Source organism: Phallusia mammillata, chromosome 1 (genome assembly GCF_965637545.1).
Source record: "Phallusia mammillata chromosome 1, kaPhaMamm4.hap1.1, whole genome shotgun sequence".
NCBI classification, from domain to species: Eukaryota; Metazoa; Chordata; class Ascidiacea; order Phlebobranchia; family Ascidiidae; genus Phallusia; species Phallusia mammillata.
In genome coordinates this window covers 6667579-6798318 of record NC_137252.1, presented here as the reverse complement: position 1 = coordinate 6798318, position 130740 = coordinate 6667579, and the positions used below count along the sequence as shown (strand labels likewise).

The 130740-nt window shown below is 36.6% G+C and overlaps 8 protein-coding genes, 1 long non-coding RNA gene, 1 other non-coding gene and 1 pseudogene across 13 annotated transcripts; 8 read left to right on the top strand and 3 right to left on the bottom strand.

The window, feature by feature from the left end:
• The first annotated feature begins 10619 nt into the window (after positions 1–10619).
• LOC145222472 (putative adhesion G protein-coupled receptor E4P) lies at positions 10620–13150 on the top strand (annotated as a pseudogene). The gene is made up of 5 exons (XR_013859353.1): positions 10620–10633; positions 10744–11508; positions 11570–11795; positions 11919–12389; positions 12486–13150. The product of XR_013859353.1 is annotated as a putative adhesion G protein-coupled receptor E4P (transcript).
• Positions 13151–28497: 15347 nt separating this feature from the next.
• On the top strand, positions 28498–31562 carry LOC145209394 (putative adhesion G protein-coupled receptor E4P). Its single transcript, XM_080079675.1, has 4 exons — positions 28498–29459; positions 29521–29746; positions 29869–30339; positions 30436–31562. Exons 1-4 carry the CDS (start codon positions 28785–28787, stop codon positions 30651–30653), a joined length of 1590 nt encoding a protein of 529 aa, XP_079935801.1. The 5' UTR covers positions 28498–28784; the 3' UTR covers positions 30654–31562.
• A 13488-nt stretch (positions 31563–45050) lies between these two features.
• LOC145222394 (adhesion G protein-coupled receptor E3-like) lies at positions 45051–49022 on the top strand. The gene is made up of 8 exons (XM_080088537.1): positions 45051–45186; positions 45616–45654; positions 46243–46317; positions 46433–46933; positions 47329–47567; positions 47782–48013; positions 48137–48613; positions 48796–49022. The coding sequence occupies exons 1-8, from the start codon at positions 45051–45053 to the stop codon at positions 49020–49022; spliced, it is 1926 nt and encodes a 641-aa protein (XP_079944663.1).
• Positions 49023–50018: 996 nt separating this feature from the next.
• LOC145236639 (uncharacterized) lies at positions 50019–51741 on the bottom strand. The gene is made up of 2 exons (XM_080099671.1): positions 51315–51741; positions 50019–51259 (listed from the first exon to the last, which is right to left on the bottom strand). The coding sequence occupies exons 1-2, from the start codon at positions 51412–51414 to the stop codon at positions 50532–50534; spliced, it is 828 nt and encodes a 275-aa protein (XP_079955797.1). The 5' UTR covers positions 51415–51741; the 3' UTR covers positions 50019–50531.
• A 772-nt stretch (positions 51742–52513) lies between these two features.
• LOC145213883 (stalled ribosome sensor GCN1-like) lies at positions 52514–86255 on the bottom strand. Its single transcript, XM_080082295.1, has 52 exons — positions 86007–86255; positions 85351–85450; positions 84963–85161; positions 84548–84746; positions 82255–82443; positions 81796–81904; positions 81107–81310; positions 80717–80865; positions 80177–80371; positions 79637–79772; positions 79387–79555; positions 79141–79241; positions 77925–78161; positions 77229–77353; positions 76693–76871; positions 75503–75755; positions 74972–75173; positions 74475–74603; positions 72898–73192; positions 72545–72632; positions 71972–72136; positions 71564–71698; positions 70934–71116; positions 70420–70521; positions 69746–69892; positions 69353–69476; positions 68406–68517; positions 67778–67910; positions 66928–67168; positions 66376–66511; positions 65696–65834; positions 64992–65182; positions 64320–64533; positions 63845–63987; positions 63447–63561; positions 62800–63015; positions 62276–62440; positions 61214–61376; positions 61012–61103; positions 60415–60507; positions 59359–59559; positions 58570–58815; positions 57812–57956; positions 57094–57179; positions 56595–56788; positions 56237–56312; positions 54871–55006; positions 54524–54672; positions 54227–54331; positions 53336–53450; positions 52844–52989; positions 52514–52775 (listed from the first exon to the last, which is right to left on the bottom strand). Exons 1-52 carry the CDS (start codon positions 86007–86009, stop codon positions 52647–52649), a joined length of 7998 nt encoding a protein of 2665 aa, XP_079938421.1. The 5' UTR covers positions 86010–86255; the 3' UTR covers positions 52514–52646.
• On the top strand, positions 55739–55879 carry LOC145210939 (U8 small nucleolar RNA). The gene has a single exon (XR_013856264.1). It is a non-coding gene; the product is annotated as a U8 small nucleolar RNA (small nucleolar RNA).
• Positions 86256–86313: 58 nt separating the features above from the next.
• Positions 86314–87604, top strand: LOC145213918 (uncharacterized). Of its 2 annotated transcripts, none has more exons than XM_080082330.1 (4): positions 86314–86659; positions 86721–86767; positions 87020–87146; positions 87443–87604. In XM_080082330.1, exons 1-4 carry the CDS (start codon positions 86548–86550, stop codon positions 87502–87504), a joined length of 348 nt encoding a protein of 115 aa, XP_079938456.1. In that variant the 5' UTR covers positions 86314–86547; the 3' UTR covers positions 87505–87604. The 2 variants fall into 2 exon arrangements, 1 of the variants encoding a protein (XP_079938456.1); XR_013856922.1 differs by having other exon boundaries at positions 86316–86652.
• A 986-nt stretch (positions 87605–88590) lies between these two features.
• LOC145213900 (mucosa-associated lymphoid tissue lymphoma translocation protein 1 homolog) lies at positions 88591–104040 on the top strand. Of its 2 annotated transcripts, XM_080082313.1 has the most exons (14): positions 88591–88744; positions 89162–89316; positions 89849–89973; positions 90391–90513; positions 90874–91147; positions 96382–96521; positions 97035–97137; positions 97633–97813; positions 98319–98390; positions 99461–99605; positions 100310–100415; positions 101368–101531; positions 102523–102624; positions 102812–104040. In XM_080082313.1, exons 1-14 carry the CDS (start codon positions 88599–88601, stop codon positions 102956–102958), a joined length of 1983 nt encoding a protein of 660 aa, XP_079938439.1. In that variant the 5' UTR covers positions 88591–88598; the 3' UTR covers positions 102959–104040. The 2 variants fall into 2 exon arrangements, with proteins under 2 accessions (XP_079938439.1, XP_079938445.1); XM_080082319.1 differs by lacking the exon at positions 102523–102624 and having other exon boundaries at positions 88595–88744.
• On the bottom strand, positions 93453–95642 carry LOC145213891 (uncharacterized). The gene has a single exon (XM_080082304.1). It carries the CDS (start codon positions 95625–95627, stop codon positions 93453–93455), a length of 2175 nt encoding a protein of 724 aa, XP_079938430.1. The 5' UTR covers positions 95628–95642.
• Positions 104041–123633: 19593 nt separating the features above from the next.
• Positions 123634–124381, top strand: LOC145222298 (uncharacterized). The gene is made up of 3 exons (XR_013859311.1): positions 123634–123732; positions 123792–123899; positions 124281–124381. It is a non-coding gene; the product is annotated as an uncharacterized LOC145222298 (long non-coding RNA).
• Positions 124382–126329: 1948 nt separating this feature from the next.
• Positions 126330–129878, top strand: LOC145222212 (adhesion G-protein coupled receptor G6-like). The gene is made up of 5 exons (XM_080088318.1): positions 126330–126342; positions 126414–127120; positions 127177–127402; positions 127477–127944; positions 128043–129878. The coding sequence occupies exons 1-5, from the start codon at positions 126330–126332 to the stop codon at positions 128375–128377; spliced, it is 1749 nt and encodes a 582-aa protein (XP_079944444.1). The 3' UTR covers positions 128378–129878.
• Positions 129879–130740: the final 862 nt, after the last annotated feature.

Sequence of the window (130740 nt, the reverse complement as noted above, 5' to 3'; positions counted from 1 at the left end):
ACTACAAAAAAACTTTAAAACAGCCATATTTTAGCTCCAAGACTTTGCTGACAATCAAAACAGCAGTTTGGATCAGCACAAGGTGATGCTAAATAAAGTATCACATCGTCTAGTGTGAAGAAAATAGCCATTCTCGTTGAATTTGTGTCTTAAATATTAATAAATACATGTAAACTACTTATATTGCACAATAAAACATGTATTACCACTTAATAACGATTTATTTCACATTAACTGAATAATGTATTCCCAGTACACATACACTAATACACATCACAGTCAATCTACGCATATTTATAGGTTATTACACACTGGAATACATGCGTCCTACAAATCATATCTGCAAAAATCGCTACACAACAGCCTAAAACAAAAATTATCGTCATTTTTCAACTCTCTCCCCATTGCCCGCAATGCATTTTTGGGGCTTCCTTTTGCAGCCGCCATTACGCTTCAATTTGCTTCAAAAATCATCCAACCGTTCAACGGAGTAGCGCAATCCAGTGTTTATAGAGATCAGTGAGCAGACCCCAGTTTTGACGTTTGAATCGAAGTGATCGAGGAATCAAGTTGGCAAAGATCGTAGCTCCGTCGGCGAGAACCAGAAAACCTGAATAGCATATTGAGAACACTATATGTACGGAAAACGAGAATAAGTATCTACAAAGACATACCAAACTGGTACTTAAAACCAAGAGATCACGCACGAAAGATATTACAAAACTTACCAGTTGTCATCATGAAATAATGACAGAAAAGTGTGACCACTTCGCACATGGAATTCTCCTTGATTGCTAGTCCCTCGAACAAGGGAACGAAGTGAAGAAGAGATAAGAAACAGGCCAAGCTTCTTTGAACAGCGATTCGGTCGCACTCAACTTGTGCGTTAAACTTGAAGAGCGCAATCGTTGTGAGAAACAGAAGCAAAAGTCCCACCACCAATCCGCCGTAGAAAATTGCCTGCAAATTTTTTCTGGTTAGTTAGGAGGGGCTTAGTATTCGATTCGGTCATCATAAACCAGTATTGTGAGCCATTTTATAGCTCTATCATGTCATACCAATAGTAGAAACATATCATTTGCTTTCTTTTTGTGAATTAAATATAACTTTGGCAGTGCTCTTTTGTCACAAACAAGTTTTTCTAAATTTATGATATGTTTTGTACTAGAATATTGAATCACATTAATTCCATTGGGTCTGACTTGTGCAATGATTTGTGGAGCAACAGTGAAGAAACCAGGTTGATCACACGAACACGTCACCACACCGTTAACTGACTTTGTCATGCAACCATCACGTGTGAAATGACTGGCATTATAATCCAGACGTAGGCAGATGAACTGAAGCGACAGGATCTTGTACCAGTATCTGTAAACTTCGAACAATTGCCCCAGCGCATCTTTCTGCAATGACATGTCACCTGCCAAAGGCAAATTGTGGAGATGTCAGCAGATATAAAACTCTAATGACTAACAATGCCAGCCAGCATGTACTGTATAGTGTATACTACAAACCGATGTAGTTTGGTAAGCTGTAGCATTCGTGCGTGACCAAAAATCGCGTCTTTGTAACATTTTAAAAAGAAACTTTACAACAAATTATGGACTTGAATAGTATTTAGTTTAAACAGTTAATCTATCAAATTATTACCTCTTGCCCTTGTGAAGTAACCGGCAGCCAACACTGACTGACAATGACAAATATTTCCGCTCTATTCGTGTTATGTAACATGACCCTGCGTGCGTTTAACAACCACAGCAGTTTCCCATGCAAACAGGCTAATCTCTACCTATGCATACTTACTTGTCATGTTTACATTGAATTTCACATTCACATTGATTGATGGTCCATCAGGGTTCGTGTACGCCTGAATTCCAAGGTTTGGTGCCACGGTGCTTGGATGAATCGATGTGTGGTTTGCAATCTGCCACAAGGAGCTGGTTGTGTCGCGAAAAAACGTAGAACGGTCGCAGCTCGAATATGAACTGTGTAAAAACAAACACAATGAGAGTGTGAGATATCTTACTTCGACCCGCAATGCTACTGAATCCCAATAGCTAAGTTGATCCATCAGGTTCAGTGGTGAAGATGTGATTAACGTCGGGGATTTTTCCGAATTCCATTTCAGCGATGCCGGGGACCGACAACTTGATTGTTGTGTTGCCAGCCTTGTTGAAGGTCAAGTTTACTACAAACTCGTCAAAATCTTGTAAGCTTTCGAGCAACTCTGTGTTGGTTTGAGTCACATTGGCTTGAACAAATCCATTCAAAACCTCATTGATCTTGTTTTTCAGTTCTTAAACACACGGGTTTGTGTACTATACTAATTCACTATTTTTCGGGGGATCCTGCAACATTAGAAAACAGTGACTTACGTTTCTTCTGAATAGTCTCGAAATTTTCTGTTTGAGTAGCTGGGTTGGTAGTCGTAGAGTCAGTGTCACATGTAGCTTGATACAAATAAGAATGCTTTATGTTATCTGGCAAGTTTATGTGGTTAGATTAATAAACTACTGAATTATATGTTTTAGTTTTGCGAAACTTTTTTTCTTCTTTTTCTTAAATAGTGGTTGGTTTTTGCTTTTTGAAATGTTTTTTTACAATAACAAACTTTGGGCCTAAAAAACATATACACAATAATATAAACATACGTTTATGAGTGTAATGGAATTAAAACGTCCAATTTCGCATTCCTCAATTATCCGTAAACGTGAATGATTGCCTGTGATAATTAATTGAATCCTTCCCTTGGCAATACCGCAACCGCAAATGTAGTTTTGTTTACCATGCCCCGTATTATCCGCACAGTATATCATGTACTGATGTTGCAATCTCCGGGACGACGGTTTGCTTGCCAATTAATAAAAAAATACATTTTTGGATTAAATTTTTTTTTGAATTTTTGAATTCAGCGGTTCTTAAACTAGGGCCGTGAAGCATTTTCGCTGGGATCTCCATCATAATTAGATTTTGAGTTAACAGTCAAATAAAATGCTACGAAAGATGCTGAAGAGCTTTAACCATTACACATATGGGGAAGTATTAGGAATTGGTTAACGTCTTGCGTTGTAAATAGACAATAAGGTACCACACCCAGCTTATAAGCAAAAGTCTGCTTTGGTAGTTTTTTTACTTTTTTCAAAAAACTTTTTTTAATTTATGTAAATAAAATACACATAGAAGCGAAATGATTTTTTTGGTCAATACTATACATTTCATATTAAAACTAATTAAAAAGTGTTTGGACACTTACCCAAGAAATAGGTAGATTCTGTATAAAATTTTTCTTCTATGTAGGTGTAACAGCATCCTAAAATGCAATCCAAAAACTTGTTGGTAATATGAAACAATATAATATGAAGCAAAGAAAAAAATTATCATCCATGATTACCTTACTATGTTTTTAATTTACGAAATAAATGTAACCAAATTTTGGAAATTTCGAATTCCTTCCTTTTTTTCGAGCTGTTATATGAAACAAAAATTGCATATGGTAAAGACCCACCTGAAAAACAAGAAAATAACAGAAATACCTTGAAACTTTGCTATGTTCATTCGTTAAAAAGAATCCCATAACGCCAACACTTATCAAAGCATGTTTCGTTTAAAATAAAGTTTAGACATTAATTCTTATTGTACAGTCAAATTCGACACTACGCCACCTTGATATTATGCCACCCTCGCTACTATACCACTTTTGATCGTCTCCAACTAAACTCAATAGAAAATATATTTACTATGCCACCCCTTACCCTTGATACTATGACACATGAGAGTACAGTATTACTGTATTAAAGGTCTGGTTCCGGATTAAAAATTAACAATTTTCGGTTTGAGCTCATGATAAAACAGAGAAACATGAAAAACAAATCGTTGAGTAAACAAACGTGGTCATGTTAAGGTTTCACGGCTTTGCAGCGAGTAGTGTAAACGCCGTTCCGTGCTTGTATTACGACAAAACTAACAGATCCTGTTCGTTCTATGCACGATCTATCCGTTGTTTTGTAATAAACTATACTGCATACCGTATCTTATACAGTAATAAATTACAATCGTACAACACAACGTGGCATTACAGTACATTGTCATGTCACAAGGCTATTTTTACAACCAACCCTCGCTATTATGCCACCCTCGCTACTATGTCACTTTCTCTTGGTCCCAAAGGGTGGCATAGTATCGAAGTTTGACTGTATGCAAATTGTATGCATGTAACGTGACATAAAAATTAAAGCAGTATAATAAGAATTGGCATCGATTCAATCTACAATATCAATACATATTACCAGCTTTGTTCAACATACCATTTGATACCAGGTCTAAAGTTTTGTGAGAAGATGTCTGGGGCTCTTGTATTGATGTTTTGTTCTACAGCAGCGGTTCTTAACCTTTTTTTGTCCACGCCCCCCTAAGGTGTTTTTTCAGGCACTTTGATGTATTTTTGGCATAAACGAAACAAGAAACAAAACGCAACATTACAACTGGAACTTAAAGCTATAGTTTCCGAAAACGCAAAACGTTTCAATGAAAACATACAAATCTATTTCGTATTATCCCTTTCAGCATTTGCACTGCGTTATTCATCTTGGCGTATTAAGAACTCTTAGCCTGTCTCAAAAGCACCTTTATCACAAAGACCTGCGTCCAAACCAACACACCAACTGCTTGTTTTATGTACCTGGCACTATAAATGCCAGCAGAGACACTTCTGTTGCCAGGAAACACTTATCATTTCACAGGGCGAAATTTATTCTTGCCTGCGCAAGGCGTAATTTTTTCGTGCATAATGGCAGGATGCAGTGCAGTGTGAAAGCTGATACATACTTTCTGGCCTGTTCGTTTCCATCGAATAGCGTGTGACTGCTATGCACGTCACAAAAGTTATTTGCGTAACATTATCTATCACGTCATCCCGGTGGTTTACCACTTTAAATTTTAAACTAAATTTTCACTAGTCATGAAGAACGGACCTTATTTTGCTGGAACCAGCTGTCAATATCCCAGCGGTGGCAATTTATTCTTTGCCTGTCATGACAGAATCTAAATGCCTAATACTGACGCGCCAAGAGATCACGTCCGGTTTAAAGGTTCGGTAGGAGGCTAAACCGGCTAGAACCAGTTTAAAACTGAAATATTCCTGGGAAAACCCACCAAAAACCGGGTTTGTCTTCGACTTTTGACCCCCAAAAAATTGCAATTATAGGAAATGCTAAAGTCGTAAAAGCCGGAATAGAAAACCTAAATTTTGACTCGATTTTCGAAAACCAAAAAGAGGCTATAAACTTTCCTTTTCATCGATTCTTGGAGGAAAAAAATCGTAAAAAACGGTTTTCGCTGGGTTATCGCCAGGATATTCCAGTTTCAAACCGGTTCTAGCCGGTTGAGGCCACAACTGAACCTTCAAACCAGTTTCAACCAGAATCGAAAACCAGCCGTTTCTTTACATGGAGTTTGGTGTTGAAAAAAGCGTAAAAAACGCTTTTGGTTGGTTTTTGCTGAAACATGCCAAATGTGCTACAGTAATGAAAACTGTGCGGGAAATGTAAACTCAAAGTATGAATGCTTTAAGTCAACAAGCTATAAGTCGTAAGTTATTACCCCAAAGAGATTACCAAAAAAGACTCGAAATGAAAATAACTCAAAATATATAAAACCAAGAGAAATTTAAAACTAAAAAACAGGACAAAAACAACACTTGCAATTCATATGTTGTTCAAACAAACAACAACCTACGCGTTTCAAGCCAAATTTCCTATCTCCACCGTACCCATAGGCAGGCATTGCTTAATAAGATCTCTAAATATCATTTGCGTCTGTTGTACCGCTTGTACCTTGTCACAGCAAGAATTCTATACAGACATTTGTAACGCATAAGGTGTTGTTTAGAACTTTGTCGTGATCTCTTAGCGAGTCAATATTAGCCATTTAGATTATGTCATGAAAGGCAAAGTGTAGAATGCCACTGATGGAATTGAAGACTAGCCAAATAAAGACCGTTCTTCAGGACTGGTAAAATTGCAGTTAAAAATTAAAGTGGTAAAGTATTAACATGACATGACAACTGTTGTTACGTAATAAACCTCTGTGACCTTCATAGCAGTCACATGCTTTTCGATGGAAACTAACAGACAAGAAAACATGTATCAGCTCTCACACTGCACTGCATCCTGCCATTATGCACGAAATATTAAGACTGATCCGATTAAATTACTCCGTGCTGATGTGGAATGATATTTAGCAGCATATCTTACCTGGCAACAAAAGAGTCTATGCTGAGTTTATAGTGTGAGCTGCATCAAACAAGCAACTACTCGGTCGGTTTGGGCACAAGTCTATGCTTTTGAGACAGGCTAACAGTGGTAAATATCGCAAGATGAATAACGCAGTGCAGATGCCCAAAGAGATAATATGAGATAGATTGGTATATTTTCATTGAAACTGTTTGTGTCTCCGGGAACTATAGCTTTAAGTTCCAGTAGTAAGTTTGCGTTTTGTTGCTTGTTGTTTCGGATTAGAAGAATGGATCGACATCGCTGGGCTTCCCAACTCATATTGTGTGTCTCCATTATTAACCTCGCCAAAACTCAAGGTTTGTCGCAATGCAAACTTAAAACTATTGTTTGATAATTTTGTGAAACATTAGTTGCTTTAATATGTAGTAGGGGCGGTGGATGTTTGCTTGCACGTGAACAAAACATCAATACAAGATCCCCAAACGTCTTCTCACAACGCTTTGGAACTGGTATCAAATGGTAAGTTATGTTGAACAAAGCTGGTAGTATGTGTTAATAGTTAGCAATGAAGAGATGCTAACTTGTGTAATACTGCTTGTTTTAACTTGTGTGATACCGCATTTTTTATGTCACGAATTTGTTTGGTAATATAAAGCTAGATCCTAACTCATTTGAAACATAAATAGAGGAGTAGCGAAGGTTCGAATCCTCGCAGCCCAAATTACTGAATGAATCTACTACTATTAGTATTTAAACATAAACGTCGTTGCGTTCTGATATTTTCAATCAGTTGCTCATAACTCATTGCGAGTTTTCAAGACAGTTATTAAAATTTTTATTTTTAGATGATTCTTTAAGATATGCAATTTTCGTTAAGTGGAGCATCACGAAGAGTACGTACGTCTAATTTAACACATTTTCGTGAAATTCATGTGATATTTATTTCGTAAAATTTTAAATGTAAGTTAATTATCGATGTAAATTTGTTGTTGTAAATTAGGCTTTTAGGAAAAGGCTTTTAGGCTACCAACAAGAATGATTTTGGATTGCTTTATAGATCGCTGTTGCTACACCTTCACAGAAGGAAAATGTTATAACGCATCTACTCATCGCCTAGGTAAACACGCTGCCAGATTTTACCGGTTATTTTAATATGGTGTGCTAATTAGGCTATTAAAGGCAAAAACAAATCTTTTTTATTTATGTGCGTAAAGCATTTCACAATACAAAACCTGAATGTGTAAATTAACAAAACCAAAGCTTGACATAAGACAAACAGTATTTGACGTTCCAATATCTCACAGTAAGATACAGAAATTCAGTTTTTAATTGCGCTTATCAGCCATCAAAAGGCAATTTGTGACATCACAGACAAGCCACGTACATAAAACATCAGGATTGTACGCAAACAGGTTTTTTAGCTTTTGTGTTTGTGGTTACTCGTAGTGACATAAACAGTATTGTTCAGTAATATTGTCTAAAACGTCTTCCTCGATTTAACGTTATTCAGCATCATTCTCTCGCATCAAAGAAGATTGTAGTTGGATTCCAAGCAGTTGATGATCCCAGCAAAAAAATGATTCACGACCATAGTTTAAGAACCTCTGGATTACACTGTAATCTCAAATGATTTATTGTTTCGATATTCAAGCAATCCGGCGCACCGGACGTTGCAACATCAAAAACATCGACAAGTGGAATGCAGTGGACCGTAACATCTACCAAACCTTCAAAGTTAATGCAACTCTTCTAAACGGAAACAGTAAGTAACTTAATTTGTTGCTGGTTTTCTACGTAAACATGTACCATTCTTGTTTAGTGTTTAAGCAAACGCGATGTAGATATGGCAAAAATTGTTGTAAAAGTTAGAGATGACATCATATGCACAAATTTACCGCTCTTGTCAGTCGCACTGGGTTACCATGCAGGGACATCCAATGTTCTGCTTGGTTTGATAATTTTGCTTGTAATGTCATAAAACAGGTATAGTAGAAAGTTGTTTAGTTTTAAAAATATTGATTAAGTTCAGGCAATATTTAATAAAAAAAACCTCAGTAGCATACAAACATGAAGTGTAATAAAATTATTATTCGTTTATCCAGGATTCTTAATTGTCGTACACTCGTATTACAGTCACTGCCATTACCGAAAAACAAACAATATAGGTATTTTTCTGGTTTAAAAGTTTTATAGAAGACAAAACTTTGTATTTTTCAGCCACAATTAAATTTTCTGTGCTGCCCTGCACTGATACAGGTGAGAAAAAAACGCTGTTTGCCCATCTCGACCACGTTAGCCCTATTTCGCCAATATTGTTGTAGAGTTTATGTAAAATAATTTGATACAAAGCCTCCATAACGATCACTCTCACAACAGAACAAGTATTATACGTTACACAGTTTAGGATTTTAAATACATTGCATGAATACATTTACCTTGTTTCATTAAAACTGATATTCCCGAACAAACTTTTGGAAATGATAATGTTTGCCCTAATTGTATCCATGTTACGCGCGGAAAGGCACAAAGGGATATTGCAAAAAAATCGCTTTAGCGAAGACTTGCTGACACACTTATGTATGCAGAAATATGTTCATCTGAAAATGAAACAATCAACTCAACAACACAAAGCTATGATCAAGACACAACAACTTTTGCAATCTTTCCGACCACAACTGAAAAAAACAACGGTAAAGAGTAAAGCCAATTTAAATTTCTGAATAATGAACCGTTTTTCATGTCTATTATTGTTTATACATCTATTTTTGCTACATAACAAAAACGTTAGTTTTTTTATTAGTTTTTTTAAAGGAGAAATAAAATACTATTGCCGACCCACAAAACTCCTTCATGCCAGAAACCATGTTAAGCCATGCAATTTAATAAATAAAACAGCCTCAAGTCAAATACTACATTGGGTGCCTGCGGATAGCAAGAATTTATTGCATGCTTTGTGACAAAATGTTGGTAAAGGTAGTGTGAAAGAAAATAGTTTTTTGACTTTAATAGGCAATAAAAATAAACAAGTTGTAAGCAACTAAAATGCGGACAATGTACGTGAACTTTTTTCACACCACATCAGTATATTTTCATAAGACTTTCCTATTTTTTACTCTGATTTATATTAAAACATTTCAATAAGTTTTCAGGTTCCTACGTACGCCAATGCACCAGCGGTTCCCGAACTAGAATCCGGGGCCCAGTTGGAGAACATGGGTCCACAAAAGTGTAACTTTATGCAAAAGCGACATGTGGATCATGTAAAAAATACTCACAAGTAACAAATGAAAATAACGTTTAAGCAACCCTGGATGAAAGTGACATAACAACTAACCTTTAAAAAAATGTAGGTATGCTAGTGTCACGTTCCATTTTCACGGATAGACACAGGATTGCGACTGAATATCGGAAGTTCCTTAACAGCAAACGCCCCTGTACTCTGATCGGCGACAAACCTTTCCTTATACATTTACTTACGTCCACTAACGTTATCCAAAACAACAAAAACAACAAATGCGCTGGTCCGGCGCTACTTTTATCTCTACTTTTAATTCGAATCATGAGAACAACACTGGTTGATGTAAAGGACACTAACTTGCCGTGAACACTTTCTACAGATAAAACAATGGTGACTTGCCCCTGTAACAGCACGACGTGATAAATTGGCGCAATAAAAATTAGATCAACAAAAATCTTGGTGTGAAGCGACCATTTGTAATGAATGGCTCATTAACGTGCAGTGGTTGCAGGATAACGTCGCTTAAGAAATGCATTGCAGACTTTCCGGTCTAGCATATTTGTAATAGCAAGGCCAATGTTAAATATGCAAAATATTTTTGCTAAACAGAACGATTTTTATCTCTTTTTGCCGTTTTACGGATTAATTTCGCAGTTTAACCAACTGTGACTGCAAATAGAGAAAAAATGCTGATTTTTATCATAAAATCAGAGTGTGTATCCTTGTTTTGTAAACACAATGCGACAGAATGTTAACCGTCGGAGACTTATAGTTCAATTTGGTACAAGAGCAAAAAGCGTTAACAAAAGGTTTGTCTTATTTACAAAAGTTGTTTGAAAATGAAATAATCCACCCACAATGCCAAGCAATAAAAGTTTTTTAGACTTTATTAAGAGTGGGGTTGTTAGACCATCATTATTAGACCATTGCAGAATGACGTTTGCCGTAAATTAAGCTTCGGTTGTTAATTTTCTCTTGTTTTTGCTGAGATTAAACTTTAATACCATATAACCAGCTAAAAAGCCAAAAAAGGTAAATGGGCCGTTATGAACTATTTTTTTAAAATGAGAACTAATTTAACCGTCTACCACAAAAACGAAAATATCCCAAACACATCTAACCTACATAATATTTTTGTTTATAACACTATGCGTTGTACAAGGTAACACTACACAACAACCTTTCCAAATACAAAATCTCGTTTAACAAAGGCAATTTTCCGTCTAAGTCAATGTAATTAATAGCCACAATGCCCCCAAAGAAGAGATAAAGAGAAAAACATTTATACTTCACTTCTATATCAAATTTTTAGGTACTGCACCTTTATTAGTTGAACAAGCGGCTAAACTGAACCCAGCAAATATGGGTGATTTGGAAAAGATCGAAAGTATACTGCTTGACGTGTCAAGGAAAATAAACGAATCAAAAAATATCTTTGAAGATAATGGCAACACTCAATTGTACATCGAACATGTAGAACAGAACCAAAGTGAATACAAATCCAGTTTTACGCTTGGATCATCTCACGTTAACTTTAACTTACAAACAACTGGGGTTAGACGACTTGTGGTTGCTGTGTTTGTCTTTAAGATCAACACAACCGAAACTGCACAGACTCAACCTGTTGAATCCGGTTCTCTCGCCACAACCCGGTTCATAGCTACGTTGAACACAACCTACATAACCATTGTTGGTTGGGACGCGGATAGCTTTCTGTCCTCACGCCGAAAACGATCAACCGCTGAACAAGGAAACAATCAACTGCCAGGAAATGTCAACTTCATTGTACCTCCCACGCCCTTAAAGTATTTCTGCAAGAAAATTGTAGCGAAAAATAAACTCAAGTCAAACCTGATGATCAACAAACTGGAACCGATCTGTCTCTTCTTTGACAAAGTTGAAATGAAGTACTCAGATCGTGGTTGCGTCACAATCATTGATGACGTAACAGGAAACGTCACTTGCAAGTGTAATCATCTCACACTTTTTACCGTTCTGCTTGCTGTCCAATCCAGCACAATACCAAAGGGCGTGAAGGTAAACATTCAGCTGTAACATTTCAAATGACCTTTGTTAGTTGCAAGGCTTTTGTTTTTAGGTCACTTCTTACGCCACTGAGTCAGTATCTGTTATGTTTCTGGTCGCCACCATAGCAATCCTCTACAGGTCAAAGCACAATATAGATCGGGTTCCCGTTCAAATCAGCTTGTCTCTGGCTCTACTGCTCTTCCACGCTGTCAACATATCTCATGACCTTGCAGTCTTGAATGAGTTTACATGCGTGTCGGTGACAGCAGTCAATCAATATCTGTTGCTGTGTTCAGGTGAGCAGAAAACTAGGTCATTTCAATCATAAAACAGTCTTTAAAAAGCTGTCGTTGGTCGTAGCATAAGTGACCAGTATTATTACCTACGTCCTACATCATCCACATAATGTTTTTTTTTAGGAATGTGGTTCCTGGTGGAAGGAACTCGCCTCTTCATTGCTACTTCGTTTCCAGTCCAATTCCGAACACAGGATTCATCTAATCGTCTCAAGATCTTCTTGCGGATTGGTTGGATTCTTCCTGCTGTTATAGTGGGATTATCCATGGCTGTGGGATTTTACCTCGGTGTCTATATGCAGCCTCAACCAATGTACTAACAATGTAACAACTTTATTTCGATTCTTAAGTATGACAGATGTTGGTTGACTCCTGGTACTCCTATCTTCTACACAACGGTGGTCGCCCCTCTTGCTCTCGTCCTCCTCATAAATTTTGGAATCATTCTGAAGACAACACATGTGATGCTCAACTCTAGAAAGATGCGTGACAGAGGAGAAGATCCTGGAACTGGAGATGCACTGAGAGCAGCAAAATCTTTCATCTTACTCTTCCTCATGCTTGGCGGAACTTGGGTTTTGTCTTTCTTTACAGGTGAAATATATGCTGTATTTAAACTTCTCTCTTTTATCAGCAGTAAAGAAAGCTCGCTTGAGATTTCAATTTGACAACAAATCTTTTAACTTGCAGGAATCGGGAACGAGATTTCGAACGAGGTGTTCATGTACATCCACAGCTTTGTGAACGGATCGCAGGGAATCGTCGTCTTTCTGCTGTACTGCGTCATGGATGACGACGTTAGGCAAGAAATTCTGTCGTGCAAGCGCAAAGCTGTACTCGAATCTCGCCAACAGGATAACGAGGCAAGCGCAGAAGGAGGTGAAAACTCAAACCTACAAGAAGGTTAAAGTTGAAATGTTGAAAAAGTGAACGTTATAATGTATAAGGGAAACACTTTGAATGCCGTATTAGGTGAAAAGCCGTGAGCTTAATTCAAACAATTTGTTTTTGAATCGTTAAATTTTGGAAAACGTTTTGTTTTCCCCGCGCCTTTTTCTCCGTTTTTTGTTTTCGCCTCGCCTTTTTCTGGGTTGACTGTTATTCGCAAATCCATCAGTTTCATTTAGGATTTGAAAAATGTTCAGTGTGAAAGTTGTAGCAAAATGTTGAAATATCGAGTTTGGTATAATTTACATTGTACAATCTACGATGAGTGTAATTTTTGAAGATGTGAAACGGCACAGTTTCATTTTTTGTTTTATTTAAATTTGTGTAATAAATGACGCAGTTTATTGAATAAGAAATATTCTAAGACAAAATATTAGCACTTTTAATTAAAATGTTGTAATGTTGTAACAAATTTGGTGGTGGGTAGAGAAGAGTTGCATTAAGTCATTGATTGTTTCTTGTTTTTTTGTTTGCTTGTGGTATGTGTGTTGCAAGTTTTCTTAATCTTTCGTATTTTAATGATGTTTTGCTCCGTATTAATGCATGGATTGGCTCATAACTGTGTCACCTTTGAAATCACAACGTTCATGCTTAATGTTTTTTGCGGCTTAGCGAAATCTGTTTTGGCCAATGTGAAACTTTTATTTCAAAGATAAGCTAAAGGATCAGCAGGTATTTTTGCTTTTTTGTGTATTACACTAACAATTTATACACGACAAAAACGAAACTAAACTGTAGAATTGTTTGGTATTTATAAACGCCTGATCATTACATTTCTGTTCTCAGCTTTAATCATTAGATCTACGCGATTTTATTCCGTACATGTAGTGATAATAAACGATTGTGGTGTTTTTGCGACACGGAACTGACAGCTGCCAAAAAACGACTGCATCAATCCAAAACCATTAATAAAATAAACTTAACGCCATTTGACATCATTGAAAACGCAGATGTGATCGCACCACTGGGTAATCAAGATAATAGGACGCAAAGAACCTTTTATAATCGAGTAGTCTAAGAACTAGGCTTCATGAAATCGGACAAACATTGAAAGCAAATAATCCCTATGTCAAAACTATATTTCACAGTATCAAGTATCTATACTTAACAAACGTGCCAGGGATCAATCAAATACAAGGATAACTTACTTTGTACGCACAGTTCAAAGTTGAGAGAAAGACATTCCTGAAAGACATTTAAAGTAACATAACCTGTGAAATAATACTTAGGTGCGTGTCTTACATGGCAACAAACAAGTATATGTTGTTTCCTCAGCAATTTATTGTGTGAGCTACATGATACAAGCAGTTAATGAGTTGGGTTTAGCTTTTTGCCTTAAAGCAAGGGTCACCAAACATTTTTCACTGTGGGCCGGATGAATTTAATAATGACTCGCGCGGGCCGCATAGTTTACATGCACTAGCGCCGTCCTTCCAAATCCCTGTCGAATTCGGTTTTCTCACTACAACCCGATACATCAACCGCTGACAAGGAAACAATCAACTGGCAGGAAATGCCAACTTCGTTATACCTCCCACGAGTATTTCTGCAAGAAAATTGTAGCGAAAAAGAAACACGAGCCGAATCTGATGATCAACAAACTGGAGCCGATCTGTCTTTTCTTTGATAAAGTAGAAACGAAGTATTCGAATCATGGTTGCGTCACAATCTCTGATGACATAACAAGCAACGTTACTTGCAAGTGTAATAATCTCACACTTTTCACCGTTCTACTTGCTGTCCAATCCACTACGATACCAAAGGGCGTCAAGGTAATATTTCAGTCGACTAATTTAACAGACAAACAGGAGAGAAATATTTGTTTTTAGATTACATCTTACACCACTGAATCAGCATTCATTATGTTTCTGGTCGCCAACATAGTAATCCTCTACAAGTCAAAACACAGCGGAGGTCGGGTTCCGGTTCAAAGTAGCTTGTCACTGGCTCTTCTACTGTTCCAGGATGCGGAACAGAAGTGAAGACCCAGAGACAGGAGATACGTTAAAAGCAGCAAAGTCTTTTGTCTTACTCTTTCTTATGCTCGGTGGAACTTGGGTATTGGCCTTTTTCACAGGTGGAAACTTTACTAATTCGCCTTCATGATGGAAGCTTGATCAAACCTTTTTTTAACAACGAATCTTTTTTTGCAGGAATCGGGGACGAGATTTCGAATGAGGTGTTCTTGCACATCAACAGCTTTATTAATGGATCGCAGGGGATCGTTGTGTTTCTGCTATATTGTGTCATTGATGGCGACATCAGGCAAGAAATGCTGAAGTACAAGTGTGAAGATGAGCTCACGTCTGAGTAGCAGGGGAACGAGTCAAACGCGGAAGGAGGTGAAAGTTCACACCCCCATGGAAGTGAAAGTACAAACACAGAAGGAGGTAAAATTTGAAAGGTGGATGATAGTTCAAAAGTCAAAGTTTAAACAATTGCTTACACAAATAATAAATTTAGCAAAACATTTTATTTTGTGTCGCATTTTCTTTAATTTTGTTCCTTAGCCTTAGGCAAAATATTTGGCGCTTAGTAGTTTCCGGTGCGAAAGTGTGGACATTTGGACGTACTGTATTTTTTACAAACCAAACTCCAATGTTAGTCAACAAAATATAAGTTACTTTGTTTTGTTTTGCAACGTTTCAGCCTCATCCTTTGTAACACAGCAAACATTATGTAAAAAGGTGGCGCAATTGGTTCATTTCTGTGTTACTCTGTGTTTTAATATTAGCACTTTTTGATCCAAATTATGATTGTTTTTTTTTAATTAGAGTGGCGGCAAAGAAAGTCGCAGTAAGTCATGTTCCCTTGAAATCGACGTTTTTGTTTCCTCACATGTGTCGATGCTGTTCTATCTCAACATAATATTTTACGCGTAACAATTTGATCATCACAACTTTTGTTTCTCATGTGATGTGCAACTTTCTAATTCCAGTTGTTGGCCAATTTAAAGATATTTTTAAATGCACTAAGATGATGCCAAGTTAGATAATCTCTCCCGGCTTATTAAACAAACAAAAGTATGATTGGCGTTTGTTGTTTATTTCGGTTTGTCACTCAGTTCACATGCTTTCATCTATTGTTATGTTTTTGTTTTTGTATAGTCCACTTTGTACGTCACAAGACAACATGTATCCTTTCTATCACCCGACTGTTTGTAGCGCCAGTAAACATTAAAATTTAGGATTTTGATGGCAAACATACGTGGATATCAATCAACAATCCTTATATGTATTAGGCTCCATGGCTCAAACCATAATACCTATTAGATTACATTGCATCAACCATTATACGTAAGCGTTATAGTGTATTTAACGTGACAATAAACGCTTTTTGAGTGTCGTCGCAAGACTACTTTGTCTTTGAGTCTAGATCTTACTTTGAAACCAAAACTATTTCAGAAGCCATTTTACACTTACCACCGTTGCGACATAAAACAAAGAGAACAAAATATGAAAGCAATTTTTCTGGGAAATGTTCAAAAGAGACTTTGTTTCATGAACTCGTAACACTTGGTGGATGTACAACATGTAATAAAGTATGTACTGACGGCCTTGTATAGAACTGTTTTATTTGATATCTAGTTTCTGACCGTGTTTTATAACAATCAAAGGAAAACTAAACATGCGTTGTATTCATTATGTACAAATTATGCAAAATAAACAATTCAAATCCTAACAATATAGAGGGTGACGACGTGACCAGCCAAGCGTGCACGTCAAGTCGTTTACTGAAAATCAAATCTAGGATCAATCCACGATAAAATTAAGTCTAAAATTTAGTTTCTAAGTAGCAGTTAATAGCATATTGTTAAAGTCCCGTTTAATCGGACTAGCGATTCATAAACAAAGACATGGATAAACTGGCCGGCCAAAAACCTCCAAATGCCGATAAAGGAGAAGGCATAGCCTTAGTTTTTTAAAAAAATCGAAATTGCTGTTTTTCGATTCCGGTTTAAACCGGTTTGAAGGTTCGGTAGGATACTAAAACCGGCTTAAACCTGTTTGAACCTGGAATATTCCTCCGAAAACTCACCCAAAACCGCATTTTTCTTCGAATATTATTTTTGTACGCTACACATATCGTGCATCGGTTGTATAAAAGAGTTAACAATTATTGGACCCAAGTAAATTGTACCAGCTACAATAACACAACACTGTAAATATTAGTTAAATTGTAAATCTGCAACGTATCAGGAATTTTTCAATTACAATCGCTTTATTTAACTGTAAAAATATTTTATATTTCTTGGTAGCATCATTTGAAAAACGAAATCAGAGGTTTTTCAAGTGGTGACTCGCTTTGAACAAAACATAATTCTGTTTTAGTAAAAGTGTTGACAGTTATACATGCGAAATGCAATGCCCTAACAGATTACAAACCTTTAAAAATTTCGTTGTAGCCGTTGTTGGTTGTTGTATAAATACAATCGAATAGAGTTTATTAACAAAACGCAGTTCGCGTGTTTACGTGAGGTAAACTATAAAGGTGATGCACTTCTGCTATGTCTCGAAAAGTTGTATGTCAGAATATTATTACGAAAACTAAAACGGTATTGTTTAAGGCATTTGCTGTGTTTTCGATTCTCAGTTTTCGGTCTTTAAATTAATTTCTAAAACCTTTTTTGGACGTTAGAATGGTTTGTTTTTCCCTTTATACAAAGCAAACCCACGCCAAAACACATCTATAAACAAACTTCATAAGGGAATTTTCCGAAAGCACACTACATATGGAAACTAACTTCTCTTGAAGAAGCGCAAATAAAAAGTAAAATACTACGAAAATGTTAAAATGTTGAAAATTCATGAACTTATACTTCCATTCTCAACAGACGAAAACAACTACACACAAATAAGAAAAATGTTTTGAACATGAAACTTGAAACAAAAAAATTTTAAAGCTAAAGTAATAAATCTTTCTTTTTTACTCATTTTTTATGCATAAGGTAAATACAAGTTACTTTCATACAAACAACAAAATATTTACATTTCCTGACAGAAATGTGTACGTCGATAAAACAATAACAAAAATTACAGAAAGCAAGCAGTCAGCTCATTGAATAAATTAGCAAGAAAATTTAAAGTAAAAGTGTTTAATTTTGGGTGGCGAATGCGTAAAATTCAGTACGGGAGCCAATGTGTTTTCAACTAAACATGTATAAAATTTACAATTTTGCCACGTTATAAAAAAAACACCCACGAATGAATACAAATTTCCGTGACGTAACATACGCGTCATCAGCAACCGATGGCTTAAATCCCATCCACGAAAGTGTCGAGATGAACATGATATTGTTCCATGCCCGATCCGTACCAGTAAAGTTTGTACCGCTCAGGATAATTTGGTCCACTCCCGAAGTTTGCGCGTCTGACATCCTGACTCACGATGACGTAGATAATGAAGACAAAGACTCCTTGTGAGCCATTCAACGTCATAGTGACGTACATATCAGCCAATGTGACGTCGAGGTTGTGAAATCCTAAAACAAAACACATTGATAATAGAATTCAAAAAAGTAATTATTGATTTTGGAAAGTGTCATGGGAAGGTCGTTAAAGGTCTTAGATGCTACAACAACCGTTGCCTTAAACATGCAAAAGTAAAATACATCCAAGGGCAGTTTGTTCAAACACACCTGGTATAAAATACCTAATCCACGGCACCAGCAAAGCAAAGCACGTCGTCACGTATTCCACCAACATCCGGAACACGTGATCTATATCTACGTCATCAGTGGTCATTACGTCGTAGGTGGTTGCGCGAACAGTCCCGTCCAGGGCGTGTTGCTTGGCACTGCAGGCGAAAGCGAAGATAGGAATCATCAGAAAGAAACAAGCGATGAAGATTGTTGCTATGGGAACGGTCACCCCGGCAACAAGGGCAGTGGAATTGGGTTTGATCCAGCAACGCTCGTATCCGTACTCGCTCATCGAGATGTAATCGAACTGTGGAAGCGCGGCGGCAATTGTGGCGCCAGCTATGATGAGGGGAATTCCCAAACATGTCCCGAGCTGAATTTGAAGCACAAAACCCCGGTTTTCACGTTTGAATCGAAGAGATCGAGGAATCACGTTGGCAAAGATCGTCGCTCCATCGGCGCGAACCAGAAAGCCTGAAAAACATATTGGGTGTACTGTTGTATGTTTACAAAAAACTAGAATAAGCTTCCACAAAGACATAGCGACCTGGAACCTAAAACCAGGAAATCACGCACGAATAATTATTTCTTAACTCACCAGTTGTCATCATTAAATAGTGACAGAAAAATGTGACCACTTCGCACTTGGAATTCTCCTTGATTGCCAGTCCCTCGAACAAGAGAACGAAGTGAAGAGGAGATGGGGAATAGACCAAGCTTATTTGCACTGCAATTCGGTCGCACTCAACCCGTGCATTGAACTTGAACAGGGCAATCGTGGTGAAAAACAGAAGCAAAAGTCCCACCACCAATCCGCCGTAGAAAGTTGCCTGGATTTTTTTCTGGTTAGTTAGGACGGGCTTAGTATTCGATTCAGATATCATAAAAAACAGTATTGTGATTCATTAAAGAGCTCTATCACGTCATACCAATAGTAGAAACACATCATTTGCTTTTTTGAATTGAATTAAATTTACCTTTCGCAGTGCTGTTTTGTCACAAACAAGTTTCTCTAAATTTATGATCTGTTTTGTACTAGAACAGTGTGGTCCAACTTTATTTTGTTGCGGGCCATTCAAAATCGTTAACTTACTACGCGGGCCAAGGTTTAAATTTTTGCTGGAAAGACTTATTTTCTGGGTCAAACTCTAGGGTAACTATACATCTTTTTTATCAAAGGATAAGTTTATTTTTATATTTTATAGTTTTACTGAGTAGAAGCTGTCAAAAACATTTTAAACACAGTTTCCACTCTAGCGCAAAAATGCCTCTGAACGGTTTATAGAAGCAGAACCCTTTATTACATAACAATGCCTTGTCATGCGTCACAATAGGAGATTTAGCAGTATTTAGTATGTGGTAATCCTCACATTTTGAAAAGATAGAATTATTGAAAACAAAACTTATAGTTGTCATTAAAATGTTGGGACTTTCGCGGGTCAACAAAATTATCTCGGGCCTGCAGTTGGACCACGCTGTACTAGAATATTGACTCACATTGATTCCATCGGGTCTGACTTGTGCAATAATTTGTGGAGCTACAGTAAAGAAACCAGGTTGATCACACGAACACGTCACCATGTGAAACGACTGGCATTATAATCCAGACGTAGACAGGCGAACCGAAGCGACAAGATCTTGTACCACGATCTTTAAACGTCGAACAACTGCCCCAGCGCATCTTTCTGCAATGTCATGTCACCTGACGAAAGACGAATGGTTGAGGTGTCAGCAACTACAAAACTCTAACGACTAACAATGTCAGCTTTCATATACTTTACAAACTGATATAGTTTTTGCTAAGTCGTAGCATTTGTACTAATTTATATCGGGTCTTTGCAACATTTAAAAACGAAACCTTACAACAAATTATGGACTTGAATAGTACTTAGTTTGAACAGTTAATTTATCAAGTTATTACCTTTTGCCCTTGTGAAGTCACCGGCAGCCAACACTGACTGGCAGTGACAAATATTTCCGCTCTTAGCGTGTTATGTAACTTGACCTCGCATGCGTTTAACAACCACAGCAGTTTCCCGTGTAGAAAGGCTAATCTCTACCTGTGCATACTACTATTTTGCTGAGGACTTACTTTCATGTTTAAATTGAATTTCACATTCACATCGATTGATGATGGGTTCGTGTTCGCCTGAATTCCAAGGTATGGTGCCGCGGTACCTGGATGAATCGATGTGTGGTTTGCAACGTGCCAAAAGGAACTGATTGTGTTGCAAAAACGGTAAAGTCTAAAAAGAAACTGCGTTAGAACAAAAATAATGTATGTAGGAGATCTCTTCGTTCGACCCTCAATGCTGCTAAATTCCAATAGCTGAGTTGATCCATCAGGTTGTGAAGTGAAGATGTGATTGACGTCGGGGATTTGTCCGAATTCCATTTCAGCAATGCCAGGGACCGTCAACTTGGTTGTTGCGTGGCCAGCGTTGTAGATGGTCAAGTTCACTACGAACTCGTCAAAATCTTGTGAGCTTTCGAGCAACTCTGTGTTAGTTTGGGTCACATTGGTCTCGACGAATCCCTTCAAAACCTCATTGATCTTGTTTTTCAGTTCTAAAAAATATGTGGAGTGTTTGTGTTCTCTACTAATTCACTTTTTTCGGGCACCTTGAACTAAAAATTTGACTTCACATTTGTTCACTATTATTGTGCAACATTAGGACACAGTTACTTACTTTTCTGCTGAGTAATCTTCAGGTTTACTGTTTGAGCAGTTGGGTTTGTAGTCGTAGTGTCAGTTTCATAAGTAGCTTGATACAAATAAGAATGCTTTACGTTATCTTGACAAGTTTATGTGGTTGGATTAATAAACTGTTAAATTATATGTTTTAGTTTTGCAAAACATGTTTTTTTTTTCTTTTTGTTAAAATATTGGTTGGTTTTTCTTTGCGAAATGTTGTACGTTCTTTGCAATTAAGATGAACATAAATTCATCACTGGGATCAGCCCTGAAGCGTCTATGCAGACCAGCGATCACGGCACACTCATAAATCACAGTAAAGACCTTTAATATGACAGTTAAGAATCCTGGATAAACGATAAATAATTTTGCTACACTACGTTTTTAGATGTTACAGAGTTTCTTGTTAAATTGCCTGGACTGAACAATGAAACCTAAACTAAACATTTTCTACTACAAATAATACTACGCCAGGCCTGTTAAGGGCCTTTTTACTATACCATTTTTATAACGGATGTTTTTTAGATTGTAGCCAAATTACTTAACCATGCAAAAGATTGGATGGCCCTGTATGTTAACCCAGTGCGACCGATAAGAACGGTAAAATTTGTGTACATGATATCATCCTTAACTTTTACAACTATTTTTTTCATATCTACATCGTTTTTGCTAAAACCCTAATTGAGAATTATACATATTTAAAACACTAAATAAGAATGATCCATGCAACTACAAAAATAAATACTTTTAGTGTTCGCTTGGTTGTACAAACAGCAACAAATTAAGTTACTCACTGTTTCCGTTTTGAAGGGTTGCCTTGACTTTAAAGGTTTGGTAGATGTTACGGTCCACTTCATTCCACTTGTTGATGTGTTTGATGTTGCAATCTCCGGGACGACTATTTGCTAAATATCAAAAAAAATAGATTTTGGGATAACAGATAAATAAATCACTAGGCCTATAAAATATTCTGAAAAGCTTTAACCACATACTACATATACAGTACTATGGGGAAATGTTAAGCATGGGAAGAAAGAAGTGTAAATTGAAAGATACTAAAACTAGCTGAAGCAAAAGATGATGTTTGTTTTCCCAAACAAAACCTTTTTATTTTCATGTAAATAAGCACAAAAAGGCGAAATCCTTTTTTGGTTCAACAAAAACTCGTTAAAATATGTTTGGACACTTACCCCAGAAATGGGTAGATTCTGTATAACATTTCCCTTCTGTGTAGGTGTAACACCATCCTAAAATGCAATCCAAAAACTTGTTGGTAATATGAACAATATAATATGAAGCAAAATAAAATAATTATCATCCATGATTACCTCACTATGTTTTTAATTTTACGAAATAAATTTAACCAAATTTTGGAAATTTAGATTTCCTTACTTTTTTTCGTGCTGTTATATGAAACAAAAATTGCATATGGTAAAGACCCACCTGAAAAACAAGAAAATAACAGAAATACCTTGAAACTTCGCTATGTTCATTCGTTAAAAAGAATGCCATAACGCAAACACGTATTAAGCATGTTTCGTTTAAAATAAAGTTTAGACATTGATTCTTATTGTATGTAAATTGTATGTATGTAACGTGACATAAAAATTAAAGCAGTATAATTAGAATTGGCATCGATTCAATCTACAATATCAATACATATTACCAGCTTTGTTCAACATACCATTTGATACCAGGTCTAAAGTTTTGTAAAAAGACGTTTGGGGATCTTGTATTTATGTTTTGCTCCATCGCAAGCAAACCTTCACCTCCCCTACTACATATTTAAGCAACTAATGCTTTATAACTTTGAAACAATAATTTTAAGTTTGCGTTGCCACATACCTTGAGTTTTGGCGAGGTTAATAATGGAGACACATAGGATAATTTGGAAAATCCAGCGAAATCGATCCATTTTTGTCCTAACCGAAACAAGAAACAAAACGCAACATTACTACTGGAACTTAAAGCTATAGTTTCCGAGCACAAAAAACAAAACGTTTCAATGAAAACATACAAATCTATTTCGTATTATCTCTTTCAGCATTTGCACTGAGTTATTCATCTTGCCTTATTCAGAACTGTTGGCCTGTCTCAAAAGCACCTTAATCACAAAGATGGCATTTTATTCTTTGCCTGTCATGACAGAATCTAAATGCCTAATATTGACGCGCCGAGAGATCATGTCCGGTTTAAAGGTTCGGTAGGAGGCTAAACCGGCTAGAACCAGTTTGAAACTGAAATATTCCTGGGAAAACCCACCAAAAACCGGGTTTTCTTCGATTTTTGACCCCCAAAAATTGCAATTATAGGAAATGCTAAAGTCGTAAAAGCCGGAATAGAAAACCTAAATTTTGACTCGATTCTCGAAAAACCAAAAAAAGGCTGTAAAGTTTCCTTTTCATCGATGCTTGGAGGAAAAAATCGAAAAAAAAAAGGTTTTCGGTGGGTTATCGCCAGGATATTCCAGTTTCAAACCGGTTCTAACCGGATGAGGCCACAACCGAACCTGCAAACCAGTTTCAACCAGAATCGAAAACCAGCCGTTCCTTTACATCGAGTTTGGGGGTGAAAAATGCGTAAAAAAGCGCTTTTGGTTGGTTTTTGCTGAAACATGCCAAATGTGCTACAGTAATGAAAACTCTGCGGGAAATGTAAAATCAAAGTATGAATGCTTTAAGTCAACAAGCTATAAGTCGTAAGTTATTACCCCAAAGGGTTTACAAAAAAAGGAATCGAAATGAAAATAACTCAAAATATATAAAACCGAGAGAAATTTGAAACAAATTAAGAAACAGGACAAAAACAACACTAGCAATTCATATGTTGTTCAAACAAACAACAAACATAGGCAGGCATTGCTCAATAAGATCTCAAAATGTCATTTGCGTCTGTTGTACCGCTTGTACCTTGTCACAGCAAGAATTCATACAGACATTTGTAACGCATAAGGTGTTGTTTTGAACTTTGTCGTGATCTCTCAGCGAGTCAATATTAGCCATTTAGATTATGTCATGAAAGGCAAAGTGTAGAATGCCACGGATGGAATTGAAGACTAGCCAAATAAAGTCCGTTCTTCAGGACTGGTAAAATTGCAGTTAAAAATTAAAGTGGTATACTATTAAGATGACATGACAACTGTTGTTACGCAATAAACCTCTGTGACCTTCATAGCAGTCACATGCTTTTCGATGGAAACGAACAGACAAGAAAACATGTATCAGCTCTCACACTGCATTGCATCCTGCCATTATGCACGAAATATTAAGACTGTTCCGATTAAATTACTCCGTGCTGATGTGGAATGATATTTAGCAGCATATCTTACCTGGCAACAAAAGAGTCTATGCTGACCAAACTGTTTGTGTCTCCGGGAACTATAGCTTTAAGTTCCAGTAGTAAGTTTGCGTTTTGTTGCTTGTTGTTTCGGATTAGAAGAATGGATCGACAACGCTGGGTTTCCCAACTTATCCTATGTGTCTCCATTATTAACTTCGCCAAAACTCAAGGTTTGTCGCAATGCAAACTTAAAACTATTATTTGATAATTTTATGAAACATTAGTTGCTTTAATGTGTAGTAGGGGAGGTGAAGGTTTGCTTGCTCGCGAACACAACATCAATACAAGATCCCAAAACTTGTCCTCACAACGCTTTGGACCTGGTATCAAATGGTATGTTGAACAAAGCTGGTAATATGTGTTAATAGTTAGCAATGAAGAGATGCTAATTTGTGTGATACTGCTTCATTTTTTATGTCGAGAACTTGTTTGGTAATATAAAGCTAGCTGCTAGCTCGTTTGAAACATAAATAGAGGAGTAACGGAGGTTCGAAACTTCACAGCCAATAATTACTAAATGAATCTACTATTATTAGTATTTAAAGATAAACGTCGTTGCGTTCTGATATTTTCAATCAGTTGCTCATTACTCATTGCGAGTTTTCAAGGTAGTTATTAAAATTTTATTTTTAGATGATTCTTTAAGATATGCAATTTTCGTTTGGTGGAACGACACGGAGGGTACGAAAATCTAAATTAACACATTTTGGCTAAATTCATGTGATATTTATTTCTCAAAATTAAAAAAAATATGGATGTAAATTTTTTGTTATAAATAAAAAAAAAGCTTTTAGGCTACTAACAAGAGTGTTTTTGGATTGCTTTTTAGTTCGCTGTTGCTACACCTTCACATATGGAAAATGTTATAACGCATCTACTCATCGCTTAGGTAAACATAGTGCCAGAGTTTATCGGTTATTTTAATATGTCGTGCTAAGTATTAAAGGCAAAAACAAATGTTTCTATTTTTATGCGTAAAGCATTTAACTTTACAAAACCTGAATGTGTACATTAGCAAAACGAAAGCCTGACATATGACAAACAGTATTTGACGTTCCAATATCCCACAGCAAGATACAGAAATTCTGTGTTTTTTTTAATTACGCTTAGTAGCCATCAAAAGGCAATTTGTGACATCACAGACAAGCCACGTACATAAAACATCAGGATTGTGCGCAAACAGATTTTTTAGCTTTTGCGTTTGTGGTTACTTGTAGTGACATAAACAGTATTGTTCAGTAATATGGTCTAAAAAAGTCTTCCTCGATTTAACGTTATTCAGCAGCATTCTCCCGCATCAAAGAAGATTGTAGTTGGATTCCAAGCTGTTGATGATTCCAGCAAAAAAATAATAATTCACGGCCCGCTGAGTTACATTGTAATCTCAAAATGATTTATTGTTTCGATATTCAAGCAATCCGGCGCAACGGAGGTTGCAACATCAAACACATCGACAAGTGGAATGCAGTGGACCGTAACATCTACCAAACCTTCAAAGTCAATGCAACTCTTCAAAATGGAAACAGTAAGTAACTTAATTTGTTGATGTTTGTACAAATCAATCGAACACTAACAGTATTCATTTCTGTGTTTTCCACGTAAACATATGCCATTCTTTTAGTGTTTAAGCAAAAGCGATGTAGATATGGCAAAAAAAGTTAGAGATGATATCATATACATAAAATTTACGGCTCTTATCGGTCGCACTGGGTAATTCTGCTTGTAAAGTCATAAAACAGGTATAGTAGAAAGTTGTTTAGTTTCAAAAATATTGATTAAGTTCTGGCAATGTTTAACAAAAAAATCTAAGTAGCATACAAACGTGAAGTGTAATAAAATTATTATTCGTTTATCCAGGATTCTTAATTGTCGTACATTCGTATTATAGTCACTGCCATTACCGAAAAACAAACAATATAGGTATTTTTCTGGTTTAAAAGTTTTATAGAAGACAAAACTTTTTGTATTTTTCAGCCACAATTAGATTCTCTGTGCTACCATGCAATAATACAGGTGAGAAACAACACTGTTTGCGCATCTCGACCACGTTAGCACTATTTCGCCAATACTGTTTTAGAGTTTGTGTAAAATAATTTGATACAAAGCCTCCCTAACGATCACTCTCACAACAGAACAAGTATTATACGTTACACAGTTTAGGATGTTAAATACATTGCATGAATATATTTACCTTGTTTCATCAAAAACTGATATTCCCGAACAAACTTTTGGAAATGATAATGTTTGCCCTAATTGTAAGCATGTTACCCGCCGAAAGGCACAAAAGGGATATAGCAAAAAAATTTCGCTTCAGCGAAGACTTGCTGACACATTTATGTATACAGAAATATGTTCATCTGAAAAAGAAACAATCAACTCAACAACACAAAGCTATGATCAAGGCACAACAACTTTTGCAAACTTTCCGACCACAACTGAAAAAAACAACGGTAAAGAGTAAAGCGAATTTAAATTTTTGAATAATGAACCGTTTTTCATGTCTATTATTGTTTATAAATCTATTTTTACTACATAACAAAAACGTTAGTTTTTTTATTAGTTTTTTTAAAGGAGAAATAAAATACTATTGCCGACCAACAAAACTCCTTCATGCCAGAAACCATGTTAAGCCATGCAATTTAATAAATAAAAACAGCCTCAAGTCAAATACTACATTGGGCGCCTGCGGATTGCAAGAATTTATTGCATGCTTTGTGACAAAATGTTGGTAAAGGTAGTGTGAAAGAAACAAGTTTTTTGACTTTAATGGGCAATAAAACAACAAGTTTGTAAGCAACTAAAATGCGGACAATGTACGTGAACTTTTTTTCACACCACATCAGTATATTTTCATAAGGCTATTCTATTTTGGACTCTGATTTATATTAAAACTTTTCAATAAGTTTCCAGGTTTCTATGTACGCCAATGCACCAGCGGTTCCCGAACTAGAATCCGGGGCCCAGTAGGAGAACATGGGTCCACAAAAGTGTAACTTTATGCAAAATCGACATGTGGATCATGTAAAAAATACTCACAAGTAACAAATGAAAATAACGTTTAAGCAACCTAGGATGAAAGTGACATAACAACTAACCTTAAAAAAATGTATGTATGCTAGTGTCACGTTCCATTTTCACGGATAGACACAGGATTGGGACTGAATATCGGAAGTTCCTTAACAGCAAAAGCCCCTGTACTCTGATCGGCGACAAACCTTTCCTTATACATTTACTTACGTCCACTAACGTTATCCAAAATAACAAAAACAACAAATGCGCTGGTCCGGCGCTACTTTTATCTCTACTTTTAATTCGAATCATGAGAACAACACTGGTTGATGTAAAGGACACTAACTTGCCGTGAACACTTTCTACAGATAAAACAATGGTGACTTGCCCCTGTAACAGCACGACGTGATAAATTGGCGCAATAAAAATTAGATCAACAAAAATCTTGGTGTGAAGCGACCATTTGTAATGAATGGCTCATTAACGTCCAGTGGTTGCAGGATAACGTCGCTTAAGAAATGCATTGCAGACTTTCCGGTCTAGCATATTTGTAATAGCAAGGCCTGTTAAATATGCAAAATATTTTTGCTAAACAGAACGATTTTTATCTCTTTTTGCCGTTTTACGGATTAATTTCGCAGTTTAACCAACTGTGACTGCAAATAGAGAAAAAAATGCTGATTTTTATCATAAAATCAGAGTGTGTATCCTTGTTTTGTAAACACAATGCGACAGAATGTTAACCGTCGGAGACTTATAGTTCAATTTGGTACAAGAGCAAAAAGCGTTAACAAAAGGTTTGTCTTATTTACAAAAGTTGTTTGAAAATGAAATAATCCATCCACAATGCCAAGCAATAAAAGTTTTTTAGACTTTATTAAGAGTGGGGTTGTTAGACCATCATTATTAGACCATTGTAGAATGACGTTTGCCGTAAATTAAGCTTCGGTTGTTAATTTTCTCTTGTTTTTGCTAAAATTAAACTTTAATACCATATTACCAGCTAAACTGCCAAAAAAGGTAAATGGACCGTTATGAACTATTACTTTTTAAAAAAAATGAGAACTAATTTAACCGTCTACCACAAAAAAGAAAATATCCTAAACACATCTAACCTACATAATATTTTTGTTTATAACACTATGCGTTGTACAAGGTAACACTACACAACAAGCTTTCCAAATACAAAATCTCGTTTAACAAAGGCAATTTTCAATCTAAGTCAATGTAATTAATAGCCACAATGCCCCCAAAGAAGAGATAAAAGAGAAAAACATTTATACTTCACTTCTATATCAATTTTTTAGGTACTGCACCTTTATTAGTTGAACAAGCGGCTAAACTGAACCCAGCAAATATGGGTGATTTGGAAAAGATCGAAAGTATACTGCTTGACGTGTCAAGGAAAATAAACGAATCAAAAAATATCTTTGAAGATAATGGCAACACTCAATTGTACATCGAACATGTAGAACAGAACCAAAGTGAATACAAATCCAGTTTTACGCTTGGGTCATCTCACGTTAACTTTAACTTACAAACAACTGGGGTTAGACGACTCGTGGTTGCTGTGTTTGTCTTTAAGATCAACACAACCGAAACTGCACAGACTCAACCTGTTGAATCCGGTTCTCTCGCCACAAACCGGTTCATAGCTACGTTGAACACAACCTACATAACCATTGTTGGTTGGGACGCGGATAGCTTTCTGTCCTCACGCCGAAAACGATCAACCGCTGAACAAGGAAACAATCAACTGCCAGGAAATATCAACTTCATTGTACCTCCCACGCCCTTAAAGTATTTCTGCAAGAAAATTGTAGCGAAAAATAAACTCAAGTCAAACCTGATGATCAACAAACTGGAACCGATCTGTCTCTTCTTTGACAAAGTTGAAATGAAGTACTCAGATCGTGGTTGCGTCACAATCATTGATGACGTAACAGGAAACGTCACTTGCAAGTGTAATCATCTCACACTTTTTACCGTTCTGCTTGCTGTCCAATCCAGCACAATACCAAAGGGCGTGAAGGTAAACATTCAGCTGTAACATTTCAAATGACCTTTGTTAGTTGCAAGGCTTTTGTTTTTAGGTCACTTCTTACGCCACTGAGTCAGTATCTGTTATGTTTCTGGTCGCCACCATAGCAATCCTCTACAGGTCAAAGCACAATATAGATCGGGTTCCCGTTCAAATCAGCTTGTCTCTGGCTCTACTGCTCTTCCACGCTGTCAACATATCTCATGACCTTGCAGTCTTGAATGAGTTTACATGCGTGTCGGTGACAGCAGTCAATCAATATCTGTTGCTGTGTTCAGGTGAGCAGAAAACTAGGTCATTTCAATCATAAAACAGTCTTTAAAAAGCTGTCGTTGGTCGTAGCATAAGTGACCAGTATTATTACCTACGTCCTACATCATCCACATAATGTTTTTTTTAGGAATGTGGTTCCTGGTGGAAGGAACTCGCCTCTTCATTGCTACTTCGTTTCCAGTCCAATTCCGAACACAGGATTCATCTAATCGTCTCAAGATCTTCTTGCGGATTGGTTGGATTCTTCCTGCTTTTATAGTGGGATTATCCATGGCTGTGGGATTTTACCTCGGTGTCTATATGCAGCCTCAACCAATGTACGAACAATGTAACAACTTTATTTCGATTCTTAAGTATGACAGATGTTGGTTGACTCCTGGTACTCCTATCTTCTACACAACGGTGGTCGCCCCTCTTGCTCTCGTCCTCCTCATAAATTTTGGAATCATTCTGAAGACAACACATGTGATGCTCAACTCTAGAAAGATGCGTGACAGAGGAGAAGATCCTGGAACTGGAGATGCACTGAGAGCAGCAAAATCTTTCATCTTACTCTTCCTCATGCTTGGCGGAACTTGGGTTTTGTCTTTCTTTACAGGTGAAATATATGCTGTATTTAAACTTCTCTCTTTTATCAGCAGTAAAGAAAGCTCGCTTGAGATTTCAATTTGACAACAAATCTTTTAACTTGCAGGAATCGGGAACGAGATTTCGAACGAGGTGTTCATGTACATCCACAGCTTTGTGAACGGATCGCAGGGAATCGTCGTCTTTCTGCTGTACTGCGTCATGGATGACGACGTTAGGCAAGAAATTCTGTCGTGCAAGCGCAAAGCTGTACTCGAATCTCGCCAACAGGATAACGAGGCAAGCGCAGAAGGAGGTGAAAACTCAAACCTACAAGAAGGTTAAAGTTGAAATGTTGAAAAAGTGAACGTTATAATGTATAAGGGGAACACTTTGAATGCCGTATTAGGTGAAAAGCCGTGAGCTTAATTCAAACAATTTGTTTTTGAATCGTTAAATTTTGGAAAACGTTTTGTTTTCCCCGCGCCTTTTTCTCCGTTTTTTGTTTTCGCCTCGCCTTTTTCTGGGTTGACTGTTATTCGCAAATCCATCAGTTTCATTTAGGATTTGAAAAATGTTCAGTGTGAAAGTTGTAGCAAAATGTTGAAATATCGAGTTTGGTATAATTTACATTGTACAATCTACGATGAGTGTAATTTTTGAAGATGTGAAACGGCACAGTTTCATTTTTTGTTTTATTTAAATTTGTGTAATAAATGACGCAGTTTATTGAATAAGAAATATTCTAAGACAAAATATTAGCACTTTTAATTAAAATGTTGTAATGTTGTAACAAATTTGGTGGCGGGTAGAGAAGAGTTGCATTAAGTCATTGATTGTTTCTTGTTTTTTTGTTTGCTTGTGGTATGTGTGTTGCAAGTTTTCTTAATCTCCCGTATTTTAATGATGTTTTGCTCCGTATTAATGCATGGATTGGCTCATAACTGTGTCACCTTTGAAATCACAACGTTCATGCTTAATGTTTTTTGCGGCTTAGCGAAATCTGTTTTGGCCAATGTGAAACTTTTATTTCAAAGATAAGCTAAAGGATCAGCAGGTATTTTTGCTTTTTTGTGTATTACACTAACAATTTATACACGACAAAAACGAAACTAAACTGTAGAATTGTTTGGTATTTATAAACGCCTGATCATTACATTTCTGTTCTCAGCTTTAATCATTAGATCTACGCGATTTTATTCCGTACATGTAGTGATAATAAACGATTGTGGTGTTTTTGCGACACGGAACTGACAGCTGCCAAAAAACGACTGCATCAATCCAAAACCATTAATAAAATAAACTTAACGCCATTTGACATCATTGAAAACGCAGATGTGATCGCACCACTGGGTAATCAAGATGATAGGACGCAAAGAACCTTTTATAATAGAGTAGTCTAAGAACTAGGCTTCATGAAATCGGACAAACATTGAAAGCAAATAATCCCTATGTCAAAACTATATTTCACAGTATCACGTAACTATACTTAACAAAGGTGCCAGGGATCAATCAAATACATGGATAACTTACTCGTACGCACAGTTCAAAGTTGAGAGAAAGACATTTAAAGCAGGGAGTCGAACCGGAACTGAACCCGAACCCGCGAACCGGTTTGAGCGGTTAATTTCATTAAACCCGAACCGAACCCGAACCGCTAATTACGATTTTCCAAAAACCCGAACCGGAGTTGAACCTCATATTTTGTTTGGCGTTGGACCCGAATCGGAACTGAACCAGTAAAAAATGCAGTCTGTTTCATATTTTTTTTTTTTTTCAAAACAGCACACGCGAGATAACACTTATAGGGGGTGTCAAAAATAACAGTGCACTATCAAAATTCTTCTGAAATTTATAAGGCCAGGTAGATGATCGGTAGATTAAATTGAAACAAATAAAAATTTGAACCGGTTTAAAAACCGCAAACCGGTTCGGACCGGATAATTTGCCCAAACCGGAACAAAACCCGAACCCGAAATTAAACATTTTTAAAAACCTGAACCGAACCCGAACCCTTAAAAACAAAACGAAGTGAACCTGAACCCATATGACAAGCGGTTCGACTCCCTGATTTAAAGTAACATAACCTGTGAAATAATACTTTGTTACCTGTCTTACATGGCAACAAACAAGTGTATGTTGTTTCCTCAGCAATTTACAACCCGATACATCAACCGCTGAATCAGGAAACAATCAACTGGCAGGAGATGTCAACTTTGTTGTACCTCCCACGTTCCTAGAGTATTTCTGCAAGAAAATTGTAGCGAAAAAGAAACACGAGCCGAATCTGATGATCAACAAACTGGAGCCGATCTGTCTTTTCTTTGATAGAGTAGAAACGAAGTATTCGAATCATGGTTGCGTCACAATCTCTGATGACATAACAGGCAACGCTACTTGCAAGTGTAATCATCTCACACTTTTCACCGTTCTACTAGTATTCGAATCATGGTTGCGTCACAATCTTTGATGACGCATAACAGGCAACGTCACTTGCAAGGGTAATAATCTCACACTTTTCACCGTTCTACTTTCTGTCCAATCCACTACGATACCAAAGGGCGTCAAGGTAATATTTCAGTCGACTAATTTAACATACAAACAGGAGAGAAATATTTGTTTTTAGATTGCATCTTACACCACTGAATCCGCATTCATTATGTTTCCGTAATAATCCTCTACAAGTCGAAGCACAGCGGAGATCGGGTTCCGGTTCAAATCAGCTTGTCACTGGCTCTCCAACTTTTCCAGGATGCGGAACAGAAGTGAAGACCCAGAGACAGGAGATACGTTAAGAGCAGCAAAGTCTTTTGTCTAACTCTTTCTTATGCTCGATAGAACTTGGGTATTGGCCTTTTTCACAGGTGGAAACTTTACTAATTCGCTTTCATGATGGAAGCTTGATCAAACCTTTTTTAACAACGAATCTTTTTTTGCAGGAATCGGGGACGAGATTTCGAATGAGGTGTTCTTGTACATCAACAGCTTTATTAATGGATCGCAGGGGATCGTTGTGTTTCTGCTGTATTGTGTCATTGATGGCGACATCAGGCAAGAAATGCTGAAGTACAAGTGTGAAGATGAGCTCACGTCTGAGTAGCAGGGGAACGAGTCAAACGCGGAAGGAGGTGAAAGTTCACACCCCCATGGAAGTGAAAGTACAAACACAGAAGGAGGTAAAATTTGAAAGGTGGATGATAGTTCAAAAGTCAAAGTTTAAACAATTGCTTACACAAATAATAAATTTAGCAAAACATTTTATTTTGTGTCGCATTTTCTTTAATTTTGTTCCTTAGGCTATTTGCAAATTATTTGGCGCTTAGTAGTTTCCGGTGCGAAAGTGTGGCAAACATTTGGACGTACTGTATTTTTTACAAACCAGACTCCAATGTTAGTCAACAAAATATAAGTTACTTTGTTTTGTTTTGCCACGTTTCAGCCTCATCCTTTGTAACACAGCAAACATTATGTAAAAAGGTGGCGCAATTGGTTCATTTCTGTGTTACTCTGTGTTTTAATATTGGCACTTTTTGATCCAAATTATGATTGTTTTTTTTTTAATTAGAGTGGCGGCAAAGAAAGTCGCAGTAAGTCATGTTCCCTTGAAATCGACGTTTTTGTTTCCTCACATGTGTCGATGCTGTTCTATCTCAACATAATATTTTACGCGTAACAACTTGATCATCACAACTTTTGTTTCTCATGTGATGTGCAACTTTCTAATTCCAGTTGTTGGCCAATTTAAAGATATTTTTAAATGCACTAAGATGATGCCAAGTCATGGATGACGACGTTAGGAAAGAAATTCTGTCGTGAAAGCGCAAAGCTGTACTCGAATCTAGCCGACAGGATAACGAGGCAAGCGCAGAAGGAGGTGAAAGTTCAAACCTACAAGAAGGTTAAAGTTGAAATGTTGAAAAAGTGGACGTTATAATGTGAGCTTAATTCAAACAATTTGTTTTTGAATCGTTAAATTTTGGAAAACGTTTTGTTTTTCCCCGCGCCTTTTTCTCCGTTTTTTTGTTTTCGCCTCGCCTTTTTCTGGGTTGACTGTTATTCGCAAATCCATCAGTTTTATTTAGGCTTTGAAAAATGTTCGGTGTGAAAGTTGTACGAAATGTTGAAATATCGAGTTAGGTATAATGTACATTGTACAATCTACGATGAGTGTAATTTTAAAGATGTGAAACGGCACAGTTTTATTTTTTGTTTTATTTAAATTTGTGTAATAAATGGCGCAGTTTATTGAACAAGAAATATTCTAAGACAAAATATTAGCACTTTTAATTAAAATATTGTAATGTTGTAACAAATTTGGTGGCGGGTAGAAAAGAGTTGCATTAAGTCAGTGATTGTTTCTTGTTTTTTTTTTGCTTGTGGTTTGTGTGTTGCGGGTTTTCTTAATCTCACGTTTTTTAATTAATTTAGTAAAACATTATTTTGTGTCGCATTTTCTTTAATTTTGTTCCTTAGGTTATTTGCAAATTATTTGGCGCTTAGTAGTTTCCGGTGCGAAAGTGTGGCAAACATTTGCACGTATTGTATTTTTTACAAACCAAACTCCAGTCTTAGTCAACAAAATATAAGTTACTTTGTTTTGTTTTGCAACATTTCAGCCTCATCCTTTGTAACACAGCAAACATTATGTGACATGGTGGCGCAATTGGTTGATTTCTGTGTTGATCTGTGTATAAATATTAGCACATTTTGATCCAAATTATGATTGTTTCTTTAGAAATTAAAGTCCCAGTAAAGAAAGTCGTAGCATGTTCCCTTGAAATTGACGTTTTTTTGTTTCCTCACATGTGTCGATGCTGTTCTATCTCCACATAATATTTGACGCGTAAGAATTTAATCATCACAACTTTTATTTCTCATGTGATGTGCAACTTTCTAATTCCAGTTATTGGCCAATTTAAAGATATTTTTAAATGCACTGAGATAATGCCAAGTTAGATAATCTCTCCCGGCTTATTAAACAAACAAAAGTATGATTGGCGTTTGTTGTTTATTTCGGTTTGTCACTCAGTTCACATGCTTTCATCTATTGTTATGTTTTTGTTTTTGTGTAGCCCACGCTTGACTTTCTACGTCACAAGACAACATGTATCCTTTCTATCACTCGACTGTTTGTAGCGCCAGTAAACATTAAAATTTAGGATTTTGATGGCAAACATACATGGATTTTATCAATCAACAATCATTATATGTATTAGGCTCCATGGCTCAAACCATAATACCTGTTAGATTACATTGCATCAACCATTATACGTAAGCGTTATAGTGTATTTAACGTGACAATAAACGCTTTTTGAGTGTCGTCGCAAGACTACTTTGTCTTTGAGTCTAGATCTTACTTTGAAACCAAAGCTATTTCAGAAGCCAATTTACACTTACCACCGTTGCGACATAAAACAAAGAGAACAAAAAATGAAAGCAATTTTTCTGGGAAATGTTCAAAAGAGACTTTGTTTCATGAACTCGTAACACTTGGTGGATGTACAACATGTGATAAAGTATGTACTGACGGCCTTGCATAGAACTGCTTTATTTGATATCTAGTTTCTGACCGTGTTTTATAACAATCAAAGGAAAACTAAACATGCGTTGTATTCATAATGTACAAATTATGCAAAATAAACAATTCAAATCCTAACAATATAGAGGGTGACGACGTGACCAGCCAAGCGCGCACGTCAAGTCGTTAACTGAAAATTAAATCTAGGATCAATCCACGATAAAATTAAGTCTAAAATTTAGTTTCTAAGTAGCAGTTAATAGCATATTGTTAAAAGTCCCGTTTCATAGGATAAGCGATTTATAAACAAAGACATGGATACACTGGCCGGCCAAAAACCTCCAAATCCTCCAAAAACTCACTCAAAACCGCATTTTTCTTAGAATATCATTTTTGTACGCTACACATATCGTGCATCGGTTGTATAAAATGTCAACAATTGTTGGACCCAAGTAAATTGCACCGGCTACAAAAACACAACAATGTAAATATTAGTTAAATTGTAAATCTGCAACGTATCAGGAATTTTTCAATTACAATCGCTTTATTTAACTGTAAAAATATGTTATATTTCTTGGTAGCATCATTTAAAAAACGAAATCAGAGGTTTTTCAATGCAAAATGCAATGCCCTAACAGATTACAAACCTTTGACAATTTCGCTGTAGCCGTTGTTGGTTGTTGTATAAATACAATCGAATAGAGTTCATTAATAAATTACAGTTAGCGTGGTTAGTTCAGTTGAAACCATAAATGTGATGCACTTCTGCTACATCTCGAAAAGTTGTATGTCAGAATATAATTAGGCAAACTAAACCGTATTTGTTTGAGACTTTTGCCATGTTCTCGCTTCTCCGTTTTCTACCTTTAATTTAATTTCTTAATCCTTTTTTTGTCAAATTGACGTTAAAATGTTTCGGTTTTTATTTAATATTCAAAGCAAACCCATGCCAACACACATTTTTAAACAACGTTCATACAGGAATTTATGAAATTTGTGTGTCGATAAAACGAAAAGACGGAATTACAGAATACAAGCAGTATGCTCATAGATCAAATTAGTAGTAAAATGTAAGATAAAAGTAACAAATTACATGTCATCAGGAAAAAAATGTTTAATTTTGGGTGGCGAATGCGTAAAATTCAATACTGGAGCCGATGTGTTTTCAAATGAACATGTACAACATTTTAAATTGTCACGTTATAAACAAAACACATAGAAAGATTTTAAAATTCCAAAACAACAAATGACCTTACACGGTTAAAATGGCGTAACAAACACGTCATCGGCAACCAATTGTTTAAATTCCTTCCACGAAAGTGTCGAGATGAAAACGATATTGTTCCATGCCTGAGCTGTACCAGTAGAGTTTGTACCGCTCAGGATAATTTGAGCCACTCCCAAAGTTTGCACGTCTTACATCCTGACTCACGATGACGTAGATGGTAAACACAAAGACTCCTTGTCAACCAATCAACGTCATTGTGACGTAAATATCAGTCAATGTGACGTCGAGGTTATGAGTCCCTAAAACAAAGAAAATAAATTAATGATAGAATTCAAAAAAGTAATTTTTGATTCTAAATTAGAATGGAAAGCTAGAAAGTTATATGGGAAGGTCGTTAAAGGTCATCGATGTTACAACATCCATTGCCTTAAACACATACAAGCAAAAGCAAAGCAAAGCACGTCATCACAAATTCCACCAACATCCGGAACACGTGATCTATATCTACGTCATCAGTCGTCATGACGTCACAGGCGGTCGCGCTAACAGTCGCGTCCTGGGCGTGTTGCTTGGAACTGAAAGCGAAGGCGAAGATAAAAATCACCAGCGAGAAGCAAGCGATAAAGATGGTTGCTATGGGAACGGTCACCCCGGCAACAAGGGCAATGGAATCGGGTTTGATCCAGCAACGTTCGTATCCGCACTCGCTTATCGAGATGTAATCTAACTGTGGAAGCGCGACGGCAATTGTGACGCCAGCTATGGCAAGGTGAATTCCAAAACATATCCCGAGCTGAACTTGAACCAGCAAACCCCGGTTTTGTCGTTTGAATCGAAGAGATCGAGGAATCAAGTTGGCAAAGATCGTCGCTCCATCGGCGAGAACCAGAAAACCTGAATAACATATTGGGAATAGTTTTCAGGGGATTACGCACGAAAGATTATGTAGAACTTACCGGTTGTCATCATGAAATAATGACTGAAAAATGCGACCACTTCGCACTTGGAATTCTCCTTGATTGCTAGTCCTTCGAACAGGAGAACGAAGTGAAGAAGGAACAGGGAATAGACCAAGCTTATTTGCACTGCGATTCGGTCGCACTCAACTCGTGCATTGAACTTGAAGAGCGCAATCGTTGTGAAAAACAGAAGCAAAAGTCCCACCACCAATCCGCCGTAGAAAATTGCCTAAAATTTTTTCTGGTTGTTAGTACAGGCTTCGATTCGACTCAGTTGTATTAAAACAGTAATGTGAGCAATTAATGAGCTTTATCATGTCATACCAATAGTAGAAACACATCTCACTATTTTATATTTACTTTTTGGCAGTACAGTTGTGTCACAAACATTTTTTTTCTAAATGTATGATGTGTCTTATACTAGAGTTTTGACTTACATTAATTCCATCAGGTCTGACTTGTGCAATAATTTGTGGAGCCACACTGAAGAAGCCAGGTTGATCACACGAACACGTCACCACTCCGTAAACTGACTTTCCCAAGCAACCATCGCGTGTGAAACGACTGGCATCATAATCCAGACGTAGACAAATGAACTGAAGCGACAAGATCTTGTACCACGATCTGTAAACGTCGAACCACTGCCCCAGCGCATCTTTCTGCAATGTCATGTCATCTGACAAAAGACGAATTGTTGAGGTGTCAGCAAATAAGAAACTCTGATGATTCACAATGCCAGCCAGCATGTACTGTATACCACAAACCGATGTAGTTTGGTAAGTTGTAGCATGTGTACTTGACAATTTATATCTGGTTTTTGTAACATTTAGAAGAAATCCTACAACAAAATATAGATGTGGATAGTATTTAGTTTGAACAGTTAATTGATCAAACTATTACCTCTTGCCCTTGTCAAGTAACCGACAGCCAACACTGACTGGTAGTGACAAATATTTCCGCCCTTGGCGTGTTATGTAACATGACCCCGCATGCGTTTAACAACCACAGCAGTTTCCCATCCAGAAAGGCTTATCGCTACCTATGCATACTATTATTTTGCTGGGGACTTACTTTCATGTTTAAATTGAATTTCGCATCCACATCGATTGATGATGGGTTCGTGTTCGCCTGAATTCCAGGGTATGGTGCCGCGGTACCTGGATGAATCGATGTGTGGTTTGCAACGTGCCAAAAGGAACTGGTTGTGTTGCAAAAACGGTAAAAATTTTGCATCTTGCTAAGCTTAAAAAGAAACTGCGTTAGAACAAAAATAATATATGTAGGAGATCTCTTCGTTCGACCCTCAATGCTACTGAATTCCAGTAGCTGAGTTGATCCATCAGGTTCTGAAGTGAAGATGTGATTGACGTCGGGGATTAGTCCGAATTCCATTTCAGTGATGCCAGGGACCGACAACTTGCTTGTTGTGTTTCCAGCGTTGTTAATGGTCAAGTTCACTACAAACTCGTCAAAATCTATTAAGCTTTCGAGCAACTCTGTGTTGGTTTGGGTCACATTGGTCTCGGCGAATCCATTCAAAACCTGATTGATCTTGTTTTTCAGTTCTAAAACATACGTGTTCGTGTTTGTCTACTCTACTGTATATTTAGTTTTCGGGCACCTTGAACTAAAATTTAGCTTCACATTTGTCTACAATCATGGTGCAACATTAGGGGACAGTTTTAGGGCACTTACCTTTTTGCCGGGTAGCCTCCAGGTGTTTTGTTTGAGCAGTCGGGTTCGTAGTTGTAGTGTCAGTTTCATATGTTGCTTAAAACAAATAAGAATGCTTTATTTTATCTTCACAAGTTTATGTGGTTAGATTTAAAAATTGTTGAATTATGTGTTTTAGTTTTGCAAAACATTTTTTTATCTTTTTGTTGAAATATTGGTTGGTTTTTCTTTGCGAAATGTTGTACGCTCTTTAAAAAACACACTTTGTGCCTATAGAAAAACAACACAGGCCTACACAATGATAAAAACATAAGTTTATGAGTGTGAAGAAATTAAAAGGTCCAATTTCGGATTCCTTATGTGATCGCACACATGAATGTTCGCCGTTATAGTGAATCAGTTTTCCTTGCTAATACCGCAACGGCAAATGCAAATGTCTTTCGCGCTCCATTCGGCGCCTAGATTTATCTATTTACGGTTCCTCGTATTATCCGCACAGTATATCATATACTGCCGTGAGGCCAAAAGTGCTTATTTATATGTAAACGTTTTTTGCAAATCTTTGTTATACACTGAAAAAAAAGTCAAACGTGGTAAGCACAAAAGACTACTAACGTTTTCTAAATGTCTAAAGTAAATGGTATTTCATCTCTCACCTGTATCATTGCATGGTAGCACAAAGAATTCAATTTTGGCTAAAAAATACAATAAAGACCTTTAATATGACCAGTGGTTTTTTAAGGTGTTTCTCCAGCGGTTTCCCAAAATTCCCGTTTAAACAAATATGGCTATTTTTGGTATTTAAATGAAACACTTGCGGTCTCTTAAAACTACTTAGCGGTCACCCAAACCAAACCTTAAAACAACCGTGAATATGACAGTTAAGAATCCTGGCTAAACGATAAATAATTTTGCTACACTACGTCTTTGGATGTTACAGAGTTTCTTGTTAAATTGCCTGGACTAAGCAATGAAAACTAAACTAAACAACGTTCTACTACAAATAATACTACGCCAGGCCTGTTAAGGGCCTTTCTACTATACCATTTTGATAACGGATGTTTTTTTTACATTACAAGCCAAATTACTTAACCATGCAAAAGATTGGACGGCCCTGTATGTTAACCCAGTGCGACCGATAAGAACGGTAAAATTTGTGTACATGATATCATCCTTAACTTTTACAACTATTTTTTTCATATCTACATAGTTTTTGATAAAACCCTAATTGAGAATTATACATATTTAATATATTTAAGCATTTGGAAGAAAGAAGTGTAAATTGAAAGATACTAAAACTAGCTGAAGAAAAAGATGATGTTTGTTTTCCCAAACAAAACCTTTTTATTTTCATGTAAATAAGCACAAAATCCTTTTTGGTTCAACAAAAACTCGTTAAAATTTGTTTGGACACTTAACCAAGAAATGGGTAGATTCTGTATAACATTTCCCTTCTGTGTAGGTGTAACACCATCCTAAAATGCAATCCAAAAACTTGTTGGTAATATGAACAATATAATATGAAGCAAAATAAAATAATGATCATCCATGATTACCTCACTATGTTTTTAATTTTACGAAATAAATTTAACCAAATTTTGGAAATTTAGATTTCCTTACTTTTTTTCGTGCTGTTATATGAAACAAAAATTGCATATGGTGAAGAGTAAAGGCCCACCTGAAAAACAAGAAAATAACAGAAATACCTTGAAACTTCGCTTTGTTCATTCCCTAAAAAGAATGCCATAACGCAAACACGTATTAAGGATGTTTCGTTTAAAATAAAGTTTAGACATTGATTCTTATTGTATGTAAATTGTATGTATGTAACATGACATAAAAATTAAAGCAGTATAATTAGAATTGGCATCGATTCAATCTACAATATCAATACATATTACCAGCTTTGTTCAACATACCATTTGATACCAGGTCTAAAGTTTTGTAAAAAGACGTTTGGGGATCTTGTATTGATGTTTTGCTCCATCGCAAGCAAACCTTCACCTCCCCTACTACATATTTAATCAACTAATGCTTTATAACTTTGAAACAATAATTTTAAGTTTGCGTTGCCACATACCTTGAGTTTTGGCGAGGTTAATAATGGAGACACATAGGATAATTTGGAAAATCCAGCGAAGCCGATCCATTTTTGTCCTAACCGAAACAAGAAACAAAACGCAACCTTACTACTGGAACTTAAAGCTATAGTTTCCAAAAACACAAAACGTTTCAATGAAAACATACAAATCTATTTCGTATTATCTCTTTCGGCATTTGCACTGCGTTATTCATTTTGCTATTTTAGAACTGTTAGCCTGTCTCAAAAGCACCTTAATCACAAAGACCTGGGTCCAAACCAACACACTAACTGCTTGTTTTATGCACCTCGCACTATAAATCCCAGCAGAGACTCTTTTGTTGCCAGGTAAGATATGCAGCTAAATATCATTTCACAGGGCGAAATTTATTCTTGCCTCCGCAAGGAGTATTTTTTTTTGTGCATAATGGCAGGATGTAGTGCAGTGTGAAAGCTGATACATTATTTCTGGCCTGTTCGTTTCCATCGAATAGCATGTGACTGCTATGCACGTCACAAAAGTTATTTGCGTAACAACTTCTATCACGTCATCCTAATAATTAGCACTTTCATTTGTAACTGGAATTTTACCAGTCCTGAAGAACGGACTTTATTTTGCTAGAACTAGCTGTCAATATCCTAGCGGTGGCATTTTATACTTTGCCTGTCATGACAGAATCTAAATGCCTAATATAGACGAGCCGAGAGATCACGTCCGGTTTAGAGGTTCGGTATGAGGCTAAACTTGGCTAAAACCAGTTTGAAATTAAAATATCGAAAAAACCCACCGCAAACCGGGTTTGATTTTTTGACCCACACAAATCGGAATTAAGGGAAGGGCTAAGCAGGAATCGTACACCAGAAACTTTGACCCGATTTTCGAAAATAAGCCAAGGTTATAAAGCTATTCTCTTTTTTCTGGTTTACGATTAAGGTTTTCGGTAATGTTTTGCCGAAATAATTCAGATTCAAACTGGCTCTAGCCGGTTTAAGCCTCTTACCGAACATCCAAATCGGTTTATACCGGAATCGAAAATCCAAAATTTTGACCCGATTTTCGAAAAAACCCAAAGGCTATGTAGCTTTTCCCTTTTTCCTGTGGAATGGTATTTAGCTGGATGTCCTACCTGGCAACAAAAGAGTCTATGCTGGGTTTTATAATGTGAGCTGCATAAAACAAGCAACTACTAGGTTGGTTTGGGCACAAGTCTATGCTTAGGATGACATGATAAATGTTATTACGCAAAAAACCTTTGTGACGTTCAAGGCAGTCACATGCTTTTCGTTAGAAACAAACAGACAAGAAAACATGTATCAGATCTCACACTGCACTGCATCCTGCCATTATGTGCGAAATATAAAGTCTATTCCGCTTAAATGACTCTTTGCTGCGACAAGAATACATTTTGCCCTGTGGAATGGTATTTAGCTGGATGTCCTACCTGGCAACAAAAGAGTCTACGCCGGGTTTTATAATGTGAGCTGCATAAAACAAGCAACTACTCGGTTGGTTTGGGCACAAGTCTATGCTTTTGAGACAGGCTAACAGTGGTAAATATCGCAAGATGAATAACGCAGTGCAGATGCCGAAAGAGATAATATGAGATAGATTGGTATATTTTCATTGAAACTGTTTGTGTCTCCGGGAACTATAGCTTTAAGTTCCAGTAGTAAGTTTGCGTTTTGTTGCTTGTTGTTTCGGATTAGAAGAATGGATCGACATCGCTGGGTTTTCCAACTCATCGTGTGTGTCTCCATTATTAACTTCGCCAAAACTCAAGGTTTGTCGCAATGCAAACTTAAAACTATTATTTGATAATTTTATGAAACATTAGTTGCTTTAATGTGTAGTAGGGGAGGTGAAGGTTTGCTTGCTCGCGAACAAAACATCAATACAAGATCCCAAAACGTCTTCTCACAACGCTTTGGACCTGGTATCAAAAAGTATGTTGAACAAAGCTGGTAATATGTATTAATAGTTAGCAATGAAGAGATGTTAATTTGTGTGATACTTCTTCATTTTTTATGTCGAGAACTTGTTTGGTAATATAAAGCTAGCTGCTAGCTCGTTTGAAACATAAATAGAGGAGTAACGGAGGTTCGAAACTTCACAGCCAATAATTACTAAATGAATCTACTATTATTAGTATTTAAACATAAACGTCGTTGCGTTCTGATATTTTCAATCAGTTGCTCATTACTCATTGCGAGTTTTCAGGTAGTTATTAAAAATTTATTTTTAGATGATTCTTTAAGATATGCAATTTTCGTTTGGTGGAACGACACGGAGGGTACGAAAATCTAAATTAACACATTTTGGCTAAATTCATGTGATATTTATTTCGTAAAATTTAAAAAAATATCGATGTAAATTTTTGTTATAAATAAAAAAAAAGCTTTTAGGCTACTAACAAGAGTGTTTTTGGATTGCTTTTTAGTTCGCTGTTGCTACACCTTCACAGATGGAAAATGTTATAACGCATCTACTCATCGCTTGGGTAAACATGCTGTCAGATTTTACCGGTTATTTTAATATGTTGTGCTAAGTATTACGACAAAAACAAATGCTTCTATTTTTTGTGCGTGAGATATTTAACAATTCAAAAATTGAGAAATTGTGTCTGGCAAAACAAGAAGCCTGTCATTAAGTGAACTGACATTATCCAAATGTCGTTACAACAAACAAGGATAGCAGCAGTTGTGTTAAATAAATTATATGATTAGTAAACATTAAGACACAACGTAAATATTTCAAGTCTAGCCTTTTACCGCAGCATGGGGGATGGTAAAAGCTTCTCAGTATGTTCAAAAGCATTTTAGTACACTAGAGTTTTTCAAACTTTTTTCGGTCACTTTGTTTGCGGTCACTTTGCCATTTTCTCGAGTATTTGCGGTCCATAATTTGAATGTGCATATTAACAAAACGAAAACTTGAATTAGTTGGTTTTTCCATTTACCACAGCAAGATGCAATATTTTAGCTACTTTTGCAAAATTACCCTTACCAGTCATCAATAGGCAGTTTGTAACATCACAGACAAACCACGTACATAAAACATCAGGATTGTGCGCAAACAGATTTTTTGCTTTTGCGTTTGTGGTTACTCGTAGTGACATAAACAGTATTGTTCAGTAATATGGTCTAAAAAAGTCTTCCTCGATTTAACGTTATTTAGCAGAATTCTCTCGCATCAAAGAAGATTGTAGTTGGATTCCAGCTGTTGATGATTCCAGCAAAAAAATAATAATTCACGGCCCGCTGGATATTACACTTTAATCTCAAAATGATTTATTGTTTCGATATTCAAGCGATCCGGCGCAACGGAGGTTGCAACATCAAACACATCGGCAAGTGGAATGCAGCGGACCGTAACATCTACCAAACCTTCAAAGTCAATGCAACTCTTCAAAACGGAAACAGTAAGTAACTTAATTTGTTGCTGTTTGTACAAACCAACCAAACACTAACAGTATTCATTTCTGTGTTTTCCACGTAAACATGTATCATTTGAAACGCGATGTAGATATGGCAAAAATATGTTAAGGATGATATCATATTCACAAAATTTACCACTCTTATCGGTCGCACTGGGTTACCATACAGAGCCATCCAATATTCTGCATGGTTAGGTAATTTTGCTTGCAATGGCATAAAAAGCATCATGTTATCCAACAGCTGAAGTAGAAAGATTGCAGCATCAACGAACATAATGTAGCAAAATTATTTATCGTTTATCCAGGATTCTTAACTGTCATATTAATAGTTAATGCATTTGCTGGAAAACAAATCATATGGGTATTTTTTTGGTTTAATAGTTAATAAAAGTCAAGCGTTTTTGTACTTTTCAGCCACAATGGAATTCTCTGTGCTACCATGCAATGATACAGGTGAGAAATAAAATAGCACTTACTTTGGGCATTTAGAAAATTTTAGGACTATCCTGTACTTACTGCGTTCAAGTTTTTTCGAGTGTCTAACGTTGCTTTAATTTTTTCACAGGACGTTTACCTTTAACGCACGTTTAGCATTAAAGCACTTTTACACTTCTGTTTGATATACTGTGCTGATAATACGAGAAACCACAAAATAGGTAAATCTAGATGCCGTAAAGAACACGAAGGGTACATGGCAAACAGAACTACGTTTAAAAATCAACACTGGCAATAAAGTTTTTGCTGCTGCGGCGTTATTGGCAAGGGAAACTGTTTATCGCATGCGAACACACATACACGATAATAACAGAGAAACTGGACGTTCTAATTCTTTTACGCTAATAAACTTAATATCTTTGTGTATTAGCTGTTTTCAATCCTTGTTTTTGTAAACAGCTGTACAACATTTTGCTACGCAAAAACTAACAACTATTTTCAGCAAGACAAAAGGATGAAAATGTTTTGCATAACTAATTCAACAGTTTAATAATCCTAGCCACATAAATTTGTCCAGATAAAAGATTCTTTTTTATTTGTATCAAGCTATATGTGAAACTGACACTACGACTACAAACCCAACTACTCAAACAGAAAACCCCGAGACTACTCAGCAGAAAGGTAAGTAACTTGTTGCACAATAATAGTGAACAAATGTGAAGGTAAAGTTTTAGTTCAAGGTGCCCGAAAACTAGTGATATAGTAGAGTAGACAAACACGAACACGTATGTTTTAGAACTGAAAAACAAGATCAATCAGGTTTTGAAGGGATTTGTCCAGACCAATGTGACCCAAACCAACACAGAGTTGCTCGAAAGCTTAATAGATTTTGACGAGTTCGTAGTGAACTTGACCATCAACAACGCTGGAAACACAACAACCAAGTTGTCGGTCCCTGGCATCGCTGAAATAGAATTCGGACCAATCCCCGACGTCAATCACATCTTCACATCTAAACCTGAAGGGTCAACTCAGCTACTGGAATTTAGCAGCATTGAGGGTCGTGGGAAGAGATCTCCTACTCTCATTGTGTTTGTTTTCACGCAGTTCATATTCGAACTTAGCAAGATGCGACCCTTCTACCTTTTTCGCAACACAACCAGCTCTTTCTGGCAGATTGCAAACCACACATCGATTCATCCAAGCACTGTGGCCCCTTACCTTGGAATTCAGGCGTACACAATTCCTAATGGATCATCAATCAATGTGAACGTGAAGTTCAATGTAAACATGACAAGTAAGTCCCCAGCAAAATATTAGTATACATAGGTAGAGATTAGCCTCTCTCAATGGGAAACTGCTCTGGTTGTTAAACACATGCGGGGTCATGTTACATACCACGCTAAGAGCGGAAATATTTGTCACTACCAGTCAGTGTTGGCTGCCTGTTACTTCACAAGGGCAAGAGGTAATAATTTGATAGATTAACTGTTTAAACTAAATACTATCCAAGTCCATAATTTGTTTTAGGTTTCTTTTAAATGTTACAAATACCCAAAATAATTTAGTCACGTTCCCATGCTACAACTTACCAAACTGCATCGGTTTGTAGTATACAGTACATGCAAGCTGGCATTGTTAATCATCAGAGTTTCATATTTGCTGACACCTTAACAATTCGTCTTTTGTCAGATGACATGACATTGCAGAAAGATGCGCTGGGGCAATTGTTCGACGTTTACAGATCGTGGTACAAGATCCTGTCACTTAAGTTCATCTGCCTACGTCTGGATTACAATGCCAGTCGTTTCACACGCGATGGTTGCATGGGAAAGTCAGTTAACGGAGTTGTGACGTGTTCGTGTGATCAACCTGGTCTCTTCAGTGTGGCTCCACAAATTATTGCACAAGTCAGACCCGATGGAATTAATGTGAGTCTACATTCTAGTATAAAATAGATCATAAATTTGGAGAAAACTGTTTGTGGCATAACAAGTCTGTCAAAATTCCATGCAAGTCAAAAAAGTAAAACGTGTTTCTACTATTGGTATGACATGATAAAGCCTTTTAAATGACTCACGATACTGTTTTATGATAACTGTATCGAATACTAAGCCCGTCCTAACTAACCAGAAAAAATTCCAGGCAATTTTCTACGGTGGATTGGTGGTGGGACTTTTGCTTCTGTTTTTCACAACGATTGCACTGTTCAAGTTCAATGCACGGGTTGAGTGCGACCGAATCGCAGTGCAAATAAGTTTGGTCTATTCCCTGTTCCTTCTTCACTTTGTTCTCTTGTTCGAGGGACTCGCAATCCAGGAGAATTCTAAGTGCGAAGTGGTCACATTTTTCTGTCATTATTTCATGATGACAACCGGTGAGTTAAGAAATAGTCTTTCATGCGAGCTATACTGACTTTACGTATCGGGTCGCTGTGCCTTTGCATAAACTGGCTTTTTCTAGTTTTCCGTAAATATAGTGTTCTCAATAAGTTATTTAGGTTTTCTGGTTCTCGCCGATGGAGCGACGATCCTCGCCAACTTGAACCCCAGATCTCTTCGATTCAAACGTCTAAATCCGAGTCGACTTCTTCAAATTCAGCTCGGGATATGTTTTGGAATTCCCCTCATTATAACTGGCGTCACAATTGCCGTCGCGCTTCCACAGTTCGATTACATTTCGATGAGCGAGTACGGATACGAGCGTTGTTGGATCAAACACGATTCCATTGCCCTTGTTGCTGGAGTAACCGTGCCCATAGCAACCATTTTCATCGCTTGTTTCTTGCTGGTAATTTCCATCTTCGCCTTCGCCTCCAGTGCCAAGCAACACGCGCTGGACGCGACTGTTCGCGCAACGGCTCATGACGTCATGACCACTGATGACGTAGATATAGATCACGTGTTCCGGATGTTGGTGGAATATGTGATGACGTGCTTTGCTTTGCTGGTGCCGTGGATCAAGTATTTTATACCAGGTGTGTTTGAACAAATTGCCCTTGGATGAATGTCGGTTTTGCATCGGTGTGACGCAACGGTTGTTGTACAATCAGTGACCTTTTATGACTTTTTTATGACACTTAGGTGTTTATTCTAATTTAGGATCAACAGAATTGTGTTTTGTATTAATTTTAATAATAATTGATTTTCTTTATTTTAGGAATTCACAACCTCAACGTCACATTGGCTGATATGTACGTCACTATGACGTTGATTGGCTTACAAGGAGTCTTTGTCTTCATCATCTACGTCATCGTGAGTCAGGATATAAGACGTGCAAACTTCGGGAGTGGTCCAAATTATCCTGAGCGGTACAAGCTCTACTGGTATGGATCAGACAGAGATCAAGATCCTGTTCATCTCGACACTTTCGTGGAAGGAATTTAGACAATCGGTTGCTGATGGCGTGTTTGCTACGCTATTTGAACATTATAATGCGTATCAGTTTTTTCAGAGTTTCATAATCTCTCTGATGCGTTTTGTTTATGACGTGACAAAACTTAAAAATGTTGCATATGTTCAGTTGAAAACACGGCTTCCGTACTGAAAATTGGCTCCCGTACTGAATTTTACGCATTCGCGATGCAAAATTAAACATTATTTTCTCGGCGACATGTAATTTGTTACCTTTAACTTAAATTTTATTACTAAATGAATCAATGAGCTTCCGCTTGCTTTCTGTAATTCTTCCTTTTCGTTTTATCGACATACAAATTTCTGCCAGGAAATGTAAAATATTGCTTTTGTTGTTGGCATCAAAGTAAATTGTATATGCATAAAGAAATGAGTGGAAAAGATAGATTTCCTTAGCATAAAAATCTTTGTGTTGCACGTTATATTTTTTTGCGTATATAACATCTGTATTATTTGTGTGTAGTCGTCATCGCCTGATAAGAATGACAGAAAGATTAACAGCTTATAAATTTCTAAACACTTTAAACATTTGCTTCATTTTTATTTTTGCAATCCTATTTGCTATTATTCTATACTTCATTTGCACTTGAAGTTAGTTTCCACTTGTGCTTTGTGCTTTCGAAAAATTCCTGTATGAAGCTTCTTTGAAAATATGTTTTGGCGTGGGTCTGCTGTGATTAAAAGATAAAAAACGAAGCATTTTAACGTCCATTCGACAAAAACGTTATCAGAGATTAAATCAAAGGCAGAAAACAGAGAATCGAGAACATAGCAGCAGTCTCAAACACTTACGTTTTAGTTTTCCTAATTCTATTCTGACATGCAACTTTTCGAGATATAGCAAGAGTACATCACGTTTATCGTTTTAACGCAAGTAAACAAGTGAGCTATATTTATATTATTAACACCAACCCGCGATAACGACGGCTAATACATAAATTGTAAAAGGTTTGTAACGTGTCAGGGTATTGCTTTTTGTATTCGAAACAGTCAACACTTGTACTAAAACAAAAATAAAATTTTAATCAAACAGAGTTCCAACTTGGTAACCACTTATTAAATAGTTTTTAAAAAAATGATGCGACAAAGAAATATTACACCTTAAAAAGTATAAAAAAGCACAAAAAAATAAATGACTTTTCTACAGGTTCGACTCTTTTTGCCATGACAAGTTTTTTTTTATGATTTAACATGTTTTAATTTGTCTCGCTATTTGTACCACATCAACTTTCTGTTTTGAATGATATCTTCTGCGTCACACCTTGTCCTTGTTTTTTGTTTCAAATTTTGCAGTGATGCTAAAGACAACACATACAATAGTAAATTCCAAAGTCGCAATACATAAGGATGACATCCTGAGACATTACACATCTCAAATGAAACGTTGGAATTTGCGATGTAAATTATCACGAATTATTCTTATTCTTATTTTATTATTATGCAATTATTCTGTCATTTTGACATTCGTCAAAAATGAAAATTTTAGTGCATTAATCTAGCCAGGAGGTAAAGATAACACACAACAATAAAGAAAAACGGCAATGATTTGACGCTTGATGACTTTGAGGTCTGGAAGATGTTCTGATTTTCGATAGGTACGGAATGCAGGATTTTTGTAGTTGTTGTTTTACGTGTGCTTCTCGCTATTCTTTCTGTTGTCGGTGCTTTTGTGACATCTGTTGAGCTGGTATTCCTGGCTGTCGTTTTTGTTTCCTGGCCAGCTGTTGTTTGTGATGAGGTTTCAATCGACGTTTTCGCTGAACTATGTGTTTGTATTGTTGCTGTACCTTTTGTTGTTGCGTTTTCTAAACCCTTTGTTGATGCGGTAGCTTCTGTTACTGTAAATCCCAACACTTCTGTTGTTGCTGTACCTTGTGTTGCCGTAGTTGCTGTACCCGGTTTTGCCGTAGTTGCTGTATCTTGTGTTGTTACTGTACCATGCGCTGTTGTCGTTGCTGTAACTTCTGTTGTTATCGTTTCTGTTCTTACAATTGTGTTAGTTTCTGAACCATTTGTTGTTGCTACACCGTTTGTTGTTGTAGTTCCTGATGTTTTTGCTGTGCCTTGTGATGTTGTTGTACCTTCCATTGGTTTTGCTGTACTTATTGTTGCTGCTATCGAGGTTGTGGAGGATTTTGTTATCGGTGGATTAATAATGTTTTCTGTTGGTAATATTGTAATCGAAGGACCTCTCCGTTTGTTGCACATGTCTAACGAAAAAGCAAGACTTTCAGATTGTGCATACAATTAATAAATCTAGCTTACCCGAGTCGCAATATACGTGACAAAATCGGAAGAAAGACCACATAGAGCAGCTATGATTCTCCTCGGTCACGGATGACGAACAACCCCTCTCAAACACCATGGTGATTTCATTTAAATCTGCTATTCAAAAAAGATTAAACACAGCAAAAAAGTAGTACAGGAATTTACCTATGTTCGCAATTCCATTAGTATAGCATTTCTTTGAATTAGTTGCACACGTCATGTAGTTTTTGGGTTTGTCACATCCTGTTTTGCAAACGTAACATTGAAGGACTGCACCTGTGGTGACGACAGAGAAATATTTGCAGTTATCAATATAGGGTAGCAAAAATTTTGGAACTGTTCTTTGTTGAAAGTTGCTTTCCCTATAGTCCGTTTGCCGCCACACTCAAATACAATTTGACTTGAATTCTTTAGTGTTTAAACAACCATCATTTCACATTGAATTTTAATCTATTTAAATAGTAGTAGCATTTTTCGAAATTATTTATATTTTGACTTGTATGTTTCTTTAATCTGCGGCATAAAGTTAAGGAAACTTACAGCAAAACGTAGATAAGTTGAAAATGAGTAAAACCAATATTTTATCCATAATCCACAACTGATAAAATCCTGGAAAAGAACACACCAAAGAAAGAGGCTTACCACTTAATAACAATACAACAAAGACATGTAATCTGTACCTCCCGTTTGCTTGTAAGGGTAAGTCGTTAGTCAATCGAGACTCATACGTAATGCTACTACTACGAAGTCTACTGACGCTTTGAACGCAGCTACAAAGTGTTTTCATTATTTGTACAACTTTTAAGTACTTTAAAGGTTGGCAGCGTAGAACAATAGTATGACGAATGCGTCAATATCCGGTAGTAGAAGAACTAAGTGACAAATCAGTATCGGTGTCGAAGTATTGTATTGTAGGTAAAACAAAGGGTTCTTGGCTCACTCTGAACCTCCGGTAACATGAAATCACTAGAGCACCTTTATACCCCTTACAAACCTAGCATAGTTACATAAGCAGTTGCTGCCAGGCATAATTTTATCGTTTAAGCTTTCTTTGCAATGACTTATTTGTATGGTGTAACTGTATGACAATACTTTGACAAAAATACTTCGCGGCCATGCAGACAGCTTTGCGGGCCACAAAGAGCTAAGAAGCAAACATTAAAGAAACGCTGCGCAAAAGTATTTGCACGCAAATATCTTCGAAACCGATTTTGAACGAATTTATTTCTCCGCTTTGCGACAACTGTTTGCCAAAACAATCACCAAAACTAACAAAAATTATGTCTCTGAGCGGAATCAAGTCACCATGACATTGAGCATGCTAAAGGGCTAAGATTTCAATATTGTGTCATCAATGGCTTCGGGAGTTTCTGCTGATGACGCAATCCGCTTTAGTTTTTGCTTGTACAGTTCCTGCAGTGACGAGGCCTCTCGTGACGTCATCTTCGCGCAGCATTTCTGGGTTACAAATTGAATTATGACGTTACAAAATGGATTGTGGTGCATAAAGAAAAAGTGGAAAGTACCTGCAGCAGATCGTCGTTGATCCGGAGCTTTAGAATCGAAACAAGAGCGAATTCGGCTGCGGATTTTACGGCTGTGTTCTTCTCTCGTGTCATTGGGAGTAGAAAGGAATTCAATCTGATGAGAAGCGATGTCGGAATTTCAGAATCTGTCAAGAAAATTTTGAGCTTGTAACATTAGATTGTTTGGTTGTCAATCATTTTACGTAACAAAGTCATGTTATTCTTATTCTGCTAGGCTACAATAACTTAGGTCGTTAAAGAGAAGAAGCGTTTGCGTGACGAAACGTGACAGAAAGAAGATCTTAAATTTTTTTCAAAATATACTATAAATGCAATTACATGACTGAAATAAAAAACTTGTTTTTCAGTTAAAACATAAATATTCTTTGATAATTTTTTTAACCAGAAGCAACGACAATGTTTTGTTTTCAAACCAGGGGTCTGCTTTTATAAAGCTTTTAGGAAAGATGAAGGCTTGTAGCATTTGTTCACCTCCATCGCCATTCTGGTGTCCATTGCTGACAGGAGATGACTGGATTTGTTGCATGACCCACGTAAGTGATTTGGTGGTTTCAATCTTAACGTCGTTTGACGAAGCTTCGAGACCCTGGAGGAAAAAAAAACGTTTTTTTTAAAACTTTTTGAAAAAGGTTTTATAACCAGGTTCAGTAAACCCTTTGAGGTATATATCTTTCATGAGTCTATTTACTTACACGGAAATGAAAAAATTACCTTTTATATGTACGTACAAAACAATTTAGTTCAGTCACACTTTTTAGATCCAGATATAAACCAGTTATCCTGTTAGCTATTACGCGGAACCAACTACAAAAGGTTAACAAACAAATTTAGGTTTAGATCCAAGATACTATATCATAAAAAACTTTTGCGTGGCCATGATAAAAAATTACATATGTTACCCTTAAAGCAATATTTCTTAACCTTTTTGGGGCTCGTCTCCGTGTTTTTATAACTTGCGTGTTGAACGCATGTATTAAAATTGTCTTGTAAGTTCTGCAATATTTACAGCACACCAACAATCGGTCAAGTTAAATCAGTCAAAGACGTTTAACAAATTAGCTTGTTTCGCATTCTTTACTAATATGCCTAAATAGCGTATAATTTTACACTGCAGGTCGTACCCCCTGTACACGTACCCCTGGGTTAAGAACCTCTGCCTTAAAGTCATATCGTCAAAACAACTAACCAAAACCGAATTCTATACCCAATAGTTTTCAAAAGCAAAAGTTGGAAAAAAATTTGGTCATAATTAATAAAAAAATTGGGCTGCCCCAATATCATTTAAATACATGACTAATATAGGGCTGGATATTAAAAAGTGAGATTCAAACCCTAACCCCGTCATGTTACAACCATACTTACATTTTTGATCGAGTTGGTTACATTTGTGGGGACTTCCGATGACGAACGTATTACATGACGTAACAAATATGCAGCACAATGAATTCCGTGCGTCACAATTTGAACCTGTAATAACGTTAAGCAATAATTTAGAAGTATTTCTGGAGGTGTTGTTAATGATTGTGTATTTGTATGTTGTTTGATGAATTAATAAATACATACAAAAGACTAAAAGCGTTTCTTTTTATCAATTAGGTGAAATATTTGTTTGTACTCAAATGTTTTCTTTTTTGGCAATGAAACAATCACCAAACTTACTCTATCCATGGCTGTGTAAGCGAGAACTTGTTCCAATATTTTGCTTTCCCATTGTGCCACATAAACATTGTCGCAAGCTTCTTTTAGTGCACTGGCAAGCAACGCCGCTCGACTTTGTCGCAGTGGCCAGGAAGCTGAAGGGTCTTTCACTACCAAAAAAAATTCAGAAACTCATATAAGTCTGAGATAGTCAAGACACAAAAGTTAAGTTTTAGTCGTGGGTTCGAATCTCACCGTAGGCTGGTTTATTTAGCACGAGAATATGACAAAATAATTTGACCAAAAATTGCTTTTCACTGTGGTCTTGAGAGGTCATTTAAAATACCGGGGGCAAAAATGACGCTTACCAAATATCTGCTGAGTCATCAACTGTGATATCTCTGACTCATCAAGAAACTTGCAAAGGTTGCCAAGACAACCGGCAGCACACCGACTGCTAGTCTCTTCGTCCGATGAGAGCAATGCCACAAGAGTCGGCAAAATCTAAGAAAAAAGTTTTAGACATTACACTCGAAATGACCAAAATATTTTGTTGTGCAAAAGAGCGTGAGCACATTCATCGGTATTTATCATTATGTGTTACAACTAAGTGTATACTTGGTGCAAACCTCTTTGCTTTATATTTCGTTTTATTCTTTTTTGAAAGTAACTTCTTTAAGGTAAAGATGGATACAAGGTTTTCATCTAATATATGACCTGGTAGTCATTTATTACAGATATTCAATGTGTTAAGTAGATATGAATCCACTGGGTTATATAAAGCCTTGAAAACGTATGAAGCACAGGCTTGCGATAATAACGTACTAGTTTGATTTTGTTTGTTTTGTAATAGTTCTGTGCCAAATACTGATGAAGAAATATATATGAAATCGATTGTGCGCAAAAAATACAACAGTACAACTATTTACTCATATAACTTAATAACAAGTCTTGCTCGGTTACGCAAATGTGGCCAATTCGGCAAATAAATATTCCAACTGTTTTGATGAAATATTTGTGCAGCTTTTCTTTATTATTATTTTGCTTTTGATAAAATTTATACTAAAGACTTGATTGTATAGGTAAATCATGATTGCAAAAGTAACACACACCAATTAAGGCACTAAACCTTAGCCTTTATATCATTTCTCCTTAGTTGCCTCCACTACGCGTGCGCACCACAAACGTTAGTTTTGTCACCATATTCACTCGGCCCAAATTGCCTTTTTCAGGTTATCATCGGTTTGGGTGATCCTTACCTGTTGTCCTACCAAGGACTTCAGATAAGTACATGATGACACGGGTTTATGAGTTTGATGACTTATAGCAAACCCAGCCTGTCTGCGGTCGCAACAGCCGCTTATGGGCATGTCTGACCCCTTTTAAGCAATGAATATCTTCTTACATTACGTCAAAAGAAGTTACTCTTTGTTTTTCATTTCGTTAAGTTGATTTTTTAGTGATTTTAATCCCTAAAGCAGACGAACCGCAAACGCAAAAGGTTGAGTACCTCTGTTCCAATCTTAAGCAATTTTGTGTGAAATTTACATTTTCTTGTTTAAACTTCACACTGGTATTGCGTTTGGCAAATGTAATTTTAATCAATTATACCATCGCCATAGTATTACGAATCAACAGGTACATGTTTATCTCAATAGTTTAGAGACGTTTTTCAAGTTTGACCCAAAACCGTGGTACAAAGGCCTAAAACACTAAGTTATTTCTGACACTTACATCTTGTTTTACTTTCGATCCCATCTTTTTTCCACCCTGATTGATGCAGCCACGTAAGACCTGAAGCAAAGTTTCCCTGCAGAAAACAAACATAGACAAATGTAAAAATACTTGCTTTTATCAGAACAGCCAAAATCACACAAAGAATCATTTGTATTATTATCTAAGTTACCTAAATGTGTGTTGGTTGTAAAACAGTAGCATATTCTTCAGATGTAACAACACAGGTATAGAGTACAGCTATTCAATTAGGTCAGTCTGTACCAACCATAATGTGACGCCCCGTAGCCATAGCAACAAGAATGCAGGCCTTTTAAAAGTCTGAAATTCCTGTTGACAAAGCAACTGTTTTCTTTACCTTACAGACGAATCCTCGGCATTTGAGATGTTATTGTTGAGATCAGCAAATAGCGGATCAATACGAGTGTGGATTGCAGCGAGATGAGACAAAGCTGTTCCTGCCTGCATGCGAACGCCACGGTTCTGATCCTGTAGGGCTTTGCTGAAGGTTGTTTGAAGCTGAGGCAGGAATGGCTTGAGGAACGCTCCCGCCTGCGACACACGACAAACAGAGGATTGGTCAAAATAGTTCATAAATCGTGTCCATACTACAAGATGAAATGTTAAAAATATTGGATTAAAAAAATCCATTATTGACGGCTAGATGTTCATGTATTAATTTCTTTGGCTTAAAATATATTCCATTGTGTACGAGTGATATTACAGTCCGAACTTAAACGTGTGTCCAGTTTAGTGATATTCTTTTAATATTCTAAAAATGTAGTAAACGATAATTCTCAACAAAACAAGATGTTCTAATGTTATTTAATCCTTTATGAGTTAAAATATAATGTTACCTTATCGAGCAGGAGAGCCAGGGTTTCCAGGAAGGCAATTCGTACATTTGAACTGTATCTGTCACCCAGTATACGGATCAGAGGACCTGTTGCATAAGAGGTGAAGGTTTAAGAAATACCACAATGTACCTTGGATAACCACATGTAATAAGAACTATTCTATTTTATTTGAGGGTTCCGAGATTAATAAAATTTCTTGGTTAAACTTCTGGTCTTATAACATGGCGAAATATACGTTTTTCTGTGATTCATGAAAACTGTCATAACGCAAAAAAATAAACTAAGGTTTTACAAATTGCTAAATCTTTTTTAAGTGTCTGCTCCGCACAGTAGTACGCCAACAATGTGAGCAACATTAAATATGTACGGGGTAACCATTCACCAGTTTATGCGCAACATGGATTTCCTTGTGTCAGGACACACATACACACAAGCTCCATGACTAATTAAGGACCACTGTAAGAAATATTGGATAGGCAAGCTGTAGTCAAAAACCAGTATATATGTTGTTTTTTCTGAGCCAAAAAAGTGTTATTGTACACTTAGGGAGTAAATAATATACACGACCAATTAGTGTTTTTATATGTGACGTCATAAAAGCTTGATCTGGTTGGTTGAGCACCGAATATTATCACGAAATCTCCCAGTTTTTATTTGTTACCTTTAGCTATCTTAAGTAATCCAGGTTTCGAAGTCAAGAGTTTGACCAATAACTTACCCGTGATTTGAGTGACCGACGGTTTGAGGGCAACTGGAGTGAGATAGTTAATGCACTCAGCAAGTCCCTTAACAGATTGTTCCTTAAGTTCAGGAGAACCATTGAGAATTCCTTCACGAAACAGCGGAAGCAAAGGAGACATGCCCTGAAATATATTAAATAATTAAAATGTGCAAGGCTAACAGGTGTTGTTTACAAAACATAAAAGGCAGGCAACGGTGATTGTGATTCAAATTTCGGTGGGTTTATCACTGAGCCTGTGTAGTTTAGAGCGCGAGTCACAGGAAGATTCCAGACGAGGGTTCGAATCCCACCGCAGGCTCGTATTTTTTAGCCTATGCATTGCCTTATGGGAATGCTTTGGAGACCGGCTTGATTCGGTATTACGCCTTCAAGTGGCCTGGTGTGGTATGACAGAACAGAAAGATTCGATGTGCTTTCTTAAAAAACACTTGCACAAAGTTATGTAATGTACCAGTGTTTAACCGCCAGACTAAGATATTTTGCATGAATTTGTATTTCCAAGAAATTAAATAACAGGACTTTCAAAGCTATTTAAATATGAGATTTATCTGTTTAAAAATTTTACCGGTCGGTAAACCGAGAATGGTTGATATCCACCGCATTAGCAAATACTTTAATTTAATGAATGCTTTGCGCTTTCCAAAAACTATTAATTGCATTGTTAGGAAATATGTTTTAGCCACTTCACAAAAACAGATCACTGCTGTCGCATACAACAAAAACAACATTCCTACCTTTTTGGCCTGACAGAATCCTGGTATGGTACCGGTTTGCAAGACGAGCTCTTCGTTTCTGACCACCCTGAGAGCATGACGTACAGAACTAACGTGTCTCTGCATGTCAGCAGGGTCAAGGTTCGAGGTCACAGAGGTCATAGCGTCCCAGGCTGCCTGCTGGATTCTCTCCTGCTTGTCGGCAAGTAGCTTGATGAAGGATTGCAGAAACACAGAAACGTAATCGTTGTAATCGGTTTCTTCGTTCTGTTAAGAAAAATAACATACACTAAGTTTGCTAAAATCGTACTGCTGGACTTCTATTTTCAGTTTTCTCTAAATGAGTAACATTTAAAATAAATGATTTATCTAGACTTTCCTTAAAAAAAAAACGATTTTTGCCTTGATCTTTGTGTGTTAAAGTGTGTTTATCCAGCCATTTTTTGTCACTTAGTATTTATTTGTTTTTAGGCCAAGAATTTTTTTTTTTGACTGGATCATAATTGAATATGAATGAAATAATTTATGTCCGATAATTCTCCGACAATCAACAAATACGCCAGACCAGGAGAACGCTAATATAGATTTAAGCCTGACCGACCTTTTGTTTGGGGCAAGTTTGTGAAATAGGAAGAGGCATGCAATGCTCAAGCCTTTTAGCAAAACCTGATTTGTTTATTAAAATTTCCCCCTTACAAAATAGAAATTGAAACTTCAAACACGAATTTGACAAAGACCATTTTTACAGAGAAACAATGAAGCCTGTATATGTGAAAAGCATAACTTTTCGACCACTCCTATATTTTTTACCTTGCATAATGTTTGCAATAGCACAATTGAAGCATAACGGACGTTTCCATTATCCTGTTTGAGTCCGCTCAACAAATCATCGATAACAATTCTTGTGCCATGTTCGCCTTCAACACTTTTTATAACAGTTCCACAATCGTCAAGTACAACTTTAAATTCTTCACTGTCCGACATGGAATTGATCAGGGCTGTTGTAAGGGCCTAGTGGAATAGAAAAAGATGAAAGGGTTAATGGAAAATGCGCATTGTGGCAAAAAGTTAGACCAACTACGGACGTACTGTATTAAAATGTTTTCAATGCGAATATTGGGAATCAAGATTTAGCATAATTGTATTACAGTACAATAGCATTGACTAAGTTATGATTAAACCATGAGAAGTTCAAAAAAACTTTAAGTGCAATTTTCTTTGATCGAGGAAGTTTTTATTTACACATAATTGTCAGAATTACATAAATTTCAAGTTAACATAAAAATATAAACTTAGATATTTTTTTCGAACTTTTTTTCACAAGATTTTTTACCTTCATGATATTTTTTTTGAATTTTTCACAAGATTTTTTACCTTCATGATATTTTTTTTGAATTTTCCACAAGATTTTTTACCTTCATGATATTTTTTTTGAATTTTTCACAAGATTTTTTACCTTCATGATATTTTTTTTGAATTTTTCACAAGATTTTTTACCTTCATGATATTTTTTTTGAATTTTCCACAAGATTTTTTACCTTCATGATATTTTTTTTGAATTTTTCACAAGATTTTTTACCTTCATGATATTTTTTTTGAATTTTTCACAAGATTTTTTACCTTCATGATATTTTTTTTGAATTTTTCACAAGATTTTTTACCTTCATGATATTTTTTTTGAATTTTTCACAAGATTTTTTACCTTCATGATATTTTTTTTGAATTTTCCACAAGATTTTTTACCTTCATGATATTTTTTCTGAATTTTTCACAAGATTTTTTACCTTCATGATATTTTTTTTGAATTTTTCACAAGATTTTTTACCTTCATGATATTTTTTTTGAATTTTTCACAAGATTTTTTACCTTCATGATAGTTGGCAAGTGCCTGGTTAATGCTTCCCCAGCAACACTGGAAAGGAAGGCAAGGACTTCGGTGTTAATTGGAGGTTCCACTAACTGAAATTAAAATATGTTTTTAATTAATTACTTGCATAGCAAACATCATAAAATACACAAATACTGGTCTGGGCAATGTTACAATTTTAAACCAATATGGCCAAACATATCACAAAACAAATCTACAACTACAAGAGAACTTGTTTAGTGCAAGTTAGTTTTCTCACAAGCGTTTGAACAACTGCTGCTCTTACTCATTACTACAAATATGAATAGTGTTTTTAACGTTCTTCGGCACACGCCTTTAATCGGGCTGGCGTACTATTATCTATCGATATGTATGCCGTGATCGCTGGTCAGCATCGACGGTTCAGGGCTGATCCCAGAATGAATATGTTTATCTTTGTTCTTAAAGTTGATTTATTTCTACAAAAGCACGCCTCCTGTACTGAAAGTGAAATTCAAGTCACCGCTTTTGCAAAACAAGCCTTTAAAATCATTTAAAAGTAACACAACAGTTGTTGAGATTTTATGTTAAGACGAAGCAAATAACATTTTCCTGACCTTCGGCACAATAAACGGCAATACAACTTTTCCTTTAATGGCAATAATTTGACGAAGCCCATCAACCGCATATTCTGATGTTTCTTCATTTTCTGCAACAAACAACAAAATTTAGGTTGGATTGTGCTCTTCAAGTTCAAGAGTGTAAAATAAACTTCACATGTTGCAAAAAGCAATGAAGTAGAAATATTTAATAACTTACTGAGATTTCGAAGCAATGATGGAAGAATTTCGTCAAGCGCTTGAACACCAATTGTGTTGTGAAGATGTTCAAATGTCGTGGCTGCTGCCTCTCTCACGCCATCAAGTGGATCACATAGAGCTTTTCTCACAGTTGGAACAAGATTGTCAGTGAAAACAATAATCTGAAATAAATGTAAGTGTTTTCATGCAGATTTAGCCATTTTACATTGAGTGTTTAAATTTACACAAACAGTTTGATAAACACCGAATTTGGGATCAAAGCGAGAGGAATTAATGTAAAATAATGTACAAATGTATACAGCAGGACTGGCAAAATTTTCGTATCTTGTCGTTTAAATCTTCCCCAGAATTTTTATTCACAATATTTCGTGTTCACCAAACAGTTTGAATTTCAGTAACAAGGCACATGGTAGTAATGCTGCAGCAGGTTTTACAGTATATTTTACACATATTTTTTATATTCTTGCGCGTTTGACAACCTTTTTGTTACACATGGGCTTAGTGATAGTTTTAGTCCTAATAAGTCGCTTTAGTTTCCTTTGCCAAACAAAATAAAGTTAACCTAGAAACCATATGTGGAGATCATTCGATTTCCCATTACAGACAAAAATGCATTTGCCTGGAATACCGTAATCTATAAATGTAGGCGCCGTTACCGCAGGTCAGCATGAACGTTTCAGGTTTGAATCCAACATTAAATACAGGCCTTTATAAATTCACAGGTTATTGGTGCTGGTGATGCCAGTAATTCAGCAGAACATACAGTGGCTGTTGACCAAACAAGCAGGTCCGTGGCAGCCAAAACGGATAATACATCAACGAACCGTAAAAGTGGGTTTGGCTCAACAAAATATGGTTGACGATTATATCAGAAGTTCGAAAACAGAACTAACAGAGGACTTGTGTACGTAGAATACTATTGTCACCAAGGCGATTGTTAAAACGTCTGCAAGATGTCTGGCATTTGTGTTTTTGAGTAAATTACTATTCAAGTTAGTGCATAGTGCTTGTAAGTAAATCAGAACTTAAATGTATTTATAATTATAATAATTATACTTACAGCATCCCTGCTACACGATTGGATGATTTCTGTAAGACCGATGCAGACTCCTTCTCGTTGCGAGGGGTCGCTGGAGTAGAGTCCCTTCTCCAGGATGGGGATAAGTTCTGGCAACATCCGTTCTCCCAACTTCCTCACAATGTCTCCAAGTGTCTTCGCTGCAACCTGATCAAGAAAAAGGTCCATATTAAAAAATTCACATTGAAAGTGATGCTTAAAAAATCTAAAGACAAAAGCCATTTTTTGTTTAAATTGCTGTAGAACTCACGTAAGAACTAACTAAAAATATCAAAAGTGAAACAAATTGCAATAATATGTACATGGTTTTTAATTAATACAAGTCATAGAACTTTTCCTTTTCATAAGTAGGACCGCTTTCAAGCAGCATTTTACTTTATTATATCGTAAAATCTATAATTTGACTAACAGTTAAGTGATTTAACCAATAAAATTTGATAGTAATGTAAAAAATTTAAATAACATTTTGGCAAAGTATCTTCATAAAGATACAATGTTTTAGTCACCTGTCGTTTGTCGTATATGGAAGATGCAAGACAACCAAGCAAAAGTTTGAACAATGTTGGTAGAATCTCGCGTAGAACCCGAGGGGTGTTTGGGACGATAATCTTCCACACATGAAGTGATGATTGACGAACACGAAGAGCAACATCCGATCTTCCCATGTAAAGTCCCGAGAGAACCAGGTCTCTTCTTTCCTGACCCAAAGTCTCCACAAGTGCCTGTAAAATGGTAAAAAGTTTTGGTTTATAAAGTATTTTGCTGAAAACTAAATGCCCGGATAAAGATAAAGGCAGGTACCGAATAAGGAAGTTCTTACATATGGCAAGGTATAGGCCAGACACAAACTAGCCTGAGGTGGGATTCGAACCCACGACAAAATTGATCTAGAACTGCAATCTACTAATTGAGTTACATAAAGTTTCTACATGAAGTTACAAGAACCCCTGTACTTAGCTCAAATAAACACCAATAGTACTAAATAACAGAATAAGAACCTGGATATTATAATGTGTACGACAGAAGGGCACAATGTATCGTTTTTCATCTTAATTAGCACCAAAGAAGTCTATTACATATCAAGTAAGATGGAACTAAACCTGGGTGCAGTGTAAATTTGAATGGTCATTGCCATCATATGAAAGCGACTCACCTTAAATCCTTCTGTTGTGCCGAAGTTATCATCTTCTTCACCGTGAGCGCTCATCTTGCCCGTGACTCCCGTGATTTGGTACAGCAGATCGCCCAGTAGTTGAATCGAACTCAACCTAAGAAACAAATCCACTTATTATGGCGATTGGCTGCTATGGAATAGATCAGCCGAGACAGGAACCGAGTACCCAATGCTCGGCCAACACAAACTCATGCATAATCACCATTTAACTTCAAAAAAAGCCACAGGTATGAGGCCACAGTAACTATAAAATGTTTTTAATGTCTCAGGATTTATATAAGACGCACATACATCAGAAAAAATGACATACATTAGCTCTAAACCATATAGTTATTCCAAGTGGAAACAGTTATTCATTCAGTTGAACGTCTCTTTACCTGATTCTCCAGTTGTCATCGAACAATCCCTTCTCAAGTTGAGGCAACAGAACAGGCATAGCAGTCTCCGAGTACATAGTAATGATTCGCTGCCCTGCGCACAAAGCGGTCGCTCGCACGAATTCAGCCTCATCTGCCAACGCCTGTTTAAACCGATATCACATAATTGAAAGGAATTTTACATATTAGAAAAAAAATCTTAATGAACAAAAGGTTCTTGGCTCTAATCCCGAGGTACCTGATGTTAAATTAATACCTACAAAAGCAAATAAACACCCCTAACATCAAAAATAAACATATAGTATAGGCTGCCTGCTGACTTATCATAAACAACTAGCTTAGACCAAGCTTAAGGCTATAAGCAAAATTATTTTGGGTACTCAAAAAGTTGAATCATGTATTTGGAACGCTAAATGATTCATAAGTCTTAATGGGAATAAACCAAAGTGGATTAAAATGGACTGTAAAGAAATACCTTTAAGATAGGGGGAATAACGTCTCCAATGAACGGAACAAAATCGTCTCCGAAAGTTGTTGGAAGATAAACCAAGAGGAGGATGTAGCCTTCCCTGACATGAGGAAGGATTGACTCTTCCTGTGCTGTTCTCACAACCTCCGGCATCAGTTTTGTGAGTTGAGAAGTTCCAAGGGCGTAAAGGACTTCACTCAAACCTTGAGCCGCCCCAGATCTACATGTTACGGAAGGGGTAAAATGTTTGTTAAATGCGAAAAAATCAATTAAAAGTAAAACGTTTCGACATCCTGTTGTTTTACAAAACAGAAAAAATCGATGAAACTCGAAATGCACCCGTGCAGTAAGTTTCTTTGAGAAAAATATAAAAATAGATTTTAAATGAAGTAAAGTTTGAAGACAAATTCATTTGCAAACTTTTGAGGGTTAAGTTATTTTAGGGAGCGTTTCTTTGTTTGGCAGTTCTTTTTTATATGTTATTACAATTTTCAGTTGCTAGTAATAATTTATGCTATATGGGTCTAGGAATCACAAAATCTAAGGCAATAGAACTCCAGTCATTAATCGTTTCAATGGACTCAAAAAACCATTTTTTAAAAACCACACACATATGACGAAAAATAATAATTGTTTTTGTGATCAGGCCATTTATGTTGAACCAAAATCAGAACAGACCTATCCACAGAACTTTGTTCAGACACAAGATTTTCCATCAGCCAAGGCAGAAGCTCCTTGAATTGACTTTCTCCAGTTTCTTTCACCATAGCTCCCAGTGCTTTCGCTGCAATAGCACGAACCTCAGGGACTGGATCCAACAAAGTGTTTTTCAAGCCCGGGATTACAGCAGGCAGATACGGGTTCAAGTCCTGCACAAAACAAATTTAAAGTTTGGTTCGTTTCAACTGAATTGTTGTTCAAGAAACTTGTCAAACCCTAAAGCAGCGTTTTTAATCAGTGCGTGTTCGCTATTGACAAAGTCAAAATGTAGACTTATTCTTGCTGTGCTGCAATCCTGTTATTACAGACTTTGCTGTTCATGAATGTACTCAACACATCATAAAATTTCAGGGAAGTTTAAGTGTGCAAAAATGGTTAAAACCCCTGCCCTTGTGGATCATTCATGCGCGAAATTTAGGTCTTATTTTACCACTGCGAATTAGAAACCTCAAAAAACAAAAAAATATTTGCCAAAAAATTGCGTTATAATGTGATCATAATTAAGTACATGTATGTGATTGTCAGTTCTGTTTCTTTAAACTATTGCATACCCGCTTGTACCCGTTTCACTGTAACATAAAAAAGCTAGTGGGTGCTCTTTATTTGGTTTACAAATTCTTATTTTTTCTTCACAATATAGATGAGCCGAGACAATGGCTCACCTTTTGGTCAGTAAGTGAATACATGTTGCCGATGATTTGAGCGGCCATCTTGCGCGTATCCATTGAACGATCGAGAAAAGCTCGTTGGACCACTGGGAGGATGAGAGCAAGGGAGGGAGCGTCGATGAAATGAATAAATCTGACAAAAACAAACAAAATATGTTTTCCAGCAATATACCTGGAGCACTAAACCTCTTGGCCTCCAACGGTATCTTTTCTGCCGTTTGGAATAGAGGAGTGAAAATATATGAGTTTAACATAAGCCAATACTAGGATAATTCAATCGCCCAATGTTTTTATGCGTAGATAAAAAAAATTAACAGTGTTTTGCAACGATGAATAAATCCAGTTTGTTAAGCATAACAGGTTTTTTTTTATCTAAAACCCCCAGGTATACGTTGCAAGGGACCCCCCTATACGTTGTAAGGGACCCCCCTAGGCACAGCCGGAAATAATAGACTTACTGGTCATATTTTATAATTTACTACATCCTACGTAAACGAAACTTAGTAACTTCCCCAAACCTGAAGGATGTTGTGTAATTACCTTTACAACTACGATGCCAAATTTGGCGTGAAACTCTTTTACGTTTTTCTCAGTTATGCGCAATAGTTTTTGAGGTGGCCTTGCTGCAGGTACCTTATATTGAGGAGCAACATGAAATGACGAGACGAACTTACTTAGTATTAAGAAGTGTTTGTAGGCATTCAGTGGTCTTTCTTGATGGGTCGCTTAAGGCAGCCAACAACACTGGGCAAATAGCTTGAATTTCCGGGTTCCGAATGACAGAACCGATTTGTTTCAAAGCTTGTTGACCTGTGAGTTACAAACAACAAAATGAAACGTCGTAAAAACGCTTGCACAAAAACAGTCTTGGAATTGAAGCATTTTCTGTTGGAATAAAACATATCTGTGTAATGAATACATGATTTATATATGAGTATGTCGTGATCGCTGGTCTGCATGAACGCTTTAATGCTGACCCCATTACAAATTGATATTCATCTGAGTAATATTTCATATCTTACTTGCAATTGTTGTAGCAAAACTTGTATTTTTGACACGCGCTAAACTAATTTTATGAAATTGGCTTTTCAAACAGAATTTAAAGGACGTTTTTTTGTCATTTTAAAGGTGCCCCTAATCAATAAATAGCAATATCTTAGTAGGTGGCAAAGTTTAACACGTACATAAACAATAACTCCCAGCCTACTTTGGCACTCTGTACTTACCAGCTTTCTGTACTTTAGGGTGGGAATCAGTCAAAACTTCGCACAGTTTCGGTACAATACTTGGCAGGCATGAGGAAAGTTGTTTTGGGGCGCAGAAGGCCATTGCACCAAGAAGCTCGGCAGATCCTGTCTTCGTGCGCCACAAATCCTCGTTCAATGCGTTAAGTAGTGATGGAAGGACAAGACGAACTCCGTGACCGCTGAGATTTCGCATAACCGCCTTTGCAGTGTTGTCTGCAGCCTGTAGAAGTTTGCAATCGAACCACAGATGTAAGTTATTTGAGACAAATAAGTTAATCGCATAATTTGTTTAATCGCATAGTGGTCAAAACTCTCAACTGTAGCTAGTTTACAGTACGCCAGGCCCATATGGGAATGCTTGATGACTTGCTGATTCGGTACAACTCCTTCAATGGGCCTGGCGCACTATAATTTATACACGAGTTTGCTGTGATCGTTTGTCTACAATCCAAATAGACGCTTCACGGCCGATCCCAGTTATGAATTTATGTTAATCTTAACTGTAGCTAGTTACTAAAAAAATCTTCCAGTTTGTCGCATAATCCGGTTAACTGCATTAAAATGCTTGGCAAGGGTTAACCGATCATCTGGTGTCGTATGAAGATAAAAATCACAATGAAGTAAAAACTATATTAAAGGCTATCAACATGTAGTTCTAAAATTTTTTGACAAACCACCAAAATATGCATATGTCATGACAATTTAGGACAGAAGAGTCAATCAAGTCAGCAGACACACAAAATCCGCTATTGCCAAAAACGTCCAAAGCAGCTGCATTAGACGACTCTAGCCATCTCTATAGCTATTGCAGATTCCCAGCCAAACTTACCTCTCGAACATAGGTATTTCCATCCCCGAAACAGATGAGCAAATGTGGTAAAACATGGACAACATATGGTTCAAACAATCTTCCCAGCATCCCGCAAAACATCTCGAAAGCAAGCAATGCACCCTCGCGATGTCTGCAACGTATTATGACATCACAATACTACAAGGGTGGCTTTCACCAGACAGTATTACTATTACACATACACTATGGTCAGTTTTAAAGGAGAGTATAAAGACGAATCTGGTTAATTGCATATAAATTATAAATCTAAACCAAAGCAATTTGTTGAGAAATTTGTCTTGAATAACCTGGTTAAATGTATAAATTGGTAATGTGATCAACTGATTGGTCTGCATTTACTTCATTTTATACAATAAGTTTCAAATTTGCCAATTTTTTTTCTGCAATTATTTTGGCAAGCAGAGACATATGTGTTCAACGTCAACTAACATGCAATGTATATATGCATATGTACAGATTGTAATACTTGGTTGGTTAAATGCACCGATAATGAACAAAAATGGCCAAATTATAATGTGAATAAATTTAGTGATCACAAAAGGCCCAAACTAATTTTCTGTTGAATTAGCAGCAAAACGGAAAAAGTCACCAGTTATAATAATCAGACCTGAAGTTCTTTTTGTCCTGTACAGCTTCTGTTAATTTACTCATAATATCATGTTGTTTAAATGAAATGATTCCCAGCCCTTTCACCATCCCAGCCAATCCATAAGCAGCACCTGACAAAAAAGAACAATTCTTCATGCACTAAATATGGATCTCTCCATCAATTTTCACTGTCTCAGCAAACAACACAAGATTTTCTGGTGCGAGTAAGATTTAAAAATGATTGTTTTTGACATTCCTTTTTAAATGTCCCTTAAAATGGCTAACAAGTGTTTGAACCCGAAACTGCAATACTTCAATGCAGGGTTTGCCACGAAGTAAAAGACAATGCCAAAAACAAAAACCAAGGTTTAGGTTGGCAAAACGTTTCCAAATTCAAACATCACACGATGCAACCAATGTTAAAACTTCAACTGGTATGAATATGAATATGAATAGGTATGAATAAAAAATGGTACAGCACCTGATAAAAAAGTAAAATTACTTATGCACTGAAAAAATGTGTAATGATTCACACTTCCTCAGTAAACAACATGATTTACATTTAAATCCACTCTTTGAAGGTTTTTGCAGTGTTTATAAAACAGGCCCTTTCAAATGACGGACAAGGGTTAGAACCCTAAACCACAAAACTTCGGTAGATCGTTCTGCCACAAAGTTGCAGCAAAAACAATGCCAAAATCGGTATTGAGGTGGCAAATCGTTTCAAAGCATCACACGATGCAACCGATGTTAAAACTTCAACTGCCTTTGTTCTTAAACCCAAAAGTTGTCAACAAACACATCACTTCATTCAAAATTCAAAGCAGAAATATTTTAGTTAATGTTATATTAGGGATGGGCCGAAACTGCAAATGTTCTGTTTGGTCGAACACTGACCATCTCACTTCGCATTCTTTGCAAATATTCGGCACATCTCTAATTTTTAAGCACATAAACATTACACACCCTTTCTCTCTCCATAGTTGTCGGATTCAAGTAAAATTGTTAGAAGTTTTTGGACAATAATAGGAGCTTGATCCTTGATGGATGGAACAAGTGGAGGAAGACAATTTGCTACTGCCTCTTGTACCTGTGTGTAGCAATAATATACAGTTTTATAAAACACTGTTTTTTTCTTTGTATCATTCTTAATGAAAAAGTCAAACGAACGTTGAGTCATCCAAATCAAAGTGTTGTAAATGAGCAAATGAATTGCAGCTACATAATAAAATAAATACCTGCAGTAAATACTTAATTGTACGAAACAAATTGTTTATTATTCATTTTTCTGTAATTTAACAAGGAAGTATTCAAACTTATGATAACAAGCTATATAACATTAAGTTGTTTTTTACTTACAGCTTGAGATGGAGTCGACAAAGTTTCAGTAAGTTTTGCCACAATTGGTTTAATTTTGGGATCGTCTTTGTCCAAATGTCTGGCAAGAGTTCCAATCAGAATCACAACACTTTGACGAATTACATCATAACTTTCCGAATTGGGAGCCTAAATAAGAATTAAAAATTTAAAACATACAAATGTTAGTAATAACTCTTTGACATACACAAGAGGAGCGATATGCAGGCCAAATGCTTTTCACTGAAAAAGGTTGTGTCTCCCTAGAAGAGAAGACATTTTGGATTTGCAATAAATTGTGACCCGCTAAACTATTCCAGTGCAGAAGAAGCACATAATCTGAGATTTATCAATGCGGCTGGAATCACTTGGAAATTTTACTCGCAATCCAGGTGTGTTTGGTACACAACAAATTACTGACAGATTGTGATAACTGAAGCTGTGACCCACAGTCCAATCATGTTAACTGTTCGTGTTTGATTAAATCAAAAAGCACTGAAATAAAAAAATGGAGCCCTAATCAAAGTCCAGATCGTGTTCCGAAAAACATTTTAGATACATGTACTTGGAGTAGTAAATACAAAACTTCGACGAAAATTGGGCAAATAACTATATTGCTTTAAAATTTAAATTTGGGTTTCAACGCATAACAAATTGCTTGATATTGTCTCACATACATTTTTTAGAAAATCTTCCAGAATCGAGAGCAGAACAGATGATGATTTCTTGCCGTGATCATTAACAGCTTGCAGAGCAGCTTCAAGCATGTTACTTCGTACCTAAATAATTGAAATGAAAATGACCACAAGTCATAGAAACAACAGCACATCCAATTTTTTACTAGTCTTAAATTATGAACAACACAACAAAGTCTTGGTAATATATTTTTTGAACTTCTTAAACACACGTAGATAAGAAAATTACTTGAACGTAGATTCTTGCTTATACTTACTCCAAATTTCTATGCATTTTCTGAAGTTTTTACTGGAATATGCAATTAGCATGAAAACATTTTCTCCACTTTCATTATTCTACAGTTTGCAGTTCAGCATGCATTAAAATCAACCGAAGTTGGTGATTGAACACTTTTTTGCATTTTATACTCATATATACTTGTTTCAATGCCCAAAAAATTTATGTGTTAAATTACAAAATGTAAATAAAAGAAGAGTTGTTAACATTTTCCCCCACCTCCGGATGTCGGTCTCCCACTGCATCAGGGACATAAAATGAGAAGATGAGGTTGACTTGATCCTCCTCCAGAAGAGGACTGATCTTCTTCATGGCGAAAGCTACACCGATTCTCGGCTGATATTGATCGGGTGGTGATTCAGAAATGACTCGGCCAAGCTGATCCAAAACTGGAGCTGGTCTCTGTTGGAATTAAACATTTCTATTTGGACCATAAACTTTCCTCAAAATCTTATTTCTTAAAATGTATATTTGCTTTTTGTCATTTTTAATTTAGTGTGGTGAACATGTTTATAGTTACAGATAAGTTAGGTCTAGTGTCACAGTGGTTATAAAAACTCAATTAGCTGCAAGTAAAAACAAGTCAAAGGAAACAGTTCAGGAACAGTATACATAGACTTATAAAGTAGCATTAGCAAAACATAAGTTTGTATGTAGAAACATGTACTAACATTTATAACAGCAACAGTAATTGTTGAAATGTCTGCACTACAATGTATTTTGTATGTATAAATATACAAGTTCAATGGCAGGTGTGTTTTTAAATGCTAATATGTGATTTTAACATTTTCGTCTTCACTCAACCATTTCTGTTTAACATAATGTAAATCTAAATCCAAGTTTGACTACCTCCAACTTCTTGTTGTAAATATCAATTAGCTCCCGAAGTATCTCTGGTATTATATTAGGGTATTCTGCAAGTGCAGCAGCCAGCGCATCAGCGGCAGATTGTTGGATGACAGGCTCATGATGCTCAATATCCTCCTGTGTTAAGAGGCAATTCGGTTTTAAGTTAAATGAATTAACAACAACATTTAATAAAATGTAAAGCTCATGGGCGCAGCTTGAAGCTAATAAGAGTGAAAACTTGTTTTCTAGCCTACGTCTTGCCATATGGTAGTGAACGCTTCGTGACCGGCTGATTCGGTATGGCACCTTCAATTGGCCTGGCGTTCTTTGATTTAAGAGAGGAAAAAATCACATTGGTAAATACATCAAAGCATTTTAATATCATTGCAATAGAACATCTTAGTTTACCATCAACTGATGGCAGATGTTTTCATTCAGACTGAATCCAAAAGTTTCCCACAACTCCTTTGCATGACTTCTGTTTTCCGCATCAACGTCATGCATCGCTAGCCAGGCGCGGCGAATAATGTTGGGGTTATTTTCATCCACAACCAGTTCAAGTTTCAGCAAACTCTACAAAATGACATAAAATCTGTCCTATTTTGCTTAAATCTGAATGTAAACGTGCAGTCATGACCTAATGTCAGGAGTTCAATACCTTTGCCTTGGACTTTCTAACTATACAACATTTATGTAATAAAAATAAATATAAAAGTTACAACTACTAGTTTCAAATAGTATTTTGTGGAGCTGTCCTTCTTTGTTAATCATTAAAAATTTAATAGCTAAAGTTAGTGACGTTTCCACAGAAATAAAAATCTTCCTAGAAAAGACAGTTCCAGAATAAATCCCAAGATCTGAAACACAACATCTATTGTCTTTAGATGGCAATTTGGCATTTTTTATGCATACTTATGCAATTTGGCATATTTTTATGAATACTAGCTATAATAAAAAAATTAAAATAGATTGGTTACAAACCTTCAGTACAACAGCACGAAGCACAGGAGCTGGGGAAAGCAAGTTTTCCAGTAAGATATTTATCTCCTCATCTGAAGCACTTGCACAACTGTGGGCAAGAGAAACAATGGGATATTTGAAGTTAAATGTCAAAATTCTCAGATATTGTAAATAAAAGCTACTACAAAATCATCATTGTCTTGTCGTTTTTACTATTTTGAAGTCATATCGGGACACCAGGGCCATATTTAAGCTTTACAGGTCACTGCTGCATAACATGTTAGGCAAAGCAATTGACCAAAATTGCGATGGCAGGTTCCACGTACTCAGGTTATGGCTTGGTTCGGGCCTTAGTAAACACAATAAATTCTCACCCTTCATAAGCACTAGCAGCTTCACACGTTTCCAGCAAAACCTCAGAAGCAAGATGTTGGACTTGTACCATTGAGGTGCCAACCAACTGACACATCGACCTCATAATGTTGGCTCGGGGGAGCAATTCAGGGGAGCGCAAATCGTCCTCACCGATACGGACACGAACATGGGTCAAAGTGTATTGCAGGATGCTGCACATCAACTTGGAATCGCTTTCAATGATGCTTCCACATTTAGCGAGCGTGCGTTGTAGAAAAGCAAAAATGTATGCAAATGCACATGTACTGTACTTTGCTGTATAATAAGATAGTGTTAGTGAGATTATTTCAAATTTTGTGCCTTGTCTAATTTTGCTAGTCTCAAATCAAACTCATGAAAGTAAACCTTAAAAGATCTTTAACAGCCACTAAAAATAAACAAAATATCCAATTATGGATGTTCAAAGTAGAATATCGAATCCTTTGGATTTGAATCCAGTTAGATTCGAATCCATTTTTGCCGTTTATATCGGGTAATTGGAACCGATAAAAATGTGTGCTCTCGCCGTTGGTAAAATGTAAACACATGCGTTTTTAATGTGCTGGTAATAGAATTTTTTACGTCGACGCTCAATCATTGTACCAGTTGCAAAAGACGACAAAGGACTTGTCGCCATCAAATCAGTGAGCGCTATACAGCGCCATAACAATAAGTCACTAGTCGCTATAACAACACCATAACGACCGTGGTGCATTGAGGCATAATTACCGATTGGCGCACTTGTTATCGCAAAAACATAGAAAGAATCCCCAAAAATACGACGTTTGGGTCATTTCTTAAGTCCATACAAACATAAAAATGTAGTATGCAGTAAAGTTCACATTTTGTGTTGCAAAATTGCAAGTAGTGTAATTGGGATTTGAAAATTGATCAACCAATGTCACAGCTTTGTTTGCTAGGGCGCCTGTTTTGCAGTTCGAAACGTTATATATCTGTACACTAGGGAGAGGGAGTCTATGTCAGTCCTCTTCCACCAGACAAGTCAAATTACCTCAGCATGCTTACAACATAGTTACTTCTACTGAAGGCAATAAAAATCACTAAATAAAAGAGTTATAATTATTTTTCAACCTTATGCTAATTTTTCTGGGTTTGTAGATTTTGGGGCATTTAGTTTCAATGCAGCTGTGCAAAGTTTTTTCCCAATCGTTTTCTTTGTTTTGGTTGGTTCTTTTTTACATTATAAATAAAAAAAATATGTTTTATAATGTATTAAATTGGTCTAATTTGGTTGTTGTCAAGATTAATGATTGCAGAGTCAAAAATAATATAAGAATTGGATTCGATATTCTAGATTCGAAACAATTATCCTAGAATACCCAATTATTCTACTTTGAACATCCCTAGCAGTGATTCAGAACATAGGCCATAAACAACCCAAATAGTAATCGTGGATCACCAGTTAAGAACCAATGCGCTAGGAACAAGGCCAAAGCAAATGTACATAAATTGCAGACACGACATCACGATGCTATCAATTTACATTTAATTTTTTTTTTTTTTTTCGGAAAGGTTCGAAAATTCAACACATACATACCTTTCTGCTGTGGCATAAAGTTACTCAATAAATCTGTGACCACAACTGGCAGTTTTTCACAACACCAGTCAGGGTTGACCTCACAAGCTGGCTCACACATTCGAAGTGTTGCATAACCCACTTGCAAGCCTAAAAAAAATAACTTTTTATACACTGTATTGATGGTCTGTAAAAAGTTCCTAAAACCTGTGAAACAAAGCTACACCAAAAATAAACTTTTTGCAACAAAATTCACAGTTCGGTAGGTCAAGTCAGCCATCCAAATTTTGTAACAAGGCAAAAGCATCAAATAATGAAAGTAAGGTCAACATAACAAGTTCTTAACTTAAATATACGCAGCATGTGGCAGTTAATAATAGTGTCTGTTAGTTTCTTTTAGTTTTGTATATTGTAATACATTTTAAACAAATGTTGCAATAAGCTTACAAACATTACTACATTTTTGGAAGCAAAATCTGCAAGAATTGAAAAACTTTAAAATGAACAGTTTATAGTACCAAGGTCTTTTCTTGCGGACATCACAGACTTGCTGAGTAAAATGTTGAGATCTTGTATTTGTTTGGAGACAAGAGGAGATGAAAGAAGATGAAGGAGAGGATCAACCAATGGGACGAAATATTTCTCTGATGCAATTACATTTATTGCTGTATTAAAGGACACTTCAAGAACATTGAACAACAATGCAAATTTGTCATTCAGCTGAAAAATATTTGAACAATTGATCAGTATGTTTTTAACACAACATAATCTGTTTAATATCATTTTTCTAATTTGCTGGGCTAGCGACAAATTTATTATGGTTATAGTTCATGAAGAAAATTTTCCGAATACATCAAACAGAGAGCCAAACTCATAGCCAAAAAGTGAAAATTTATTACTTTTTTTGTACAGTTTAGGTAGTCATGGTTTGGCAAAGATATGGAATTTAGCCATGTCAAAAGAGAACTATTTTTCATGTGTTTCAATAACTATTAAATATCGTCCCAAAACAAACTGTTTCTGATGAAAAGATTAAAAAATCAACTTACTTCAGTCAATCTTTGTCTTATTGCAGCTTCTTTCTCTAATTCCTGTTCAACCATTTCCTTTTGTTTCTTGCTCAGGTTTTTGGGAATAGGGGAAGTCTTTTTTTGACTCCCCGACCCCTTCACCCCGCCTGGGTCAGCCCCCTTTTTCTTTTGTTCAAGTTCTTTCTGGAGGGCTTCTGCCTCTTTTTGCTCCTTGAAGGAGTAAGTTTTGTTTTGCCGTTTCACGTTTTTGTTTTCCACAATTTTCGGGGCACTGAAACATTTTTTTAGAGCAACAAATTAACCTGTGGTATAGTTTGCAAACAAGGGTATTTGAAATTGAACATAACCATATAATAAAGTTAATTGATAAACACTGCACGCAAAATACAAAATTTGCTGATAGCATGAGTAGTACAAAAACTTTGATAGTGTAGCTGTAGCGCATTAAGCCATAAATCACTAATCAAGATCTTCACTAATTTGCGCTCTATAGCGCCTGAACATTGCACAGATACTTCCAGCTCGATGATTGTTTTTGTGCAATTGTGTTTTTATGTTTCCTTTAACTAAGCGAAATAACCCTTACTGAACTCAGTAGAACAATACTGCCCAACGAAAGTAACAAGCAAAACTAAGAAAATGTTTCAGAAGGTAGCATTCTTAAACATGTACAGCAGTGCTCTTCAACCTTTTTAGTGGCACTGAACCCTCAAGATGTTTTGTCAAACTTTGCGGAACCCCCCATAAAATAATAATTAATGTAATACAAGTATCAAAGAAAAAACATACATTTTACTTAACACACCCCAAGCGCAAAACTTGACTCAATTAAACGATTCACTGAAACGCTTTGGCATATTGCTTGGATCGATCGTTTCTACATTCTTGCAACTTAGGTAAAGTGTATCAAGACTGTGTTTATTACAGCACGATTGTTTATTACGTCACAATCAATGGTGTAACCAAGGTTATTGCTGTTCACAACAACGACATTATGAATCATTCTTGTTTCCCTAGGGTTCCGAGGAACCCCGGTTGAAGAGCACTGATGTACAGAATAAAAAGTAAAAAAACTGTCACAAAATTCGCCAAAAAAACATTTACTAATCTGCAGGAGCATAAGTCGATGTGAGCTTATTATACCCACAAATATCCAAGATAGTTTGATTCTTCATCAGTAAACAAATGTTAAAAACAAGCACAGTTACCTGTCAATAATTTTTATATTCCATAATTCACCATCGGCTGTGTTCATAATTTTCACTTCTCTTTCAGTAACTTGCATAAATTTGTGATCATTCATAACATCAAGGGCATACTCAGTTAGGTGTGGCAACATAATGTTGGGAGCAAAACCAATAAAATCACCCAGAGCTGCAAGACTTGACTGTGAAAGAAAAGAAAATTAAGACGTTTCATTCAGATTCCTATTTTTGCAATTCGTATTGTACGGCATGTGATTTATTTGCGAAAAAACAAGAAGACAATTTCAAGCTTGTCGCATATGTTGTTTATATTACAGCCAATGGGCAACCACTGTTTAATTTCAAGAACACTGTTTTATCAACCTCAAGTAAATAGGACCGGTGGTCCATTTTGTCTTCCATCGGTTCACAACAAATTCATCAGTGTTAAAAGTGCATGCAAGTCATACACTCAAAAAATATCTTCTATCGATCATATTTATGGAAAACAAGTTGAAAGCATGAGAAAAAACCCAACCATGATAACACACAATACATACTTTAGTGTGATGTTCTGGTTTTACAATCAATTTTGATATTTCCGTCAAATTCTCTTTGACAAACTTTTGAGGATTATAACCACATTTGAAAAGAAAGTCAATGAAGAAGTGATTGTTGACTTCAGCTGTAATGGCATTTTAATTTCCTGAATGTTTATTTGATTTGGGCTTCAAGTTAGTTTTCAAGTTACAAAAACAACAACAACAAATGTAATGTTTTAGAGCAGGGGTCACCAAACTTTATACACTGCGGGCCGGATAAGTTTAAAATTGATTCGCGTGGGCCGCATAGTTTACATGCCCCAGCGATTTTTATAGGGGCGCCAAGAGATGGTCTTTCCACAATCTAATTCAAAATCTGGTAATGCGACTGTTAAACTGTACAGCTGGTCTCATCATACGAGCAATGCTTGTATATTACGTCACAACTAACAAAATAAGGCAATTGTTTGCACACAATTAACACTTGTAGTCCAATTTGTGACGTAACAAACCGGCTTTGGATCAATCTTGAGCGTTGTAATCCTATGAAACTAGGTAATATCAATTCTACATATCGCGACAGGAAAACTTTCGTAAGGAGTAGATTAATTTTTGAATGTTACAAAGTTATCAACACGATTTGGCAAACCAAAAAATGTGGTCGCGGGCCGTAGTTTGGTGACCCCTGTTTTAGAGTGTTATCTTGCTACTTACTGATACATGGATGATAGGAATCAACCAATAAAACGAAAATAATATCAAGACTCATTTTCTTGTCGTCTTTTAAAGCTGGTAGATTGGATAAGCAGAATAAGGCATCAACAAACCACTTGGGTGCCATGTAACTCTTTTTTGCCTCAGCAATATCCTCGACATTGGAGAAATCAATGACATTTGAAGGTCGCATGATGTGGAAAAGCATTGGAAGCAAATCCTTGGAAAACTGAGATCCTAATAATGAAAAAAAAATGTGACAGTCTTTGCATTTACTAAATCGGGTTAATGAGGAGTTTATAGGAGCTGTCTCAATCAAGTTTTAATATGCATCTGATTTTAAAATATGAATGGCACTACTAGACAACATGAATTTCTATTGGTTGAAGTAATGTGTTTGGTCTGCAGCTAGCATTAATTGTGCCCTTGCATTTAAGCTTAAGACAAGTACACTATTAACACCATTTTAATGGTTGTATTTAGGGATGTGCCTAAACTGCAAATGTTCTGTTTGGTCGAGCACCGAGTATCTCACTTTAATGCTCGGTACTCGGCCGAGCACGCTCTGTGCATTATGACGTCACAAAAAAATCCCCTTTCTACGTTTTAGCTCTATAAGGTCTCTTACGTCACCGGCGGTGTTTTATTAAGTTGTACATGCCCATAAAGTAAGCGTTTTTCCACCATCTAGTCTAGTGCATTTGAAAAATCATTCGTTTTTGTTCATAGACACTCTTTACAACACTAGTTTCATATGTTAGCAGGGCATGAATATGCAAATTTAACGCTCGGGTCAGTATGTCCAACTGCTCGGCCGAGCACCGAGCATCAAAAACAGCGATGCTCGGTACCGAGTACTCGGGTCTGGCTCAGCTCGGCCCATCCCTAGTTGTATTGGGATATTTAGTGTAATTCACTGATAAGGTATCGAACTGTAGAAACAATCAGACACTTTTGGCTAGGAGTTCCCAACCTGTGGTACACATACCACTAGCGGTACGCGAAGGTTTTTCAAGTGGTATGCGAGTAGCTTAAATTTTTTTCACAAAAAACTAGGTTTACAACTTTGTATTTTGTCTATCTGGTTTTCGCGCATCGACCAGTTGGTGGACAGTAAACAAAAACTTTTTATAAAAAGGCTTTTCCGTTTAATTTAGATTAGTATTGGCGAGGTTAATGTATATAAAAGAATATGAAAGAAAGACAAATTACAAACCTGCCAGGCTGGATAGAAGTTTTCTCACAGTTAGTTTTGTGGCCTTTCGAAGTTCCCAAGATTTGTGAAGCAGAGCAAAGATCAAACAATTATACAACTGTCTGGAAAATTAAAGTATTCAATTTAATTCATTTGCTTCAACATGCTTAGGCTGCCACAGAAACATAATTAATTCAGTATTAGACTATTTTCACAATAAATAACTCAAAACTTGAATAATAAAAGCTTAAAAAGTAAAATTAGTACTTTGTCATGTCATTAGGAATTTTCTGGGAATGTTCCAACAACAGATAACCAACAAGATTTTGCAAATGATACAAAGCACCCTCCGGTGTGTGTTGCAGAAACTTTTCCGATGTACACAGAGACTTTTTTGGATCAAAAATAGTGTTCCAAAAGTTACCAAATTTAAATGCTGTAGAAAAAATTTCTAAATGGTTAAAAATAAATAAAAACAGCGTCTACAAATATCAATAAATTTGAACCTAAAACTTACTTTTAGTCAATTCCACATTTTCAAGCTTCGATAAAAGAAGAGATGCATATAAAGCCTCTGTAACAAGTGGAATTTGTGTTTGCTGCTGAGTTGCCTTTTCAATGGTTTGAAGCAAGTAAGGGATAACTGGCTCGATCTAAATGTATGAAAAAAATAAGTTGATCCCCAAACTATAACATATACATTTTTACAAATTGTAAATGTGTGCAAAGAACAAAATATTACAATCTAAAACATTCATTTAAAAAATATATTATTCTGAGCTAAAATACAACAAATAATTCAGAAAACTTAACCAACCTATTCAAGTAAAAAAGAAATCAATTTAATTCGATAGCAGCACAAAATTTACAATTTAAACAGCTAAAAAAATTTCAAAAATTTTAAACCACTAACCAAACTGTTCAAATACATTTTCAAATGTAACATTTAATAATTGTTAAAGAGAAAACAAATTGAATCAACAACCAACTACACGAAAAGCTACACTAATTTAAAACAAATAATCTTGAAAAACTAAAAAACAGCATTGCGACTTACTTGAGGCAAAGTATCAGACTTGAAAGCAGAAATTTGACAAGCAATGTACGCTGCTCGCACATTAGGGTTTGATGATTTTAACCCAGGAGCCTTCACAAACCAATCTATCAGCTCCTTAGGCACAGAGCTCTTAAACATTTTGCACCAACCATTGAGTGCAGTTGCAGCTGTAACCAATGTCCCTTCATGGATCTCCTAAAAATGCATCACTTGTAAGTTGTATTTATGCACCACTTGGAAACATTGGCAATTTTTAACAAGTTTTACTCAGCTTAAATAGTGTCATTACGAATGTTAATAGAAGATTATGAAATGGCACCTTATCGTTTGAATGAAATGAAAAATGAACGAACTTGAAAATCACAGCCCACTGTCAAAGCCAATAGAATTTAAACCACAACAATCAGCTTTTATTTTATGATTCATTAATGTTAAGAGTTCAGAAAGTAAAAGAACAGCAGTCAAAGTGACTAAAGTGCTCCGAGAACTTTCTTTGAAAACTTCTTAATTTTAAATGTATTTTTTTTTCATAATTGCTACCTGTTGTAGAAATGGAATGAAAAGCACAGACACATTTGCTGCAAGCTGATTGGCTGAACTTCCACTTCCAACAGGACATGAAGAAAAGCCACCAATTGCCTCAAGCACAGCACATTTCTGGGTTACAATGGTCAGTTTGCCTAGAGATCCTAAAAATTCACAGAGAAAAGATGCTGTTGCTGTACAAAAAAATTCTTTAAAAAGTATAGACTTTTCTATATTTAAAAAGAGTATAAATCAGATTGAACTTCTTAACCAGTCCTCGAAAAATTTGATCTGATGTTAAACCCTATTTGGACAACCACGAAGGGGCATTCAGTTTAGAACAGCAAGCACCAAAAGGTTGAAAACCACTAAACCACTGGTTATACTGAAAGCAAGTACACATACCTTTCAGGACTACAAAAAGATGTTTTGTTGTTTCAAGAACAGCATCAGAGTCACTGCATTCTGTTGCCATAGCAACCACAGCTTTTACAGCAACTTCACGATTTGAGTCAATCTTCGATATCAGCTGCGGAGCAATGATCTTGACCAAAGCTAGTGAGTGTCGGCTTAAATCGATCGACAAACTGCTCAGGATGTTCTGTACTGCTAGAATGTTTAAGTGTGAAATAGGATAGGTTGGAAATGTGCCAGATGTGGGTAAGATTTAAAATGTTAAGGAAAACAAAACACTAATATTAAAACTAAAAGCTAGAAAAAAACACAACAATAAGATGACATTTTATTTTTGTCTCTTTTTTATGTCTTTTTCGTGAAACTGACGATGCCAATAAGCGAAATAAATATGTTTTCTTGTTTCTGTTCTATGGAAACCTGTTTCCATAATTAGAGTTGTACTTGAACAATAACAGTGATTGTCATTAAGTATGCTGCCTGTCAGAGGGTCAGATACGGCTCAATAAATTGTTTTTAAACTAACATTAAAAGCAATATTTTGGTGTGAAAAATAACTTAACATTTTGGAGAAATACATTTTGGAGGGAATTAAATCAAACCAAGCATTTTTATATTGTGGTCTAAACAATAAAAATAAACAAAGTAAGCACAAAAAATTTGGTAAACTTAAGTCATACTTAGCAAAACAGTTTCTGGACTTCTGAGGAGTCCTTTTTGCAAGGCTGGAAAAATTGTTTCAGTAAAATCTGTGTGGCTGACTTCTTTAAGAATTTGTTTGCAGCAAATCTGTGTAAAAAGGTAATCAAAGTTAGACACTTATTACAATGATTTTACCAAACTGTATAAAGTTACACTAACAAAGCCTTGGCAAAAAAAAGTTTAATTGACGTTTACAATATCTATATAATACAAAAATGCACCAAATGGAACAGTATATTGTCACAGCATATATTTAGTGAATGCCAAACAGCAACCGAAGTTTTTTTTTGAAAAAAATAAATAAATAAAATAACAGGTCACAAAATCAAAGCAAATAGTTTCTGCATCCATATCTGCTGAAAGAGAATACACTTGATTTGATTTAATAATATATAAATAACAGACATATTTTTACAAAAAGAGCAACTGGGTCTCACCAAGGCGGATGGTTTTGGAGCTGTTTTGCTCATAATCACTGATTTCACATACATAGACAAAATCTCAGATTTGTGTGATAGCAAAGTCTCCCTGTCATACACAAGCATTGCAGACAGAAGCACACATTTGTAGATGGTTGGGTCCCCACTTAAAAGTGCTTTGCAGTAAATATCCATAGCATTGGAAAACTGTAAACAAATAAGCACTGACTTTATGCCAAAACATTTCATATTATCAACAAAAAATTGCAAACTAGATTTAAAAAAAGGCTTTACGGATACAATTTCTTATGAAATGCAAACCGGTGACAGTGACAACAACTAAAACTAGAAGGGTGGCTTAGCACGTTTTGTTGTTGCATTTACACTAAAACCTATTTTAAAACATTAATATATTTTCTATGTTTATTTTGTATTGGGTCCCATATTAGCCATCGTCTTTATAACCTTAGTCATTTCTGCAGGCAAAAACTCATGGGTCCCCGCACATGCAAAATTGAAAATAATGCAATTCAAGAGATAACCATGAGAAAGTGGGGTGTTGTAAGGTAAATCACAGTGATCGGCACTGGGCTTAAATAATAATACTATGTAGAATACAAACTATAAAATTAGATTCACCCCAGATTAGGGATGGGCCAAAACTGCAAATGTTCTGTTTGGTCGAGCACCGAGCATATCACTTTAATGCTCGGTGCTCGGCCGAGCACGCTCGGTGCATTATGACGTCACAAAAATATCCCCTTTCTACGTTTTAGCTCTACAAGGTCTCTTACGTCACCGGTGGTGTTTTATTAAGCTGTACATGCCCATAAAGTACGCGTTTTTCCACCATCTAATGCATTTAAAAATCATTCGTTTTTGATCATAGACACCCTTTAGTAGAACACTAGTTACGTATGTTAGCAGGGCATGAATATGCAAATTTCATGCTCGGGTCAGTTTGTGCAACTGCTCGGCCGAGCACCGAGCATTAAAAACAGCGATGCTCGGCACCGAGTACTCGGGTACTGCCTCAGCTCGGTTCGTCCCTACCCCAGATATTGTTTGAAGTATGTCCTTTTTAACGTTTTAAAAAACTGACCCATTTTGAGGGGCTAGTAGGGTAACTAATTGGGTTCGACACACAAACTAAAAAATATATAAAAACCACAATGACTCAATCAATAGTACTGCAAAATTTCAGCCCAATCTGCCAATGTTTAAAATTTCGACCACTAGAGGTGTTTTAAGCAACAATAGTTAATGTTTCTGACGTCATAGGGCTGTTAACAAGCCCCTAACTGCCATGGCGCAAAAACGTCCACCAAGCAACCCACCAACGAGCAACATACAACTGGTTGCCCATGTAACACTATTGAGCAACAGAAATCTTTCGTATGTGGTGCCCAGTAACATACAAATACGTTTTACACTTTAGGGGCTTGTGGGGTAAATGTTAGGACTACAGGGTTGAACACAACAATTGACACCTACAAATGGCATACTATACAAGAAATCCAAATTTCAGCTAATTCTGACACTGTTTAAAAACTCACCCATTTTAGGGGGCTAGCGGGGTAAATACTGGGGTTATCAAAAAAAAACAAAGTGGGATGCACATCTACATGAATATATCTACCATCTGTGTAAAATTCAGCCAAATCCATTAAACATTTGATGGAAAAACGAGCCGGACAAACTTTGGGTAAAAACACCCATTTTAGGGGGCTAGCATGGTAAATACTGGGGTTATCAACAAAAACAAAGTGGGATGCACATCTACATAACTATATCTACCATCTGTGTGAATTTCAGCCAAATCCATCAAACATTTGATGGAAAAACAAGTCGGACAACCTTCGGGAAAAAAATACCCATTTTAGGGGGATTGCGGGGTAAATACTGGGGTTATCAACAAAAACAAAGTGGGATGCACATCTACATAACTATATCTACCATCTGTGCAAATTTCAGCCAAATCCATCAAACATTTGATGGAAAAACGAGACGGACAAACTTTGGGAAGAAAAAAAAAGAAGAAAAAAAAACAAAACAATTTGAGTAAAATCAACGCGTTCGCTTCAGGAAAGGGGACCCATAATTGGTTATATGCAACACAGACAATTCTGGTTATAAGCAACGCCAATCTGTCAATTTCTATGCATTTACCTTGCTGTCAAATAATAATAAGGGCTATAGTTTTGGTTTATTCAAATCAACTGTAAGGCATTGGCATTGTTGGAGCTATAAACCTGTTCAAAAATTTAATATGCAAGTTTTCATTGATATTAGCACAAATTAAGCTAAGTACCCTTTTCCACATGGCAGTCAGTTTTCGTTTACCACTGGCACATATAGGTTTGTATTGGCTGCTGCAAACTGCATAGAACAACATAGCTTGGACGTCAATCAATTTTCCCCAATTTGCTGAGTCAGCATCTACCAAACATGACTCGGCGACAACCTGGCACCATGATAAGGCAGAAAGCGCCCTTCCAGAATTACTACGACTAAGCAAAAACAAATAAATCTCAGCAATTTAATGTCATTTATTGTTTTTGTAAAAACATTAACTGACATTTAGAAAACATAAAAGCAAAAAAAGACCAAGTATATATATTTTCTGTCAAATACACAATTTGTTTTAAAAAGCTCAACATTTATTAAACATTTTAGCCATACATAAACTTTTTGCCACTTTTTCAGATATTTACACAAAGATTTACCTGCAGGAATTGTCGGCACACATAACCTTTGCCAAATCAGCCAAAACTTTCAACACAAAAGCATAAGAGACAGATTTGTGTTTTTCAAGCAAAGTCCTCAGCAGAGATTCTGCCTTTCTTCTGGAATTGATGTCATGGTATTGTCCTAGTGTGTGAGAAAGGGCAATGATTGCCATTTTAACTGCAGGCTCAGGAACACCTGGGGAAATTTCAAGGTTCATTTTACACACCAAAGTTGACTTTTAAAGGTATTTATGCTTCAAGACATAAGTTATAACATTAAAGTGTGTAACAATCACAGTGTTTTACAGAGTTGAAACAAAGCACAATTTTCAAAGTGGGAGAAAAATAATGTGATGTTCTTGTGAGAATAAACAGCAAACCAAACCTGGTTTAGTCACAAACAAGTGATCAACTTCCTCCATTAAATTGACTCTCCATTTGACTTCAGATGATGTCGACTGATAGAAGAAAGTTTTGAGACACTCCTGCAAAAATAATGTAAATACATAATACAATAATCCATTAACACATATACAGGTAACAATGTGCAAAAATATTATTGATCACAGCTCCAGCATTGGCTACATTTAAATTAACTAAAACATTGGCAAGGTACACTTTTTCCCCACGAATTTTTAAACCTTTAAGTAAAAGAAAACTCCCGACACAACTATTTTGAAATACTAACATAAGAATTTAAATTCTTCTATTTCTTAACCTTTGTTGTTTTTTAACAAATGAGAAATTTAATTGTAGAACTCTTGCATAATTAAATGTTTGTAAGCATTAATCCTACTTTTACAATACACGTTTTTCGCAAATTTGGTTCAGCCCAACCCAAGGAATGCTTTTGTGGTCTGACCAACAAATGGGGAGAGAAAACTGTTTTTGTAGTAAAATTTTCCATAATTTAACAAAAACAAATGTTTCTTATTTCTTACGAAAAAGTATTAGAGTAGTTTCATAACAAAAACTCTTGTAGTCATTCAAAGTTGCAAAAAGTGCGCATTTGAACAAGAGTAACAATTCTAATGCACTCACCATTTTGATTTTAATGATCGGTGATTCTGGACCTCGGGACGAGATGAGTTTAAAAAGTAAGTTTTCAATGTGATTTAAATTTGTTCCAATAAGATTTTACCCTTGGCGATAAAATGGTTCAGTGATACAAATGTCTGAAGCAAAACTCATAAACATACATACGCAACAAGCCAGTTTATTGCACTTAAAAACAAATTTCTGCAAACAACGCACTTGCAGTTGCACAATTCACAACGTGTTGTCAATCAGCTGTTGAATTTAATCCAATGATCTGAACAAATGGCTACGTATTAATACCGACATCTGTTGATACCATTCTCATTCATTGCCAAGGGCAGGCTACTACAAAACCACATAAGATGTGAATTGAGGTCAACGTGTGCATTGGGGTTTGGTACAATTTAACAGAAAGTATTAAGTTGCAACCTTCATCATATCTGTTGGTCATTTTTGTAAAGCCGGAATCAAAGAAGCTTTATCACTTTTTTATTTCCATAACAAAACAGGAGATTTAACTATTATTTTTAATAAGTTTTTATTGATGGTGCTAAATTGTACCAGAAGGCAGCATAGTGCGAGTTCCATAAAGGAAATTATATTCACAACCCGACTTCGCTATTCCAGGAATCAAATGAAAAATCCTATGGTACGTGGTAAGGTTCCGTGTTTGAAAAACGCAATCTAAAAACTGCTGTCAGAATAAAATCTTTCCAGATAGCAAGTGGGACAATTTGGGTGAGACTGAAGAAATATCTTTGAAGGTAAGTGTGATTTACTAGATTTATGTAACTTTGTGGGCCCATTTAGCACCATAACTTAAATCGTAAGCCTGTTTGCAAAAACGCTACGTAAGGTCACGTTAAAGTTCGAAATAAAGAATAATATCTGTTGGCAAGCAACCTATCCGTAAATCAATTAATAGACTTTAATCTAACTATAGCCTAGGCGGGACCATGTTTTGGGAGACTATTTGTATTTTTATTGAGTTTTTAGCAGTGCCCACACTTTTTCAGATGCTGAATTTTTTCATAATCGTTATGTTGCTGACGATGGCAACCGATTGCTCAGGAGGGCGTTATTTCAACTTTTATTATTGGTATTATCCACCACCATATCACGTATATTACTACGATCAATCAAGTAAGTAGAAACAACTCGCTGTTCTTTGTGTGCCAGTTTGTAATGATCAGGTATATTTCTGTTATTATGTGGTAGGCCAATACGATATGATCCTGATAATTTCACAACAGGAAAAGCAATGTTTTTTAATGATAAACATGTTGTTTCATAAAGTGCACTATTTTGTCTGGCAAAAACGTTTAAAACTAAAAACTTGAAGAAAAAAACGCGTTATATCAGCCAACCACTAACTGCACTTGTGAACTTCGTGCACCACTCGTGGTATTAAACACCGGAACCCCCGGTTGTTTTTGCAGGAAATCAAGCGGCTCCTAAAGTTGACCAAGATCTTCAAGCAATGCTCATGACCGTCAAATGATGAAAATCACACACATATATTCGTTCACAATAATTAAGCTCGACATAGTTTCAGAGTGAATACAGATTTGATAATGCGGAATAAATGATGCCACGTTAAAGCTTTTGTGAACTAAGATTGCAGGATGTTACCAGAAAGATAGCTTTTATTGCAACGTTTTACAAGGATCTATCGCTGCATTTAGGTAGCTATTGGAATTTGCTTTTCAAAAATGCAACACAAGAGCTAATTAATTTTGAAATAAAAATTATCTGAAATGGTTGAATTCTTCGTCACACCAAAGAACTTCATAAAATTATAGGTAGAACGGAAGTGTTGCTAAAATATGTGTAAAGCATAGAAATAATTACACATTTATTTCCACGGTTGAATGAGCAATGAAACAGCACGATTTGGGAAAGCCCCTATTTTGCATTTTACGTGTTTTTGATCTTTGTAGACTTATGTTTTTGCCGGAACACAGCTTTCTCAGCTTTTTTTAATCTTGTTTGGAGCAGAACATCCCCCACCTGTATGGTAATGCCTGAAAAATAATAATGCTTTGATTTCGTGGAGAATTTTCACTTCAAACTTAGTTTTTTACAGTAATAAGAATTTCTTTCATAAGTTTTCAGAGTCGTACTCGACTAGTCGATTGCAGCTCACCAACACAGCCAAGGAAATGATCTGTTTTTGCTCGAATTTGTTTCATATTGCGTATTTATGTGACATCAGGCTGGTGTTTCTAACCTATTGTGTTACAAACATATACATAAATATAATACTAGATGTGAAATGTTAATGTGAATGAATGAATGAATGATGACAATGAAATATTTGTGGTGTAGTTAAAGGCAACTATAGTCATTCAAAAACAATATGATGTCTGAACTATTTTTAATCTGAAACATCAAATCAACACCAAAGTTTAACTTTGAGAAAAAACTGTCTTAGAAACATAGAAAGCAACAAATATTGTAAAATCTGTTAAAATGGCAAAGATTAGCTGCCTTCAATACATTAGGCAGTATCTTTTGAAATCAATACTTATTTACATACTATGTCTATAAAAATTACCTAAGGCATTATCCTGTGTATATTTTTTAGAGTGAAAAATGTTGCGGAGTAAATATAACCACTGTATTTTGAATCAACTGCCATTGGATGTGTTTAAAGATCTTTGCGAAACGTTAAACGTAGAAGGTCCATGCAACTGGAAACATGTGGTTCGTACTTTGCAGGAAAAGGAACATTTCTTTAGGTTTGTCAAAGCTAATGATTTGTTATGTTCAAAAGTTATTTAGAATTTGTTATTGCTTATTAATATGTATAATACATTTTTATTGATTATGCTGCCTTTCACCTAAGTTACATCACTATTAATAGGCGCGTTTTTTTTGCAATTATGACTTGGACAAAAGATATCATAAAACTAGTACTTATTGGACTTATTAAAAAGTTTTTCTCTGAAACTGGAATGGAGCAATTTATAAGTTCTCAAAATACTTTACAAAAAGAAAATACTAACATTAAAAGTAGCACTGCACATTTTGAAGTAACTTTATTTCAGCATAATCCTATCTTTAGTCATCTCTAATCAACAATAAGTATTAGTTATCATATGTTCAATCATTACCCCTTGTTATTCCAAATCTTGCATCACTTTTATTTGTTTCAGTGACAATGAATTTATTATTTTGTGTCGTTCACGAGTGGATGCTTTTGAAATTGTGAAGAAAATAGTTGAGCGTCAAGTCACCGTTGCCTTTTTGCTTCAATATCTTGATACTTTACCATGCAAATGTGCATCAACAGCTCTCATCAACAGTTTAGGTAAAGGTTGGACAAACATTTTAATATTTAACACAGTTATATATTGCTTTTTTTGGTTCATCAATAAATGGGAAGAAGTTTATAGATAACCAAATATACAGTGTCAATAACGTGGAAAGTTAAAATGTTTTTGTAACTAAGTTACATTTAAAACAGATTTTTGTTTTTATCCATGGATGTGCTCACACTGTTTTTCAGGACATTGACATTCAGTTGCAAAAAATGTTGTTAGCTAAAATTTTAGGTTTATTATATATATTATGTGCTGGGTTATTCTGGTGTATCTGTTTCATGCAATTTTGGCCTATATATAGATGTGTAAAGAAATCTTTTCTTTATATTACACTTTTAATTTCGGATCACACTGTAAGCACTGCTGTACAAACAAAGGGAAGTATGGAAAACATGTTTAAAGAATCTCAAGAGTTGCCATATAGCTTCACAAAATGACAATATATTTTTATTCTTGCTTGTGTCAGTCTTTGTGAAATTCCAATTCAATGAAAAACTCCCACAACATTTATATTTTCAGATGCATACTTTCAGGCCATTTTTCAGCAACAAAACTATGCCCCACCTTATGTGCAACAATATTATTCTCAAGATCGCGTTATTTCTGCACCAACTCCTGGGCACATGGTTCCACAAGACCACATGGTAAGAAATAATTTAATTTTTCCTTTTTTGTAATGCACCGTACTACGAGCATTGAGTGTTATTTACCCTATGAAGGTGACCTGTATAGGGTGTCCAAACATCGAAATAAAACTACATTTGCCAGAAGAGCTTTATAAACTTGATATTATACCTGATAGCAATAGCTTATGTAAATAATTTAATTGTTTATCGAACTTTTTTGTAAAAAAAACTGCAAGTGCAATCACACAAATCATTTATATAATGCAGTTTACTCTGAGTAGTGTATGTGTGACTACTGTAAGAGCCTGCCATATAGTAATGTCACATGCTTACATGGGCATATACATATATACAAAGTGCAATTAACCAATGTCTCTTATTTTGCTGAATACTCCTAAGAAAACTTGTGTTTACGCGCTTATCATGATGTTGCAGGCCCATGAAAGATACCACACTGTTGCAGGATTCCCAACCTCATCCCATATGATGCAATACCCAAATGACCCAGCCAAAATGTCTACAAATTCCTTGCAGGACAATACCACACCCAAACCACAGGTACCAGTTAAATATATTTTTGCTAATTGCTTTGGTACCTATACATCACTATTTTCGACAGTTTTGACATTTATTCAAGCCAAAATATCTTATTGTTTCTATGAATGCCATCTAAAAATACATCAGGAGTGTGTAGCCCACAGCCTATTGGCCAAACACATTTATCAAATATAAGCTATGTAGCCTGTGAATACATAACAATTCCAATCCAATTTTGTTTCTGAGTAGATTAATACGCTTGCACACTTCTGGTATATATTTTTTAATCACATCAAAGACCTAAATGATGCCATGAATTTTATACATATAGGCTCTGGCAACATTTTAAACAATTTTAAACCTGACACATTTGTTTTACAGAAAGTTATTACAATTCTGGAGCAACCTAAAGACCAAAGATGTAGTCCAACTAATTGTGGAATACTTCACTTTATTGTGGAAAGCAACCAGACTGATATTAAATACCAATGGTACCACAATGACAAACCTGTCCCTGGTAGTCTTAAGCCAACTCTTATACTTGAAAAACCCTCAGTTGAGAGCATTGGCAATTACTACTGCATTGCTGAGTCACCTTCCCTCGGTCACAGCCCCCATGGTTCAGCGCGCTCTCGAACAGCGTTTGTTGATATTGGTAAGTAAGCAAGCTTTTTACCAAGTGTTTCTTTGCCTTTTATGGTATCTGTGTGTCGCGTACTAGTATGCAAATATTCACACAAGTGCGACGTGCGTAACTTTCCTCGAGTCAGCGTTTAGAGATAACCAAAAAAAACAGTACTTTTCTGTTCAACTGTATTCATAGAATGGCGACCACACCCAAAACATGTTGCAATATCACACAAACGCATTGTTACGACAGACGCTTGTGACGTCATATAGCATTGCCCAACCTTGGGTTTACTGGTTGCGACATTACCCCCCATTTAAGCAAAATCTATGATTTTTGCAACAAAGAAATCACAACGCCAAGAGAACGAAGTAAAACGACAAAACACAAACTAGTAAATGCGACTTAAATAGTCAGCGCCAACATTGTCACACCCTTTGATACTTTCATACGTAATACGATATTTTGAAGCGACATCGCCCACCGCATTACTGGGTCATTCGTATATCGTGCCGACGTTAAATACACAAGAGGCTGGTGATCAGTTTGCAACATGAATTCGCCTCCGTAAATATACACTTTAAATTTCTTAATGGCCCACACTATAGCGAGACATTCTCTCTCTATTGTAGAATATGACTCCTCGGCTTTAGTCAGCCGCCTGCTGGCATAGCTCACTGGGAACACTTCGTTTCCATGCCGTTGCAACAAAACGCATCCGAGGCCGACATTGGAAGCGTCGGTGCGAAGTATGTACATCTTCTTCTTATCTGCCAGGTGTAAGATGGGCTTGTTGACCAGTTTCTCCTTTAATTTCTCGAATGCCGCCTTTTCCAGTGGCCCCAGAATAACATCATTAGGTGAACCTTTTCTTGTAAGGTCCGTCAGAGGCGCAGCTATTTCCGAGAAACCTGGGATAAAGTCCCGATAATATCCAGCCAAACCTAAGAATGAGCGGACCTGTTTCTTGGTAGTAGGACGGTTTGCATTTCGAATTTTTTTAACGTTCTCGTCGTTCAATCCGATGGTCCCTGCGTGCACGTAGTGACCCAGAAAGTCCACCCCGGCTGCACCAACGATACACTTTTCAGGTTTCACTGTAACGTTTCCTGACTTCAAACGAGCAAACAGCCTTTTCAACGCGTCGAGGTGATCTCCCCACGTTTCTGTATGAACCAACACATCATCGATATAGCATTCCGTATTGTCCAACCCATCCAAGAGGATTCGCATGGCGCGAACAAACGTTGCACCAGAATTTACCATGCCAAATGGCATTTTTAGAAACTCGTATGTCCCATAGTGAGTTACGAATGCTGTTTTGTAAATATCCTGTTCGGCAACGGGGATTTGCCAATAACCTTTTGTCAGGTCAATCTTTGTAAAGTACCTGCTGGTCGATAACTCATGAAACACTTCGTCTACAGTTGGCATTGGTTCGTTATCCAACACAGTCACCTTATTTAACTTCCGGTAGTCAATGCAGATTCGATTTGAACCATCTTTCTTTTTGACGATAACCACAGGGGAAGCGTATGCTGATTTCGATCTCTGAATAATACCTTTTTCCAGCATATCTTCAATATCCTTTTGGAGACCATCCCGCAGTTTGTAAGGTACTGTGTATGGTTTTGAACGAATTGGCTTATTGTCAGTCAGCTGAATACGGTGTTCGGTAAAATCCATTTCTCCAGGAACGTCACTGAATATCTCTTCGTAGCTTTTCACGAGGTCTCCAACCTCGGTCTTTTGATCCTTTGTCAGCCCTTCCCCAAATTTGAATGAAGGGTCTTCACGACATTTGCAGCTACCCACATGCCCCTGTTGAGTATCTATTGGGACATATTCTGTGCGTGCAACAGGCGTGTCATTCCGAGACACATACACCTTCAGCATGTTGATGTGGAAGGTCCTACGTTTCCCATTGACGTCGAGTACGTAATCATTAACGGAGACTTTGTCAATCACCGTGAATGGCCCTTTCCACTGCATTAGGAGCTTGTTGTTATCGGTTGGAAGAAGTAACAACACTTGTTGTCCTACTGCAAGCTTTCGCGGCTTTGTTTTCTTGTCAAAGTGCCTTTTGTATCTCACATGTGACTTGTCCAACTCTTCCCTAGCCAGCGCTATTGTGGTCTCTATCCGCTTCTTTAAATCAATGACGTACTGATAACTTGTCTTCACTTCAGGAATAGTGGCTGGGTTGGTCCACATCTCGCGCAAAATTGCCATTGGACCACGAATTGTCCTTCCATAAACAAGCTCAAACGGCGAGAAACCTGTAGCCTCCTGTGGGACCTCGCGATATGCGAACAACAACGCGTTTATATACCTACCTATTCCATTGCTCAGGCTGGTCGCTACACAACCTCTTCAGCATTCGCTTTAGCGTGCCATTAAATTTTTCAACGAGGCCGTTACACATAGGATGGTACGGTGTAGTTGTTAGATGTTTAATCATGAGGAGTCGTTCAGTCTCTTTCATGCATTCCGATATAAATTGAGTATCCAAATCACTCAAGATTTCATCCGGAATCCCTAGCCTGCTGTACATATCCACCAAAGCCTCAGCAACCGATTCTGCCGTGATTTTCTTAAGCGCCACTGCCTCCGGATAACGTGTTGCGTAATCGACAAGTGTTAAAATGTAACGGTGTCCTTCCGCACTCGTTGGATAAATAGGTCCGACGAGGTCCACCGCCACCCTCTTAAATGGAACATCAATTAGAGGTTGACTCTGTAGGGGCACCTTGTGTACGCTTCCTTTACTAATTGTCCTTTGGCAAATGTCACATGACCGACAAAAACGTCGGACGTCGTCTCGTATGCCCGGCCAGTAAAAGCTCTGCATAATCTTGTCACATGTCTTTTTTATTCCCAAATGTCCCCCCATGATCGAGTCATGAGCAACTTGCATAATTCTACTTCGCAGAGAAACGGGTACAACCAGCTGTCTTAACCAATTTCCTTCATTTACGTTGGGGTGCAAATACGCCCGATAAAGCAGTCCGTCTGTGGTCACAAATTTCGTTATTTTCTGCCCTCTTACCATTCCCTCATCACGGTCCCGCAAATCGTCAAGAGACTTGTCACATCGCTGTGCGCTTTTAAATCCATCACTGTCCGTAACCGGCCACTCTTCGCAAACCGGCACTACGAGAGGTTTGTCCTTTCTTTTACTCTTTTCCTTCTGGGCCCTCGTAGTAACTGCACATACTTTTCCCCACGCCACATCTGGATCGTCGGCTTCTCTTGCACCAGCAACATTTCCGATGCACAAATCGTGTGCCGTGTTGGGCAGACACCATGCCTCCACTTCACCGCTGTAATATGGAGTACTTACTGTAATTTTAGCCACCTTGGCTTTGACCAACTTGCCGTCGGCTAACTCGATAGACCCGTGCTTATCCAGAATCTGATCGTCATCCACAAACTTTTTGTTGACCAAGATTCCAGTGCATCCAGTGTCTCTAAGTGCCGTTACCTTATGTCGACCAACTCGACCTTCAACAAGCGGCAAACGTGTGGTATTCCGTCGACCAAACGTCATTTTACCTTGTGCTTTTGCGCAAGACACTTTTGGCGGATTTGGTGGGTATGCACGTGACCTGCAGTCCTTCGCAATGTGCCCCACTTTATCGCAAATAAAGCACTTTCTCGCTCTCTCGACAACTTTCTTTTCCTTATCTCCAGCCAACTTTCTGTTGTGCGCTGTTAAAAACTGTTCAGCGACTGTCGTCAGATTGTTCAGTGTTTTAGGCGCTTGTTCTCTAATGTACACAGACAAGTCCTCCGGACAAGATTTTAGGAATTGCTCCTTGACAAACAAATCACTCAATTCGCTCCAATCTGTGTTATGGCCAGAAAGCTTTACCCACTTGTTTAGATAACTCTGAATCCTCACGTCAAATTGCTCTGGACTCTCATGTTCCTCGGGCTTTGCCATTCTGAACTTCATGCGGTAGCCTTCTTCCGTAAGATCGTACCGATTTAGTAAGGCATGCTTTAACCGGCGATAATCAACCGCGTCAGTATCCGACAGTCTTGAGTAGACTTCAAGGGCTCTCCCGGTGAGTAGCGCGCTTAACGCTGTAGCCCACTCTTCTTGCTTCCAACTGCTATTTGTGGCGAACCTTTCAAACCGTAACAAATAGCTATCAAGCTCATCTTTACCGTCAATAAATACTGGTAACTTGGGCACTTTTGCTCTGCTTCCAACAGCTACTTCCTGCCTGTCGCTGTTTACTTGGGCAAGCTGCATCTCGAGCTTCTTTAATTCAAGTTCACATTCTTTTTGTGCAAGGACCTTTGCTTCCTTATCGGCTTCACATTCTTTTTGTGCAAGAACCTTTGCTTCCTTATCGGCTTCTAATCGTCTTTCTTCAGCTTCAGCTTCTCTGATCAGGCGCCTTTCTTCGCGTTCTAGAGCCTGCTGATCAGCTACGAACTTCATCAAACTTTCGCCAGAAAGTTCCATTTGCTTTCCCATCTCTAATAGTTTCTCCATGCTGTTTACAAGAGGTCTGCTGATACACACATAAACAGGATCCAAACCAAACTTTTATTTAGTTTGTAGAAATCCCGGACGAGCCCCCAGAATTGTCGCGTACTAGTATGCAAATATTCACACAAGTGCGACGTGCGTAACTTTCCTCGAGTCAGCGTTTAGAGATAACCAAAAAAAACAATACTTTTCTGTTCAACTGTATTCATAGAATGGCGACCACACCCAAAACATGTTGCAATATCACACAAACGCATTGTTACGACAGACGCTTGTGACGTCATATAGCATTCCCCAACCTTGGGTTTACTGGTTGTGACACTGTGCAGAATTGCCTCAACACAGCAACTTACAGGCTTTAAAATGAAAGGTTATGAGAAGTAATGAAAGTGTATGGAGTAAGACAAATGTTTACACAGTATGGGATTGTCAAAAAACTCTATTAACCCGTTGCCACTAACTTAAGAGTTTTCCAGATGAGATGGTAGAAGTGCTTTTTATTTACCATGCAATAAAGCATTTGATGAAGAGTTTTTGATTGTTTCTTGACTTCCAATGGTAGGACTATCCTTTTTGCCTGTGAAATCACAGTTTATACTATTGTTTACTGCATTTGAAATATCTCTAATGTTAAATTAAACACTTATAGCATAACATACAGTAGGTTTTCCCAGTTTTATTCTTACTTGGGCTGATAGTTTGTTTAATTTTGTGGTGATTGCTAAATAGCATCATCTGAAATTGATTTTTTTATTAGTTCATGATGTTTCACAACATATTTCTGAGTTCAATGCAAGTGACAAAATTGCACTTTTCATTGGAAATGACACTTACCAAAACAATAAACAATTGCCAGCTGTATCCAGGGACCTAAGAGTTCTCACCAAGATTTTTAAAGTAAGTTCAGTCAAAGTAACTGACATGTTTTCAAAACTAGGAGCACTCAAGGTCGTAAGTTGTTGAAATGAGGCAACATTTATAGTAAAGTTTTGTACTTACATGTTTTTTTTAAGTTTTTTTGTATGATGTTTTTAGTTTGTGTTTTTTATTAGGCTTGTTTATTTACATGATTTTAGTCAGAAAAAAATTTAAAAAATTGAGCTACAGTTGTCAACAACTATCCATAAATTGTATATCAACAAGCTTTGAATTTTAAAAACAAACACAAAAATGCAACAAATATGCATGTAAATATATGTGTATTTAATTTAGTAACCAGTTTCTGTCAATTTGAATGATTTTGATATTTACCCTGTTGACCTTTAGTGTTATTTTAGTATTAACAAGCAAAAAAACAATCTTTTGCATCATATAAAGATGTTTTTCTTTGAAAATAACTCGTTGGATTGAAATTCGCTGTGCTTTAATTGTGGTCTAAAACTTTTTTAAATACAACTTTAATTTTTTCAGGATAATTTACATTTTCGAACTTTATCTTTTCAAAACTTGGACTTCCTAGAAATGCACAGAGTTTTTCGTCTGTGGATTGACCTCAGCATAAAGGGATGCTATTGTAAGTTATTTTTGTTGCCATTTAATTTCTTGTTATAGGTGTTTGAAAAACCATTATGGTATATGTAATAATGATTTGATTAATTTGGCTGCTCAAATGCTGACTCCGTGCCTAAAAGTGTGAGTCTGGGGCCACAAACCTGGTTAACACCAGTGCAGCGATTACTGAATATTTTACTTTTTCTTCGGCTACTATTTACAATTTTGTCTCTTGTGAATTTGCCATTTGCCTTTCAAACTCACCATGCAACTGGCAAAACTACCGAATATTCAGGAACCCAAATTAAGCCAATTTGGTGCATCTCTATTCATAAGAGTTATTGTGTAGATATCCCACGGCCGAGAGGTTACTGCAGGTCAGAAACACGTATTGTGAAACACCCTGTTGTTGGAATGTAAAAGTAGTTTTCCCCTGTGACCTTTTATTGTATCAAAACCAACTTAAAATATTTAGTCAAACTCGTCAAAAATAATCAGTCAAATAATGTACTTGCAGGTGTGTTTTACTTTGGTGGTCATGGGTATGAAAATGATGGCCAGTGTTACTTGGTTCCTACGGATGCACCAAGCAAGTATATTTCCGCCCATTGTATTCAAGCTCACTCAGCACTGGAGGATGTACAACGTCGGTGTGAGCCAAGCATGATGTTAATTCTGCTTGATATCTGTAGAAAAAGGTGAGTTAAAAATATTTGACAATGCTATAACGCAACGGTCGGCAACCCTTTTTTTTATTGCGGGCCGTTTTTGAGGCTGAAATTTTATCATGAAACGGCCTACCAAAAAAAAACAAATATTTAGTTGAAACTAAATTAGTTTATCATCCCCGGAAAACACGGGCAAAATGTTTTAAAGCACTTGACCTAAAAAAGTATACGGCCCGGTAATGAACTCCTCGCGGACCGGCAGTTTCCGAACACTGCTATAATGTACTCACTTATACTGAACAGTTTGTTGCAATTCTCTTCATTTTTTGACTTTTATGTCTTTGTCTTATTAAGTTTTAAAAACTACACTCCTACAGTTAGACTAAACTGGAAAACTACACTTTTAGTTTATGTAATTAAGAAAAAAATAGTAGCTTTTTTATTTGTATTTTCTGTTTTTAGGTTTTACATTTATAATAATTTTAAACTGGGTTTAAAACATTCAGAAAAATAATTACAACATGAACTATTGCAGCAATCCCCACGACATGAGAAGATATTCATCCCGCACCTCCTTTACTGACAATATTGTGTTTGCGTATGCAACGTGAGTAACAAATTAACTAATAACACAAAGTTTTTTTATTGGGTTCATTCTTTATGATTTTTACACTTCTGTGTATCAAAAGCATCTTAACCCTAGGTCATGGGGTCGCCAACCCGCGGCTCCGGAGCCGCATGTGGCTCTTTGATCCCTCTGATGCGGCTCAGTTTTTGAATTTGCCAAATGTTGTACATTTGAATAAAAATTATGTGACGATTATGCTGAACACAAAAGTCGAACACGAAAATTGAAGTGCAGTAGCATGACTGTACTCGCTTGTTGTAGTTACCTGCAACCCCATCTCTATACCATCAAACGTGAAGCTGAAAGAGGCAAACTGGCGGAGCGCAGGTTAATACGCAATATGAGACAATACTGTTTTTGTTTGCAGTGTGTGTGCGCGCGTAACAATAGCTGTTTGTTAATTGTTACGTTAGAAACGCGTTAACAATAGAATACAAATCTGCAAAAACAGAATTTGCAACGCTACGTAAAGTTGTTTCTCTGCTGACGAGACTAGTATACCAGTGTGTCTAATATGCAATGAAACACTAGCTAAACAACAACAAAAAGTCGAATGTCATAAAACTAAAAACGTTTTGCATTTTATTTTAAATTTTAAAACGACTTTGTGGCTCCCAGTGTTTTTTTACTACATAAAACTGGTCCGAGTGGCTCTTTGAGTAGTAAAGGTTGGCGACCCTAGGTGGACAGACAGCGGTAAATTTTTGCAGTGGAAGACTTTACAAAACTTTTTTGTGTGAATTTGTATGTTTTATGTCATTTTATGTCCGTCAATGGCTGTGCTGGGACAAAAAAAATCCAAGCCCTTAAAGGTTGGGACCCAGCCAATCTTTTAAAATGGTCTTATTAATGTAAACACATCGAGCCAATAAATGATAAGCTGCAGACTGTGCTCACAGTTTCGACCTATAAAGTCTCATCAGTGTAGCTGGTCACTAGCTCTCTCGTCGCCAGCTGCACTGATGAGACCTGATATGTCGAAACAGTGTGCACTGTCTGCAGCAGGTCTTATTATGATTGTTAATAAAGCTTGTTTTAATGTTATTTAGAACTGAAAACCGGGAAGCTTTCGAGGAACAGGGTCGTACATACGGGATATTTGTTGAGTCCTTACAGAAACACTTGGAGAAACCGATTCGTGTAAATCACATGTTATCGTATGTTCAAGATGATGTCAGAAAAAGTGACGTCCAGGTATAAAAATAGTTCTTGCATGACTGGGTTTCAAAATTTGTAAAATGATCATTCACAAAAAGATATTTTGGCAAAAACTATAATGCATTTAATGCCATAAACAATCCAACCATTTTTGTTTTGACAACATAAGTACAAAAGCATTGAGTCAAGAAATGATATGTAAGCTACAGGTAGTGTCAGAGTTGTAAACAGGCTTGAAATTGGAGCCCGAACCCGAAAGTACAAGCCCGAACCCTAATCGTTTTTGAGAAGCCCTTTGTGAGGCCCAAGTCCGTTTTGTATGAAACCCAAACCCGAACCCGGCACAAAAAGCTCGACCCGCCTTAAAACTCTGGGCATTGCGCATTGTTTTGACCTATAAAGCTTTTACTGGCCAATATGGCATGTATCATGTCACCAGCTGCACTAATAAGGCCTCATAGGTCGAAGCAGTGGGCACTGTTTGCAGTATACAAAAGAGTGTTCATTTAAAAAATAATAATAATCAAATTCCATGCTTAAAGACATAAGCTCCATTTTTTTCATGTCAGAATTCTCAAATGATGCATTGTTAAGTTCTTTTCGACTTAGTATTTAGCATTTTTCTGTGTTGTGTTAATAATACCTAAAATGCACATGACTTTTATAGGTTTGACGATTAAACTTAAAAGAAACATATTGTAAAGGCACCTTTCATTTAATTTAAATCAAATTGTTTTCAGTGTGTTGAGGTGAAAACGCTTTTATCATTTAACCGATGTCTGACGGATCGACTGGAGGCTGGAAAGGGTTACAGTGAAGTTCATCGCAAATGGAAAGAAATGCATGGTAAGCGTTTACTTGCTACAAAATACTTCCTAATTTGGATTGACCCATTTGAAAATGGCTGGCGTCCCCGTGATGTCCAACCCATCCCATTGCTATTCATACTGCGCTGTTCTTCCCAAAACTCACAGTTTCACTTTGCAAAGTACTTGTTCTTTTGAATAGTGCTGCTTTTGTGTCTTTTTATCGTTGGCCAGCAACTACAACTAGCTGAAATGAAGATACGTTTAGTACTGGGATTGGCCTTGAATCTTTCATGCAGACCAGCGATCACAGCACCCTCATGTGTTAATTGTAGTAGGCTAGGCTAATGAAACGTGTAATATCGATTAAAGTAGGTAAGTAGGACAAGACATTGGCTGGAAAAATCTAGAATGTTGTGAAGTTCGAAATTACGTCTGGAGCCTAAGCGGGTCTGGTGCTTTACCAATGAGCTACACAGGCTGGTGTTAAGCCTGACGAAGTTGAATGATAAGCACCGTTGCCTGTCTCGCATTGTGCACATGTCAGCTTTGTAGTGGAGGAAGTTTGACCATCATTTAAGATGAACACCAACTTAATACTAGGGTCAGCGTTCATGTAGACCAGCACTCACGGTATTGGAATGTTTAAGTCCAAATAGGACGCATTTATTAAAATGGGTCGTGTGTACTGGGATTGTTACCGTTAAGGACACTTTTTATCTGCTTTTATTGTTGGGGCACCTGACTCAGTTCATTAAAACCTCTATATGTATGAAAATGAGGTCTGTATTTCATTTTATAATTTTGTACTTAGTAAATCAATATTTACTGACTAGCTATTACCCTATGATTGGTGCATAATTTCTGTTGAAAACAATTGCCACAAAAAACATTTAACACTAATTGGAAAATGCACAACAAAAAACACAAACTGATTTAAGTGTACTGAAAGCTTCACTAAAACTTAATTAAAGTAATTTGTTTTGTTGCAGATGTCCCGGAACTTCCCGTATTAATCCAATGCAAGGAAAACGGAATTTCCTTTTCAGTTTCATTTAAGTCGATTCTCACCAACTGTATCGAAGTGACAGCAAGCACTGTGAACACAAATAACTTGAACCAGTGTGAAGTTTATGTTCGTATTGATCGCCTGAAGGTTAGAATTTACACACAACAGTAAAGTTAGTGATATATTTCAGATAAGATGAACATACATTCATAACTGGGATCAGCCCGAACTCGATTTTTCAAGGCCTTGTTTAAATGACCTGACGCATTTCTGTGTCAGCATTTTTTGTGGGTCCCCTTACATTTTTTTTTATTTTTTTTTTATTTTTTCCCTTTTTTCTGTCAACGCTGGTTAGTAACGCTCGTTTGGTCAAGAAAGAGTGCTTTTTATTTATTTAAATTTGGACAGATGTTAGTTAGTAATCCGAATTTGATCCTCCTGAAGTTGACCACGAATGACCCAGCGGTTCACCCACAGGCCCCCAAAACGTAAATTTGTTAAACGCTGGTTTGTAACGCTGGTTTGGTCAAGAAAGAGTGCTTGAAATTCATTCAAATTTGGACAGATGTTTGCTATTGATCCGAATTAGTAACCGGAAACTAAAAATAACCGGAACATTTGTTTACCGCAAATCCGCACAAACACCTGTGTGGGAACCTATTCGTTTTTACTTCCAAAAACAATCATATGTAAATCAAATGATGCAGTAAATTGGTAAATAGGATATAGAATATATAAAATGGAAGTATATCAGAAAGCCACCTTTCTAGTTTTTAATATAAATTGGTTAGTTGCTGGATGTTTAGGCTATTCGCGCTAAAACAAGCTACTCAAAATGACAAAAACGATTCATAGTTCGGGCCCGAATTTTGGTCTACTTACAACTTTGACACGGGAATTTTTGGGAGGCTAGCTTGATTCAGTGTAACGTCATGGTGCATATGATCTATCGATATATATATCTTTGCATATTTTAAATGATTCAATGTTCAGTTTTTGTACCTGGCCCGCTACTTGTAAAGTTTTCCTTTTTGCCTAATTTTTTTTGTTAATTTTTTTTACGATTTTGGCTTTTTAGTTTATCTTCATGTATTACGTTAAGTTGTTTTTTTTGCAAGTCCGTTTCTTGTGTGTTTAGGCGCAGAATATTACATTGTCTAATTCTGAGGGATTCGATATTTTGCCTCATGAAACATTGACTCAATCACCTGTTCAGATTTTAAACCTCCAGAAACTTGAGGTAAGTAGAAACATTGTAACTCTTTTTCAATTTTTTGTCAAACGCTTGTTTGTTCAAAACATTTGGTCAAGAAAGTGAAAAACATATGGACAAACCCAATTGAAATATATAGAAAAGCCACCCTTCTGTTGGTTACAATTGATTTAATAGTCGTGTTCAAATTATCAAGATATATTTGTCGGCGCAGGAATCCGAGGTAAAGATTCCGTTTCTTCTCCGCTTCCAGGAGAAACCTGGTGACTTTATCCACGAGAAGACCTACGTCTATAAACTTGACTTATCTGTGGTACAAGCTTGGAAAAGCCAAATTGGTTGCGTTCAAAGGAAATCGTAACTCTCTTTCCTCATGGCGTCCAAATCTTAGTTTGTTATTTATAAGCCTTTTTTGCAGTTAAGTGTCTCCAGATATTTGAAAATAGCGAAGTATAATGTACATAAACACGAATAAATAATGATTTGTATTACAAATAACGATCAAGGAAAGGCGCACTGTTTAAAATCCTATAAATCGTACAAATTAGGAAACGTCTATTCGAAATAGATTGATAAGTTGCAACACAATAGCACACGCAGTTGACGAAATAGCTTTGTGATTTGCAAAAAAATCTAGTTTGTTTTACCCATTGGAGTATATATTGCACTTTTCTTGTTTATTTCAGTGCGAAGAGCGTATGTTTTATCTGAAAAGGAACTAGCATATAGAAAAAGCTATAAAAATCTGAATACGGTAGATGTATTTGTGGTAACACCTTACTTAGCAAGCCTTAAAAACTCTTGTTTGAATGAACAAAACGATTATGAGTTTGGCATTAAGACCCAACGCATTTCTCTTTTTTGTACAAGTTTATCATAGTATGTTTCTTCTATTTATGTATATCAACGTTTTTCCTCGGCTGCAGCCGCGACCTTTCTCAGTTTGGGAAAACTACCTCTTGGTAAAAAGTCACATTGTAATATCAGTTTTTGTGCAAAATGCTTGTTAACCTAGGTCATTTATGGCCATGCATTAAGTACAGAAGCAGATATGTGTACACATATGTGTAGGTGTAAACCCGGCCTTTTACAATTCACTAGCTATTTTTGTTGCCATAAAGAAGGGGTTTCATTTCTCCTATATAGTGCGCCACGGTAGCCACCAGGCACCTAATAAGTTGGTCCTGGGTACAAAATACCAATTAAGTCCTATTGTATTGTTTCTATCTTTAATCTTCTCTTCTCTCAAATTTTCGGTGCGCTTATATTTTCAAGTACAATAACATTGACCCAAGTGATTTTTCTTAGTACTTCGTTAGTTCATGCATCGTCGATGGATGGGCATTGCCTGAAAGTTTTTGTTGGATGTTTATTCTAAATTATTATTCTAATTTTATCACAATTACGCTGTTCATATGCCTGAAAACAATTTACTGTCATGTACGCTTTGGTCCTCATTATACCGATAGCAGAGAAGCTAACTGTAAAGTAGGACAGAATAATTTTCTCTTGACAACGATTTAAGCGCACTCCGTCATTTTGTGAATTAAATTTATTTATTTTGTCAAGAAAATCTTGGCATTAACAAAGTGGACGCTTAATGCTCCTGGTACCAGTTAGAATTAGTCGTGTGTTTTGTTACATACTGTGTTTGGTTTACCGGTGACACTAAACCTCTGAATATTGCTGGAGATTGCGGGACGTCGCGGAAACCGCTAAATATCGGGTTAAATTGCTGACGGTTCAGAGCTATTGGGGTTGGGATAAGGTTTATTAATAGAAAATCATTAAAAAAAATTCGCGGGATACATTCCCCGCCTGAGACGTCCCGCCATATCCCGCGACGTTCCGCAAAAATAGCCTAATGTCAAGAAATAGCCGAATAAGTTTTAGGCAGGGACATTTTTTGATTTATATACTACTATGAAACCTCAACCCAACCCTAATAGCACTAACCGTCAGCAATTTACCCGACATTTAGCGGTTTCCGCGACGTCCCGCAATCTCCAGCAATATTCAGCAATGAGTTTTAGTGTCACCCTTGGTTTACTGTACAAACGACTTCTCCAAGCAGTTAAAACTGTGTATTGCAAGTAATGAGTTGAGCTGAGTTTATTTCGCTTGGTAAAAGAAAACATAGCAACGCAATTGCAGTAAAACAATCACCAAGTCGGAAAAAGCTGCGAAACGTTAAAACGTCATAGCAATAACTCGCTCCTGAGCGCAAAACATTGAATGGCACAAATGGTGGATAATGGCTGAACGCGTTGCAGCTACACCTTATTATGACGCGTTATGTGACGAGCGCTCACAAGAAAGTGAGGTTGGTGCGCAGCGAGTAAACTGGAATGGAGATGAAACGTTGGTGGGCGGTCGAGAGGGTCATGATAAAACAGGTGTGTATCTGGATCATAGATGTTTCTATTGGTAAGTTTTTGGACAGAGGACATAACTCAAACAATATTATCTGCTTGAACATTGATGAAGAAGCCGGTTTACATTCTAAATGTGACACTTACTACACATTTTAAAAACCTCGGTAACAGACGACAAAATTCTTTTCACGCAACTTATAATGTGCAATATTCCACCAAAAGGAAGGCTGAATAAAGTTAATCGCTGGGGAACAAAAGAAACTAATAGTCTTTAAGTCCAAAAGACACTTGTTGTATAAACTACAGAAAGCGAAAATGACAGCACACAATCGGTTCGAATGTCTTAGTTTTCACATCGATACTCCTAGACCAGTGGTTCTTAACCGGTGGGAAATTTCCCACTAGTGGGAAATTTAACGTTTTTAGAGGAAAATTATGTGAGTCAGAAATCGCCAAACTCGGGCCCGTGGTTTGAAATTAATCGTTGAAAGTTAATTTAATTCTATATTTTCCGCAATAACATGTAAGTAAGATTAACTTCACCTAGTTTTACCAGGCGCATAAAAATCCAAAAATCGTTTGTTACATCACAGACATTACTAAAAGTATCAATGACTTTGTTATTGTCCGCGAATAAATGCATTTGATCTGTTGATTGTGATGCAATAAATGACTAATGCAAGCACATGAGATTTTTCAAAATTCCACACAATTTTACTTTCTAACGAAATCACTATTCAAACTAAATAAGATTGCAGTATACCTTTAAGGTCCTGACCAAATGGCTTCACAAAATTATTTCGATTAAAGAATATTTTTTTGTTAGTGTTAGGCACAAAACATGTTTATAAAAATAACAGAGGGGGAAATTCGAACTTGGTGATTTACTTTAGTGGGAAACCACACCAAAAAGGTTAAGAACCACTGTCCTAGACAATTGTCCATCCGGACCGGATTTTCGAAGCTTTCTTTGTAAAGTTTGAAAGTTGTTAAATATTTTGGGAAGGTTCAGTTGATAATTGCGATTTTGTGAAACTCATGGTGTTTACAACAAAATATACTTTTTGTTGAAGTTAATAAGGAAGGAACAAAATTCAAGCATGAAGCTGATTATTATATTTCTTATCGCAACTTTCTTTGCCAGAGGTACGTGTTTTTGTTTTCTTGTCCAATATTCAAATCTTAAGATCATTCTCTTTGCTTTATTTACAAGTTTCGGACTAACTTAACATATACAGCCTAAGTTTTTGAGTGAAGCAAAGGGTCTGGCTTCAAAACAGTTGTTTACAGAAGCAGGATGCCTATCGTATGTGCCGAAAAATATTTCACATTTTTTTTATTTTGTGAGTGTCTAAAATGAAAGAATTAAACCAATCAAATAGTATATTTAATACTTTTGTACCAGCAGAGACCAAACCCAAAGTTTGGTTAATGGTTTCTGCAATCTTTAAATGAAAAACACGATAAAATGTCCACACAAAAAACTAAAATGTAGAAATAAATCTACTCGACATGTAGCAAGATAGTTTAAATGTTAAAAGCTGAATGTTACCTTTAAGAACCGTTTGTTTTTCTGATTTGAGTTTAAAGTAGTATTTGTTAAAGCTTTTCTCTTAAATCAAGGTTAGGAGATCTGGACCTCATAACTTATATTTTGTTATTGGCTTAAGGTAAAGGAATTCAATGCTACGTTTGTGGCAGCCTCCATTTTCTCCAATCAGACTGCGAAGGACCCTCTATTCCAGACACGTATCTACAGGACTGCCCAGTTTCAAATCAGTGTGTGGCTGAATTCAATGAAGTTGGTGAGAATATTAAACGTTAATCACTCAATAAAGTAACTTTCAAGATGTCTAATACGACAAAACTGCCAATTAACGTACTTCCTTCATCAAAAAACTAAGTACGTTTTTCTAAATGTGTGTTGGTGTTCACAAGCAGTTTGTTCTATCACTTTCTAAATCATATATCTTATGCCACAGGTGCATCTTATTTGAAAGTTGGACACGTGAAGAGATCGTGTGGACCAGCTAAGGGCATTTTGGGATGCTATTCGTCGGTGTTTGGAATCGGCAAAAGCTGCAAATTCGTCTGTAACACGGGTTCGTTGCCTCATTAACATTTAAGTATTCCTAAAACACTTATTAGATGTCATTACGTAGACACTGCATAAACAGTGAAGCCTACCATCTATACACCAATTGTGTAAAAGTTTGTTCCGCTATATAAAGTCTTAACGTTGTGCAGCAATTTCCAGTTTGGTGAATAGTTTGGTGCAATTGTGCTGCAGCGATTTGCTTATTCCAGTGAAATAAACTCAACTCAAACCAAACCAAAAACTAAAATATGTTTGTGATGTCACAATGTGTTTAGCAAGACACATAGGTTTGTTCAGTGCAGTAGCCTTTATAAATGAACAATTGCTGGAAGAAATCTTATTATCGTGTTTAAAACGTGATCGTTACTTTGTTTATTTGTTTTTAGATAAATGCATTGCTTCATCAACATCATCTGCAACACAGGTGTCATTTAATTACACCATGATGATGATTGTGGCATTTAGTTTTGCTGGAACTATTATGCATTTGTTGTAAAATGTTTACTTCGGCATTTTTGTGAAATTTATCAATAGAAATACATATTAGCTACTTCTGCCAGGCATAATCTATAAACGAGTATCGTTTTTCCAGCCGTTTTTATTTTGTTATAAATAATCGACGTTTCGACGTCCAATAGAAGACGTCTTCATCAGGGTAATTTGTTTTGCAAGATATGCCATTATCCTAAAGGAAGCGTCTTGTATTGGACGTCAAAGTGTCGATTATTTTTATGAAAAAGTATTTAATTATTTATATTAAAACTGCTGAAAGAGCAATGATATTGTACCTTCAAATTTGTCAAACAAAATGGTATATCCTCCATACAAACTGTTGTTGTTGTGTACGTCTATTGTGTCTATATGTGTATTTGGAAACTGAAACATGCTTCGACTATTGGCTAAAAATAATAACAGCGGATAATTAAATGGCAAAAGCAAAAAGCGAAAACACAATAGATCATAAACTTTCGAATAAACTTTCTTCGCGGGCTTTTTGTTAACAAATCGAAACAAGACTCTGAGCAGAATTGTCTAGCGAACTTTGTATTTTGTGTAACCTCCATATAAACGGTTTCTGTTGTATAGAAATATGTGTGTTTTGTTTACTAGACAGCTACTCAGAAACTCAAAAGGGTCGGGGACAATACATTGATACTTTCACAATAAGTTTCTGCGGAGGTTAACAAATTTTCATGGAAACGTTACCAGTCCTAAAACTCCAACAAACTTTTTATCCAGCAACACTTTAATTCGTTTACAAAGTTTTTGACATAGGCTACAAGGCCTAAACATAATACACGGACATTAAATATAGTCTACATTTACTAAAACCTACTCTTTGACGTTGTTTTGTGATGTGATTTTCTCCTATTTCACAAAATGCAAGATTTTTTAAACACTAATGCACTTTTTATCCCACTTTAATCTTGCTCGAAAAAAAAATATGTCAGAGTAATATTAAAATATTCTAAATTGAATGAAAAATTATTTGTCGGTTTTTGATATAGTCTGATTACACTAGAAAACAAAATAGCAAAATGAACCTTTTTGAGACAAACTGGGAATATTTAATCTGACTAATTTCATCGTTAATGCGTAGTATTAAAGTATGTTAATTACACAAACATTTGATGTTTACAAACATTCAAATGATTATTGCACCAAATCTATCTAGTCAAAGGTGGGCACCTTTATAACCAATTACATATACAACAACTAATTACTTTATTCTTGCCTTATGTATACTATAGTAATACTTTTGGCTACGATCCATATAACAATACTTGTACTCAGAATCTATGTAACTTATTAACTGTCTTGTTTTTACGCATGGTATACTGTCACAAATTTATTTACATTGTATGCAAATTGGTAGCGCGTGGTTATGGCACAAGTGCCTGATGGCAGCGTGCCAGTGACTGCCCGCGTCTTTCCCGAGGCACACGTTGTGTTTTGCGCATTGCGGTTCTTTTTTTGACTTGTTTTGGTTGCGCAAGTCATTTTATTTTGGAGACGGTACGGTATGGACCTGTACTCTGTTTTAATAAGAAACAATTGGCTTTGAAACTGACTGACAGCTTCTAGGTATCAGTCAAAGAGTTTAAAAGGTTATTCTTTACAAATAATCGCGCATAAGACAGATAAACGCGACATATACCATATACGAGTGTAACATTAAATATAATATTCCCTTGAATAAACTCGGTTGTTAATAGAAAGATGGGGGAAAGGGGGGTTGCTGCGAAACACACAACCTAGATTCGTATCGTGGGTTGAAATGCCGAAAGCACGTAAACTAGTAATGTAATAATTGCCCTGCTATTTTAACCATGTAGGCATTCAATGATTACTATTGATCTTCAATTTACAACTCCTATGATTTATGATTTTTACCAATGATTTTTTTGTCAAACTGAAATCTGTATTGCTTCTGTCATCCGACTCTTTACGACGTCATTGGATGCTTCTTTTACGCCAACCATTATGTGTTGTAAATGTTCATAACAAATGGGTGTGGTGTGATGTCATGAGGTTGCCTGGCTTATTATATATCTTGTTAATAATACTTTATTTATTGCGAAAACAAAACGTCTCTACAGAAAAGCACCTAAAATCGAAAACCAAACGATTCACTTTGAAACCGGTTTTATACTTTAAAAAGCAGCATTTTGAATGTAATACCTTAGTTTCGATGGATTAAAAACTTACATACTTTGGACAATCCAAAGGCCAGCATAAAAAAGGCCTTGCCATGTTCCAGTATTGAAATCAGCCAGTCTAGCAAAAAAGCTTTCAATATCAAATTTCTTTGTGCTAAAACGCAATCATCAAACTTGATAACTTCCTTTCCAATTGTGGTGTTGCAACACCATTTCCTAATACCATGACTTGTACTGTGTTAGGTAATGTTTTACTTTAAACCAAATATCGACTTAGAGAAAAGTAGTTTTAACCAGGGAACCCAGTTTAGCTAAACGAATGCAGCAAGTGTCAAAGAAAAAATTCAACATTCAGTTTCGTATTGAGCAATTTGCTAATTATGTACCACTCATCATTATATCACAGCCCCGTGCCATACCTTCAAATATGAAGGTACAGGACCCTGACATATCTTCTTGTTTTTGTGGTGTGCTTAACAAATGGCTTTAACGATTTGTGTACGTAAACTTTTACATTCCCCTTCAACTTTGTGCAGGTGCTTCAATGAACCCGTTTCATAATCGATTCTGTTCATTTGAAAGAACCGGAAAGAATTAAATTAACACAAAGTGCGTTTCTGAGGAGGGAACAATAATGCAGTTTGATAGCCTACAGTTTTTAAGTGTATTAGGAAATCGGTTACTTGTATTGACTACCACGTTCATACCGTGGTCACAAAACCATGCATTATAGGACATAATGAATTCAAATTATATTTTCAAATAAAAATCGTATCATAAGTTTAATGGTGAAAATAACGGCCCAAATAGACGTAAAAAGCGACATGCTTTATTGTTCAAACGTTTCGGCAAATGCTTATGCCATCATAAGTGATATGAAGGCCACATCAAATGCATCCGTTTATATACACTTTAGTCGCATAAATGATAAAAAAGGTGCGAAACATTTTTATCTATCGTTTTTATGCGACGCTTGTTTCGCACCTTTTACTGTACAGTACAGTACTGTACTGTACTGTACTGTACTGTACTGTACTGTACTGTACTGTACTGTACTGTACTGTACTGTACTGTACTGTACTGTACTGTACTGTACTGTACTGTACTGTACTGTACTGTACTGTACTGTACTGTACTGTACTGTACTGTACTGTACTGTACTGTACTGTACTGTACTGTACTGTACTGTACTGTACTGTACTGTACTGTACTGTACTGTAAAATATAGTTTGAACTCTTTTAACTTCTATGCACAGGAGGTAATGCTTTTATTTTTTAATTGAGACGTTTATTTTGTTCAAGTGAAACAAAATCTCAGCAAATGTGATGAACTACGTAGTTCGTATTGCTTTGTTGGCTGCATTGGCCAGTTGCGTGTCAACCCAGATTGTACCTGACGCAGGTAAGTTTAATGTAAAAACTTCGGCAACAAACTGTTCATGAAAATGTTCATGCTCATTTTAGCGAATGTTCATGAATTTAGGAACATAAAATTAAGTTAAAGACTGGAGCCGACAAGCATGATAAGATGTACCAAGCCGTTTTTTTTAAGCATTTTCATGCGAGAATGCATACCACAACAACAAAATAAAAACAGACTTTTGGTGGAATTCGAGCCCCCAAAGAATCAATGTGGGAAGGTGTAGTTTTACAGAGGCCTGAGTAACTTTCATCAGCACAATGCTTGACCTAACTTTAGTCAAATCCTTTTAGACCACCAATTAAAGGAATATCGTAAATCAGCTTGTTTTTTCTTTATTTTATTTGTTGTCTGCATCGGAAACCATCGCTAGACGTGGGTCTTTTAATATTTTTTCACACGTTAAATTCAGTTTTTTTTTAATATTTGAGTTAAGATGAATAAATATTATTGCTTTTCTTAATGGCATACTCAGTTATAAGCAAGAAATAAAAAATAAGTTATTTTATCGTAGTGACAATTGCCTTGACTCTACGCTTGTTGTAAGGCAGGTCGAGTATCTGATTTTAACGCTGCAAATAAGTTAATATTTCTTTTATAGTGACCAAAATTTCCCTCCACACGCTAAATTTAGGATTTTTGTGAACTTGACCTGTGATTTTGTAAATATCGGTGGAATTTTTATCTTGTTTTTGCGCGCACTTTTTTCTTTTACTGTCTAACGTGGTTTATGCTAAGCGTTCTATCATAAAAGAGTGCTTCAAACGCATTCAAATTGATTGTAATTCGCAAGCAAAACTTTTTTCAGTTATTGTCATGTACAGCAACACGATTCCGGATGGTTTAGGAGGCACGATTATTGCATCGGTTGAAGTGATCGCCAATTCAAATTTATCTATCGCCCAATCAACACGAGACGCTATTCTGGCCCTTGGCAACATCGGAAGTATGTTTTTAACTCAATCAAACCACTACAATCTTAGTTCTACACATAAAATCCCTTAATTTTAGAAACAAACTTTATTGTTTTACATACATGAATGCAGGATTATTGCTTAAATGTTCGTGAATAACAGACAATCTCGTCATTTATAAATAATTCAGTTTAATGTTTCATCTTTCAGTTGCTGACGTATGCAAGACCAACCTCCATCCTTGCGATATGAACGCCAACTGCACAGAACCAGGATTTTCTTTGGTCCAATGCAAGTGTAAGAGTGGTTTTAACGACCAAAGCACAAAAATGTTTGTTACACCCATTGTTCCAGCAGGAACAGCCTGCACAGGTAGGTTCTTTTTTTTTTTTTTTTTATAAAACATAGACATACACAGAAGCTTTATAAGCCAAAACTGTGAGCTGAAGTTTTCGAAACGACTAGGTGTTATCGTAAAACATTTTGACACACGATACCACACCAAAACATTGCTTAACAGGAGTGATTTGGTAATACTGTTTTATGTAGAAAGCAGGTAATTATCTTAACCGTCAGTATAGTAATTTGATATTGTTTGGTTTTTGTTTAATTTGATATTGTAACTGCTTTGTAATGACTGCTGTTTTCCTTTTTACCGAACCTCTTGGCAATTATGTCAACTGCTGTGTTGTAGTATTGAAGCAACAACTGTATTACTGCGAAACTGTAAGCGATTGCGTTTTCCAATCTCATTTCAAACAAACCTGTAGATATTGACGAATGCGCCGTGAACGGTACTGCCTGCGGTCCACATACTGCTTTATGCACCAACTCTGTTGGGAGTTACACGTGTACCTGCAACTCTGGATACGTACTTAATTCGGCAAAGGTTTGCGTAGGTATGTCGGGTAACATTTTTCTTAGGCTGGTTTGACAAAAGGTTATAACGATTGACGCCATTCCAGACAAATGCTCTGAACCGGGTTTAAACAACTGTTCCATCGACGCTACTTGTATCAATACCGTTGATTCTTTCACTTGCTCTTGTAACCGCGGTTTCACAGGAAATGGAACAACATGTGCAGGTAAGAACATAGCTGGAAAACAATAATTTTTGTATGTGGTTGGTTGTTTGTTAAAGGCAAGTGGTAATCAAACTCCGTTTCATAAAATGACTGTATAATCACTACAAACCGCATATAGATAGAGTCACCTAAAACAGGGTTTGCTAGCCTTTCTTGGACTGCGGGCCCTTTTTACGCTGGCATTTTATCGCAGACTGATTCAAAAAAGGCAAATGTTTAGCAATTAAAACTTTTTACTACAAGACTGCTTTAATTCGAAACGGCACTAAAGTAAACGAAATAAACTTTGGTTTGTGCGATCTGGGGTTTATGAACGCCTCACTAATTGACAGAAAACCTATCGTCTAGATATTGACGAATGCTTAAACGAAACGGTTTGCGGCCTACAAACTGCTTCGTGCACCAACTCTGTTGGAACATACACGTGCATCTGCAACACTGGATACAAACTTATTTTATCAAAGGTTTGCATAGGTTAGTGGGGTATTATTTTTTGTGTATGACTCGTATTACAGGTTAACTGTTGACTTGTTGTTGTAGACATTGACGAATGCTCTAATTCCAGTTTGAGCAACTGCCACATCCAAGCTATTTGCAGCAATATCGACGGTAGCTTTACTTGTGATTGTAAATCTGGTTTTACAGGAAACGGAACAACATGCGCAGGTAATATTTTTTATTTGCTGTAGGTTTTTAGCATAATGACAATAGCCGATCAAACACCATCTAGATCAGTGATTTTTAACCTTTTTTGTTGTCGGGGCTAAATGATTCTTTCATAAGTGTGTAGGGAGCCGCAAAAACGAAAGTTAAGAAAAAAACTGAAGCTTATTACCTTGAAGCTAAAATAGCAATGTTTGGTTGTTTTCTGAGGTTTGGTGCGGGCCGCAAAATAAGCAGTTGGGAGCCGCATGCGGCCACGGCAACCGCGGTTAAACATCACTAATATAGATAGATAAAACAGTCACAGAAACAAAAAGAACTGTATAGTACTTTTCATTTCCTCCTTGCAGACATGGACGAATGCTCTAAACCCGATTTGAACAACTGCAACTTCAACGCTACTTGTAGCAATACCGATGGTGGCTTCAGTTGTGATTGTAAATCTGGTTTTACAGGAAACGGAACAACATGTGCAGGTAATAGTTTTAATTTGCTGTTGGTTTTGAATAGCATGTAAACTGGTAATTATACTCCGTTTAGCAAAATAACTATGATCAATCAAACACCTTATATATGTATACATAGAACGCAACAGCCAGAGAAATTAAAATATGTGCAATATACTGTTCATTTTCTCGTTGCAGACATCGACAAATGCTCCACACCAGGTTTAAACAACTGCCACATGCAAGCTATTTGCAGCAATATCGGCGGTAGCTTCATTTGTGATTGTAATTCTCGTTTTACAGGAAACGGAATAACATGTACAGGTATTATGGGTCCCTTTCCCTGAATCGGACGCGTGTTGATTTTTCTCGATTTATTTTGTTTTTTTCTTTTTTTCATTCCTGAAGTTTGTCCATCATCTTTTGCCTTGAAATGTTTGGTGGATTTGGCTGAAACTTTTACAGATGGTAGATATAGCTATGTAGATGCCCCATCTGTTTTGTTTGTCATGATAACCCACGTATATACCCCGTTAGCCCCCAAAGTGTGAAATGTAGTTGGTGCGCACCACAAACGACAAGTTTCTGTAGTGTTATAAAGTCAACCAGACATACGTTACTTGTGTTATTGGCTCATTTATTGAATGCTTTTGCAGTTGGCAGTTTGGGTTTTCTTAACAGCCTGATTACTTTGGAAGCGTGAACGGCTGTTACTCAAAAAACATTTAAAAAAACGTTGGTTGATTTGGACAACATTTTACAGGCATGTTTACATGTAGAATATGTCAGTTATATGTGTGTATTGTTGTGTTCAACCCGTTATTCCTCACCTTTACCCCACCAGCTCCCGAAAATGGGCGAGTTTTTTGTCGGAATTGACTGAAACACTGTCGGAATTGACTGAAATTTGTATAGCTTTTTGGATACGCCATTTATATGTGTCGATTTGTTGTGTTCAACCCTTTGGTCTCCATAAACCTTCACCAGCTCCCTGAAACGAGAAATTTTTTAAGAATGTTTAAATTAAATGAAATTTGTACAGCCTGAAAAAATTGCCATTTATAGAGGTCGATTGTCGTGTTTTACTTTATTTCACTATGCATTTTCTTCCCATTATAATATAAGATTAAATAGAACAACAAACAATGTCTGAATTCAATCTATTTTGTACTTTTAATAGCATGATTATTGAAGCCAAGTACTGATCTCTGTTTACTTTACAACACCAAACTTAGTAATGGTTACCTCTTGAAATGCGCTATTTTTAACTTTGCATTGGGATCCATGAGTCTCTTCCTGCAGAAACAACCAAGGCAATAAAAAATTTGGTTAATATGGGACCCATATAAAATGAGTGTAGGGAATATATTAAAGTTTTAATATATGTTATAGGTTAATTGCAATGGCAAAATGGGCTAAGCCACCCTTCTAGATTTCATTTGCTGTTGTTTTTGAATAGCATGTAAACTTGTAATTATACCCCGTTTAGCATAATGGCTATAATCAACCAAACACCTTTTGAGTATATACAGAACGCGACGGCGCAGAAACAAAATAATTTGTATTACACTGTTCATTTTCTGTTCACTCGTTTCAGACATCGACGAATGCTCCAAACCTGATTTGAACAACTGCCACTTCAACGCTGCTTGCAGCAATACCGATGGTGGCTTCAGTTGTGATTGTAATTTTGGTGGAAATAATACAGGTTAGACCACAACTTTACAACAACATTAAACAGTTGCTTTCTTGTGATCAATCGGTCAAGTAACAACCAGTAATTGTTTGATTGGCGATCATAAGCATTTTTAAATATTTTCACTTTTAATGCTTTGTATCATGATACCTGGGTGGTTGTGTCTTGTCAAAGTTAAACAGTCATAATGTTTTTAATGTTTTTATTGAATCCATGCTGTAATAACCTTTTACAAGGCTGATCTATGATTAAACTTGATGTTCAAATAAAGCTGTAGTGTCAAAGATGGCTGTTCCCTGCATTTTGTCACAACAGGCAAAAGTAAACAATCTTCTCATTTGTATCAGCTGCTTTATATACTACTCTATTCCAACGCTCAAAAAATAGAAGTACTCAAAAGATAATATGCTTTGTTCGTATGGTAAACAATTGGACCCTGTGCGAAACGGTGAGAAAAAACAATACTCAGTATACAATCGTTACATTTTGTTTCTTTTTAGACTGCGTGTCTTCTTTGTTTATACATTCGGAAAACCTCAACCCAGCGGATGCAGATGCTCTGGAAATGGTTGAGAGTTTTTTGCAGAACGCTGCAAGACAACTATACGAAACAAATAAAACGTCGTATGACGACAACGACCAATTATACATTAAAAATGTCAAACATAACCACAGTGAATATCATTCAAATGTAATGCTTAGTTCAACTCGCATCGACTTTGGGCTACAAACAAATGGGGTTAGACGACTCGTGATTGCAGTGTTTGTCTTTAAGATAAACATAACCGAAACGGCACAGACTCAACCTGTCACATTCGGTTCTCTCGCCCAAACCCAGTACATAGCTACGTTAAACACAACCTACATCTCTATAATAGCTTGGGACGCGGATAGCTTCCTGAGCTCGGGTCGCAAACGATCAACTGCCGCTAAACAAAGCCATCAGTTGACAGGAAATGTGAGTTACATAGGACCCCCGATCTCCTTGAAGTTCTTCTGCAAAGAGGTTAGAGCAAAAACCATAAACGGGGTTAATTTCATGATCAACAAACTAGAACCAATCTGCCTCTTCTTCGACAAAGTTGAAAACAAATATTCCGATCGTGGTTGCGTCACATTTACTAATGACATAACAGGCAATGTAACATGCAAGTGCAACCATCTCACCCTTTTCACTGTTCTACTTTCTGTCCAGTCTATCACAATACCAAAGGGCGTGAAGGTAAAAACACTTAGCTGTAACCTTTAAAATGTGCTTTGGTGGTTACAAGGCTTTGATTTTTAGGTCACTTCTTACACCACTGAGTCAGCATCCATCATGTTTCTGGTCGCCACTATAATAATTCTCTACAAGTCGAAACGCAGCGGAGATCGGGTTCCGGTTCAAATCAGCTTGTCACTGGCTCTTCTGCTTTTCCACTCCGTCAACGTAGCACATGATCTTGCCGTCCTGAATAATGTTACTTGCATGATTCAGACTATTGCCAGTCAATACCTTTTGCTCTCCTCAGGTAATTACGTAATCATGACATTTCCAATTTTCAAATTTTACCAGTTATCTAATACAACAGAAAAGAGAGGTTGAAATGGAACCAACTTATTACCAGTGCAGTTTTTGGATAAAATTATCATTTTCTGAATTTTTTTAGGAATGTGGTTCCTGGTGGAGGGAATTCGTCTCTTTATGGCGACTTCGTCTCCAGTCGAGTTCCAAACTCAGGATTCATCAAAGCGTCTCAAGATCTTTATGCTGATTGGTTGGATGATTCCCGTGACTATAGTGGGAATATCCTTGGCTCTGGGCATTCCCCTTGCCATGTTCATGAAGCCCCAACCTTTATATGAGCATTGTAGCGAATTTATTGCGATTCTTAAATACAACAGATGCTGGTTGGCCCCTGGTACTCCGATCTTCTACACAACGGTTGTCTCTCCTCTTGCTGTCGTCCTTTTCATCAACTTCATGATTGTCCTAAGGACGACACATGTGATGCTGCACTCAAGGAAGATGCGAAACAGAGGAGAGGATCCAGGGACAGGAGATGGGTTGCGAGCAGCGAAGACTTTCATCTTACTATTCTTCATGCTCGGCGGAACTTGGGTTTTGTCCTTTTTCACAGGTGAAATATTTAGGCGTGTGTGACTTACCAACCTTCAGTAGACGCATCATGCTACAGCTAAGCAAGGAAGTACATTTTTTACAGGAATCGGTAACGGTACTTCAAACGAGGTGTTCATGTACATCCACAGCTTGGTGAACGGGTTGCAGGGAATCGTCGTCTTCTTGCTATACTGCGTTATTGATGACGAAATTAGACAAGAAATATTTTCTTGCAATTGTTTGGCTGTTGCCAGACATGGGCAGCAGTAACACAAGGCAGATACAGGAGGGGGTCAAAGTTCAAACCTTAACTAAAGTAGATGTTTAAACTTTCTTCAATAGAACGTTACTAATTATTCAACTCTTTTAATAAAACATTTGGGTTGTGGCAAAACAATATTAGAAGAGAACAATATATTCTTTTTTCACTTTTCAACTTCCGTGATTTACTAAGTAAACATTATGGAATGTTGTGCAATGCAAATACGTTTTCCACAGTTAAACATTTAACCTGTTACATTTTGAATCATTGACGTTGTTTACATCAAAATCATTTTGAGTCGAAAATTTTCCTATACCCTAATTCTTTAGTTATGTTTGTTTGAAAACATTCGACATCTGTGAAGAAAGAACAAAGAGTTAAGTGTAGTATTGACTAGTTATGTGAAGTGTAGTATTGACTAATTCGGTAATGTAATTACTACACTGATATTTTAACGATGTAGGCATTCAGTTACTGCTATATTGTCTTTTAATTCTCACCTGCTTTAATCTCATGATTTTTACCAATGAATTTTTTGTCGAACTGAAATCTGTATTGTTTCTGTCATCCGACTCTTTACGACGCCAGTTGACGTTAAAATCCCAGAAAATCGGTGTCACGCAACAACGCTATGCTTCCTTTGAACCTACCATAATGTGTTGTAACCTTTGTAATAAATGCGTGTGGTGTGATGTTATGAGGCTGTCTGGTGTGTTATATATCTTGTCAAAAACACTTTATTTATTGCGCAAACAAAATATCTCCACAGGAAATTACCTAAAATCGAAAACGGAACGATTCACTTTGAAACACGGTTATATACTTCAAAATGCCACTGTATAAGCAAACACGTCATTTCAAATGTAATACCTTTATTTGACGGATTACAACTTCTAGGCTTTGCCAATCCAAACGCAAGCATAAACAATCACCTAGCCCTGTTCCACTTTTGCATTCAGCGAGTCTAGCTAAAAAATGCTTTCAAAAATCAGGTTCCCTTTGGCTAAGACGCAATCATAAATTTTTATAACTACCTTTAAAAACAGGGAACAAAAAGTGTTCCGACGCCATTTCCCACTAACATAATTGTAGTGTGTTGGGTATTTTTGCTTTTATGAATCAACTTAAACAAAAGTGCTTTTCTTTTGGAGAAAGCAGCTTAGATAATAGAATGCAGCAACTAGCGCCAACGAAAAAGATTTACAACTATCAGTTTCGTATTTAGCAATTTGCAAATTATGCACCACACATCATAGCACTGCAGCATCATTCCTCGAATACAAACTTACAAAAATTGGTCACAAAAAGTCAATCAGTAAATGCACTCATCATAAAAATACCTTGTTTGGCATTTTTATGGTCTGTTACATCGATAGTTTCAACAATTAGTTGATGCAAACTTGTATTTTTAATGTCATGTCAACTTTATGAACAGCAGGTGCTTCAATAATTTTGTTTCGAAATCGGGATCGTGAACAAACAGGAAACAAGTCCAAAAACAAAATGGAAGTTTGGAAAGCATGTCACATGAACCAATTTGTTATCCAACAGTTGACAAGTGTTTAGAAGCGGTTACATGTATTGACTGTCACATTCAAACCGTGGTAACCAACAACATATTCGACTTAACAAAGCAAGAGCGACACCTAACGACCACATACAATCAGGCATCACACAAACTAAGAATTTACACTAAGAATTTTATGTTAAGGAATTAAGCATTGCAGCTTATTACTGACAAGTATTGTTTAATTCAGATCATGCAACTTTGCAACTGATGACATAACAGACAACGTCACTTGCGTGAAGGTATACATTCAACCTTGAAAATTACCATCGGTGTTTTCAAGACGTTTGATTCTTAGGTCACATCTTATACCACTGAATCAGCTACCATCATGTTTTTGGCCGCCACCCTATTAATCCTCTACAATTTAAAACACAGCGAAGATCGGGTTCTGGTTCAATTTAGCTTGTCACTGGCTCTTCTGCTTTTTCACGTCGTCCACATATCACATGATCTCGCCGTCTTAAATGAGGTTGCTTGTGTGATTCACGCAGCAGCCAATCAAAACCTTTTGCTCTGCTCAGGTATTCACGTAACTGATCTAACACAATGCAAAACAGTGGCTGAAGCAAAAGCTACACATACCAGTATAATTACGCGATAGAAATCATCATCCTCTGAAATCAAGTTTGTTTCAAGAATGTGGTTCCTGTTGGAAGGAATTCGTCTCTTAATGGCGACTTCATTTCCAGTCGAGTTTCAAACTCAGGATTCTTCAAAACGCCTAAAGATCTTCATGCTCATTGGTTGGATCCTTTCCACTTTTATAGTGGCAACATCCTTGGCTGTGGGCTTTCCCCTCGGTATCTACATAAAATCCCAACCAATGTTTGAGCAATGTAACAAATTTATTCCGATTCTCAAGTACGACAGATGCTGGTTGGCTTCTGGTACTCCGATCCTCTACGCAACGGTGGTCGCTCCTCTTGCTCTAGTCATCCTCGTCAACTTTGTGATTGTCCTGAAAACAACACGTGTGATGATGCACTCAAAGAGGATACGAAATAGAGGAGAAGATTCAGGGACAGTAGATACGTTAAGAGCAGCAAAGTCTTTCATTTTACTCTTCTGCATGCTCGCCGGAACTTGGTTTTTGGCTTTTTCACTGGTAATAATTAAATGTGTGTGAAATAACCATTCTTCATTTAATGTAAACCATCTTTAAGTTAAGCAACGAATGTCTTCTTTTGCAGCAATCGGCAACAGCGCTTAAACGAGGTGTTCATGTACATCCACAGCCTGGTTAACGGTTCGAAGGGAATCGTTGTCTAGTTGCTGTACTGCGTTATTGATGACGACATCAGACTCTTGCAATTGACAGCAAGATCACATTTCACTGCTTTCTAAACCGTTAAACATTTAAATCATTGGCGTTGTTTACATAAAATGATATGACTTTGTGTCGAAACTTTTGCTGTTCCCTAATGTTTTAACGATTTGTTTGAAATCATGTCGAGACTGTGAATATATGTTTTGGTCAAAACTTTTAATTTAATAATTTCCCTGATATTTCAAACATGTAGGCATTTAGTAATTGCTATTGTACTGTGAATCGCCAGCATTAAATGACCTTATCTATGTTGAAGTCAAGTCTAGCACTAATTTGCTTTCAATATCAGGTTTCGTTTGTGCTGAGACGCTATCATTAACAACTTTATTCAAATTGAACTTAAATTGGAAAATAAGTTCTCTTATAAAGAGGGAACACAAAGTGATCAACACCATTTCCCATCAATATGATTTATATTGTGTTGGGTAATTTTGCTTTTCCAACCAAAGAATCAACTTAGACAGAAGTAATTTTCAACTGAGGAATACAGCTCAGCTAATAGAGTGCAGTAATCAGCGGCAAAGAAAAAGATTTACAACATTCAGTTTCGTGTTAAGCAATTTGCAAAGTATGTACCACAAGTCAGTTTTTTACAGCTCTGTAGCACCAAACGTCTAATTATAATCGTACAAGAACCTGTCACAAGAAGCCAATCGGTACATGCTCTCATCTTATCATATAAAAAATACCTTGCTTTGTATTTTTATGGTCTGGTACATCAACACTTTCAAGAATTAGTTTACGCAAATTTGTATTTTTAATGTCAACTTTATAAGCAACACGTGCTTTAAGAATTAGTGAATAAACAGGAAACAAGTTTGAAACCAAAATGGGTGTTTGGTAAGCTTGTCACATGAACTGCGTACATCTAATTTGTTGCCTAACAGTTGGTAATTGTAAGGAAGCAGGTCCTTTTATTGTCTGTTACGTTTAAATCTCGGTAACCTGCAACATATGTCACTTAACAACACAAGAGCGACACCCAACGACCACAATAAAAACATGCAATAAAGTAAAAAACAATTTTGATTATATTTTCAAATGGAAATGTTTTCGATTTGCAAACAAAATGTCTTGCTTTATTATCATCTGCAGAGAAATTATAACCAATAAAGTGCACACACAATTTAAACCTGTTTCTCCCAATTAATTACTTACATCGCATCCCATTCAGCCTACTTGTAACTTGATACTATACCAGAATCATCACAAATACCTTAAATTTAGAATTTTAATCATCATAAATTTTAGAATTTTTAACCTTGTTGGCATCATCTGACTCAGAGAAAACATAAACTTACAATATAATGTGACCAATATTAAAATAACAAAAAGTTATAAAAAATGGAATAAAAACCGACAGCATCCAGACTGACATTGGCGGTTTGGGTCAACAAACGCGCCTTTCTACGACATTTAACATGTGAGCCCATAACATCACAAAAAGTAGTCAATTCGAACTTATCTGTTACGATGAGTTGTGATACTTCGCAACAATAAACAAAAAGCTACCACTGGGAACAATTTTCGCATAATGTCATATGTCACAAATTGATTTACATTCTGTGTGTGCCTTTTTGCAAATTGGTAGTGCGTGGTTACGGCACAAATGGCTGATGGCAACATGCCGGTGACTGCCCGCGTCTTTCCCGTGGAACACGTTGTGTTCTGCGCCTAACGGTTGCTTAACTTTTTTTTAGCGCCAGTCATTCTGTTTTTGAAATGTACTATGTGGATCTATGCTTTATAAAAAGAAAATATTTGCTTTAAAACTGACTGACAGCTCCTGGGTATTAGCCGAAAAGCTCAAAGGTATTTTTTTTAAATAATCGCGTAGACAGTAAAGTTTACGGTTACGGCGTAAACTAAACGTGCAAACAATCACGTCGGTACATTTGAGGATTAAAACGACCGGTCTATAGATTGTCTAAGCTCTTACGTATAACTGCATCCTGGCAAAATTCACGAAATACTGGCTCGTTCCTTTCAAATTACTCTCCGTTACCACGAAAATAGATCTAGCAGTGTAACAAGACGTTTGTAACACGTTTGCTACATACGTGTCATATGTGGAATCTAACATTCCTTGTTGTTTCTGAGCTGGATTGTTATGTCAGAATGTGCTGTGTGTAGACGCATACTGTGGCGCAATTCGATTGGTTGGTCTTGTCTCAGGCGACCACGACCTAGTTGGACAATGAAGTTGCTTTTGTGACTGTATAGCGTGGATGCAGAAATTAGGCAGTGCTACCCACAAGAACCATGTCTAATTTTCGAAAGTATAACTTATAGGTTTGAGAAGTTTTTACTATTATCAAAAATTTAACATTTAAGTTGGTTGGAATTTGCTTAAATTCCTCTCGCTTATTGTATCCAACAATCAATTTGCTTAGCAGTCCAAAGACAGTCATTAGCGTTAATTGTGTAATATATAGAATCTAACTGGTTGTAATAAAAATGGATCGACGTTGTTGGCCGTTTAAATTACTCTTGTGCTTTTCTATTAATCTTGCCCAAGGTAGGTTGCATTTGTAGGTATTTATTGACTCAATCGCAGTTAATGCTGTTTATTTATAGCTGAAGTCGAATTTTGCTTGCCTTACAACAAAGCATCTGTGCAAGATCCACAATCTAGTGCTAACAACACTCTGAAGTTGGCTGAGCTACGTCCGTCTAGTAACCCAGGTAAAATCAGTTGTTTGTATATTAAACTTTGCTTATAAACCGATATAGTGATTGTAAAAAAAACAGTTTAAAAGTAGGTTCAACGGTTCAGCTATGCTTCGAGGTCGGGTTCAAGCCAAGTTTGGACCGAGTTTTGGACAAAGTTTACATAACACCGAGTTGATTAAAAAAAAGTTAAAATCGGCCCTGAGTTAGGCCACACTTTAGCGCCCCTTAAAACTCTAAGGTAACAACAATAAACGGTTGCAAAGGTCACCTTAAGTCCGTTTGTACGCCAAGTTTAGTAAAAACGGCGGTTTTGTGTAATTTAAAGTTTTAAATGTTGTTTCTCAAACCTTGTGAAGTAGTGAATACGAATATGTTTATTTTTTTGTATTTTAGACCCACCTGAACCGAGTGCGATTGTCGTGATTTTTTCTGGCACACCTGGTAAGAAAGTCTTAATCAACAACGTTTCGTTTCAAAACATATTTTTCCGCTAAAATCCACAGTTACATTAAAACTTAAAAAAAAATCTTTGTTTTCCGATCTTGTATCCATTGAAAAACAAAGCTATATTTTTCTAAGGATGTTGTACGTATGTCTACACAGAAGGGAAATGTTACAACGCAGCAACTCATCGCCTGGGTAAGCGTGCATTAAATATCAGGAGGTATCGAGTAAGAATGGTAAAAACCAATATCGACAGTACAAACGTTACGGTAGTTTTCAATTTCGACTTTAAACATTTCATGTTTGTTATTTTAAATGCAAACTTGCATTGCAAAATTTTGCTGATTGTAAGTTTGATGATTGTGTTGTTGCTGATTCAGAGTTGCAAGCGGGCCCGAAATCTGAGCCCGAATCCGGCCCGAACCCGAAACGTTTTTACTAAGCCCGTAGGCCCGAAATTTTGATTGACAGGCCTATCCACGAAAGTCTTGCAACAAAGGATGAAAAAGAAAAATGAGAAAGACAACAAACACAGTAGACAATAGTATACAATGGGGTAAACAATACGTTTTAGAGTAGGGTGGGCATTAGGTCAGAGCCAGAGTTACTTAGCTGAGGGATTTTTTTTAATGACGGACACCGGAACGTAAAGTCAGGCCCGTTTTCTCACAAACACCTAAGCCCGAACCCGGCCCGAAAAGCCCGGCCCGACTTGCAACTCTGTGCTGATTGTTTAGTTTTTCTCAGACGTCTTTGGTCACCAGCAGGACCCATGTAGTTATAATTCATTGGGTCATAGTTTTAAACCCACACCCCTTTTTCCTTTCTTTTCAAGCACTTTTACATGTTCATTGCTAGGCAGGGTCACGGGTGTTCTGGAATACTGTGGATACAACTATTTAGAGATTTACTTGTTTTTCGCATAAATATTTAATGACATAAATTATAATCAAATCTTACCATGAGTTTTTTGTCTTTTGTGTCAAGCAAATCGCCGTAAAGGAGGGTGCGATATCAAAAACATTGAAAAGTGGGAGTTAGTAAACTTCAAGTTTTACCAAAGCTTCCAAGTCCAAGCAACCAAAAATGGAAACAGTAAGTAATTTTTTTGCATACAAATTTACCCTGCACAGAGATAAAATATCTGTAGTTGTGTTTGGCACCAAAGGCAGAAATTTGAACCGAAATAAGGCGCTCCTCTTCAAAGTCAAACAGACTCAAGTAACAGAACAGCTTATGTCTAAATATGCAATCGGTGACAAGTAACAACCAAATACGCGCACATTTAAACGACTAAAAATGTAACTGTTGGCACTGAAGGAGCTTTGTCACACTGTTACAACTGACAATAATATATTTTCAGAAGTCAATTTCTTCGTACTATCTTGCAATCATACGGGTAAGAAACGGAAACGTTTTTTCTTCTTTTACTTATTTATTGGTTAAATCTAAACATTTTTAAAACTACTTTGTGTCAGTTTTGCAGCACCAATTTGTAAACAGTTCCAAAGGGAATTTTGTCCTTCCAAATGGGAGTTTTAAAATGTATCAATCTAAACTTAAACGTTATCAAAGGGAACATCTAAAATATAGAGGATTTTTGATCACTTGGATCGCTGGTGCTTTATTATCACTACTTGGCGCATTGGTATTACGCCTGGTGCATCTTTATATTGCATGTTACAACATTATATCGTTTGGTGCACCAATATATCGCTAGGCAAAGGTGCAACCAAGCATTTAGAACTGATGATGACAGGCAAAATCGATATAGTCGATGTAAATGCATTGACTGATACTATTACTTCGAACATATATTCCATTCTGAGTTATTTTTGTCAAAATCTACGAACGTCAAAGACCACAGTATTGCTCAATATAATCACTCTCAGCAACTTTTTTAAAATTACACATATGTTTTTTTTATTTTACCTAGTTTCGCTCTACACATGTTAAGTGATTTGAGTCATGTTTAAGTATCAAAGTACTTTGGTAAGTATGTCTCTGTCCAGTGCGTTTGAATTTGGTTTAAATCATTTCACAACTAAAAATTACAGAAATTTTACATTTGCTTATCTTTAGATTCTTTGGTTGACCAAGTTGCAAATCTTAATCCAGCATCTGCTGACGATTTGGAGGAGATCGAAAGCTTCCTGCAAAGAAAAGTATCGGGAGGAAAGAATATCTCGGCGAATTACGGTAGCTCCCAACTGCACATTGAACTTGTCAAACAGAATCATAGTGAATACAATTCAAACCTTAAGCTTGGATCAACTCACATCGACTTCACGCTACAAACCAATGAGATTAGTCGTCTCGTAACTGCTGTGCTTGTCTTTCGCATTAACACAACAGAAACTGCCCAGACTCAACTAATCGAAGCAAGTTCCCTGGCAACAACGCGATACATAGCTACGGTGAACACACCATACATTGGTATTGTTGGTTGGGATGCCGATCGCCTTTTGGGTTCAAGCCGCAGACGAACCACTACTGATAAACATAACCATTCACTGCCAGGAAATGCAAGCTTCTTCGTCCCTTCAATTTCACCGGAATCTGTTTGTAAGAAGATCGGTGCCGAAAAGAAAATCACAGGAACTCTTATGATCAACCGAATGGAACCGTTATGTCTCTTTTTCGATAAAGTGAAAAGAAACTACTCCGATCGTGGTTGCGTCACAAGTACAGATAACCTAACAGGCAACGTCACTTGCAAGTGTAATCATCTTACCCTTTTCACTGTTCTACTTGCTGTCGAATCCATCAAAATACCAAAGGGCGTCACGGTAAGCAGGTCACTGTAAAATTAAACACAACCAAGTAAGTCACGTTTTTCATTTAGGTCGCATCTTATACGACAAAATCAGCATCCATCATATTTCTTTTTGCCACCATAATAATCCTCTACAAATCGAAACACAACAGAGATCGGGTTCCTGTTCAAATCAATTTGTCACTGGCTCTCCTACTTTTCCATGTTATCAACATATCACATGATCTTGCCGTCTTGAATGAGGTTACTTGTGTGATGCACACAGCAGCCAATCACTATCTGCTGCTGTGTTCAGGTGATTAAAGAAACAAGATGATGTAACAGAACATGAAACGTTATTGCAAGATATCCAACCGTTTTTTTCTTCAGAAATGTGGTTCCTGGTCGAGGGAATTCGTCTCTTCATGGCAACTTCGTTTCCATTTAAGTTTCACAACCAGAATTCATCAAACCGTCTCAAGATATTCAGGCTGATTGGTTGGGTTGTTCCTGCTTTCATAGCGGGTTTGTCTATGGCTGTGGGGTTTCCCCTCGGTATCTACATGAAATCCCAACCATTGTTCAAGCAATGTAACGAATTCATTCCGATTCTCAAGTATGACAGATGCTGGTTGGCACCTGGTACTCCGATCTTCTACACAACGGTGGTCTCTCCTCTTGCTCTCGTCCTTCTCATCAACTTCATGATTGTCCTGAAGACGACACATGTGATGCTAAGAAAGGTGATAAGAAACAGAGGTGAACACCCAGTGACAGACGACGCGTTGAGAGCAGCAAGGTGTTTCATCTGTCTCTTTTTTATGCTGGGTGGAACTTGGGTTTTTGCTTTCTTTACAGGTGATGTTTGTGTGTGTGAACTTTTTCGTTCTTCATTATTTATATCAATGTACCTGCGTTGTTTGTGCTATTTGTTTAACAAAAATTCTTTCTTACAGGCATTGGAAACAATATTTCGAACGAGGTGTTCATGTACATCCACAACTTGGTGAACGGATCGCAGGGAATGTTCGTCTTCCTGTTGTACTGCGTCATGGATGGCGATCTCAGACCGGAATTTTTTTCATGCAAGGGTAAAGCTGATGTCGGAGCTGAGCTGCAGGAGAACGTGGCAAATCCAGAAGGAGGTGAAAGTTCAAACCCGGTAGGAGGTGAAAGTTCAAACCCGGTAGAAGGTGAAAGTTCAATCGAGCTCCAATGTGAAAGTTCAAACGAGAAAAGCTGTCAAATTTTAAGTGAAGAAGAAGGTAAAGACTCAAATTTAGATGTTTAAATACTTGCAGTTAAGTATTTACAGCGTCTGTTTTGCGTTACCTTATCGTCGGCTCTCTGCAAAACTACTTATTTCGCGTGTGGTCAAAGTGGTCTAAAAGTGGATATTACACAAAATGATTTAAAGGAATCAAACACATTTTAGTAAAATGAAGCATATGTGTTTTTGGTTTGTTGCCAGTCTTTCAAGCTAAAATTGTTTTGTGTTTATCCGCTGCCATAGGTTGCACATATAGCAAACCGCGAGGCAGCAGCTTCTTTTTAAATTGTTTCAATGTAGTATGTGTGTTTGAAATCGTTACAAGTTTGTCTTTCAAATTTTGGCTGACATATTTTCTATTTCGTTACTGTTAAATCGTGCTTTTTTTGCTATAATCACACAACAGTTTTTTAAGTTTTAACTTTTTGTGGGTGTGTTCTCTACGTTTTTCCTGTGCTTATGAGTCTATAAACTTCTTTGACCTGGCAACACAATAATTCGCACCATACATAATTGTTCCGGTAGTAATTGTTACAATCCTCTAGCATTCACTTATTCCAATGCATTCGTTTATGTATAATTGTGTGTTATTTGTCCGTTTTATTCACACGTCACCATCTTACATGTTTTCCTCTAATTAAAATGTTAATGGCACCAGTTAACGTCAAAATTCCGAAAGCTGCTAACATGAAACAAATAAAATGATTGTCATTTCGTTGCTCCTACAATGTTGTGTTGTGACAATAGTAATCTTATGTTATTGCAAATTTGTATGTAACGTTAAAATAAATAGTGACGGGTGTTATTAAAATAATCATCAACTAACTTTAATAATATCAATTACTAATTTCTTGTTTGGTTGTTTATTGTGTATTGTATTCGTTTTGAAATTCTTTTTCTTTGTGTAATTTTATATTTGGCTCAGGTAAAGTGTGTCTAAAATAAGTGCATGACAAGGGTATTTTTTTGACATGGTAACTAACTGTGTGACAAACCACTCATAATCACATCGTGTTTGCAACGTTCTGGAATATTCAATGGTTTTATGAATGACAAGCAAATTTGCAATACACAATGTTTGTGCCTTTAACCTAAAGGTAGATTGTCTAACCACTTAAATGACGAAAAGAGGTTAGAATCCACAACTATAAGTAAAATTGCTTTAGGTAATTACATTACTATCTCCTAAATTATTAACACACTTACGCACTTTACATTATTGATGCATTTTTGTCCTTCAAATTACGCTTTTAATCTATAGCAATGCCTTCGTGTTTGTGCATTCATTTCGTTTTGTTATTAAACCAGGTCACAAGAATTCGCACGTCACAAGAAAACATTTTGTCTTCCTTAGGTTTAACATTAAAATCCTGGAATTTGGTATAACATGCATGGTTGTCATTACGTTGCGCCTGCTATTTGTTTCGTTGAAATGTTATATCAATGCTGAGTTGTTTTGTATGCAATATTGCAATAAATGTGTGTGGCGTGTTCTTATTTGATAAACGTATATATGGTAGACTCTGACACAACTGTAATAAACTAATGCACTGCGAGAAACAAATTACAACCCAATATATAGAGTCAAATTACCCATTACCCTCGGGGTGGTAAGAGTTTGTTCGGGTCGACAACCCATTATCCGCGATAGTTTTGCGATTAGTTTGGACTCGAAATTTGTGCCTCGATCAGAATGGAGGACGCCAGGCACGCCATGGACTGTGAACCACCTATGAAACAACAAACTGGCAACTTCGGGTGCATTCTGACTTCGAGAAGCCATACGCGCACGTATTTGGTAAATATATCACAAGCCACTAGAACAAACACGTTGCCATTTATGGACTGTGGCAAAGGACCGAGGACATCTATTTCTACCCGTTGCACATGGCCCATTTCATCTGATGGCACTAAAGGTGCTCGTTTAACACAAAACTTCTTGCTTTGTTCATACACCAAGCAACTCCTAACTAATGTTTCTACGTCAGTGCGCCACCCCGACCAATAATGCCTTTCCATAACTTTAGACTCAGTTTTTGCAATCCCCAAATGTCCTCTCCCATGTGGGCAGTTGTGTAATGCGGTGATCACATCATGGCGCATAGATTGGGGAGTAAGTAAAGGGGTAATGTCAACTCCTGGTTGATTAGGGTTATCACTTCGATAATAAACAACCCCTTCACTAAATGCAAGTTTACCAAACTGGCCCCAAAGGTACCGTGTCATCGAGGAAAGTCGTTTAATCCCGCGACAAGGCAGCCGCTTTCCTGCGTCTAGCCACTCAAACACTGCAGCAATTTCAGGATCTGCCTGTTGGGCTTCCGCTATAGTTTGTACCGGCCAACCCACTGTTTTCCGAAAATCGAAAACATTAGCAGTACCTG

Bases quoted from the DNA above. Each gene is read 5' to 3' on its own strand.
- LOC145213900 (XM_080082313.1), top strand. From the start codon at position 88,599: ATGTTGCGGAGTAAATATAACCACTGTATTTTGAATCAACTGCCATTG. The intron at 89,974-90,390 runs GTAAGAAATAAT...ATGATGTTGCAG, and splicing joins TGGTTCCACAAGACCACATG to GCCCATGAAAGATACCACAC. The intron at 97,138-97,632 runs GTAAGTTATTTT...ATGTACTTGCAG, and splicing joins CAGCATAAAGGGATGCTATT to GTGTGTTTTACTTTGGTGGT.
- LOC145213883 (XM_080082295.1), bottom strand. The intron at 74,604-74,971 runs GTACTATAAACT...TATTTTTTTTAG, and splicing joins GTCCGCAAGAAAAGACCTTG to GCTTGCAAGTGGGTTATGCA. The intron at 66,512-66,927 runs GTAAGTACAGAG...TGTAACTCACAG, and splicing joins CCCTAAAGTACAGAAAGCTG to GTCAACAAGCTTTGAAACAA.
- LOC145236639 (XM_080099671.1), bottom strand. From the start codon at position 51,414: ATGGTGTTTGAGAGGGGTTGTTCGTCATCCGTGACCGAGGAGAATCAT. The intron at 51,260-51,314 runs GTAAGCTAGATT...CTTTTTCGTTAG, and splicing joins TCACGTATATTGCGACTCGG to ACATGTGCAACAAACGGAGA.
- LOC145209394 (XM_080079675.1), top strand. From the start codon at position 28,785: ATGGGTGATTTGGAAAAGATCGAAAGTATACTGCTTGACGTGTCAAGG. The intron at 29,460-29,520 runs GTAAACATTCAG...TTTTGTTTTTAG, and splicing joins CAATACCAAAGGGCGTGAAG to GTCACTTCTTACGCCACTGA. The intron at 30,340-30,435 runs GTGAAATATATG...TTTAACTTGCAG, and splicing joins GGTTTTGTCTTTCTTTACAG to GAATCGGGAACGAGATTTCG.
- LOC145213918 (XM_080082330.1), top strand. From the start codon at position 86,548: ATGGTGCTAAATTGTACCAGAAGGCAGCATAGTGCGAGTTCCATAAAG. The intron at 86,768-87,019 runs GTAAGTGTGATT...ACACTTTTTCAG, and splicing joins CTGAAGAAATATCTTTGAAG to ATGCTGAATTTTTTCATAAT. The intron at 87,147-87,442 runs GTAAGTAGAAAC...TTGTTTTTGCAG, and splicing joins ATATTACTACGATCAATCAA to GAAATCAAGCGGCTCCTAAA.
- LOC145213891 (XM_080082304.1), bottom strand. From the start codon at position 95,627: ATGGAGAAACTATTAGAGATGGGAAAGCAAATGGAACTTTCTGGCGAA.
- LOC145222394 (XM_080088537.1), top strand. From the start codon at position 45,051: ATGATTTATTGTTTCGATATTCAAGCGATCCGGCGCAACGGAGGTTGC. The intron at 45,187-45,615 runs GTAAGTAACTTA...TGTACTTTTCAG, and splicing joins AACTCTTCAAAACGGAAACA to CCACAATGGAATTCTCTGTG. The intron at 48,614-48,795 runs GTGTGTTTGAAC...TCTTTATTTTAG, and splicing joins GATCAAGTATTTTATACCAG to GAATTCACAACCTCAACGTC.
- LOC145222212 (XM_080088318.1), top strand. The intron at 127,121-127,176 runs GTAAGCAGGTCA...TTTTTCATTTAG, and splicing joins AAATACCAAAGGGCGTCACG to GTCGCATCTTATACGACAAA. The intron at 127,945-128,042 runs GTGATGTTTGTG...TCTTTCTTACAG, and splicing joins GGTTTTTGCTTTCTTTACAG to GCATTGGAAACAATATTTCG.